The following is a 126,524-nucleotide window of genomic DNA, read 5'->3' as shown; positions in this document are numbered from 1 at the left end:
TGTTAAATTTATATTCATTATAACGTTATTATTAGACCTAAAATTTCATTTCTAAATATCACGTAAGTAATTTTAACAAAATAACTTTAACGTTGTTAACAATTAGACTTAAATTTTGAAATATGAAAAGTATGAGAACTAAATTCTAAATGTACAAAGAGTATAGAGATTTGAGCATGCTTAAAACTCATTTAATAAACCAAACTTTGGAGGCTAGTGTATTTTCTTTATCAAATCTAAAGAGATAAGTGAAAATTTTTCACACCTGTAAGTAGTTTTTTTAATAAAATCTCTAGAGAATACGAATAATTTTCCTTAGAAAAATGTAAAATAATAACAAAAATGATTAGATGTGGGAATAAATGTTTTAAAAATCAGATATGTAGTCGAACCGACTAGACTACCAAAACCTAATTTAATCATAGGTCTAATAATAATCAAATAAACAATTTAAAAGTTAAAAAATATTTCAAAAAATTCATAAACCGGTTTAATAGTCGGTTTTTTACCTACGTTTTCGAATATCTACCAGTTTTGAACGATTTGTTTAGAAACCAGCTCAACTTTTTTATTTGAAATGATATACTAACTAAAGTTTTATTCAACGGCTCCAACTGAGTAATTCAATTCCAACAACACTCACGACGTCACTTCAAACAGTAAAATATACGTAAGAGTTGTGTGAATTGTTTCATCCTACTTGTCATGTTTTCTTAACACATTCTATTCATGAATATAATTTTTTAACACATATACACTAAATACATTTTAGAAAATAAAAGAGTATATATTTGACGGATCCAGTTTTGATATCCCTACATGTAATAATAGTATTATAGTAATTACAAAAACGAATTATTAAAAATTTATTTATATTATTAATTCGATTTTTTTGAATTAATGTTATTTATAATGTAAAATTACTAAAACAACAAATATTATAGTGATGATATTTGTTGTTTTTTTATATATTTTATACAGAAAAATTAAAAAATATATAAAAAAATTTAAACACAAAACTTTATAATCTTTACAGTTTTAACTAAAATCACTTCGATTTTTATATAAAATTTCACTCATTACAGTTAGTGTATATCATTGTCAATTGTCATTATCTCTCCCTTTCAACTGAAGCCCACAGTTTGAAAGATGAACAAATAAATACACTCACTCGCAACAAAAGTCAACCAATAATCCAAATTGCATGTTTTATTTATGAAGGGCCAAACGTTTTCCCCGTTTCAGTAACGACATTCTTTCGAACTTTACTGACCTTTTCGGAGATATGATTACAATTTTAATTTTAAATATTTTAAGATTCAAATCTTCCCATTTAATTATTTATTTTAAACTCAAGTTAACTTATTTAGTTTACAGAAAGAAAATAGATTATTTGTACTGATTTTATATTGCATTAATTAAAAGTAAATTTTATTAAATTATCCTTAATTACAAATAAAAAGTAATTAAACTACGATAAAGGTTAACTATAAAGATAAAAGAAAAATTAAGACAACAGTATACGCAAATGCCATAGTTTTTCAACTAATAAATATTTAACAATGGAAAACATTAACTTAAAATAATAACTAATAAAGAAAGTAAGGCAACATCATCAACGGAATGTAAGGCAAATGTTAATTAAGGTTATCATTATCATACGAGATTAGGTTACGGTTTATATATTAAATATAGATAAATTCTAAATTTGCCTTGATTCTTTTTCTCAAAAACGTCCCATTTATGACATTTTTTATTATAAAGTTTGTCAAATTTGTCCTTAACAAACAATAAAAATGTTTTAATAACAAAATGTATTCTTTTCTAGAATAGAAGCCTACCTACTTAATGAAATTCTCAAACTTTAGTGTGCGTGTGTGTTTTGAGAAAAGGACTTATAAAATATTTTACGAGAAAAATATATTAATTTATTAATAAAATGAAACAAACATTGAACCATTATGCAGTAGAAAATTAAAAAAAAAAAAGTTTTATGAGGACAATTTAGTAAAGAAAGTACGTAATAGGGACGTATTTAGAATTTTCTGTTTGTTTGAAGTCTATAGACTCCGGAGAAAAATGACAAAATCTCAGTGGCACCTTGTGTTTGGAAAGGAATAGTATTTTCACTCCAATAACATAATTTGTAATCTATAATTTTTTTTTTTAGATGATGAGTGTAGAAACTGCTTTTTTAATATATTAAAAAATTAAATTATTATATTTTGTTTAAACAAGTTAAATTATAATTTTCATTCATGAAATCTATTGAATTTAATACTAAAATAAAATTATTTTGAAACTTTTAATTGATTCGCTTTTTTTTTCACAATAATATATTAAATAAAAGTAAAAATATTTTTTAAAAAATTAAAGGGTTTATATATTTAACATAGCCACTCTTTTAAATATTTTGATTATTTTAAAAACTTTATATTAATATTAAAATTGTATAGAATTTTGTTGTGTCAATAAAAATTAAGAGTGAAATATAAAAAAATATTTTAATACTAAAATATAAAAAATTATGCTTAAAATTCGTAAGATAGAGCATTATTTATTGATAATAGAATCATTTAAGGATTGTTTTAAGTGTATTAGTTATCTTATTGGTTTTGGTTTAAATTATGGTTTTTTTAAATAAGCAAATAATTACATTAGATTAATTTAAACTATAAATATTCTTATTTATGTTGAATTTTAAGAGATATACAAGTTTTTTAGGAATTTTCTCAAAGACTCAAATGTCTTTCTTCTTGTTAGAGGCCATTTTAACTAAAGAATCTGTATCTATATTTTCCTGATTTGAAATCTATCTTATCCTCCAATATTCAACCTGCTTTAATAGTTGAAGAATCCTCCTTACTAAAATTGAATTTGCACTTGCTGGCTGACTTTTCTTGAATGACTTTAACCACCTCTAAGTTATGAGTTTGTTAAGATCTCGCCTTTATAGGAGAACCAAACTATCTAAAATCCCCCACAACTCAACTCAAACATGAAACATACCCCTAATTAGTGATTATATCCAATGATCCATTCTCTATTATGTTTTCGCAACCCCCCCAACAAAAGCTATATTTGTATTTGGCCTAATGTCTTGTTAATCAATTAATTTCTTAATATGAGTTAAGCTATACTGCTTCACCCAACTAATTAAAGTTCTAATTATTTCAATAATATTTCAATAATTAAATTTCTATTTTTCTAAATTCGTTAAACAAGTAACCCAACAAACCATTGTTTTCCAAGCTCAAATTATGGTTTTCTCTTTAATCTCTCTTTGCCATCGTTTTTCAACCAATTTTGGTTTCTTGTTCGAAGTTTTTCAATTAACTGTTTTTGAAACGATTGTTTCTTTGAGTATTCATTGCTTTCTCCAGGAATTCAATATTCAATTATTGAACTTATTACCCCTTGCTTTTCATTTATTCATTATTTTTCGCTACAAACATTTAAAACGTGAACGTTAACTCATTTCTTGTCATTATGAATTTTCAAGCCTACACCTACAAAGCTAGGCAAGAAGCCACCGCCTGTTCTCACACATAGCGTCTCGGGTATTTAGAATGCTGTCGTGAAATAAAATCTTGACATGCACTGTAGAACTACAAGATATAATAATTAAATTATTAAAATATTACTCATATATAATATACGAGAAAGTGTAAAATTAAAATATTAATGAATCCCTCCCTTGGCTTTTTACATCAAATGTTTTGCACTTCAGAAAATTACTTATTGTTTGGCCCAAATTGAACAAATGTTAATTGTATATATCTATCTTTGATGTGACTTGTTAATTGAATCCAAATTCAATTAATAATTTTTCAAAGTAATTATTTAATTATAAGTGTATTTTATATTTTTAAAATTAATAAAAATTTGTCCATAATAAAATTTCAACAAAAGATACCATACGTATGAATTTTTATTTTTACCATTTATGTGGAATTTTAATAAATTTTTTATTACATAAATTTTTTATGTAAATCAAGTATAATTTTTCTTTCGATTATAATTGAAAATGAGGAATCCACCTATATTTAGCAATACAACCATTGATTTAATTTACTTAAAATTAATGTGCATTATATCTTTGTAAATATAAAATATTATTATTGAATTATTAAAAATACGAAAACATATAAAATAATTTGAGCGTTACAATGAGTTGAGTGGATCCTTATATGTACACGCACGTTTTCCTCATTTGCTTAGGCCCAATGAATGGGATGTGACGGCCAGAGATGCAAAATGACAAGAACGAAGGTTTGAGCATTGTAGTTGTTAGGTAAATGCAAAATTTTAAATTTTATTAAAAGGAAAAATACTAGAGAAATTGTCCTATGTTTTTAAAAATAAAATTTAACTCTAAATTTAATTAAAATAAAATGTAATTATGGTTCAAAAATAATGTTTGTTAGTCGAAATTGAATGGTGTTAAAACTACTTCCATAAATTTTTTTTGACATGATGACTTATTATATATTTTAATTGTATATAAAGAAGTCGTTTTAATGTTTCATTTCATCTTGCAATTCTTTTTTATTTTTAACTTTAATTTTGTGTTATTTGTCAATTTATCTAAAATGAATGAAAAATTAATATTTACAAACTAAGCTGACATAGAATAAAATATTTTGATTAATTATTTGAAAATAAAATATATGAATTTCTTAAAATTAAAATTTATAAAATATTTTAAAATTTTAATTTTTAAAAAAATCAATTGATTGCTTAAAATATTTTTCATAACTTAAAACTCAAAATACATTTAAAAAATAATTACACTTTATAATATTTAAGCTTAAAATATTTTTATTCCTAACAACTCAATCTTACTATAACCAGAAAAGCTCTATTGATGTTCTATAGACTATAATATGTCTTTTACCCTTTTTTTTTCATTTGTACAGTGCGTGCTATATTAATAACATATGAATGAACAGAATCACTTTATTTTTGTTCTTATCTAAAGAAAACCGGGTGGAGTACAGCATGTGAAATGTATGCAAATTGCAAAACCCAACAACATTGAGTGGGAGAATCAATAAAAAAAAAAAATTTATTCGTATGCAAGGGTGAGGTCAAAACGGCTAAATAAAATTTTTAATTTTTATAGTTTATATTTTATAATTTTAAAAGATTAAATCAAATTTTTATAATTGTAGAGGTCCGAAATGTAATTTTACTTTTACTAATTTAAAATTTTTAAAAATTCAAGTTTGTTTGGTTAATTTCTTCTATTAATCTTATATTATGCATAAAATTGTAAATTTAGTCAATATTCTCCAATTAGCTTATTTTTAGTCGCTATATTTTTCAAATTTCAAAAATCAAGTCCTAATACAAATAACAATCGTTAAATCTATTCACTGTTTTTAGTAATATGTAAAAATAGTAAGCTCACATGACATAATTTAATTTAATGAAATTTATAGCTACCATTTAGTTGGGACTGCGATTTTAATTCTAAAAGTACAGTGATTGGAAAAATGAACAAATTGAAGTACAGGATTAAATTTATAATTATCTCATAGTATAAGGACTAGTAACAAATTTAATGCATATTTTCTAGATTTTATATAAAAACATAAAAGACAAAAATATCATTAAAATAATATTTACCCTTTATAAAATTAAAATATTTTTAATTAACTTGAAATTGATTGAAGGTGACACAAACTATGTTAGAACTTTAAATATTAGCTCAAGACACATAAATAATTTGGAAGAGAGAGTAGAGTTTTGGTTTGGCACATAGATGATACATGTTTAGACTCTATTATCCCAATGAGACAAATCCTTAAGGGCTCCAGAGGGCTTTGGCTCCTTAATATTTTGGAAAATTTTGATTTCTCTCTTAAAGTTTTTTCTTTTGAAAATTTTAATTAGGCTCTAGTTTTTTTTTTAAATTCTCAACAATTCCACTAAATTTTAATTAGATCCCTATTTAAAAAAAATTGTTGAGTAATAGTTTTCTTGCTTCGTATAGAGAGGAACATTGGGGGTATTTATATACACTATTACTGGTACTATTACAACTTACAATATGACCCACTATTTTGTCTCGGCCTTGGGGCCTACGCCACTAACATTCCTTGACTCTGGTGTTAGCATTCCCTGCGTGCCCATAGCTTGCTGGACGTTTGTCTATGGAGCACGAGATTTTTTTTTTTTTATTCTGGGACTGGCATCCTCAGTGAGCTCCATACCTGTCTGTCATGAGTCTAGATGACTTGTCAAGCTCGCAAACACCCAGCAAGGTGTTCTCGCAGACTCTTCTTCGCGAGCTATCTCCACGAACTTACTTATTTTGAGTCAAGTCCATTCAGATCATGTGCCAGAGGTCTAAATCCTTTTAAGATATCTGAATTACCGGTTTTCGATATATAATACTTTCATTAAACTTTTAGAACTTTTATTAGATCTCCCTTGACTTAATCTCACGATCCGGTATTGATCTCTGACCCCTCACCAATATTGTATTGATAAAGACAATGATTAATTATAATTATGAAGTATACAAACAGTTAAACAATTGAGAGAATGAGTAGTAGATGAACAATGATCCCTAAGCCAGATGGTAGGTTTATTGTATGAGTAATGCGTGCCACTCATCTAAAAAAAAAGAAAAAGAAAAAGACTAAGACATTTTTTAACGATGATCTCATATTTAATGTGGCAGCTTCATATGATGTTGACACGTGGGATTCAATTAATCTTAAAAAAAAAAATTAAATGAGTAGCACATGTTACTTGCACAAAGAACCCAACACAAACAGAAAAAAAAAAAAACTTTAAATAATCTGAAACTCGATTTATTTTTTAAATAGTTATCTAATTTGATATGCCCTTGGAACAAGGTAAAAAGAACTAAAGAAGTGTGAGAAGATTAATATATATTAGGTTTAGTATAGGATAATTATCAAGGAAGGTAAAGAATTCGCAGGTGAAGTTTGAGTAGGCACAAATATCCAATTTATTTATTTATAGATTTTAAAACATATTTATGAAATTTTAAATTTTCATCACGTCTTTCATTATTTTATACTCTGTTTATCTATGAAAATGGTAAACTCTACAGATATAGTTAAAAAGATAAAATATGTCTTATTATATATATTTATATTAAAATTTTATTTGTTTTCAATGTCATTTTCTCAAACTTATTTTTAAACTCTAAAATATTTTGTATCAGTATGTGAATCTTTTAATGTATAATTATATTATATTTTTGTTAAAATTTGGTTTTAGCTTTTATTTAATCATTGAGTTGATAAGACTTTATTAGTATCGTTAAAAATGTGTTTGATGAGTTTTACAATTTGTTTTATTTTATTAATTTTAATACATTAATCATCGTAACTCAAATGAGTATAACGTAAATTTTAGAAGTTAAGATTTGTAAAATGGCAATTAAACTTAGATTGGATAGTGATAGATACAAAAGTAAGAGAGAAATGCAAAATTTGTGTTCCATAAGGCAGTGAAAGTTTTCATTGTATTGAAATATTTTAAGAATTTAATTTGTTAGATGTGTTTCATAACAACGTTAAATATTTATTTAATAAAAAAGACCAATGACAAAATATTGAATATAATAAATAGGTACATAACTATTTATGTAAAAGTATTAAATTATTTTTAAAAATAATTATATTAAAATGTATTATGAAATAAACTATTACGTTTTTAGAAAAATAAAATAATAATTTATTTCAAATATATGTTTAAAAAATAAAAAAGGAAATAAATATTTTTTTTCAAAAAGATTTACTATTATGGAACAATTTAATTCGCTTTTCTTAATTTTTTATTAATAAACTAAATAGTTTTAAAATAGTATTTTAATATTAAAACTCTTCATTTAATTTCTTAGTTTATCAAACTACTTGTAAACTCAAATATTTTAGATAGATTAATGTTATGCACGTTCACCATGTCACTAAGTGAGTAAAAAAATTTATTTAACTTTTTAACGAAAACTAATAATTTTGCTAAAGAAATTAAAAAAAAGTGAAAACGTACTCACATTATATATTGTATTTTTAAGGAATATTGTTGTATACTTTACAAAAAATTACTGAGACATATATTTTAATATGTAATAAAATAATAAAAATATTTTTTAAAAATACGCAGGAATGTCATGGTGTTCAAAACTATGGTTCCAGTCCGGACAACTTAATATTGCTATTTTTCTCCTTATTTATAAATTTTAAAGTTTTTTGTTTAACACAAAGGTCGACAATCAAAGGGCAGTCATGGAAAAATGGTAAGGTAGGCAATTGCAAGGAAACTCCGACCCAATTACCCTCTGGCTTAACCCTTCCACTAAAGTCTTTAAAGGCTTAACATTATTATAGTACTAGTACTAGTCTTTTTGTAATATTTATTTTTAACTTTTTTTTTTCTTAATGCAAAAAAAACGTGCTCTTGAATCAAAAAAACAAATAATGTTTTCTCATAATTCCAAGATAAAAGCAGGACTACTCATTGCCCATCAGATTCAAAGAAAGTGGTGAGTTTTGGAGAAGGCTGTTTGTCATACTCTTTCAGCTGAAAATCTCTTTTGAGTGGCTGGCAAAATGATTTTGATTATACCATGAAACTTGATCCTTGACAGTCGTTTTATTCAGCTTTTGTAAGAAACTTTGAGAGCTTCTCCGACAACAAGGAAAGGAAGCAGAAGAAGCAATGTCCAATCAGGCCAAAAATCCGGGAAGGCTCTCGGGAGAGCAAGTTTTGTCAATCTTCTCAGTCAGTTCTTGAAAGAAAAAAAGAAATCTTGGGGGTATCAGCGTTCGGTTGGCTTCAAAACCTGAATCTAAAGGTACCTTCTTTTACTTTCTTTCTAGGCTTCTGTTAGCTGTTGAAGAAAGGGAGCTTTCTTGTCTGGGTTGATTTCTATGAAGAAATTTTTGGGTTTTTGTTTTCTTCTCATGTGGATGCTTGGATATGGGAAGAAGGGTGTTTTATTATATTTCTTTGTTTGGTGATGTTGCAGGGATTGAAACATCTAGGCAACAAACAATGACGAAGAACTTTTTGCCCAACATGGATAATTCCTATGAGAGTTTAAAACCGAATCTCGGGGCATCTACATCGAAATCAAATGCGAAACGTTGTGGTTTTTTCCCAGAGATTAGGAGTTTTGGTGTCTCCAGTTCCAAGGAAGATACCAACAGGATGACAGATTTCAGGTGTGTGTTAGATATTTGGAATTTCAGATGCCCCTTGTTTGATCTTTTCAAGCATATTTTATTCGATCAATCGTTGCAAGTTTAATACCTTGCTGTTAAAAAATCGCTATAGGATTGACAGAAATGTGTTAAAAAAAGTCTATGGAACTAAGATATAGTGTTGTTTAATTCAGGAAACCAGCAAAAGTGGAACCAAAGAATTCCCAGATGACCATATTTTTTGGTAGTCAAGTGGCAGTATTTAATGACTTCCCAGCTGACAAGTTCAAGGAAATCATGGACTTATTAGCTAGCCATGGATGCTCAACCGCAAGCGGTGGTGTTGTTGATACTGTCATGGAAAAAGTTAAGTCTAAAATAGTCCAAATCGAGCCCAGCAATCATGAAATTCCAGACCTGAATGTTGCTACTGCGACTGGGAATAGTCCTCCTCCCCCTCATGATTCTTCCGTTGAGTGGCATCAATATGGCGGTTCAGGATCTTCAGGTAATTGAAAATGTGGCCTCGAATCAATTCCTGCAAGTTTCTATTGGAAAAACTTTACAAGTTTTTAACCATCAATGACCAATTCTGAGTTGTTTGCTTTACTTGCTTCTTTGCAGATCTTCGAATTGCAAGAAGAAATTCACTTCACAAGTTTTTCGAAAAGAGAAAAGAAAGGTAAGAAAATTTCTTCCACAACTCGAAAACTTTTGGATGTTGCTAAAGCTTCATAAAAACTGCTTAGTTCCCCCTGAGAATACAATAAGATCTAGTGCCTTAGATTGCAAACTATGATGAACCCTTGTTTTATTTTATTTTTTTACTTTTATCCATCAAACATTCAAACACCAGATATAGATAAAGGCGATCTGGTATTGTTATTTTAACTTGTTCTTGATTCGGGATAAATTGCATCACTAAACTGTCACCATTGGCTTCACATTCAGGGCAACAGCAAGAGCGCCATACCAAGTAAACAACGCAAGAGGATCGACTCCGCCACCTAAACCCAATGAAAACAAATCATCTCACGAGGAAGGTCAATCATCGAAAGAAGCCTTAAGAGATCTTGATCTCAAGTTATAGTAACATACATTTTTTCACTTCACTTAGGACCACCTTAGTGAATATAGGTTTAAGGTTCTTCTGTTTACAATCAGATTAATATCTGATTTCCTTTTTTGTTCGAGTTTCATCCACTGATAGCTAGAAGAAGGGAGAAAAAAAGAAAAGAAAAAAAAAACCACAAGAAACTGTTTTCTATCGTCTTCACGGTGGAACTTCGCCATTGTTTGGTTATTGTTGTTGGCAAGTAGGGAACCAGACAGAAAGCAGATAACAACTTCATTAAATGGTTTCAAGATTGATGAATCAGAAAAGAAAAGGTTCCAAGTATGTATTCAAGTTCTATCTCTAATAATGTTACTTGAATTTTCTATTTTTTCCGTACCTTAAATCCTACACAAATTCGAACATATACGAAAATATCTGCCAAAATATATAAAGAAATTTTGAGACATTTTACCCATTCCAGCAAAAGAATCTTTCTTCATAGAATAAATTTCTTTTAAAAAAGGAAAAAGAACGTGCTGAAATTTGACAGGCAACGGATACTTCAGCAGCAGAAAGTACGTGAAATACGCCATACCATTACCAGGAACTTTGAATAGAAAATAGCAAACAGTGATGGATTCAATTTCTTTATATGTATAATTTGATAACAACTTTAAGTTACCGTGATTGGTAGCTAAAGGCCATAGAAGATTATTTTGTTTGGATTTTGGACCTTCCGATAGCGGAAAACGCGTGGGCGATGGTGATAGGGACAATGTTCACGAAATGTGTTTTCTTTGATTCACACTGTACTTCTGGCTGCTTGCCTGTTTAGATGACAACCACTACTACATGTGAGAGATTCAAATTCAAAGCCCTAATCATTTACATACAAACTATCTCAACACACCACGATGCTTCCATGATAAATCGATAAGGGTAGGGAGAAAGACACTTAAAAAAAAAAAAATGAGAGTAAGGTAACAGAGAGATTCTTTGGGTTGTGCTTGAAAAATGATTGCACCAAATAATTACTTTACATCGATGTATATTATTTTTATTCAAATAATAATATTATGCCAACATTCTTAAAAAAATATCAACAATTTATTATAAATTTTAAAAAGCTGATATGATTCTCTAGCTTTATAAATAAAGAATCAAATTAAGTAACATTAAATACATTCGATAAATATATTTTAGGAACTTAAATTTAATTTTAATGTTGAATCAAACCATTACAAATGGTACACATGTGAAGTCATCAATTGACTATACCTACTATCAGCAATAAATAAATAACGAAAAAATTATGAAAATAATCAAATAATAAAAATATTTTAAAATAAATATTGATTTTTAAAATAATAACATAATATTTTTAAAAGAATAAAATTTAGAAGTTATAAAAAAAAATAGAAAAGGAAATATATAAGTTTTCAAAATTATATAATCTTTTACTAGCTTTTTTATTTTTTCTTTAATTCTCTAAAATTTTAGATAAAAGTTTTAATTTCTTTTCTTTATTTTTTGATATTTTAAGTATTTTTAAACTGTGTTGCAATAATAGATCTAAATGTGTGATAGAAAGTAAAATTGAGTACTAAATTGGGCCAAAAATAATTTAAGTATCAATTCGAACATTAAAACCAAATTCATATAATGAAAAGTATATCTACAAACAGGTTTGAAAACATATTTAAAAAATATTTATACTTAAATAATATTAAGATAGTTGCAATTTAACAAGCAAATATTTTTAAAATAGTAAAAAAATTAACAATAAAATAAGAGTTATACAATACTCAAATAATAACAATAAATAGTAGTAATATAATAGCAAAATGGCATCACAACAACTGTAAACAATAGCAAAACAACAACAAAAAAAAAAAATTTAGCCAGATTTGAGCCGAGCCGGGCTTGAGCAAAAAAATCTATTGAGGCTTGACTCATTTAGAAAAAGAACTTTTTTTTTTTTACTAAATTTATTTTTTGAGTTTATACTTTTGCCTAAACCTGATGACTTTTTGAACGAGTATTTGACCTTAAATAGGTGACCCAACCCATAACTGACTCAACCCATACTCAAATCTAGCTATAATAGTTTACGTTACTAAACAAAAACCTATAATTTCATAAGTATTGACAACTAAAAAAAAAAGACCGTTCTTAAGAAAAAAATTCAGTTTTTTAAAACTTACTGGAAACCTCTAAACCATATTAAATAGAACGTAGAGGTTTATATTATGAATTTTAGTTTCATTTCCAACAAACTAAAATCTCTAAAACAATTATAAACCATATAAATAAACTATCGTCATAATCCTAATTTATGATACGGCCAACCAATGCAGTGGAAATTTTAAATATGACTCAAAACCAATTTTATGATGAGACGCTATCAGTCGACTTGTAACGTGTGGCCTATTGGGCCGAAGCTAAGCCCTTATTGCCTACCTATTGGACATGGATTTTGTATTTTTCTTCGTACATAAAATAACCTGTCATAAATTAATGTGCACGTGTAACTTTACGATTTGTTTACAATAAACAATAAGAAGGTAAATTTCTAATTTTCCCACTCAATCATAATCCCGCTATAAATACTTTTCTCGGATCCACTCATTTTCTCTCTTTAGAGGCTTTTTTGTTTCTTCCTCTTTTATTTTTTTTTTCCTTTTCTCGAGGTCCCCTTACACTTCGAACCCTAGCAGAGGAGAAGAAGAGAATAAAAAGGGGTTATTTCCTCGCATACCAAACATACAGATTTGTTTTTCCTTGAAAATCGCCGAGGAAAAATGCAGCACCTGAGGCTGAAGCAACAGCAACAAGCCCTGATGCAACAAGCTCTCCTCCAACAACAGTCTCTCTATCACCCTGGCATCTTAGCTCCTCCACAGGTTTTTTACTATTTTTTTACCTCATCTCTTTGATTTTTCGTCAATTTCTCTTTTCATTAAGTATCTGCTAGTTTTTGATCCGGTTTTCAGGAATATCTGTTTTTCTTTTTTTCGAAATCGTGTTTGGATCTTCGGGTTCGTGTTTGGTTTCTTGTTTTTGAATTGGTGGAGATTGGGTTAGTTTTTATATTTAATGCTGTGATGTTTGACCTTTGAAAGCTAAGCTTTTACTATCAACTTTGCTTGAATTCGATGGACCTTGCTCCTATTTCGCGATTTGAATATGATTTTCAAAAACAAAAGTTATTTTCTTGATTTTTGGTGGGAGACGTTTCTGGATTTGGTTTCCAGAAATGAGAAAGCCTGTGACTTTAACATGCTTCTTGTATAGAGTGAAGCTCATTGTTTTTGGTTTGAATTTTGATAAAAGATTGTTTTGATTCTGAATATTTTACATTTTCGTTTGCTTGAAGTTCAAATGTTGTTATTTCTCTTATACGAAGTTTAATGGGAAAGCTACTAGGTTCTCTGTTGTGTTGTCTTTTTCATTTACTTGTGGTTCTCACTTCTTTGGTTTTATTTAGTTTACTGCTAATCTTAATCTTCATTTTGTTTTGCAAATGTTGAGAAATGATTTTGTTTGGATAATGTTTAGTTGCCATCTCTCTGGTACACATGCACAGTCAATTAGTCTTTTTGTCCATGTCATGTTTATATTTTTATATATCTTTATTCTAGTTTGTAAATATTATATAAAAAAAGGTGCAGTTTATCTGTCTCTTGTTTGAGTATTGGAGTTTAAGGCGTGATTCCTGCATTTTGTTCTGGCAATTTTTAGGTTTATAGTGCTGAAATATAACAGTATGAAGCTAATTTATAAAGTCTATGGTGCTTTCGATGTATTTGCATACTTTCTGAGTTACATGTCCAACAGTCCATTCTGTTTGAATCATGCAGAAAAATATAGATTTGTTTATCACTTTGGAGGAGGGAGTTCAAGGAACTTTGGACTGCATTACCCTTGAATTTGGTCTGATCTGCAGACTATTGTTCTGCTGAAGTATGTCTTATTTAGATGAGGCTGAAATATTTTTTTTCCAATCGGCACTGAAAAAATGAAGGGGGAAAATGTGATAATAGTAAAAGCAAGAAAGTCTGTTGTCTTTTCAAGTGGAAAGTGTTGTCAAAGTAGGAGAAGTGATGCTCACATTTGTGATGGTTGTAGTTAGCATCTTGTTTGTTCTTTTAGGTTGACTATTGGATTTCTTCAAAAACTCATCCTTTTTCCTGGATAAGGAGGCTTTAGAATTGAGTTGAGTGGGACCTGACTTTTTTGTACATCGTTTCTTCTTTTCCCCTCTTTTTTATTTTTCACTTTTCTATTCTGCAGATAGAGCCAATCCCAAGTGGAAATCTGCCTCCTGGTTTTGATCCAAGTACTTGCCGCAGTGTGTGAGTGTTTGCCTAGATTTTTTTTTTTTACTTCTTTTTCCCCTTTCTCCATTTTGTTTTGTTTGTATATTGTGAGTCGCTTCTTTCCCCTTCTTGCTTAAGCACCTATCCTAGTCACTTCTGTGCTTATAACCGCATGAATTAGAGACACTTTCCTTCATGAGTCTGCTGATTGGATACGTTGCTATGACCTTCCGTGCAAAATTCTAAGCTAATGGCTCTTTTAATTGATAGTTAAATGGTTTTTGGAATGTGATAGATGCTTGCATGTTCTTGCATCTTTTTAACAACTTAGAAAGTTACTTATATAGTTTTATTTGTCTCTTCTTTTTTCTGTTTTTTCTTTAACTTTTAGTTTTTTATTTTTGAGAAACTGCAGGTATGTGGGAAACATCCATTCACAAGTGACTGAACCACTACTCCAAGAGGTTTTTGCAAGTACTGGTCCTGTTGAAGGTTGCAAGCTTATCAGAAAGGAAAAGGTATTATTTTCAAGATTTTCCCTCTTCTTTTTTTCCCTTTATGTAGCTATGAGGGTGCACTAATTGTGCAATGGTTTTCTTGACTTTATCTCCCTTTTCCATTCACATACTGTTGTCAAATAATTGACAAATTTTCTTTCTCCTCCTACTGGAACAGTCATCATACGGATTCGTCCACTACTTTGATCGTCGATCAGCTGCTCTCGCTATATTGTCTCTAAATGGAAGGCATCTGTAAGCATTAACTTTTAATGTTTTCCTCTTTACTTTGTTTTGAGTCTGCTTTGACATCCTATCCTGTAATCTGCAGATTTGGACAGCCTATCAAGGTCAATTGGGCATATGCTAGTGGTCAGAGAGAGGATACATCAGGTTTTCACATTATCTTGTTTAGAAAATTTTGCTCAAGAATATTCACAATGCACTGAATTTTGATTTTCCTAATTATACTTTTTGGTACTATCAAAATTGGTGCAGGCCATTTTAACATTTTTGTTGGGGATCTCAGTCCTGAGGTTACTGATGCAATGCTGTATGCATGCTTTTCTGTCTATCACAGTTGTTCGTAAGTGTGTTTTTTTTCTTTTTGATCTTGATTTAAATAAACACATTGCCACGAATCTAACTTATTAAAAGTGAATGCCTAAGCTATAAGTATGGTCAAATTTATTAGTAAAACTTGATTAATGTTTTTGTGTTGCTTACAGTAGTGATATATTAGTGTTAGAATTAACAAATTTGATGTCTTAACTGATTCAGGGATGCGAGGGTTATGTGGGATCAGAAAACTGGGCGTTCAAGAGGATTTGGGTTTGTTTCATTCCGCAGTCAGCAGGTACTGTTCCTTGGTTAAGGTTCTGTTGTCCCTTTCTCTTTCGTTATAATATTGTTTTGTCTATTGTTATTGACCTTTTTTTCCCCTTTGTTCAGGATGCACAAAGCGCAATTAATGACTTAAGTGGTAAGATTTTTGCCTCATCAAATAAAGCCGTTAGCTTCAAAACTTTTATTTTATATCTTTTATGCCTTAGAGTGTTCTTAATATGTTGCTGAAGTTCTTGTGCAAAAAGTCTTCCCTTTTCTCTTCCCTCTTATTCTTTCATGAAATTTTTTTTCCTGTAAAATCTCTATGTAGAGTATTGATTCATTAGAATATTTTGGCGGAGTTGGAATAATTGTATTTAGTTCTACTTTTTAGACAAATGATCACTTGCATGGATTGCTGTTATTCAAATTGCAGTAAAAATTCAAATGTGCTTTTGATCTATTTTTCTAGGAAAGTGGCTTGGCAGTCGGCAGATCCGTTGTAACTGGGCAACAAAAGGTGCTGGTAGCAATGATGACAAGCAAAGCTCTGATGCAAAAAGTGTCGTTGAACTTACCAATGGTTCATCAGGTATGTTTGTTGTAGCAAGATTCTCTAAAAACATTCACATCAATAGCTACTTTGTTCAATAACTCAAATTATTAGTATTTTTGTTTTACCTTTTATGGATCTTCAAATTTGTGCCAAATGGGAAATAAACTTACATCTGTTACCTTGACATGCAGAGGATGGTAAAGAGACCACCAATAATGAGGCTCCCGAGAATAATCCTCAATATACTACTGTTTATGTGGGCAATCTTGCTCCAGAGGCAAGTAACTATATGCAACAGCTCTTCTAATTATTATTTTGCACATGGAAATTGGTGTCAAAATGGGTGTTACCAAGCATTATGTGAGCTTACTTTACATAGAACAAGTAAAATGGGCCTTTTTGACACTTTTAGGAAATCTCATTTTCTATACATGTAGAATACATAAATAAATTTCTACATGTCTTTTTGAAACTCAGCTAAATAAAAAGAATATTTGGTTTTTTACCTAACAATGCAAGCATCACAACCTATGACGGTATGATCTTGAAGTCTCTTTGATATATGGACCCCTAGAACCCCCATCTTGTAATGAAGTATATTGGAGAGTTGGACTTGTGCTCTGAGAATCATTCTTTAAATGAACATTTTAGGTTGTCCAATTAAACAATTGCTTTTTATTCCTGCAGGTCACCCAACTTGAACTCCACCGTCACTTCCATGCTCTTGGTGCTGGGGTGATTGAGGAGGTTCGGGTCCAGCGTGACAAAAGCTTTGGCTTTGTGAGATACAGTACTCATGCTGGGGCAGCTTTGGCTATTCAGATGGGGAACACTCAGTCATTTTTATGTGGCAAGCAAATTAAGGTTTGTTCTCTGTTTTTACTCAGAATTTGGATACTGTTTTGAGAAATGTACATATGTAACACTATGTATATTTGAAGTTTTTGGAGGATATTTTGGAAATTATGTGCATAATTTAGTATGTTCTTTAGCATTATTGACCTTTAAATCTCCTAAAATGAGTTGGATGACTGTTCTGGATGGTCGATGTTCTTTGGATACAATCTTGCTTGTCTATTACTTTCAAATATGAAAAAAAAAGGTAAGAAAAATCTTGTGCGTCTACGAATAGTTATTTTGGTGACTTCCACTTAAAATAAAAAACTTTGGTCCTGGGATACTGAGAAATTGACATGTTGAATTTGTTTCTTAAGTGCTCTTGGGGCAGCAAGCCTACACCACCGGGGACAAGTTCAAACCCACTTCCCCCACCTGCAGCTGCACCTTTACCGGGCCTTTCAGCGATTGACCTATTAGCTTATGAAAGGCAACTTGCCATGAGCAAAATGGGTGGCGTTCATGCTCTAATGCACCCTCAGGGACAGCATCCTCTGAAGCAAGCAGCAATGGGAGTGGGTGCTGCTGGAGCAAGCCAGGCTATATATGATGGTGGGTTCCAGAATGTTGCTGCTGCCCAGCAGCTATTGTACTATCAGTAATAAAGATAGAGTTTGTGTGATAATATCCTTATTTCCTGCATTTGCAGGTTTTATTTGAGTTCTTAAGCATAAGATTTAGGAGGCTTTTTTTTAGCAGTGAAGCTGCATCCTGCTTTTATCTATAGCATATGGTTGCCTATTGTATCCATCTTTACTTATGTTTTGAGATTTTATTGAGTTTTAAACACGGCTAGGAAAGCTTTTTAATGTATTCTCTCCTATATGTTTGATACGGTACGGACTGTTTCATTGGATATATATAAAGCATATTTATAGCTTTCTCTGGAATCTACTGCTACGTATTTAGTATTTCTTCTTTTCTCGACATATTGTTTGGAATTTAAACTTTTTCATCTTGGGCAATGTTAGGTGCTGAAGACTAAAGTTTTACGATGCGTTGTTTGAGTTTGTTTTAATTGTAGTTGTAAAAAGTTAGATTAATTATAATGCAAAATTTAATCAATACAGTACAGATTGATCGAAAAACCAGACACAAGTTGAACTAAAATCTCCAAGGAACAAGATAAAACTTGCGTAAGATATACACACGCAGTCAGGAGACTCATATGTCATCATTGCACTCGAACATTTCAGAGCTGATGGGGCACCAACGGGGCGGGGATTGACAAATTGACGGGCATTTTCTGTTGCATTAAGTAAAGGAAGCATTCCAGCTGTAATGCCCTATATGCATGATTTAATCAAATAATCATTAAAAAATTCAGAATCCGAGCAAACAGGGATGAAGATTGGAGGAAACAAAAAGGGGAAAGTGAAATGGGTATTCTCTTTGGAAGAAACATGAGTTACAATGCATTATCCAACAAAATCAATTTCAGTGTCTGAGAGACTGCACTTAGCAACTAACAACAGTAATGCTAAGATGGGAGAAAAGGGGATGTCAGCAAGCTGTCTATAGTCTCTATAATTATTTAGAAATACATTAAAAGGTGGTAGAACTGGTGGATTATGCAGCTTCATTAGTCTGTTTCCAACCTAGCAATATATTTGTCATAGAAAATCCCTGCTTTCTCAAGGTCTCCTAGCTCGGTGTAGCAGTCAGCAATTGCTCCATAAGCTTCTGTATTTCCAGAGTCTTCTCCTTCTCGATCAGATATTGCTAAAACCATTGAGTGGTATTTAATGGCTTCTTGATATTTGCCTTGCCTTTGCAACGAGGCACCTGAAATCAATCAAATTTAACTGTTAAAAGTTTCTGCTACCCTTCATGGAAAGGGATCCCAGCTATAAGAAAAGAAGTTTTTTGCATCACTCCCCAGAAAGAAACACATAAATTAATTAGCTGGTACAAGTTTTAAGGGCTTTACGATTCATCGCTTTATGCTTTAGCACTGCCACTTGGTACAAAAAAGTGACATGGGATTTCCATTGATACCAAATATAAGATTCATAATGAAGTCACTTCTCTGAGTAGATTGATGCACACAGATCCAAGGGAATTCCACAAGGTATCATAATCCTTATCTCTATTTAGCCACTTGGTTTGGCTCAAACCATAAGCATTTTACCATACTAAATTAGGAATAGAGACTAGACAGGCAAATAAATGGAGAAGATACAGACCTAAACCCCTGGCAGCCTTCTTCTCCTCGATAGGATCTTTTAGACTCGTAGCAAGCTCCAGTGCTGTCTTAAACTCCAGAAAAGCCTTTTCAAGTTCTTGATTTCTTAAAAAGTTCTTCCCGCTCTTCAGTCGAGAAATCAACTCTTCCTTTCTTGGGTCGACAATTACTTCCTTTTCTGATATTCTACCACCGATGGGAGCATAACTCAGGCTGGGAGCATATGACTCTATCTTAGCCTGCCTTCTTAGAGCAGCATTGATCTGGCGCAGCTGCTCATTCACTCGCTGCAGCTCCCCTTTCCTCTGCCGTGCAAGCAATCCTGAGGTGCAAAGTGGATGATCAAAAACAAAAAAAATCCAAGATAATGTAAAACAAGGCATTGAAAGTTCATTTTCATTAGTTATATAGACTGCTCAGAATAGATTCCTGTGTTTAAAAGCGGAAATTGTGTAGTTAGATGTTTCGGTCACATTTCAAATTGGTATTCCCAACTGAAAACAGCTATCTTATTTCTGGGCTTCTGCACGAGACAAGTTCTCTAACATTTTAAATCGGCCATTTAAAATCTCTTTGCAGGATATGTTGGGATCAATCCAGTTCTAGGTATTTTAGGATAACAATTTCTTCAAGCACATCAAATACAGTTTGAACAACGAAAAATATCAATAGCTGGCTGTATTTGAATTGCTGTACGTTCATTTGAAAAGCACACAAAGTAGCATGCCATTATGGACCAGAACCAAAGGTAAAAAGACACCTCCAACTGTGGCACCAATAAGGGCTACAAATAGCAGTAAAGGCATGTTGAAAAAGGAGTTATCAGCTTCACAAGTTTCTGCCAGGGCTTTCATTGGAGCAGTAATTATCAAAATGTTGGCGGCAAGAAATGCTGTCACCGGAACTCTTAACCAAAATCCTCCCTGTCCCAGCATCATCAACTTCAATCCATTAGAACAGTTGAGTGAAAAAGGAGAAAATCATGTTAATTTTCAACGAGTGATTTGATACACCATAAATGGCCAAAATACAAGTAGTTTAGACATAGGGATCTATCTTGAACTACAAATATTGAAATTTAAGCATTCTATAAATCTTATCATGTCCAAACAATATATATATTCACTAGCCTAAAGGTGATCGCGTAGCTTAGATTCTTAGAATCATATCAAATAAACTTAAAATAAGAAGCTAACTGCTTGGACTTTGCTAGAATCATATCAAATAACCAGGATCAGAAATAATAATAGCAAATAAAGCTGTCCAGAGGACTCACCATCATACCTCAAGTGCATTTAACTCATCATAATGTGATGAAATCCGCTCCAAGAGCCTCTTTCCCTCTGGCATTTGGCAGCATAGCAAGGACTGTTTACCCCTTTCTCGCAACAGATGATGAGTCTCAACTGCTCCATTAACATCTTCAAAGGGTTGTCCAAAGTTTCCTACTTTACATACAAAAGATGCTAAAAGATTATTATATAACCACAGTTCACTCCACCATTAACTCAATTCTATAAGTCATTTGAGTCATTGTTTGAAACTTCTCCATCCCTTATTTAATCATTCTTCAAATACCCATTTCAAAACCTCACATTTATATCCAGTTTTGCATCAAAATTCAGTTTTTTGGGGGGATAAATACATGAACGAAGAGCATATTGCTAAATGAAAAAGAAACCCAAAGCTTACATTAAAAAGCAAAGAAGAGTAAAACAAAAATGAGAAGATGAAGTGATTACTGACCAGGAAATTGGGTTCTGCCGAAGAGTGGAGATGGAAGGGAGCATGGGCGAGTGAGGAAGCAAGAGAAATGGATTATCTTTGCCATTGCTTTGGATAAAAGTTCGATTTTCCCCAAAGCGAAGTTTTTTATATGGTATGAGCAGCGGAGGACATATATGACCTTAGAATTTTATAAAAATAACACTCATGTCATTTATTATAATTCTGATTAATCAGCGGATAAATAAAATCTCCAATAATAAAACAGGAGCAAAACAGACCATTAAACCAAATTCCAATGTACTCAAATTTCGAGAAGCTCAAATCAGGTGGCGGCCCTGTAATATAATACCCTTTTTTATTGTTAGCTCCAAAACCTTGTTCCAACAAAAGCCTGGAATCACTCAATACCATATATGTTCTTCCCTTTTAGAAGCTTCTTGATGCTCACATTGAGTTTTCCGGGTACCAACTTTTAAGTTCTTGTTCTTACATCATACTATAACACAAGCCTCCTATATCTCGCCGCAATTTCAAGTGCAATTCTCTTCTTGAGTGCCTTCTATTATAACTGTATCGAATCAGATTTTGACTAACATCAAAGAACAAGAACTTGGTGACTTTTACTATATGGAACCGAGTAAAATAGCAAATATCAGTCTAGCATGGATATTGCAATCGCAGAGATGGTGCACAACATCTAAGATGCTTTTCAATGTCTTGTTTGCATGCTCTTTTATAGACAAGTGCAGTTTGATGTATAAGATGAGCAAAGGCAAGGCATAAATACATACATACATACATACCTGTGTTATTGATACATTTGACGTGGTCTGCAAAATCTGGTGGCATGTTTGTAAAGTATCAATTCCCTCAAGCTGATGGTCAATTGGTATAATGCAAATAGAGTATTACTAATTTAAGAAACCAAATTTAACAGTATAAGATGAAAATAGAGATGATATGAAATTTGAATTATCAATTACTTATTGCAAATATATTACTAATTTATTGTATACACATATCCACCAATTAATTTATGTTTAATTAAAATATATTAATATTTTAAATAAAATTTATAGATAATATGAATAAAATTTATTATTGTAATTATATTACTAATTTATTGCATATCCATGTGCGGGTTGATATTGAGTTTTAGACTTAATTAAGTTTTATTTTAAAATGTTTAAATTTGATTTTGAGAAAACAAAATTAATGAACCCCGTATGTTGGCTTTATAAGTAAGTTGTTCACTACTCCAAGTGTGGTCGAGTTTGAATTGTGCTAGTAGCACTTCCTCTTGTAATTATATATATATATATATAAAAACAAAGCAAAAACTAATAATATAATTACAATAAACAATGTATGTAATTTTATGGCAAATTAAATAATATGTTTTCATGAAATGGTAGAATTTGATAATAACTTAAATTATATGCATAAATTACGTTTGCAACATTAATTATTAATTTTAATTTATACAATTATGAAATATGAAAATTTTTATTATTGTAATTATATCAGTAATTTATTGCATACCGGCGCACGGGTTAATATTGAGTTATAGACTTAATTAATTTTTTATTTTAAAATGTTTAGGTTTGATATCAAGAAAACAGAAATTAATAATATATTTGCAATAAATAGTGTATGTAATTTTATGGTGAAATAAAAATATGTTTTCATTTTCAAAAAAAAAGTTTTCATGAAATTGTAGAATCTGATAACTTCTTAAATTATATATTTGCAACATTGATTATTAATTACTTCAATTATAATTTATACAATTATGAAGAATTAATTATTTTATCACAAATAATTTTTTCTAAACCCTAAAAATCTCACATTATTTTAAAATATAAATAAAGTGCCTAATTGAATTAACTTCCAATGTGTGATATAGTTTTAATTTTAAATTTTATGAAAAATTATTATAATTAAAAGTAATAAAAAGAAGTTTATTATGAAAAATATTACGAGAAAGATTAATTGAAAAAAGTCATATAAATTTGTAATATACATATAATAATTAAGTTATGCTTAAAATAAATTATCTAATATAATTTAAAAAGGCAAGGAATAGAATAGTAATTTACTTTAATGTGAAAATAAATGTTTAAAATGAGAAGTACTAAGTGTTAAAAAACTGTAATGTAAACAAATTTATTTAAAATTGCATGAGCATTGTTGCCAATATAAAAAGACGTGGTTCGAATGAGTTGAAGTAAAATTTCCTCTTACTTATATCAAAAGGGTAAAATGATCTATCATTAAAAAATGAATTCAAAGAAAGATGAAACAAGTTTTTAACTATTTAAAAAATTAGAATTTTATGATTAATTTTATATATTTTAATTAAAATTTTAAATTTTATGAAATCTTAGCACACGATATGTATGTAAAAATAATAAATTTAGAAGATAGATGCGTGTTTAAAAGAATAACATATAATAAATAATGAAATATATAGTTTAAAAATAATTAATCATAATAATATATGAAATATGTATAATGTTAAAATAAAAAATCAAATTAAAAGTAATATGATTTTATTCTAAATATATGATTTCCACATGTATATGTAATGAGACTAGACCTTTTATCTCGCAATCCATGCGGTCTTAGACGTCCATTCGCTTCAAATGTGCCTAAGTTAGCCTAGCTATTATAAAATGAGGATCCTCATAGAATTTTTCTAAGGCACTGAAATATAGAGAAAGCAAACTCTAATCGAGAAGTAACAAAGAATAGAAAAATCTCTATTTATAGTTGAACTCTCCAAAATCAATGGTATAAGATTGGAGTCTATTTACAATTAAAAAAATTAAACTCTACACAATTTTATTCTTTTAGAATTTATACTAAAATTTCTCTACGAATTTTATGAATTAAATCAATTTATGTAGGTCAAATGAGTCAATTTAATAAGTTGACCTTTATAAATTATTCTGTGCACAATAACCATAAATTTTGAGCTACGACATATGACGTATATGCGTAAGATAAAAGCTCTAGTATAAAAAATATGTAATTTATCGAAACTAAGATAGAAATAAAATTATCCACAAGTGATGGAAAGTAGTAGAATGAATTTCTTCTCCATCCATTTGAACTAAAATCAATATTATTGAAAAGGGTTGGGCTTGAGTATGAAAAATTCATGTAAAATCGGGTCGTTTGTTCGGGTATAAGTCAGAAGCGGACCAAGGTCTATCTCTTTGTCTTTCCCATAAAATCCAATTGCTCTTTTTAACACAGTTTCTAAGTTGGGATTCTCAGAAAGGATTCTGAGTTTCGAAACTGTTTGGTCGCATCAGGAGAACTTATTAACATTTGTTTCACTTTGGGTTTTTTCTTTCTTTCTTTTTCCCCCAAAAATTGTCTTCCTTTAAGTTCCTTGGTTTTTTTCTCATCCAAACACGTCCTTATAGTATTTCATTAACACCCATCAAGTTTTACTTTTTACGAATTTGTTAATATTTTTTTTTCTCGAATATTTACTGAAAAACGCAATCTGGGCTCCCAATTGTGTGAAGTCTCAATATTTTCCTAATTTTCTCTTGATCCAAACAAAAACCCTTTGAAGGTCAATTTTCTCATGGTTTAATTCTGATATAGTAGATAATAGTTTTTACATGGGTGTTTCGTTTAAGGTTTCAAAAACCGGTACTAGGTACAAGTCTAAGCCTTGTCTTCAATCGGAGGCTTCAGTTGATGTTGTCTCCGAGAATTCTAAAGAGAGCTCACGGCCTAGAAAGCTCCAGGTAATTTCTATATTTACCCATTGGCTCTTTACGTTGTTGATAGAAAAATAAACTATTGTTAAAAAGGAGAAATCTTGATGGAAGGATAATTCCGCGTCTGTTTCTTTGTTTCGCTGAACAGATCCTGCTGCTGCTACCACTTTCACTTTTTTAAAAAATACAATCATTATAATTGTACTTTTATTCTGTATAACTAGATTTTTACTTATTGGTTGGTGATCGAAGTAGAAGCTAGGGATATATTGAATTGCTGAAGTGTTTAATAAAATAGGTACTGTAGTTAAGGTTTGTATAGTTTTAATTTTTTTTTCTTAATTTTCTTAATAATTGGTATAAGCTCTGATTTTAGTATAATTTCTTAGTTTGATTCACATCCCACAATTAGAGGAGGAATAGAGAAAATAAATTAGTTTCTTTTCTTTTCTTTTTTGTGATATTGTCTGATTATATGGATTTTTTTGTGTTGATCTGTCTAGGGTGATGTTGAAGGCGTTGAGCGTGTTCCTGGGGTGTTTCAATCAATTAATTCTGATGAAACGGTTCGTGTTCCTGCAGGTTAGACTCAAAACCTCAAAAGTAGTTTGGGTTTTGTTTTCATTTTCTGCCCTCCAGATAGTTGATAATGTTTGAATTGTGCGTTGGTTTGTTTGTTCTTCCTTGTTTTTGCAGATCATGAGATTTCCTTCACCTTGAATCTTTACCCAGATGGCTATTCTATCGGAAAGCCCCAAGAGGTTCTATCTTTTGTTTGCTAAAATGACAGATTCTTTTGTTTCTACCTTGCAAGTCACTTTAAGTTAAAGCAATTGTTGAATTTTCAGGAGGCTTTGCATACCGTTCCAGATGCTCCAAAGCATCCATATGATAGGTCCTCTGAAACTCTCTTCTCAGTAAGTGTTTAATGGAATGTATATATTTTTCAGTTTTCAGTTTCTGTCTATTTGAAATTATCTTTCATCTTCATTGTTTTTCCTATGTTGTTGTAAGTTGGGGTCTTTTAATCAAATATGTTTGAGTCCACATCGGAGAAATCTTCAATTTACATGGTTTGATCAACAAAGGTCTTTGATGTGGTTGGCAAAGAAATTTGTCTTACCTTCATTGAGCCTTGGTGGGTGGGGTAGCATGATCTCCGTTTTCCATGTTATAGTTCATTCTTTGCATCAATTTTCTGTAAATGGTGGGTGACTAGTGGTTTGTCCTGTGACCATGTTCGTGTTTTAATGATCTGAGGAAGCATTGTTCAAAGATACCTGGCCATGGTTCTTTGTTGCCTGGCAACCTGACTTAACCCTCAGCTATTTTGCCTGGGATTCACTCATTCATAAGTATTCTTCAAAAGATAGGAGAAATTGACCTTCGAAAAATGTTAAGTTTGCTTGTTTCTTAATTTTGATATTTTGAAAAAAATTCTTCTTATCCACCAGAACAATATATTTTTAGGGGGAAAAAGGACTTTCATTGATGCAGAAACCATGGTCTTTTCGATTTTTTAAGCATGATGGAAATTTTGCTACATTTTAGCCATTTATTCATGTCTAGTCAATTATGATTTTGCTTTTTACTATTTACTTTTAATTTTTTTACCGATACCTAAGTTAAAAGGAAAAGACAAAAAGCAAGTAGTAAAAGTGACATCCAAATCGAATCTTTGTGATTTTGATTTGTTTGTTGGTTGAGTTAACCCACCCATCTCTCAGAACTTGGTTTGAGAAATGAAATCATTGGGGGTTTAGGAAGAATTTTGTCTTAATTTAATGGGGCTATTACTTGATATTTCCTTGAAACTGCACTGTTATTATTACTCCAATTTGCTTTTACCAAAATTTTTCCTCTAACCAGAAGCTCTACTTTCAAGTTCTCTCAATTGTTTCTGAATGTGCTTGTAGGCAATTGAATCTGGCCGATTGCCAGGAGATATTTTGGATGATATACCTTGCAAATATGTTGATGGAATGCTTGTATGTGAGGTGAGTTATAAATTTGTCGTACTTCATATTCTAGGCCATCCATTGAATCTGTGCCACTTCCTTCCAGTTACTACATATCTTAACACGTACAAAAGCAAGTCTCACTCACCTAAACTGCCGATAGTGCAGTCTGTGACAAAGATTGTTCTCACAAATTACTCACAAGATCACCATCTCTACTGTTTTTTTTTTCCCTTCTCTATCTAGTTTCCCACCTTTGTTAGTTTGTGCTCAATTAACTTTTGACTTGTTTGTTGGTGTACCTGAGAGAGAGCTTTGGGTGTATTGGTTTGTGCTTATTTAAATACTTGCCATCTGTAACTATTAGATCATAGATATTGGGAATTTAATGTAATCATATTTAAAATTTATGTTTTTTTTCTTTTTAAGGTGCGTGATTACCGGAAAGTTACACCTCAACAAGGACCTAACACCCCACCTATTGATGGATCCCCTATCATCAATAAAGTGTGCCTTAAGATGTCTTTGGAGAATGTAGTGAAGGATATTCCATTGAGCTCAGATAATTCATGGACATATGGTGATTTAATGGTACATACAGACAGCTTTCCCTTATTTCGAAGTTGGCTGCTTTACATGTTGCAAAGAATTTATGCATTTAATCCTTTTTGACTGCAGGAAGCGGAGTCTCGGATATTGAAAGCTTTGCAACCACAACTTTGTTTAGATCCTACCCCCAAACTGGACAGACTCTGTACTAACCCTGTTCCAACTAAGGTAATAAGTTCAGAAAGTAATGTGTATTTCTTCTACTTTGAGCATCCATTTGTGTCTTTCTTAACCATTACCGAATTGCAGCTTGACCTTGCTTCATGTAGTTTGCGGAGAAAGAGATTGAGGCAAACTCCAGAAGTTACAGTCACCTCTACTAGTAAGTTCAATGCCAAGAAGGTTGGCAGGTTGAGAGAGGCTGGAATTGTTTCAGGGAGTTTGATGCTACAACAGGAAAATCTGATTCCTCAAAATATTGGTTCAAGCAATATTTTGGCATTAAGGCCTAAAAGTTTTGTGCAAGATTCCTCTGTTTCTGCACTTCCCATGTCATCTCAGTCACCAAGGTATCCAATGGGGCTTATGAATTCTAGAAGCATGCAGGATCATGGATCTAGCTCTGTTGTCAGTGCATCAGCTGCCTCCCCTGTTGGGCAGGACATGCCAATGTCATATGCTGACAGCATAAACTCTGGTGCTTCTTTTCTTGGGAAGCGGGAGAATGCAGATGGTCCAATGTCACCCCTATCTGGCCTTAGTAAAAGAACTAGGCTTAATGCTGTTGGACCAGACGGGATTCCACAGCATCAAGTTGGGACACATATGGATGGCCTGCATGGACAGGATATGAGCTGGAAGAATATGTTACTTCCCCAGCAATCAATGGCTAGAGGAATTCAGTATGCAAATGCGGGCATGCAGAAGTATCCTCAGCAGGTTTTTGAAGGGGTTTTGAATCAGGAGGCTGGTGCAATGCCATTTGCTGCAGGACAGCAAGCATTGAGATACAGTGCCAAGGAAGAGCCATTTGATCCTACTGACAAGTTGGATGGCTCTGAGCTCAACCGGGAAGCTGATGCAAACCATTTGGACCCACAGCAGAGGCTTCAACCAAGATCATTCCATGGATTTGCAAGACCTGGTTTCTCTCAAACACCTTGGAACAATATTAATCAGCATGTTGAGAAAGATGCGAGAAAAGAAGAACAGTTCCAGAAAAGGAAATCAGTGCAAAGTCCACGTTTATCAGGTGGGGCTTTGCCTCAGTCTCCGTTATCAGCAAAATCTGGGGAATTTTTAGGTGGTCCTGTAGGACCTCACTTTGGACCTGTTGCGGCAACCACTTCCCTTGGAGCAACTGTAAAGGAGAAGGGAGCTGTTAACTCAGTACCTGCTGTTGGAGGTACCCCATCTCTGACTTCAAGTGCAAATGATTCTATGCAACGGCAGCACCAGGCTCAAGCTGTTGCTAAGCGAAGATCTAATTCCCTCCCTAAGACCCCTGCAATCAATACGGTTGGATCTCCTGCAAGTGTTAGCAATATTAGTGTTCCATTAAACGCAAGCAGTCCTTCTGTTGGAACCCCACCTTCGGCTGATCAATCAGTGCTTGAAAGGTTCTCAAAGATTGAAATTGTAACTATGAGGTATGATGCCAATGAATTATTTATCCATTGGAGTTTTTTGATTGATTTCTAGCCTTGGAAAAAGTAAGTTTGTGTTTCCATGCTGTATATAGTGTTAGCATCATCCTTTCAAACTTTACAGCAGGCTAGTGCTACCTCTTCTTTATATGAAACTTGCTCTACTTGCTTTTTTTAATTTGTCCTGCTGGACAGTGAATTCCATAACATGAAAGTAGGCACCTGCTTGGTTATGTTGTTCGTTGTTTTCAAGAACTAAAATTCATGTCTTGACATTTGCTGTTAAAAGTTGTATAGACGGCTTTATTCATGTTACGGTTCCAATTGCAGGTGTCAACTCAACAGAAAAAAGAACAAGGCTGATGAGTATCATGTCCGGAAACCCAGCACACATTCTCCTCAACTAGTATCAACCTTTCTAAGCAATTTTTCCAGTAACGAGGATTTCAAAGACGAGTCGAAGCCATTATCAAAATCACTTTTTGGTGGCAGTGTGAATACCTATAAGACAAGAATCTTGAATTTTGTGCAGGGTGAGCGTGTTGTTCAAGGTTTGTTTTCTTGCTAGTTGTCAGGTTCTGGTCCTTCAAAAATATTTACAGTTCATTTCCCTTGCTTTTAACTTTGCTCTGCTTTAACAGGGAATCTCGTTTCTCTAGTTCCTAGGGCAAGAACTAGAATGATTATGTCTGAGAAACCAACTGATGGGACCATAGCAATGTTTTATGGATACATAGATGATGGTGATATTCTTAGTGTAGAGGATCATATTCCTCATCTTCCTACGCTTCCCAATACTGTGAGTTTACTTGTTGCTGAAAGATGAATATGCCTTTTAGACAATTAAAAACTGTCTGGCCCTGGGTGGTAAAAGCAAATCTCTGCCAGTAATTTATTTGAGTTTTTTGCTAGTTTTTCCCTCTTTCTACACTCACCTCCTAAATTTTGATTGTGGTGCTTCTGGGTGCTTACTGGTGTCTTGAAAACATATTATCTTTGGTGCTCATTCAACTTATTGTTAGTTTTCATTTGCTCATCCTGGAGATTATCAGGGTCTAACCGTCAACAAATCTAACTTCACTTTCCTGTGAATTTAGATATTCCGCACCATGTTCTTTTTGACTCATGTTCCCTTTTGGAGCCTACGTTGTGTTCTGTTTAAACTCCGATGCGGATTTTAACTATGTTGAGAAGACAAGGACTGTCAGTTATGCCTTGTTTTCTATAGAATGTTTCTCTTAGGCTGGTATTTTAATATTAAGCTAAAGGGATAATCATAACAATACTATGAACATCTGCTACACTGCATTTTGAAGTTTGTACAATTAAACCTTTATATCTTCTACTTTTCTTATCCATGCAAGAGTGAGTTCATTGTTGTTCTGACATGTTCACCTCATTAAATCCTGTAACAGCACATGGCAGACTTGCTTGCAGCACAGTTCTGTTCACTGGTATGTTAGCTGAACAGTCTTTGATATTCAGGGTTTGAGATTTTTTAGGTTACAATTATGATTTTGCTTCCATTTTATTTGAACTTGTTCATGCAGATGGTGCGTGAAGGACATCACCTTGTGGAAGATGATGTTCAGGCAAAACCAACAGGTGTGCTTGCCTCGAGCAGTCAACCAAATTCTACTGTAACATTTCCCAACAATTCTGCATCCGATATGCAGCAGTATGCCGAAAATGTTGCAGGTCAGGCAGCCAATGAAGTGGCAAAGCAGAATAGCAGTAACAATATGTCTATAAATCCATCTTCGAGTGCTCTAGGAAACACAAGGATGTTACCTCCTGGAAACCCTCAGGCCTTACAGATGTCTCAAGGACTTCTGTCTGGGGCTTCAATGCCTGCAAGACCATCGCAACTAGATCCACAACCACCACAGCAACAGCCACAACAACCACAACAGCAGCAGCAAAGTCAACACTCCTTGCTTCAACAACAGCATCAGCAGTTCCAGAGATCACCAATAATGCTTGGATCAAATCCTCTCTCACACTTGAATGCCATTGGGCAGAATTCAAACATGCAGTTCAACAATCAAATGGTCAACAAATCTTCAGCTCTCCAACTTCAGATGATGCAACAGCAGCAGCAGCAGCGGCAATTGCAACAGCAGCAGCAGCAACCACAGCAGCAGCAGCAAATGCAGAGGAAAATGATGGGGATAAGTGCAGCTGTAGGTATGGGAAACATGGTCAGGCCTGGGAGCATAGGCAATGCCACTGGTATTGGAGGTGTGAGGGGAATGAGTGGAACAGGAATATCAGCTCCAATGACAGGTATTTCTGGCATGGGAAATGTGGGTCAAAATCCAATTAATCTTCAAGGTGCAAATATTACCAATGCGTTAACCCAGCAGTTTCGGTCTGGAGCACTATCGTCTCAAGCTGCTCTGATTTCAAAATTTAGGATGGGTCGAGGAAACATGTTAGGTGGTCCTCAATCAAGCATAGCTGGAATGTCCGGACCCAGACAGATGCATCCAGGTTCTGCTAGTCTTTCTATGCTGGGCCAAAATCTGAACCAGGGTAACATTAGTTCGATGCAAAGGAATCCTATGGGGTCCATGGGTCCTCCAAAAATGATGCCTGGGATGAACCACCTTTACATGAACCAGCAGCAACAGCAGCAGCAGCAGCAGCAGCAGCAGCAGTTGCAATTGCAGCAGCAGCAGCAACAACAGCAGCAGTTGCACTTGCAGCAGCAGCAGCAGCAGCAGCAACAACAACAGCAGCAGTTGCAGTTGCAGCAGCAGTTGCATCATCAGCAACAACAGCTGCAGCAGCAGCAGTTACAACAGCAGCAGCCACAGCAGCAGCAGCAGCAGCAAGAAACAACTTCACCACTACAGGCTGTCGTTTCACCTTCACAGGTAGGCTCACCATCACCCATTGGAATTTCACAATTGAACCAGCAACCTCAGCAACTGCAGGCCCAGCAACCTCAGCAACTGCAGGCCCAGCAACAGGCCAGCCCACAACAAATGAATCAAAGGACTCCCATGAGTCCCCAACTGAGCTCAGGTGCTATTCATGCACTAAATGCTTGTAACCCAGAGGGCTGTCCAGCTAGCCCCCAATTGAGCTCTCAGACCCTTGGCTCCGTCAGTAGCATCACAAATTCTCCTATGGAGCTAGGTGGGAATAAAAGCAACTCTGTTGGGAATACATAACATGTTCTCTGCACTATCATCTTATACTAACTCTAGAGCCCCTCTGCTTCAAGCTATCCCCAGTGGAAGAACCTGTAAAGCTAATTTTGCAGACAGTTCAGCATCAGTTGGTGAAAGCAGTTCGGTTAATTTTTGATAAGTTTGAAAGCCAATACTTGAGCTGCCATGGTGCCAATTCATTACCAAACGGTTTACAATGGTGTGCAGTTTCCCCATCTAAAATCCTAGAATTTCCAAGTTTTGGTATATGTATAACTAAGTTTGTACCACTAGAGTACTTGGCTTAGTTGTTGGTGTGTCTATTTTCTATATTAAGATGTGTTTGAAATTGAATCCCGTCTTCTCAAAAAAGTACATTTCACAGGTACAATAAATTGTAGACATTTCATTTATATTCCGACAGTGCTTAGAGTAGCGGTTTTCTCAATTCCTGAAGTAGAACCATTCCTTGGAACAGATGAATGGCAAGGAATCTTATTCAATTCTTTTTATGACAGATTAGCTTCTTGTTTTTTAACAAATCTACCATTAAGAGCATGAGTCACCTCCAAACCATGGTGAACTAATGTCTTGCATTGGTTCAGTATGGAAACGGAAACAATAGTATGCTAATGCCAGGTTTTTTAGCAAAGCCATGAGCTAACAAAGATGTTTCTAGCTTTAGAAGTACAAGCGCAGGTGATCTAACGCAAATGTTTTTATTCAGAATCTAGTTTCTGCTTCTAGTTTAAGAAAAATTCATGGTGACAATATGAAAGTTGCCATATCTAATGCTAAAAGCCTAAAAAAAGTTTCTGCTTCTTGCAAAACATTTGGATTTCACAGACTACTTGTCTTAAACTCTCGTCTACTTTTTTAGTACATTTTTTGCCCTCTCAACAGGGACAAAAATTTGCCATTAGAGGAGGATCGTGATGGATGGAGATGGAGATAGAATTGGATCATTACAAGATAAATTTCTTGGAGATATGCCAAGGTAATTTGGACAAATACATCAATATATATATTACATTTTAATCTAACTTTAGCCACCATTTTATCAATCAAACTATTTACTTCAAATTTCCAAGTATTTGTTTAAAATTATTTTATTTTAACCTATAATTTTTAAAAAAAAAATACTGAAATTGAATACTAACAATTTAATATTTCCACAACTTCATTCATAACTTTATAGAAAGCTTTTTTACCACCTTCTTTTTGAATACAAGGCTTACTTGCCCATATTGTACTAGTTTAAGTATTAGCCTTTTGTCATCAATCTGAATGTAAAAATTACTACTCATAATGACTAACTTCGCCTTGAATAAAAAGGCCACCCGCAACTGATGGGAGCTTAAGCATGTCATTGGAACACTGAAATACGCCATCAAGGTAAGAAAAATCTGGGTTTTCCATCTCAAATATAGGTAGTACAAACAGGTGGTGGCTCAGCACGTTAATTATCTAAAACCTTGGACAAAGTGAATAGGTTAATACCTTTAAAGTTCCCGATTTGGATGTTGTATTCTGGCTTTTACATATAGAAAGAATAGTTTTTGTTTTGAACATATGCTCCCTTTCACACAATTCCACATTGCAAATTTGTAATTGTACCTACGAGGCGAATTGTAAGATGAATAAAAACCGGAATGCACTCCAATATTTGGTCTTGGGTGTGGACAAGAGGCTACTCAGCAACAGAGAAACCCAAGAAATTCTGATGAGTTCTTAACACTATGGATCACAGTTGAATCACCATAACTTTGCTTTCACCCAGAAGAGGAGGAACACAACTCCCAACACAATGGCAACAGGAGCCCACTTTCGAATCAAAGCCTACAAGCAAAAGAAAACATATAACAAACTTTTGAATCAAGGTCTTGTTAAAGAGACCTTCATTTCAAAGCATCTTTTATCCGTGGTACTTGACTAAGGAAACTTCATTCAAACCACATTTAGGTGCTAAATCCATTCCCCATTATGATTCTTTTACGGGGTGGGAACATTCAAACATCACAACGGATCTTAGCAAAGAAATACTTGTGTGAAATCATTCCACACCGCAAACAAACTTTTTCCCCCCATTTATCCAAAGATACCACTTCAGCTCTGGGAGTCACATTGTGACACTGATAATAAATTGCCTATGTTCTAGCAAGAACAATAAGACTTTGCAGCAAACCTTAAAGTAACTTGAAAATGTTAAAGGCAAAAGCTAATGTCCTAACAGAAAAACAGAAAAACTAACCTGTCTATTTAAATCTCTTGCCTTGTCAGCATATATGCGAGATTCTGATGTCAAACGACTGGACATTTGGCTGACCTCTGTTATTCGCAAAAAAAGAAAGTGAAATTCACACTTAATTAGGCAAAAATACAATTAATCAGCCAGTGAAAAAGAAGAGGGAGACAGAATATAAACCATCAGGAAGAAGAAAAACGATTAGGTGACTTCAATTTTATGGCAAGAGTTACAAGTAAGCTAAGGTAGGTAAAAGATATAAACATAATTAACTTTTCCCTTGTACCATATGCCAATTGCTAGTAGAGAATAGAATACTAGAAGTCAAGTTCCTTAACATTAATGAGCATAATGTGAACTGATATACAAATCCAGAAATACCCAATGAGAAGCAAAGACCAGAAAAGCAAGCTTTACCATGATTAATTCAAATCAAAGATTTATGAATAGCTAAATCTGACCCGTGACAACCAAAGGAACAAATTACAAAACCAGCACATACACTGATACAAGAAACATTGAATGTAATTCTAAAAACAAATATATAAAATGCAAAGAACTAAAATCATCCAGTTTTTTTAGTCAATGCTCCAACATGTATTACTTCATTGAGGGTAATTTACAAATTTTAAAGCGGGGCAGGTAGAACCAGATATAGAAGCAACAGGCTGGTCTTGCCTACCAGGTTCACCCCCTTATAACCAGTAGATGCAGTACCAATGCATTAAAATACTAAAACACAGTTACCTAGCTCATGATTGTAAAATTCAGCATTCATCATGGTGCATCATTAATTCAAACACAACTCATAAGAGAGACTTAAGTAATTCTGAAAGGTAAAATGAATATCTTACGGTCCAGCTTTTCACCAACACCGAGAACTTCTTGTACATTGCGAGTCATTATTTGGTGAACTTCATAGAGTTCGTCATTCAACTTTGCAATATTCCGTTGAGTACGGGTGTCCTGGTACAACTTTTTTGTCTTCTGTATGAATGTGTCTTAAAGACAAAGAAACTATAATATCAAGCCTAGTAAGAGAAGCAGCACAAAACAAAGTAGAAGAAATACTAGTTGGATAAGAAGCAGAAAAGGCCAAAACATACAAAAAAGGAGCCTACCAAATTTTATAAAGGCGTAAGGCCTGGCAGCCGTTTCAATTTGAGCTCCATTAACACGCTCAAATTCATTCTTGAGGTCTTCCAGATATTGAAAGGCAAGTTTCTTAGGATAAGATCGGTCGCACATTGTCAAGTAACAAACACGTCCTTCAATGATATAGCTAAGAACTTATGTCAAAGGTAACAGTAACACTCAGACGCATTACAACCAAAAAAAGCACTGAGATTCATGCACAAATAAGTTTCATTATGGCCTTTAATGATATAGCTAAGAACTTATGTCAAAGGATACTGGAATACATATGGGCCGGTTTCAATAGACATCCTTGAAGCCTCATTATGGCCTTTGGAGAGGTTCTTAAATAAAGCCTTAACTTGCTGTTTGTACATTTCAGCATCTACCAGATCACGACCATCATCTAGTCCCTCCGCCAGAGGCAGACCATCAGTAACACGGGCAATCATTGTCATCTTTACCATCTTTACCCCCCTATTTCTCAGCTAAGACAAAGTCCCTTCAAACTAATATAGAAGCAAATTAACACCCTGATTAGACATTGAGAAGCAAAACTCAATCTAAGTCAGAACTAAAACCCAAATTACATAATATAATATTCCAATTTCTTTAAAAAAGTATATAGATGCCACAAATACCAATCGACTATATTTTGATAATATGGTTCTCAAATCTTAATGCTACAACTAGCCACCAAAATGATGACAACACAGCAATCTTCAGTCCAACAAATATCATTACAAACAATGAAAATTAACCAAACAAAAAACATTAACTTCTTGTAACACTTACTTCTATAATCCTAATATTCACTAAACTCTCATAATCGACCCAACGCAATATGAAGCCAATTTTTCTTTTCTAATCAAAAGGACATTAATGTGCCCAAAGACAACCCATCTAATCTATATCATCACGATCTAACAAACTAATATCATTTTTCCCGGGATTCCAAAAAAAAAAAAAATCCAGAAATATAGTAGATGAAAAAGAAAATTCTAATCCCCTCAAAATTTTCCACAGCATTGCTAAGAAAACGAACGGTTCCTTTCAAATAATTATAAGCATATTCAGGAATTGATGAACAAAAAGTAAGTGGCGTTAAACGAGTACCTGATTATAGAATATGGATCTTCGGATTTTCTCCTCGATTTCAACGATCTGAAGCACAGGAAACGGTCGATGGTCCGACACGACTTAAAGAGGCAAAAAATAAAAGGAGAGAGAAAGAGAGGTAAAAGTAAAAAAACAATAGGGGTTTTTTATTAGAAAAAGAAAATTAGTAGAAAAAATAGCTAAGCTTTTTTTCAGAGTTAATAGTATTAGATTTCTTTTTGTAAATTTAGATACTACATAATTGGATAATTAGTTTTTTTTGGTACATAATTTAAAGGATACGGAAACACCAACTCAATTCTAAACTCATCATTTGTTTCAACATTTGAAAACAAATTGCACTTAACCCATTTTCAATGGTTTGGATCAGAATTTTTAAATATTAAATAAAAAATAACATTCTTTTTTTGGGGGGCAGAATAAGATTCAATTCAGTTTAGATAATATTTAATATTTTATTGTGAATAAAAAACAATTTAAATCGATTTTTTATTTTTATTTTTTCTTTTCTCAGCCTTGAAATTGATGTCAGTTGCAGACTTCCAATATGATGAGGGCTCTAGTAAACATATACACTTTTTTTAGTCTTACGAGAATAGAATTTTTATGGCCTCATAATTTCTTATAAAATTCAACCTATGAATTGTATGGTATAGTTATTATGTAATCATATATTCTTTTATTCAAAGTTGCAACCATCAATTTTCGATTGCAAATAGTATTGTGACATCTACCCTAATAGTGAAATCCAAGATTGAAGTAGTTTTAAAACTTATAATTAATATTCACCCCTTATTGAACCTACAAAACACAAAGGATTAATTATTGAGCTCGTTCTAATAGATATATTTAGAAAAAAAAAAAAAAAAAACAAAAGGAAAGGTTTTGTTCGAATCCGAGCATATTTTCAGATTACGGCTTCATTTTACCAAGAAAAATAATAAGAGAAAAAGTGGTAATGTTTTACTCCGCATTGTCAATAACTCTTGATTAACAAAGTGATATACATCACAATTCACAAGGCAAGAGCAAAATAAAAAAAATAAAAAAGAAGGACAAAAAAGAATGCCTCTGGCTCCATTCTGGACTGGACTACCAAAATCACAATGATTTACTTTATGCCATAGGCGATACCAATATACAACATATATCTCAACACAACAATAGAAAACTTACTAGAATTATGAAGAAGGCCTCTATGCTTCACCGTGTCGCATCTGTATCTTTTACATTATATATAATATATATATATATATTCCTTTTTACCCTACTCTTTATGATGAGTCAACAATTATTGTCCTGGAGTTTCTTCAACATGGGATTTTTTATCTAGGCTTGTTGTCGCTACCCTTGCTTCGGAATGATGAGAGTGAAAAGAATGATCGCGGTGCTGCAAAATTGTTGCCGGTTTAGGTATACCATTTACAAATTCATATCATGGGTTCAGCATTATAAACAAATCAAAAGCGTCATCCATATATGCATAACAGATTCTCCAATATGTTATCAACATTCTATGAGAGGATGGTAATTGTTTGACATAAAGTAGATTCAAGAAAGAGAAATATCCTATTGACTAGATTGACATCAATAAGGAGTCACCTTTTATGGAGCTTCCTGACATATGATCTTCCCTTAATCTGAAGTTCGCAGGTGCTGCTGGAATAGAAGTACGTAAGGATTGAACTGCAAGGGACCATTAATATGATTCTACTTTATTGGTTTCATATATGCAACAAAGAAATGGGGAAATTGCAGCAGGGAGAAGGAACAAGCATAATCAGGTTATTCTCTACAAGTAGAAAGTCCAGAGCAATTGTGTCCAGCCCAATTTTGAAAAAGCATCACAAGCTAAAATCTTCCATAAAAGTAGGTGGTGTGGAGCAATTCATTTATTAGAATAATAATTATTGAGCCATGCATATGCAATCAATGGATTCGAAATAATTAACAGATAATCATGAATATACTATTAAGCAAGTAAGAACAAGGTGATTAAAGTATTAAGGAAAAATGGGAGTTACCCTGATCATTGAACAATTCACTTTCATTGTAGCCATCATCAGAAGGGTGGCCCTGCGGAAATCCCATTCTCGACTTCCTCAAGTCTTCGGATGAACGACTTGCAGGATCCCTGCCATCCTCAGTGTCATCATCTCCCTCAGAAGTTGTAGCAGATATCCAGTCCACCAAACTGTCTGTCCCACGGCTTTTTCGTCCAAATTTCAATAACCTTTTGATCCCTTTTGTCATATCCCTACGTGGCTGATTATGGGTTGCATTAGCAACAAGAAATGGTTTCTGAGCACTTCCCCATTTCTTTCTCATTCGAGCAGCATCCATCCCTGTTTGAGCAAGAGGGTGAGAATTCCAAGATGCAGGGCTCCCAACTGGGGAATCCATGGAGGCATCAATATCTGAAGTCTCCTGGGGATAAGAATATGTATTGTGCATGCGTGAATTCCAGGACACGGGACTTTCTCCTGGTGACTCCTGCAGGGATACTGCAGTATGGAATGTAGTGAGCATTGGAGCAGGCAGTTCGGCAACTGATGCAGGGTCAACCTGAGAAGGAGACCTCAAGGAATCACAAATCTCTGACCCCGAATTATCTAATTTATCTGATTCCTGGCTCAGTCTTGATCTTCCATTTTCCATGTCAGCAGAATCATCAACAGCCATAGTTTCAAGCTCGTCCTCTTCGTCTTCATTGGCCATATCCATAGAATCATCTGCTTCAAATTCTGGCTCATCGGATTCTTCGCCATTTGGAGTCGCAAATGTCTCTGATGCTTTGAACTTAGCAGTATTTACTCCAGCACCAGGACCAACACCATTACCTTTCCAGAGGAAAGGCTTTGCTTCCTCATTCTTCAGAGATTTGTCATTGAAGCTCTGGCCCATCTGCTCTTTATCAAATTTCAAAGGTGCCAAACCTATGTCATCAGAGTTCAAGGCTGGCACATCTGAAACATCTACAGGACCAGCGAAGCTTTTCCTATGGGACTGAGACCGTCGAGACTGTTCATCCTTGCCAAGAGCAATCTCTTCATTATTACTCTTGCTACGAGCATAGTTTCTCGCTTGGAAATGGCTCGTCACCTTGCCAGCTCCAGAAGAGGGCTTTGTATTTTCTTTTGTGAGATCAGAAAAGTTGGGAACTGACTGGGCAAGAGGATTTTCAGATTGTGCTCTTCGCCTTCCAGAACTGGGATTAGAAACTTTAGCTGCTGAGCGTGGAACTGTGACTGCTGTGGTGCGAGGAGTGGATAGAGAGGCATTTCTATTGGGCAAAAGCTTCTTAGTGTTGGAGCTCCTGGAAGAACCATCAAGTAAAGATGCCTCGTTATACGATCTATCCTGTCCATAGTACTCAGGAAGATCTTCATCCTCTTCGCTCTGGATTGAACTTATTGGATGCTGCCAAATGCATAACCTTATCAAAATTAGTAATAAATATTCAATCAGAAGTTTTTCAGATCCTCGAAACTTCAAAATGAAGGTCCAGTTCTACCAGTTATGAATTTTTAGCATTTATTTCCCAAAAACATTAACAGCAACAGGAAATACCTGCTCCCTCTGCAACCGTAAATTGAAAGACCTCCCTTTCTCTGCTTGTCGACGAGCACTAGATATAGAAGCCCGTCTATCAACAGCACCAGAAAACTTGGCCTTCATCTCAGTTCTACTTTGCTCAAGGATATCTTGCATAGCCTTCAATTTGGCTTCCTTCTCAGCCCTTTTTGAACTCCATTCTTCCCTCAGCTTTGCATCTCTCTTTTGCATGTACTTTTCGTAAAATTTTCCTCTAGAGTCACCTGAAAAGCTGATACTAGAGAAATCCTGCCTCAAACTATCAGCACAGTCCTGGTTATTGACCATCTTTGTAGGAGGAGTACAAAAGTTAGCAATATTACTCAAGCTCCCCACTGATTCAGATGTTGAGTTTTTGTCAGGCAACTGCAGAGGAGATACATCTACTGCCACAGGCTTGTTGTACTGTGAGCTTCCTTCCTGTTCAATCTGCTCATCAGCAGGCTTGCTTCTCCTTGCAGAACTTAATTGATCACCAGGAACCCGACGTTTGTGCTCTGCAAAAAGCTTTTCAAGTTCATTTGCCTTCATTTTTAACTCATCATTCAGCTCCTGGTTTCCCCTAGTCTGCCTTATCCTTGGAGTTTGATCTACTGAAGCCATTGGGGTAGTTAAACTCTCTTCATTCTCAAGAACCTTTTTACCAGGAACAGACTTGTTATTTGCATAAACAGAACCACCTTCTTCCCTCCTACCCTGTGACTTCTTGCTCTGTTCAGATCCTACTGCAACCTGTTTCTTAAACTTCATTTTAGGCACTCCAGAACCCTCGATTTTGCTTATTTGCCTCTCAGTTGATGCTATGTCTTTTGTTCCCACTTCCTCAACTTCCCCAGTAAAAGATCTCCACTGCAGCTGTGGCTGAGTAGTGTACTGATCACCTTCACTGCTTTTATACTGAGCCTCCTTTGTTTTTAATCCAATACCACCTTCAAACTGCGCCGATAATGTTCGGGAGTGACCTGGAGCCCTAAGGCGCACTTTTCTTACTGATTGTTCTTTGTTTTGAGCCTCTACTCTATTCTTTAATTCACCCTCAGGTGTAGCCTCCCCCACTTCATCTGCAAAAACTCCAACCTGTGACTGAGTGAGCTGGTTTTTAACACCCACAAACACAGCCTTATCAGGAAAAACTCGAGACTGCACCTCCAAACCTCTCCTCTCTCCTGTTAAGGAACCCTTAACCTTCTGTTGAGAAGCAACTTGATCATCCAGCTCGACCTGCTCAGACTTACTTGTAAAAGACTGATATTGGCCGTTCTGTGATCCCAGTTGATCCTTCTGATTTATCCACCCCTTCAACCCGACACCCTCTTCTTTCCCCAAAAGATTACCAACCTGCAAGTGCAGTTCTCCTGGATCTTTCAACCCAGAACCAGCTGCTTTATTAGGACCACTCGTGGATTCCACTTTACCTGAATTAACCTTGTCACTCAAACCCTTTTCATCTTTTTGTTCTGTATCATCTGATAAGCCTTGAAACACATTGTTTTTACCTTGAGACACTGAAGATGAGGAGGGTGTGCACAAAGGGCTATTATCTGGGTTACCATCCTTCTTCTCATTACCCAAGTCAATGCTCATGTCACTCACACCACTCCATCTTCTTAACACCGCCTTTTCAGCAACTGCAGGAGCAGCTGATACATCAGATGAAAGTCTTCTCAGTTCAACAGATTTGCCAACAGCAACGGGTTTGCCTCCAGAACTTGAGCTCTCCTTCTGTTTATTCTCGAAGAGATTGATTCTATCCTGTACACTAAGCCGCCTAGTCGGTTGACTGACTTGACTAGGTGATGACTCAGTCACCCCTTCCTCTTTCTTCTCTTCTTCCTTGTTTTCAGCGTGAGAACTTTGTTGTGAAGTACTTGAAGGGTTTGGTTGTTGAGATGTGGCTAGCTTTGATTGGTCTATATGGTGCTGGGTCTGCTTTGTGGTTGGTTGTAGTTGTTGTTCTTGGTGCATATTTTGGCAAGGTTTGTGGGGCCTACTATTAACATGGAACCCATTTTGGTCTTCATCGGGGTCATCGATTGACATGTCAGATCCCCACGAGGCTCGAACCACCTGATCATTAATACCTGATTGACATGGGCCAATCAGTTCTGGTCTTCTCTGGCATAATGATATGAATTTGGTACAAGCCTCACTGCACAAGTATTAAAAACTTTTACATGAGTAATTATTACCAACATTTTCTTACTATAATTTTCTTTTTCTAAAAAAAAAACCGACCATATCTCACTAATTTCTGATGCCCACTTTTGTGCTTAACAATAAGGACATAAGGCAAAATTACAAATCGTTAAGCAAAATATCAGGCAACTTGCGAAGATATCAAGGCAAGCATGGCCTGCCCTTGTTACCTGATGAGCTGCCCTCAGGCAAGCAAAATGGAAATTTTGATTTTTAGCCCCTTCATAATTTATAAAATTTTAAATTAATATATGGAAAAATTGCACTTTGGCACCCAAAAAATGATAAAAAATTGATTTAGTCCTTTAAAAATTATAAAGAAATAAACCATTAAAATGGTGAAATTGCATTTTTGCTATCATAAAAATATACAACTTAATTCTGCTCCCCTCCCCCGCCCCCAAAAAAAAAGGAAAAAGAAAAAAAAACAAAGGCTTTGCCACTGTTAATAACTTAGTCCTTTAACCTACTTGGGTTTTCACAAAATAATCCACTTTGCAAGGGAACCCAATGCTCCCAAACAAACCAAAGACAATCATCTTTAAATTAACCGCATGTTGAAGAACATGCTACTTAGATCAGTTAATGAAAATGAATAGAAAGAGAAAATAATAATACAGACGAGATATCATTTTAGGACATCAAATCAGCCCAAGGTTACCTTCAAAAAAGCACATGGTATGATCTCATTTTCAAAATAGCTTGGCAGTTAGATGATACTATTTCAGGCAACTAACGGAGATTATAACTTAAAAACAGCTAGACAAGTCTGACATGCAACAAAGCTAGACCCAGAACAAGGACAGTAAAACCATGCTACCATATCTTTTGATCTAGAAAATCCAAACATTTAAAAAAATAAAGAAACTACCATGGTTGTAACTAGATGCATGTAACAACTCAGATAGAGTGGTGAAATGGTTTAAGAGAAGGAAAATCTTGAATCAACATTTAATTCTGCATTGAACAGCTCATTTTCCCTCTTCAATACTCAAAGAGAAGGCTCATGCCTTGTGCAATTTCTATACTTCAATGGAAAATGTATGAACATCAGTAAAATCCTTTACACTATGTTTGGTAGGAACCAAAGAGGGGCAGAAGGAAATTTGTTTGATCTAATGGCTAGGATTGTCCACCTCCTTTCTTATATTTCAAGCAACTCAATACATAACACGGTTTTTTATCTACATTTCCTTCTTAATTACCACAATCCAGCAGATAAAACAAAGCTGGTAGAAAAATGGGAGCACACCAAAAGAAACATCGTCCCATTTCACATTGTCCTATCCACACCTTTAATATGCAGTATAAAATCACTGTAAAAGATGGCATTTACCATAAGAGATATACAGCTGGACAAAGACCAAATACCTCACTCTAACCAAGCCCCACTTACTATAATGCACCCTACCTAACATGAAAACTAGCAGACTTGAGAGGCAGAAAAAAAAAAAAAAAAGAGAGACTACAATATATCCTTGAAAAGTGTTTCTAGGTTCTTACTTCAAGCAATGAGCACCAAACCGATCTGCAAATTGTTGGAGTTCAGACACAGTGTCAGGGTTAAAACCAGCTGCAGATGAACGAGTGAAAGCTGTTGCCAAGTCCTGCTGTACTGCAATAAGACGCACATCAATAGCTCTTAAAAGCTCCTTCCTGTGTAAATTGGAAATACAAGCAGCAAATTAGAAAGCATAGGTGATGAAGCCAATGGAAGATCCAATAGCAATAATAACTGCTTTTGCATGATACGTTTTGGACACTCCGAGTAACTCCATTGCCACGAGTAACATGCAATGACCCAGGCAATATTAAATACTGTCCAATTTCTGCATAGCTAAATTAATCATTTCATCTATGTTGCTTTGACTCTTCATTTTTCTTGAAGAACCTTTGTCCGACACATGTCCAGATATAGGTATAGAGATATAACTCCAAGGACCCTCCAAACATGGAAAAACTTCCAAAAAAGTTGAGCACACTGATATTTAACACAGCTGCATCAGAACTGACACCCAAGTGCTACTAACATAGACCTAAATAGTTTCTATTCGCAATACAAGTTCTACTAAGAGACCTCCAAACTTCCTAATGCTAGGAAAGGAAGGCCACCCTTGCATAGCATGTCATCATGAATCAATTGAGAAGGACCCAACTGTGCATCCCTCCCATGCCTAAAGCATGGACAATGTGTAGCAGGTATAAAGTTTCAACAGAAATCAACTTAACAATGATGTACATGCAGCAGTATTTGATGTCACAATCATCCAAGAGTTTAAACAAATCACAATTTAGCCAAATAAATTATGCCATCACAGATCTGTAAAACCTAAAAAGAGAAACGGAGTTACTTTGTTGCATCAGCAGCTGCCATTGTTCCTGCATCATCTCCACCTATTACAAATTATCAAAACACTCCGTAAGTTTTAAACAATGACTTGAAACAGGGATACAATTACAAGCCCATCAAACAAGATCATAGACTTGAGATTTTACCTAACCACTAAAATTCATTAGTAAATATGACACAGATAAACATACTAAATATTATTATTTAGAAGTATAAAAACAGGAATTTTTCCCTATCCTCATTGTTAATGCATTCGGTGATATGCTACACTTTAAACTAGTTCAAGAAAAAAAAATTCCCTGATATCTACAAGCATCCAAGTAAGAAATACATTATCTTTTTCCTGATAAAAGCAATAACAACCAGCAAAATGTCAGCAAACACAAATGCTAAAACTAGTGATTGTCTAACATGATTCCACATGATTAAAGATATTCCATCACCTCCATCAAGGCTCATGATAAAATAAAAATATTGAAGTGAAATATTTGTGGAACTAAAGCTGCATTAGTAAAAAAAAAAAAAAAATTATAATAACAAGGGAGACACAAATACAAACAAACTTTAATCTACAATGAAAACCGGAACGAACAATGAAATCAACAAAAGAAAATCATTTAGGATGGGAGAAAATAAAAAATAAAACCCACCTAATGCGCCAGAAGGCTGATCTCCCACCCCCTGAAACATAAGAGTTACGGGATTCAGTATACTCTGAAGTAACATTGCACCAAATTAACAAAGCAAGCCTCCTATACATTATAGATAAAGCACATTAATACCTCTGAATATATTCTTCGAGCTGCTTCCAACTGAGACATCTCTGCATCCACTGTGTTCACCAATTCCAACACCTCTGGTGTACTAACAAATCGCACAAACCTGGAAATAGGTGCCAATCATATAAAAATTTGAAGGTAAAACTCCCCATATGAAATGACAAGAAATGCCACAGATGTTGAATATCTCTAACCTCTCAAGTGTTCCTTTTGTGAACCAAGTCTCGGCATTTTTACACTTTTCAACTTCAAGCTTAATTGATTGAAGTGACAGTGCAACCTGCTCTTCTGCCACCTTTAAATGAGTAACAAAAGGCTTTACTAATCCAGAAGCAAGCTTTTCCAAGTTCCCGTTGCTCGAAACAAACAATTCACATCTGACCATAGGAACACACAAAAAAAAAAAAAGAGTGCAATGGTTATAAATAGAAAGAAAATTAGGAACAATGTTGAATGTCATAGATTGATATCCTCACCTCGAACGTTTCGGTGACAATTGGAACACCGCATAATCAAGAAGCCTGTCGGGTTTCATCTTCACTCTATAATATTTACAAAATTTTCGAGCCAAAAACTTCACATGCGCAAATATACTTCTTAGGGAAACAAGTAGCCAATGTCTGCTGGCATAAATAGCAAATTTCAGAGGATAAGACCTTAAAGCTCAAACCAACAACGAAGATGCTAGAGTAAAACATATAAATGAATATAAAATCCTTGGATTTAGAATTTTAACTTATTACCCTATATGTGCAAATCAAACGATGAAATCAATACCTTAAAAATTCAAATTTCAAATGAAAACAACATTATAGAAACAACAAAGTTGGAGTAAAGATAATTAAAAATCCCAACAACTTTAAGGGAAAAACATCCCTACTAATTTTAGACCCAAAACTTACCAAAAATAAACCGTGGATCTCAATCTAATAACTCAGATGAAAACAGAAATGCACCTGGAAAAAATATACTCTTGGCACCAAAAGAAAAACCCATATACTCACAGATATAAATCATATACAACCCAGATCTGATTCCACCAAAAAGCTCCAACTTCAATTACTAAAATAAACTACAACATTTTCCACAGAAATCCAAGATAAAGAAATTCCAAATGCAAATTGCATGCTAAAAACAGGAACTCAAGAAAGAACTAAACTTCATTTGAAGTGAAAATAGGAGTGTTGGATCCATTGAGAATCAAAGAGTTACCTTATACAAGGGAACAAGAATAAATGGTGAGATCTTGGAGTAGGGAATCGGATCCTAGGAATCGACTCTCAAATGGGTACCTGCATTTGGTTTTTTTTTTTTTCTTTCTTTCTTTCTTTCTTCTTTTTGTAGTTTAAGTTCAAAGAAGTTGAAGAATTTAAGTCTAAAGGGTGTTTATTTTAGTTATTTTATTTATTTAAGTTTGAAGAAAACCCTAAGAAAGACAAAGATGGTTTTCGCTTTACTCATTTCTCAAATGGCAATCTTTTCTTTCTTTTTCTATGGTGGCCTTGCTTTCTCTCTCTACACTTCTCTCTCTGCCCCTAAAAAGATACAGTAGAGAGAGAAAGGATGAGAGAGAGTATGTTTTCTTTCGGACAAGTTTTTAACTTTTTAAGATTTTGAAACGGCAATGACTCTTTGCAACAAATGTCCCTCCATATTTACAAAAAAAGGGCTTCATTTTTGTCATTTTAAATTACGATATTCTCCCTTTAGTTTTTAGCGGCTTCATTATTTGAATTTTTTTGGTTTTGGATTAACGATATTTGAATGTTCTCTTTTCCAGATAATTAGATCTCATCTAAAATACAATCTTTTGAAATTTGAACCAACATAATCCATTTATCTATACGTTCAAGATTTTATATTAATTTATCTTTTTTTCAAATGAATAATTGAAGGGTAGAATCTTTTAGGACGAGGAATTTAAATTTTTAAGAGTTTTATTATCTTAGCATTTCTAATTATTTTGGTTGGATAATTTTCTTTAAGGCTATTGAATTTTTTTGTTTAAAATAATTATGAAAAATATGTATTAAACATAAATAATATGTAAAATATATATAAATCATAAAATAAAATTGATATTTGTGAAGTTTATTTATTTTAATTTTGTAGTGGGACTACATGCATTAAATAAATAATTGGAAAAGGAAAATTTAGTGGAAGGAAAAACTTATTGCCCAGTTGAAAAATATGCATTTTATTAAAAATATTTTTTTCAGGATTTGCAATTTTAGAATTGGTCCACCTCCCTTCCATATTTTATTGGGAACTTTTAGCTTTTACAAATGAGATTAGTAAAGTTACATGTACTGCTTAAGGTAAAAAATATTAATTAAAACTAATTAAAGTCACTAGTGTAAAGTTAATGCATCGAAAACCAATGATTATGGCGATATATTTTAAAATTATACATGAATTTTAATTTAATGTATAATTTAATATATGATTTTGATTTTTTTTGTAATTATATACTTAAAATTTTGTTTGTAATTCAAATAAATACATGAAATTTTGATTGTGGAGTCAATCATACACATTTAAAGAAATAATACATGAATCTCTTTTATGTTGGATAAATATAATTATACGTGTATGCAACCATGTTAAAAGTACATGAATATATATTTATGTATAATAATAATTTAAGAAAATAATTAGTATTTGGCATATTAATAGTGTATTTTTTATTTCACAAATAATATTAAAAATTTCATGTGTTTTCGTTTTAAAATATTTATTTTTAATAAATATGTTATTTTGAAATTCAACATATACCACGTAATAAGTTTAGAAAAAAAACAAAATTGTTATTATTTTATTTAAATGATAAGGGTTTTAAAATATAAGTTGAATTTTATATATTAAGAATTAGGTTACAATATACTATAAGCCCTACTTTATTTGTACATATAGAATTTAGTCCCTCCTTTTACTTAAATGAATTTATCATTCTATTTCTCGATTTAAAAGACAAATTTAATTATTAATACTATTAATTTTTTAAATTTAAATTTATTAAATTAATGAACCCTATGTGATGGCTTTGATGGTCAAAGGTGTTCACTGTTTTAGGCGTGACCTAGGCTTGAGTCGTGCTAGTCATGTTGGTTTTTTATGCTTTGATGTATTATTGTAATTCACCAAAAAATATTAAATTAGTAATTTTTTAATGCTAAAATTTAACTTAAATTTTAAAATCTAAAAATAAAAAATTTGCTCTAAATAAAAATATAAAATATAAAATTTAAGTTTATAAAAGATAGCATATTTTAGCCAAAATATTATCATTTGAAAATTTACACAAAATGCCTTCTCCAAGGTTATAAAAGGGATATAGTTGTCCAAAAACAAAAGGGGGAAGAGTAATTGATTGGATGGACCACTATTAGACGGAAGGGTATATGAGTCATTTGGAGCACAACTAAGCTGCAGTCAACTGTCCATAATTAAAATTGACGGAATGAGAGAAGGATGTTTAAGAGTAAAATCATTTAACGGTTCTTTTAAATAAAAATTAAAATTTTGAAAGTGAGACTGAAATGGAAATGACAAAAAACATGGGTGTATCGTGCAGTTCAAGCACTGACGCCCCCGTTTTTTTTTTTCTTCTTCTTCTTCTTTTAAAATTCTCCTCAAAATAAAATTTCCCTTTTTTATTTTCGTGAAATTATTATCCTCAATTGTTGATTTTGCTATGCTAAGATCCACCCAACCTTTGACAATTTCTCACCGCCCCTGCCCCTCCTTTCTTGTACACCAAATTCACTTCTTGACCAACTCCGCTGCTGAATAATTAATATTTAACGAAAATATTGAATTTAGTTTATTCATCACCGTAAATAAATAAATGTGTTAGGTCTGGCGATTAAACTTTTTATACTTTTTAAAATTTTATCATTTATTTAGAAATTTAATTTTAAATTTAATCAAAATCCAAAATAGGGGATCTGAAAGAAAAGGAATAATAATGGAATTAAATTAAATCCCAAACTCACATGATTTTCAATTTGTTTGTCACCACGGAGCATCACAAGGCCAATTTCTAACTTTGGTAGGACCATGAAATTTTTATTTATTCTCCGATAATGCACCCTTTAAAAAGAATGATATTTGTGGTCATCAATATTTATTTTATTTGAATAATTATATTTTATTAAAATAATAACTATAATTCAAAATTATTAATTATTTTTATTCTTATCTAAATTTATTTTGATAATTCAAATATTTTCATTAAAAAATCCTAAACATGATTAAAACCATTTTTTAATGTTTTGAAAAATAGATGTGTTGCTGTGCATAAATATTATCCCTTTTTCATTGTTTTCCAATTGTCAATAAATAGAAGGAATAAATGTTTTGTTTATAGAATTTTACATACAAAATATAAAGTTGCCTAGTATGTAAATAATTAAAATTTGATTTTTTTACAATGTTTAGATCTATTAATAATCTCTATTTAACCATTAAATGTGAAGATAAATGCGCTTAAATTAACATCTTCTTAATTCCTACCCTAACAACAATATCGATACAAACTAAATTGAGACTCAACCAGCATAATTAAAATTTGATATTTAGACATACCTAATGTGTTAAAATTTAATATTTAAAAAATAATTTTAGTATGATTTTATTTTTACTAATTTTTGTTCATTAAAAAGTTAATTTTTTAAGCGAATCGAGTCTTAACTCGATTGCTATCGACAGTGTCCTCAACGGAGGAAGACATGAGTTCGAGTGCACTAAAGCGTATTATCCTCATATTCATGGCTTGAGGAAGACGTAGATTTAAACATATCTATATTTAGAAGAAAATTTCTACAAATCTCATTGTAGATAGCAATAATTTTAATTTCCAGAGCCATGGCCAAGGAAAATTTATACTACTAAATCTTATGGTGGTATGGTACAAACAAAAACAATGATTTTAAGTTCAACCTACTAGCTTAATCTATTCTAGTTTTGTTGTTGACTGATGGCCAAGAAGTATCAAAATAATTGGTGTAACTGTGTTGCAAAACTTCATTTTTAATTACTGACTCTTTTCAGAATATGATACATGTCATTATTTGATGTGTTAATTAAGGAAATCAGTATCATCTCAATGAAATGTACCATTTTTTAATATTAGTATATATTGATATAACATGTTTCAATGTATTATTTCGAGTTCATTGATGTTTTATTTTTACAAATATATATTTATGATTTATTTTTTAATAAATTATATGTATGCAAATATATCTCAATTACATCAATATAGATATATTTATATGCAAATATAAGTTATAAATTTAAATTAGGTTATATAACTTAATTTAATAATTATATTTTAAGTTTAAATGTAAAATTAAATTTTTTAGAATAAAAAATATAAAAGTTAGGTTTAAAATATCAAAATTTTATACCAATTAATATGCATTGGTACTTGTCACTTTTGAAATGCACTAAAATATTGATTGAATCAGAATATAGATTACTTGATATCAGTTGAGGACCGATATATTATATACATATCGATACTGATTGTTAGTAGTTTACAAAGCCAATAATCTCACATTGCTAACAAACATATAGTTTAAAGATTTTAAATAAACAATTCTTTATAACTTGGTCAAATGAGTTGGATGTTTAGTCCACTAGATAAGAGTAGATTTGATCATAGATTGAGTTGGGTTAAGCTTATAATAAATTTTAGGCTTGTTTTCTAAGTCTGACTCAAAAAATGTCTAACCTGGCTTGATCATATTAAATTATATAAAAATTTAATATATCAATACACTAAAAACAGTAAAACAAATATTTCCCAATAAATGTAAAATCACAGTACTTAATAGCAAAATTAACAATAAAACAAAAGTTAAACAATATTCAAACAATAACAACAAAATAGTAGCAATATAATAATAAAATGATAGCAAAACAACGGAAAAAAAATTAGACTGTTCAGGCCGAGCCGCGCTAAAAAATTATTACTCGAGACCCAACCTGTTTAGAAAATGGGTCTTATTTATTGTCAAAACTCATTTTTTGGATTTATATTTTTGTCTAAACCTTTTCACTTTTCGAGCAAACATTTGAATTTGAATAGATGACGCAACCCATAATCAAGCCTAAATAAAAATTTACTCATTAGGCTTTATACAAAGAGCGATTACATTAAAAGATACAAAATAAAAAAGATAGTCTTAGATAAAGAAATTGTTTATATACCATATGATTGAAGTATGATAATTATTAGTTGATTTAGATTATTATTGACATCTCAACCATAAAATATCATAATTTTTTGGATATAGATTTAAGATTGAATTTTAAAGATTAAATCCAAAAAAGAAAATGTTATTAAAAAACAAGCAGGCCATTGGATAAGCAAAATGGAAGGTTGTGATTCACTAGAGAGTTCTCTTTATTCTACAATTGAAGGATTAATTTTTGAAGAGAGTAAAAATATACTCGCATCATATTTACTAAGGAATTACCTAAATTAGAACTTTTCAGTTAATTTTTTGAAAACTCGAAGCCGAATGAGTTGAGAGTGAACATCCCAAGCCACCTTATGCCAGTAAAGAGTAGGAAGGATGGATTGGTGAAGGTGAGGTGGGCATTGTCATCATCAATTAGATGGTAAAATGGGTAGGGGTCGACCTTCATTCAATAACTAAAAATCCATTTCTATTTTTAATATCCTCATACTCAGTTTTTTTTTATAATTTAATTGATTTAATTTTTGTGAAATGTGTGTATTAAGCGAGTATTGTCGTAACACTTCAAATAAACTTCAAGAAATTACTAGTTAAATATATGTACTTAAGAAATAATAATTTAGTAAAAATTAATGTAAATGTTGACTTTTATCATACTGAACTTATTAATTAAGTTGATTTACGATTAATCGAACATCAATTCAATTATAAAATTATTATAATATATTATATTTATCATCCACGCACATATAAAAAAAAAGTGAATATTTTTAAAAAAATGCCAAACGATTTAAAATTGTTTTATATATTTTCTTCTTCTTTCTCATTATATTCAACTAATAATATATATAAATACGAGTTTAGAAAAGAAATTATAAATATTTTTTATCATATTTCTATATAAGAATTTTAATTATATTAAAATATTTTGTTAAATAAAATTAGTTGAGAAGAATATTTATCATAAATACAAGAATTAGGATTCTTTTAAAAAAACTGTTTTAAAGAACTTTTATAATAATCATAAAATGTTAAAATTTATATTAAATTGATTTATGTTTGAAATATTATTATTTTCATTAATAAGTAAATTAAAAAAACTTATATTATTTTAAATTTAAATATCAAAATTTTTATTTATATAATATGTAATCTTATATTTCCTAGGAAAATTTTAGAAATACTGCAATCAAATATTTAATATTATATAAATACTTTAACAACTATTAAAATTTATTATATAAATTGAATTTTCAAAATAATTTATATATTTTAATTATGTTATTAGTTATTATTTTAAATAATAATAATATATTATATTATATAAAACAAAATTAATTTTTAATAAATTAAATATCTAACATGACTAATGCTGAGGTTACAGTTAGGACAAAAAACATTTCGACTATCAAGTCATTACATGGGTTCATTTTAATTATTAATTTGATATACATTGTAATATTAATTTTAAAATATAATTATAATTAGGATTGCATGACTTTTACATTCTTAAAAAATTGAAAGTCCATTTAGATTTAGATAATTGCTGATGCAATCGTAATTCTAATTAGGAGACAATGCAAGTAATAAAATTACATTATAATAAGAAAAAAACTGTTATCACCAAATTATAATATAAAGACTCCAATAACGAAGCAAATACCCAAAAAGAAAATTGAACATTATATCTAAATATTAGGGAAAAAGAAAAAAAGAAAAAGCCAAGATTGAATTATAAGCTATGGTTTCGCTTGAATTCAAGAATCTATATCTGCAAAGTTTGTAATTTCCTTTATATTTATGTGCATTTTGGTTCCATCACAAAGTTTCTTCTCTGCTCTTTCAAGCCCTGATAAATGGTAAGCTCTAATCTTTTTCAGCTTGCCTTGATTCACAGCTCTTTCATTCGCTGTAGCTTATATACACCCATAAACTTTGATGGGTTTTTTTATTATACATCTATTTGTACGATTATAGAAATGGTGTCGTTGAACTTTCTATTGTGGTTAAGATTTTATGGTTAAAAAGAAAAAGGGGGAAAAAGAAAGAAAATTCTGTAGCTGATAGGCACTTGACTGAAATGTTAAGCAAAAGCATATCGCATGATTGCTTGAAAGTTAGAAGCATATCATTTACTTGAAGTAACTATGATTTTTATTTGTCTTTCTCTCCGACAATTGATATCATTTAACTTAAGACTTTTGGGATTTTTTTTACTGTGACCTTTGCTTTTCTTTTGGTATCTGTTTAAAAACGTTTGTGCTTTGCCTGGAGATTTCAATACTGTCAACTTTGTTTTTATGTTGATTTAGTTGCCAGGAAATCTTGGGGTATATATATATATTTATATTTGAATTGGATTATCATAAGTGCAAAAGGAGTGTCAAAAGGTAAAGGGGGTAAAGAATCCCGGCTATCTACCATCTTTTCTTATTGTTTGGACCATTTATTTGACCATTTTATCATTGAAAAGTAGCATATTGTTATCATGGGATTAGATTTGTTCCCCTTTCTAAGGTATCATCTAATTTAATTAAGAATTGCAGAGTCAGATTCAATTAAGGAGACAATTTTCTTTTCTTTTTGTCATAAAAAACTTCATTGTTTATTCCTTAAACAGTTTGCCAAAGTTATAGTTAATAAAAGGCATCTCATGAATCAAAGAATTAGTGTTTCCACTTACTATAGAAAATAATAAAAAACTTAAAGTAGGTAAGGTTTCTTTTCATTCACTTCAACTATATCATCATGGTTTATATACAAGCAATAAATCTACCAATTATTCTCTTATAGCTTTGAACTACTCATGTTGACTCTCAGGTCTACTTCTCTTAAATCTTTTTTTGGTCTCCTCATATTTAGGCTTTTGTTTCTCAAAGGCATATGATTTTTAGTAAGAGGCCCAATTATTGAATCCGCTCTCTGTTTCAAAACCATACAAACTGTTTAGAGTAGATTCGTATCTAAATAGACCTTTGATTAGCCTCACAAAATGTTTTGGGACCTTAATTTGTGTACAGTGTCCCCTTTAGAAATTTATTTTTACAAATATATTCTCAAAGGTCAAAAGTGGACACCTTGTTATGACACTAGAGGTAAAGCTAATGCTGTATGTTTGGACTTTAGACATTTCTATTAATTATTGTATTAGAAACTTGGTGTAGAAGCTTTGTGGTCTGGAGTCCTTTTATATCTAGTCTTTGTAGGTTCATCCATATCTAGAATATCTAAAAGCCATTGATTTGGTATTTGATATCAATTTAAGAGTTGATATTGTTCCATTTGCCTTCCTGTCTCCAGAAAAGAAAAAGGTATCACTTTCTGATCTACTGGAGATAGATCATTGGTCCAAGAGTTGCCGGTTGAGTCTCATGTAGCTTTATTGTTTGATTACTATATGAAAGTCCACAAGCGTTAAGTTAACAAAGCCTGTATCCTTGTATTGTTCAATATCCATGAAGTCTATAAGATTAAATTTGCAAAGCTAATATATCTCTAATACTTTTTTTTCTATCAATCAAATAATTATGTAGGATTATCTGCAAAATTTTATTCAATTTTTGACCCTGATTTCAGCATTATGTAACTCTTATTTCTTTAAGTTTCTCCATGTGATTGGGTGAGTAACCACTCTTGCTTTGCAAAATAGAGGCACAAAAAAAAAAAAAAAAACAAACTGTTGAAATTTGGTTCTCTGTTATTTATGCTCTTTTGTAAGATCGGTTGGCATGTCTTGAATGGATGAAATTACTAGTTTGAAGTTAAAATTTATGCTTAACAAGAAATGATCTTCACATAAATGCTGATATCTTAGGAAGTATGTCTTCTTTCCATTCATATGCCATTGCAGTTGTTTCACCTGTAATCCCATAGCTGCATCTTGAGTGGCTGATACTTTGTCTCCTTAAGATGCTTTCCACTTACACCTTGTAGCCTATATTTTTGGAGTTGAGTTAGCCCATTCTCCAAGATTTGCAAGGATATCATTTTGGGATCCATATGGATTTGGCTCTAGATCTACTTTTGTGGATAAGTGAATTCCTTGCTGTAGGAATATATAGCATGGCAAAAGAAAGAAGTTTCTTGTTTATACCGATAATTTATTGAAGTCATTTAGTGTAATTCCTTGAATCTTGGGGGAAAAACTGCTTGGGGCTTTACGTTTATGTGTTGGACAAATAAAAAGGAAAAGCAAATTGTGATAAATTTGAGATGTATCTACCACTGGTGATTCTCTCACTCTCAAAAACTACCACCTTGAATGGTGTGAACAGCATGTGGGGAGACCTGCATGTACGGTATTTAGGGGGATATGGTCCAAGGATTGGCTGCATCAACCCGACTAGAGGGACTGAGAAATTAATAGAGTACAAAACTTATCTTCAAGCTTTACCTTGTTTTGCTAGTTTCGAGGGCAATTGTGGAGTCACTGAATGAAGTCCTCGGTTTCTTTTGGAGGTGCTGATACACAACGAGGCAGAGATGACTAAGTGACAAATGGAATATGGTGACAACATATGACTTCTAGAGATTTCTCATTGTGTATCTGGTCAGAAATGTGTAGTTGGTAGCACATGGGCTGTTACCTAATACGGGTTTACCATCCTTCAGGATGGAAGAATGAAAATACTGGACTCTACTACAATGATTTATAGAGAACTGGACCCAGTTCTTGCATTTATTATTTGTGCCAAATGTTTTTGAACGTGCTATTCTTTTGTGAAAACTCTGGCATCAATAGACTATGGTTGGCAAGATATGTAATAAGATTATATCTAATTTGTTATTGCTATTTAAGTGTTCATTGAGATGCATTTCATTTGATTTCTTTGATGTTGCTCTACCACTAGAAAAACAAGTCATATATACAATATGATTTCTGGATTGCATTGGTTGGATATGTTAGCTTCAGCGAATATTGTTGTGGATTCGTGATTACCTTAAGAATGCCATGTGCAACAGCAAAAGATGGTGACTGCATAATGGAGTTGTTTTTCTGCAGTTCAAGAAAACACCTTATGATCAAATGAAGCAGTCTTGGCATTATTCCTGGGACAGTTAGAAGCAAGGTACATTTCTTCTTAGTCATCAGCTCACAAACAGAGAAACTTCACCGAGCTTTGGGTAAATGGTTTTTTGGAGAACTAATTCATGAACTTCTTTTGCATGATCAGCTCATCTTCATCTCTTCCAAAAACCAAGCATATATGTATGACCAGGATCCTTGAATGATATTTCTGTTGGTTTTTGGCACATCAGGAAGGAGACTACCCCCCAGTACCTGGCTTCTGCCTAGCACAACATTGACAGTTACCAAGGTTTGTCCCAAAATTCTTTCTGTTCTGAATTGTCTAAACATCATGAACTAATCGACCATTCCGCACTGATTGCAGATGACTAAATAAGCATACAGCAGCAAAGGAAAAATTTACGATCAACAAGCAGTGAACGAGAGGATTGCTCCAAAATCCACTCAGATGCAACCAAAAGATTCAGTGGTAGCAGTAAGTTTGATGAAAACTAAGAGTTGGGATCTGCTGTAACTTTGGGTATGAAGTTGATCCTTTCAACTGGTTCACACCACATGAAATGTATCCATTAACAGATTTGATCTGACAATATCTAACAACATTCACAGTGAAATTTAACAGAGATTTCTTTGGATACAAGCAGCTGAGCATCTTCTCACAATCTTAACATTCCTTCAAGTTAAAACTGTAATAAATAAAAGTACAATAATGAAACTGTTGGCCAGAAAAAAAAAAAAAAGAGTACAACAGATAAAGCATGAAAATACACTCAAGAACTACCAGTTCAAATACAACAAATCCAGGGCATTTGCCCCAAGAAGACACATTAAATCTAAAACCTAATCCAATTACAAACCTACAGAATTTTAGTTACTATTACCACTAATGTTATTGTTGTCGTTATTATTGTTGCTATTATTAATTTTAGTGTGGTGATTACTAGAATTCCCAATTCCACCACTTCTTCTACCATGCTTCAACTGTGAAATCTCCAGCTGTGTCTTCATGAAAAACTGCATCCTCTGCAATTCCAGCTCCTTTGCAAGCTTCATTCTCTGCTTCTCCATTTCCACCACCTGCTGCAGCTTCGCAGTCTCCGCCTGCTCATAAGCTTCCCCAAATCTCAATATCGCCTGAGTCAAATCTCTAACCGAATTCCCCCATTTCCTTCCTTTCCCTCCTGAACTCACAACCTTATCAACCACCCTCCTTGCCCTCTTCCCCGTCGTAGGTGGCGGTAGACTATCCATTGAATCCGCTTCCTCCTCCTCAGAGTCCGTATCCATCGGAGCCCGTTTCCTAATTTGCATCTTATTCTGATCCTTTAATGCAACCATCCTGGGTTGCTTTTGTTGTTGTTGCTGCCTTTCGTGAAGCTGGGAAACTCGAAGCGGGTTCAAGCTGGACCGGATCCCAACAGGAATCCCCATAGGTACTTTAGACAACAACCCAGTGCTTCCACCACTGCCACCATCCGCGGCCGTCGCAACATTAACAGCAGTCTTCGCCGTGGGACCAATAAGTTGATCCAACTTCTCGAAAAATACCCACTTACTCGGCCCACCTCCAGCTGCAATCTTAGCTTTCTCTAACTTATACTTCTTCTTAACAGTGTCGATCCGGTTCTTGCACTGAATATCCGTTTTCGGGGTCTTCCTATAGTCCTCTCTGCTACTCACAATATCCGCCACTTCTTTCCAGTGCTTTTGCTTTAAGTTCCCACGGCTCAGCTCCAAATACCTCTCTCCCCACGCGTCGATCAAAACCCCTGTCGCGTCTTCGCTCCAGCAGTCTTCTCTCCCGCCTCCACCGCCGCTGTTCTTGGTCTGTTGCGGCGGCGGAAGCGCCAGTACGATCGTCTTCTCATGTAACTGCGGCTCTTCCGGAGGTGGGGGTTCAGAAGGAGGCGCGGCGGCTACCGTTACCGTTATTCGACCGTTTGATGAAGGTGATAGGGAGGACGGAGATGGAGATCCGGCAGCAGCATTCGAGGGCTGGGACTGGATCTCTTCGTCTTCCTCCATAGAGATCCACGAAATATGGTAATTTGGGAGAGTGGAAAACAAGATTAGGGTTTCAACGATAGAAAGTCAGGGATTTTGGTATTTGGATTATTCTTGGGTTTCGGTTCTTTCATCATCTTTCTTTTTTAATCGGTTGACGAGAGGGAATGATGGCGTCGGTGAAGGTGGTATAGGAGAGGGGACACGTGGAGAAGGGAGGCTGAGGTGGGGGGATGTGATTGGGGAATTGTGGGAATCCCGTCACCGGCGTTTAAGAGTTGCCGGCTTGGGTAGTTGCATCGTCCTGTTTTTAACTGATTAGAAATGTAGAAATAGGGAGTTGAGGAAAAACGCCATCGTTTTCTTTTGAATAATGGACTTTGTACATTTGCCCTTTTCGGTTGCTGCACCTAAGTAAATGACCCTTTTGTACCTAAATTACTTGGTCAACTAAGCTCTCACGTTTAATATTGAAAATACTAGTGCTCAGGTTTTTTCATAAATGGATTGGTTTGTATGAAAAAATATTATTTTGAGATTGCAAGTATCAAGCTTTTTTCTTTTGTAAATTAAAAATTAATAAATTTTTATTTGAATGCACATTTAAGTGAATGGTTTACCAAAAATAGAATTTTGTAGTTGAGGGAGGGGTACTTTAGTCATGGGATAGAAAGTATAGAAACTTCTGATGAGTTAAGAGGAAATGGGTGCACGTTTTGGGAATTCATGGTGGAATCCGTGAAGAGCCGCTAACGTAGCGTTTAAATGTCCACGTGGAAAAGAATAAATGGAGTGTGAGGACGTTGTGGGTAACGTTAACCAGTGTGCCAGCTACGTTAAAAAGAGATGATGCTGACGTGGGAAGAGAGCGTCAGCAATTGAGTTGAGTATCCGCCGTGACGTTCTCTTGCCGGTTATCACATTGACTTGGTTGGAAAAAAATAAAATCTTAGGATGGAATTTATAGGTAGATTAAATTTGTTTTTTTGATATAAAAGTGAGGCATATATTCTAAACAAAAATTATATAGATTTACTTATATTTTTAAACAAGACATTTCAAATATTTTCCATGTTTTTACTGATGTTATGCATTTTAGTGTGTTTCATTTATGCACTACTATCAACAAATATATAAAACATGGTACATATACAATTTTATCAATGCTAGCCCCAAACTCCCAACTTTTTTACTGCAAATTTCTGTTCATTAATTTAGAATTTTAAATAATCTAAACATTCAACTTTTGTTAAATTAGATCAAATTTCAAGAATATGGATTCAATTCTTTTTAAATTTTAAAACTTAGGTTTTACTTTCTAGAGTGAAAAGAAATTTTGAATGGAAAAATAAGATGGATAAAAAATATAACTTTTTCCTTTGGTAAAAAAATGAATAAATGAAAATAAAACTAATTTTCTTTCCTCCATTACTTGGTAGAATTGAAAAGTGAAAGAAAAACAAAATAATAATAATAATTGCAAAATGTATAATTTGAATTAAGATACACTTCTCTTACTTTTTTTCTCCTTTTATCTTTTCAATTTAGAATGATTAATTTTTATGCATTAAGATGGAAAAATAAATGATCATCTCCCATATTTTTTTTACTCTCACTTTTCTTCGTTACCAAAACTTTGAAAATTCATTTTTTATCCATTTTTCTACTTTCTCTTCTCATCCCTCTACTTTTCAACCAACCAAGCATTAGAAGTCGTAAAATGATTAATATATTCTTAAATCTAATCAGTGGTTGACTTGGTCAAGCCATCGATTTGCTGTTCCGATCAAAAGAAAATTAAAAATCTCGATTCAACTGATTTTTTAGCCAGTTCAATTGATTTTTTAGCCGGTTCAATATGTTCATACCAATTCTTAATCTAATTAGTAGTCACTCTCTCACCGGTCCCCCGACCAGTTCCTGATCCAATCGGTTAAAAAAAATTGATCGGATAAAAAAGCATTAAAAATTAAAGTGAAAATACAGTAGAAACTAAAACATTGAATTAAAATGAAAATGCTCTTAAAGTTGAGCCACCAAGGGATAATTTACCCTAAATTAATATAAATAATTAAATAGAAATAAATGTAGGAGGGAGACAACCTACCTAAAACCGTATAAAACAAAAGAGAGAAGTTACAAAGTCAAAGAGTAAAACAAAGAAACAAACCCCACATTTAGATTTTGGATAATTAGATTGATCTCAAAGGCATGGATAGTGGGAGAGAGGAACTGTGGCAGTGACTTCCTTCAGGAAATTAGAATAAAAGTGGAAGAAGAGAGAAAAATATTGATAATCGTATATATATTTTTATAGCTGCAAATTACCGAGTTCCATTACATGAGGATATATATACAGAGACTGATATTTACAAATTAAAAGCTAAGACAAAGATAAACACAAAACCATATGCACATGAAAAAGAAAAGAAATATGTACAAAAGAGGTTCCTACGTCCGTCGTTCCCCTCTCTCGGAAACTCCATGAAATTGCAGTGATAGTTTTTTTCTCCATCGTTTTAACGATTCTTCATTCGAATCATCCAGTCCTTTTATTCTTGTTAATTACCAACTTAATTATTACCGATACACATATGATACGCATATATAGATGCATAAGATATATATATATATATATATGATATGATATGATGAAACTTTAACCGAAGCTTGATAATATGTACAAAAAGTTTCTTTCATATATCGATTCTTCAAAAACGGAAGTCGCCAAATTTCCTCTCTCAACGATCCAAAGCACTCATCACAATCCTGCAAACATCACCACCAATTTACCAAAGATAATTTGGTTAAACAGTTACAAACAAATTTTATTTTTGCAATTTCATAAGTAGTAAAAAAAGAGAGAGGGAGAACCAATCGTAAACAGTCGGACTTCTAGGTTCTTCCGATTGAAGTGCTTCAGCCGGCGATTTCCTTCTCGTGAATCTCCTAAAATCCCCAGTCGGTGTCCCCGCTGCAAATTAAATTAACACATTTTTATTTTTTATTTTTCCAAGATCTGCCTATTTTAACTCATTTGTTCCTATATACAGAGAGAGATCCAGCAAGGAAAGTAGAGATGGACTTACGTGACAAAGGTGTCCCAGGATTGCTAGACCCAGAAGGAGAACACGGAGCTGAACCCGGGTCCATAGATAGGTTTTTCAAACCAGAGTTACTCTTAAGAATCGTAATGCTCCTAGTTATCATAACCTGACTAGTATCAGCGGTAGCAGGCGATGATGATGCGGCTGAAAATGAACCATACTTTCGTAGTTTTCCGAGGCCGGTTTCTGGCATAGGCCCGGCAAGCGTTTCGTCCCAAAGTTTGTCTAGAAAACCCATGATCTATGTGATTGACAAACTGTTCTTCTCTATAAACGTAACACCCGTTAAAAAGCCGTTTAACAAACAAAACAAATGATTATCCGTGTATATATATATATATATATATCAATGGTCTTTTGCTATATATATTTGTTTTTGTGATCCGGCGGAGAAACGACTGTTACTAAGAGAAGGGAAGGAAACGGAAAAAGGGAAAGATTTGGCGAGGTTGTGGGGATATTATTGTTGAAAGAGTTTTTTTGTCTCTATTTCTCGGGGATCTAACTGCTGGATTAGGGTCTTTATACAGACCAGATCAAGGTTAAGAGGGAGCAAAAATTTTGGAAGATAAGGTGTTGAAGCTTTTGTTGGCTACTTTTGGGGTGCATGGCTCCGGCTAATATGGCTTCATTTCGAGCCACCCAAACATTGGTTAAAATTGAAGTCTAAAACTAAACTTGTTTGGTCTTTAATTATAATTTAGTGATCAAGTCTAAGTATACTAATTTTATATTTTTTGGAAAATGGTTAAATGTTAATTTAGTTAATAATTTAACTAAATTTTTGATAAATTTTAATAATATTAATAAAAATTAAAGCATTGAATCTTGAACGTATAAATTGAAGTTTTATTACTTGTAAATATTGTGTGGATTCTCTTCTAAATCATTTTAAGTTTAAGTTTCATAATGTGTCGAATTAGTCTATATGTACTTTAATTTTTAATCAGTTGTATTTTATATTGAGTTGATTTTAGTTCTAATTAATTAAACATTTATTATATATGTAAACTTTTTAAAATCCAGTTTTGAATTATATAACAAATTTGTATTATACTAATACTAGCAAATAGTTAACAAGAGATTAAGGGTCTGATGGGCTATTAATTAGTTTATTAATGATAGATGACTTACATTTGGGTATTACGTTGCAATTTCATTAGCACTAATTTTCTTATACATTCGTTACCACTATTCTAAATGGCAAGCTTAATTTGATTCTCATGAAAACCATAGCTTAATTATCATAGCGTAGATTAGTGACACTTGAGTGATTATTTTTGTCGATAATAAAGAGACATATTAAAATAGTTCTGTACATTTAATTAAAGCTACATTAGCTTGTTTAACTCGACCCCAATTATTGTTTCACAAAACTTGAGACTCTAATAAATATATTATGTATTAAAAGAAGGAAAAATTAGCAGAAAATGCCAATTATTTGAATGATGTTTGAGCACGAAATAAAATGAAGGAAATTATGTTAATTAAAAATAATAAGCCGAGAACCCCGAACCCAGATTAATAGGAGCCAAGCACTAGCTAAGAAAAGGTCTTGTGGGTAGGAGGGAACATGTGGCTCCCACTTTTGTTGCTCTAAGCTTTACACGTCAATTAGATAAGCTTGAAGATCCCACCACACTCCATGCTGTTGAGTTAAGTTTAGAGAAGTAAACCACACTCATAACAATAATAATCAATTTAATTCTCAATATTTATTTATTTTTTACTTCTATCCCTTTTTTTCTTTTTTTTTTTGATAAAAGTCTGGTCTGCGTATTTTATTCAGTAAAAAAGAAGTGAAAGACAAAAAGCAAAAAAACAGGAAAAAACCACCCTACAAAGAAAAAAGCCCAAAAAAGAGCCCAGAACAAAAAAACCTAAGCCCAACCCTACGCAACCATAAAGCTGAAAAAAAGAGAGGAGGAAACCCTAAAAACCCTAAGACACATATAGCCAAAGAAACAGAGTACCAATCATTCTCCTGCTCTTTCTTTCATTTCCATCCCAAGAAAAAACCATGCCCTTCTTCTTCCTCCATTAAATGTCACTTGTCTTTTTCTATATTCCTGGCTATCAGCTACATTTGATCTCTCTGATTCTTCTTCTGCTTCTCTTTCTTTTTGCTTTTTTTTTTATTGGCTCTTTGGCATTACGAAAAGTCACATTCCGTTCTAGGTAAGCCTTCGTATTACCAAAGTAAAAATACCCATAAGCATCGTTCGCTCGTTGACATGGCTACCTTGTACATTTGTTTATGACGTTTGGTTGTTGAATCTGATATGGGATTTCTATAGTTTGGAGGAAGGGGCTGAAAAGAAGAGAAAGAGAAGGGAATATGTTAACGTGCATAGCTTGTTCAAAGCATTTACATAATAACAATGGATCTATAGGGCGCCATCAGGATGAAGATACTTTGGAAACTCCTAGGGCTAGGCAAAGCATCAAGGCCCTCACTTCTCAGGCATTGTGATTACTTGCTATATGTATATAAACATGTAGAGATTTGCACATCCTCTTCTATTCGTTTTCTAAGAAAATGCGGGAAAAACTGAGTCGCAATATTTGAAGTCATGCTCTGAATCCTTTGGCTTTGAGGGGTTCAAGTTTCTTTTTATTTTCTGATGGAAAAATAAGATGGGAATTATTTTTTTCAGCTGCGTCGCTTTCCATTTTCTTAGGAAATAAACATTGTAGCCCAGAATCCGCCATGTTCTTAAATATTTTTCCAATTTGTTTTCGAAACCCTGAATTTGTTCTTTGATTCGGTCTTCCAGGCCCATTTATATTAAACGGACTTTGTTTCAAAAAAAAAAAAACACTAAATTATGATGGCCATGTAAAAATATTGTCCCATCATTTTCTAGTTTTCTTATCAAATTTGGGAAATCCTAAAGTTGAATAATCAACCATTCAAATATATGTTTATATAGAATAACCAGTTTGTGTACACATCAGTTTTTGTTTAAAATGATTAATGAATTTCCAAATAAATAATTAATGAATTGAAAATGTTAAATTTATTTAAAATAATTTATATTAATTTTAAAAATATTTAATATTACAATAATAAAAAATTCTTCATGACTTGAATATTAATAAAACAATATAATAGATATTACTTATTTATTTAAAAGTATAAATATAACATGCATTATTTAAATAAATTTAAAATGAGTAAATATAATCTTTCATAAGACAACGATGTTGGTTATAAAATTCTATTATGTTCACATGTGATCATAACCTACATTTGTTTTTGTATAGCTTTTTTTCTAAAAGAAAGCTATATTTTAGAAAAAATAATTACTTAATTATATATTACTATTGGGAATAAAAATGTAAATGTGTTGGTATGGACAGATAAATTCAAATTTTAAAACTTCTTTTCCTACCAAATATAAATAAAAATATTAAGTTATTATAAATAAAATAACAATATTAAATAAAAATCTGATTTATAACGTACAGTAATGAATTTTAAGACCTTTAAATTAAATTAAGACGCTAATTAACATTAAAGTGAGGAAAGAAAGTTGTTAGTATGTAAATTAACATTAAAAACGAATTGTTAATGTTTGAAATTATTAATAAAAAACATATGGTAATTTGAATTTTAATAAATAAAACTTTTGTTAATGTGACAAAGTGGATTAAATTGAAATTTATTAAAACTTTCTCATAAAAACGTTATAAATAAATTTTTTTAAAACCAATTAAAATTATTATTAAATATTTATTTTATTATAAAATTAAGCCTATCGGCTTCGGTATAGTTATACTTTTGTTTGTTTTTTTAATCTTTTCAATTTTTAATGAATATACTTTTTTCTTTTAAATATAAATATATGAATATTATAATTAAATAAATAGCAATTAGGGTTGGATAGGGGCTCAATTGGGAAAACCTAATAACAAGCTCGGTCAGTCCAATAAATCATGGGAGTTGTTAGCCCATTGATTTTGGGTTATTTTGTTTTCAAGTAATCCCTGTGCCCATTAGGCTCCAATTTTCTCCTTCACTCAGTGGGTTTTCAACAATTTCACCTTATGATCCAATCAACACTATAAAAGACAGCTGTTTTATATATATATATATATATATATATATATAATCAAAAATTCTTCATCTGTTTTATGGTTTGAATATAATTTTATTTAGATCAGAGTAGTATTAAAATAAATTTTTTTAATAATGTTGATTTTAAAATTCAAATTTAATTCAAATGCTTGAAAAAGAAGTCCACTTCTATTTTTCCAACCACTTATTAATTAAAAGGAAATAATTTTAAAATAGGATAAAATTGTATATATACAATTCAATGGAAATGGTCCAAAATCATAATTCAAACTCTATGTAAGTCATGTATTGAGGAAAGAAAACAAAATTGTAATTAGAGATTTGAAATATTTTATTTGGAGAACTTGTGAAGACCAAATCACATCCTTCGGGGGGGGGGGAATGAATCTTGGATGCTTTCTATGGAAATTATTAGCCTAATTTTGTAACAATCATGAAACTTAGTTTTTAAAGCACTCAACTTGTTAGCCTTAAAAAATGCTTAAACATCATGTGCTCCACAACTTGCACTTTTATATATCTCAACTAATCCACAACTTGAACAATTTGCCATATTTTTACAGCTAGTTCCTTCCATAACTTTAGTTCTTTGCCCTCTCCAAACAAATAAATAAGAATGTATATTTACATATATTAGGGGTCTATTTACGTCAATGTAAATCGCATTAATATTACATTATTTTTAAATCATTAAATTAAATTAAATTAATGATTAAGATTAAATCATAATTTATCTTTCTAATTTAATAAAACATTTCTTAACATGATTACGATGTCTAAATATACATGTATATATAATATTTTCATTAATAATAAAACATTTATTAAGTGCTTATTTCGAATTAAAATGTCTCAACCATTATTAAATATTAGAATATTATGTTAAGATTGGATTGAGACCAAAAGCATTTCTTTTTTCTTTTTTTTTTTAATAAACAGAAATAGGGATAAAGCAAGAAAACCATGCAAGTTGCCAAGTTGTATCTGGAAAGTAGACCCTTGGGGAAGGAACTAAACTTTTCTAGCAGCTTGCAAAGTTGGTTTCTACGTTGGGCCCATGATTTTTTTTTTTTTTTTTTTACCTTTATAAAATTAATTAGTTTTCACCCTATCATAATCATCTTTTAGATATTATATCATGTAATATTTCACAGGGTAAAAATTAATTTGAACTTGCAAATAATCAAATGAACATGCCATATCGAATTATGGACGATCCAAAACCTGACTGCTTCACCTGACAACAAAGAGCACACGGAAAAGATTTTGTTGGCTGACCATTCCAGAAGAGGCTGCAATAACAGCCTGTTTCCAGTTTAGTTGCTCGGTGTTTCCAGTTCCCCCCAACTACCTCTAAAATGAAATAATTTAGTGGAATCAGAGCAGCCATCAAATTAATACACCAAAGATCTCTGGGAATTTATGACTATCATTGATGGACGATCTTATTGGCCCCGCGAAATAGAGCCCATTGATTAGCAATACAGGGTGGTCCTAAACATGGTAAAATAAACCTACAAATCAAAATTCATCGACATGGTAAATTGAAGCTAGATTGGTAATCCAGTGAAGAACAATGGTAAAATTCGTGTAGTTCCCCTCATTACAGCCGAACTAATCTTCTTGCCGTGATTTCGGCTTTTGTTGCAGGTGAGGATCGATGTCACTGTCGACCAAGACGACCAACATGCTACCCACTGCCGCTGCTCCGTCTTGGGCACAGGATGTTAATACGGTTAAGTTTGGCCAAAATAATATAAGGTTGAAACTGAATGATTAATCAATGACTGAGCTGGTGTGTTATCATGAAGCAGAAATGCCGTGATAGTTGGAAGAATCATCATGGCCTGAGGAAAACTTTTGCTTCTGCCCATTTCTCCGTCTACTACCGCCGGCTCCTCCGATTGTTCCTCCTCTGGTTCTTTTCCGTTGCCTGATGTCTTCCTTGTGTTCCATCTGTCTTCAAACCATCATTCGAAAACAACAGCTTTCATATGTATCATGAATCAGACGCATAAAATTATATATATATTTTAAAAAAGATGCACAAGTCAATTAGATTCGAGTCTTAGAGAATCCAACATACCCCCAGAAAGATATGATTAAGTCGTGTATCGATGTTTTCCGGCATAGTCTCCCCTGAACTCATTTCGGAGGAACTCCGGTTGTTGGAGCCCGAACTGTCACCGTACGACGCAAACGAAGATGAAGCAGAGCAAGATGTTGGTGACTGACCACTACAATCTAATGAATCAATGTCAGCCTGGAACATTTTTTCAAACAATTCCTGTAATTCCTCAAAGCTTTCTTCTCCGTTTTCCTATACATTCAGATTTACCGAAATAGGTAAAAAAAAATAGTTTTGACAGTTGAAAAACAAAAAAAGTAAATAAAACAGTGCGAGTTTACATAAAAAGGGCAAAAGAGCAGCAAATGGGCTATTTGCAATCAATAATGTCTACTAAAACAGAAGCAATGGCAATGCCATTAATAAACCCGTAAAGATCAAAACAATGAAAGAAACTTACACTGGACATCATGGCAGTCATTTCGTTCAAAAAGTCTCCCATGCCCTGAAAAATTAAACCATTCCGTTAACCCTAAATCTACTTGAATTAAAATATAAATAAAATATAAAAAGGAGTTTTGAGAAGAGGTACATTTTCGTCGTCATCACTGTCATAAACTCCTACATCGTACAGGAACCTTTTGTTTGCGTCAGACAGAACTGTTTAAAAAGTCAAAGTGAAAACACAACAATGCAATAATTACTCCCACTTAAAACAGAAAAAACAAATCTCAACTTGCGTGACTAAAAAAAGCAAATTGCAAATGAATAGTGGTAAAATAGTAAATTACCAGAATAGGCTTGTTGAATGGCCTGGAATTTCTTCTTGGCTTGTTCCACAAACTTGGAATTTGCCGAGGCAGAGCAACGATCAGGGTGCCATCTCTGTCCCCAACAAACAACAACCAAGATTCAAACCCTTTTATTTTTTTATTTTTTTGCTTTTACCGTAAAAACTTTCATGACAATCATATAATTTTGAAGGCTTCGTTATCTTTTAATGTCACGATAAAACCCAGAATTTAATGGGATCGGTTTACAAACATTGGGTATATAATTTCATAGCCAAAACAAGAGCTTGTTTTAACTGAATTCAACGCATGTTCTTCATAGTGCATGAATAAACACCACAAAATAAACAAAATTAAATGGGGCTAAAATCTAACCAGGGCAAGTTTCTTATAAGCAGTCCTGAGCTCTGTTTGAGTGCATTCCTTATTCAACCCCAAAACAGCATAGAAATCATTGTTTTTCTCTTCTCCATTTGCCATTCTTAAAAAATCAAACCAGACCAAAAAACTCGAAACAAAAGTCCTTTTGTCTCGTCGACAAATTATAGTAATAAACAACACAACTTAAAACGGGAAAAGAAAGCACTAAACCAAGCCAAACCCACCTAAACAAGACTAGAATTTAGAAACATGAGTTGGGAGTTAGGACACTGTCTTTGTGGAATCCTTAGCATGTACTTCCGCGAAGAGGAAAGAAAAACAGAGAAATGAAATGAAACGAAAGGAGGGTAAGAGAATGTCTCTGCAGACAAGACTCTCCAGAAAGCGGTCGTTTATATAAGTTTTTATGTTGTGCATTTATATACGCGTCGTTATTTTACAAATTAACGTTAGGTTTATTGGTTTCAACGTTTGAAGTAGTGTGGGGGGTTATAGATAAGATGAGGTAGATGGGACGGTGGGGATTGATCCAAAAGGCTGAGATATTTTGCCTATTTGTGTATCCACTACTTTGCTTACCGTGACAACATTTGGTTAGCCTTGCTTTTCTTATATAACTTTTAGAATTTAAAAACTAGATTGAGTGAATCAATTTTCATGATATTTGAAAGTTGGAGGGGCCCATCAATGGAGGTAAGATGGTGGGCTTGATCAAGTTTTGTCCAAACCCCAATGGCAAGTGGCTTAATTTCTTTTACAACTTGATGGAAATAAGTGGCTTAACCTCATCCTTATTTACGAAAAAACCACCGTCAAGTTTTGCCAAAATCCAATGCTTCAAATTTTAGATTCCAGTTGAATTACTACTTTAAAAAACATGTCATTATGATCATCTTCGAATTATGGGCATCATTATTCAGGTATTACCATGTACATCTAGATTATGTTGAGGGAGAAAATAATGAATCACATTGTCTTACCAAAATATAAAATTTCTCCTAAAGTACAAGATCATAAAAACATACCATTCCTAAATGCAAGTACCTTGATTAATCCCCAAATGTAATGAGGCATGGGGATTATTTAGAGCAGTCTATACAAACAAAGAAAGTTGTCGGTCTGAGAGGCAGCAATGTCTCGAAACTACTGTGGTCCAAACTCCTAAACAAGAATTTTGTTAGGAATGGCCACGTGAATTTTGTTTGGAATCTGCCCCCAAATCACGTGCCTTTTTCCTTCTCTAACATTGTAGAACCAACCAACATCACCACTTCTTCTTTATTATATTCATTTGTTATCTCCATCTCTAGCAATTTGCATTTCAAAACAATGGGGGAGTAAAAAAGAGAATTAAAAACAAAGATTACGGTTCCATCCCTTGGAGTACCTCAACAGATCATTGAGTTAAAAATATATTTAATGAATTTAATATTCCAATCTCAATGGTGTAATGTTTTTAATAAAATATAGTCGGTGAAGGTACCTTGCATCTTAGTTTAATCATCAAATCATATTCAAATGATAAAGGTGCATGAACTCCAATTATTTATTTTATGTATCATTTTCTACCATGCAGATTTCATTGATTTAATTGAAGATATATAATAGCAGTCGGCATTTGCAGGGAGATAATAAAACGTTATGGAGAGAGATTCGAGCTTGCATTTTGCATGTGCATGTGCTACTACTGCTATATTTGGAAGATATTTTTCCACGTCATTCCCATTCCCATTATTTTCCAATCATATATTCTAAAATGCACATAATATATTTAGACCCTTAAATGTGTCTGTTGGCATCAAATGTCGAATAAAATCGAAGATTTTAAATAACAAATGTTTTTTTTTTTTTTTAATATAGCGTGATATTGAAAGTGGGTTCCTTTCCTCAATAATTTTAAATAACTAAAATCACTTTATTTACTGATTCACTAAAAGTTCGTATTACTGTCACTTACATCCACTTTCATGGCCAAACAGATAACCATATCAGTTAATTGGATCAATGAGATCGAAAATTGGTTAACTCCAATCAACGCAAAACTTATCAGTAACTTGATCAACAAGATATGGTTACTTAAAACTTACTCTTACCCACTACACATAAACGACCTAAATTTCCATGTCTTTAAGAAAATCGGTTAGCGTGGATTCTTTTTTAGTGTCTACAGGGTGGGCCGGAAATTTTGAAGTGTTGGTTTCAGATTTCAATCCATCATTGGCAGTAAAACCAGAGATAAAACTAATGGAAAAAGAAAGAAGAATAAATTACAGTCATCGGGAAGCATAAACCTTTTTCATTTTTCTAACGTGAATTGTGAAAACAACCTGTTATGATGAGGAAATCTAAGTAAGGCCCGGATTTTGTCCAAGGTAAAGCAGAATCGTTCATTGTGTACGGAGGGCTTTAATCCAATCAATTTCCAATTTGAAATCACCAGGCCCAGAATTAGCACCAGGGACGCCACCATCTGCATTAATTGATAGAGACATCCCCAGTATACGAGATGGATTCATCTCCAATTTTGCTTCTATCACATTTCCTCTCCATGTTGGCAAGTAGTGATCCAGGGGTATCTGCAAGTGCAACGTAATACAAATCATGCACCAAAATCAGTTTCGGGTATATATCCGATAAGGATGTGCTCAATTTCTAGTGTCATATAGTTGACGAATCATACCCTCATACCCCACGTCTAGATATGTGTTAGCCACTAGAGTTGAACACCTCCACAAAATAATAAGATTTCACAAGGGACGCGAGCAAACAAATTGAAACCATATAGAAGCCTAAAACATGACATTTACACTCTTTCATATCGCAAGTGGATTTCGAGATGCTGAGAGTTGAGAGGCATAACAGAATGTAAACAGTTGTTTGTTTGATATGTGAAATGTGAACCCTTTTCAGGTAGAATGTAACAATAAATAACAAGTAAATATGTGTCATGATTTCAGTTCCTTTTATAGCCATTTATCTAACAGCATTCTACTTATTTTCTGTATGACCACTATAAACATAAATCCCATGTTCAATGGTCCAGTTATATTTTGAAATACATCCCATGAGCAGAAACCAGTAACGTCAATTGCCAAGAATACGAGAGTTTTACCTTTGCAATGTACCAGTTGTCTTTGGGAACAAAAACAAAAGATTGCCATGAATTATCTTCCATCTGTCCAGGTGAATTCACCCAATTTTCTGTATAAATCTGTATATAAGTTTATAAGATTCAATAGAATACTTTCGTTATATATAATTCAAACAAGTCAAAACAGATAGAAACAACATAAGTAGAAGCCTTAGATATCTGTTTACAACTTTAGTTCAATATAAGTGGAACTCACTGTAGATATATAACATCTCCCATCTCCTTTAATCCTTAATGCAATTGTATCATATGCTTCCAAATCAATGAAGCCATCAAACTGCATATATACGAATGAAAGAAAAAATGTCACTAAAAAGAAAACAGATATTGCAAAAGAAGAAATTTAATTTACGGTGCCACTACAATGAGTGAAAATATTCTGTTCTATTTATGAAGATGCAATAGAAGGTAAATTTCTACATTGGAACTCTTCAAAAGAAACCCAAAGTTTGAATGATATTGACTCACTTAAAACAAAGTAGAACTAAAACCTTGCACATGCTATAGAAATTGACAGATATTTAACTCCATGAAGTGACTAAAGAAAGGGAAAACATAGCCTAAGTTCAGAAAATAACATCCTAAACACTAAGCTCATGAAGGGGTTTGCTAGTATTAATGTTTTTATGTGACTTATCACAAATGTTGGAGCAGCCTCAAGAAAATAGAAAACAAAGGATTCAAGAAAGAAATAATTAATAGGAAAATAAATGCATGATTGGCTCGATACATATTAAGAGCAAGTTTAACAAAACAAGCAGAATACGCCTCATCAAGTGATAGGCTTGATCCATATTGCTGCAGAGACTAATATCACTTCAAAAGGTATACTTGAAAGAGCAAGTTTGAAAACAAGCTTTTATACAACATTCATAAAGCTAAACAGTCTTTCGAGATTCATCCATAATTCCATATAATATCAGTCACAAAAGGAACATCCACCTATCTAGTATCTACAGTCTGCACTAAGGACTTGATGATGGCAAGAAAAATTGACACCATCCAAAATTGATGCCACAAAAATAACTAAACCATTACGATCCGGAAACTCCAGAAATTACTTCAGATAATTTATAGCATGTAAAAAAGCTGGAATTCTTGTTCACCTTCTTAGACCGCATTCCACAGAAGCCGCTCCTAGTTATGTTCCATTTTGTACCTTCAGTTACATCCCGGGAAAGATTCCCAGAGAAAACTCCTAACAATAAATGTTATCCGTAATCAGATAAATAGTAAGCAATTAAAAGAAAAAGAAAAACATGAAGCAGTCAATGGTAAGAAGTGTCTCAATATAATGGATGCCAAATTAAATTATTTGAACAAAATCATCTAAACAGAGCCTTTTCAATGAACCCTAATTGACTCACACACACATATATAGTAAACAAAAAAAAATTAACATTAAAACTATTTTGACTATTACCACTTGATTTATTAGCATCGTCTTTGATCTCCAATGAAGCCGACGACAACCCTGGAAAGTAATTATTAGGAAAATATTACAAAAAATTCATTTAAAAAAAGAACATGATAAGAAAAAGAATTTTGAAGAGCGTTTTAAGAGTTACCTCCAAATTCAGCATCAGAATAAAGATGCCATTTTTTGAGCTCCTCTTTTGAACTGAAATTGAATATGTATTTTTCAGCGGGAGGGATCCAATCATCAACATTCCATGTCAGAGCTTCATTTTGTTTAAAAAAAAAAAACATAATTTGAAATCAATTAGCAAGGGAAACAAAAAAAAGGGAAGGGGTCGAACTATTTTTTATTTAAGAAATGAAAAATAAACAGATTGATGAAATTAATAATCGAAAGTTCTTTTTTTACCTTTCTTGGTTGCATTCAGGGAAGCTTGCCATATCCCGCGAAACCTTGACATTTCTTCCTAAATTCTCAAACAAATTTCAAAATTTAAAGAATCCAAACAAAAAAGTAGTGAAAATTCTATAATGATTTGGATTGAAGTAAGCCAAATCGAAATAGCTAAATATGCTTCAGTAGCGGCGTCTGTCACTGTTCATCGTCACAGTTGTTAACAAATAAATCAGAGACATCTTTTACTTTCCATTTACTCCAATTTCCCCCCACTATTTGGGCCGATTAGTTTGAAGAAACGGGCTTTCATTTTGGGTTTACGCTCACGCTTCTACACTTTAATAGGCCTCAGGGGGAATTCAATGTTTTTTTTGTTCCTTTTTTTAACATAGAGAAAATCTTTAAGAAAATAAGTCATTATTTATCATAAAAATAAAAATTATTAATCTTTTGGGCTTAATAATTTTTATAAACAAATAAGTTTTAAAAGCTTATCTTACTAAGTCACCAAGGATGATAAACATTTACTTACAAACATTATCGATAAAAAGATAATTATGTGGATTAAGTTATTCGATGCAAGTAATAAAATATTTGTGTTGATATTGAATTATTTGGTAATAAATAATAAGATGCATTATAGTGTTAAGAGAAGAAGAGGTGTATACATGTAAAGTATTATCAAAAATAATTAAACATAATGATAAAATACATTATATCCTTAATACAAAAACATAAATTTAAATCTTAAAAATAATTTTATTAATAAAATAATTAGAAACTCTCAATAGTTATGGAGATATTGCCGGTTACTCTTGGGAATTGAACAATGAGCAAACATGTACACCTTTTGGTCAAACTAATCTCCATTTTTTCAACCTATCAAGTTGTACTTTGGTTCTGCCAAAAAAGTTAAGGCATCTTTTAACCTTTTGGTTCAAAGTTGAGGCTTCTTTTCGGAATTTAGCTACACGTAAACTAAAATCTAGTTCTATAAATACAATAAAAAATACACGATATATTTAATAAATATAAAATCATAATAAGCATTTATATAAAAATATATAATAAACATGATATGATACATATACTTTTCAATATTAAAATAATTTATTTAACTAATTGATGTAACAGATATGAAAACAAAGTTCTAAAAAAAAAGATAAAATTATACATTTTGACATTTGATAAATTATGCTACATAAAAAAACTGATATCTAAATGAACTTGATAATATATATTTTTGATGATATTGAAAATTAAGTGAAGCAACTGGGGGAGATTTTCTTTTTGACCAAAATCACATCATGAATCTGCCTAATATTGGTACAATTCATGAGAGTGCAACAATCCATCCTGTTGAGAATTAAATATATATATAAAAGGATATCATGGCTGACTATTTTACCTAGGAAGAGGCAAAAAATCAAAATTAAACTTTGCGGCAATAGTGGGTTAAGGATGAGTTGGGTGTAGGCAGGGCGGGGCAGCCCATGGTAAAGCGCACACTGATCTGTAACATGGCCGGTGCTCCCTCGATATGGCTAGCTTTTGTGGAGCTTTGAGAGTAGAGACAAAGAAAGGAGCATGAATGATTTGACCGTACTCGAGATAAATGCGACGTCCAAATGCTGCCATGAATTGACTCTGACATCAGTATCAGTATTTTAACAACTGGTTTCTGCAGCCATGATTTGGACCTGCAATCTTATGTCTTTAGTACCAAGTGGATTAACTCACTCACTCGACCTTTGTTTTGTTGAAATGGAATAAAATAAAAATAGAAAAAAAAAATTCATATCGTGTTATTTAGCTGATTAAATACAATAAATATGTTATAATATTATATTATTTGGTTGGGTGAAATAATATTATACAATAGATATAAAATAACAATATTTTATTTATATTATTTTAATATATTTTAATTTTTAAAAGCATTACATTTATTAATAAAATAAACTTATAATTTATTATTTATACATTTTACTTAATAGTATTCAACAGTTATATAAATAGTTGTGTTCGATTTATTAAACATATATTTAATGTAGTGATATTTTTTCTTTATTTTAATCATTTTTAACGTTCTTTTCTCTCTAATTACCCCCACGCCCCAAGTTCTCTTCATCTCTCTTTATTAAAAACATGAACCTTTCAAGAGAGAAAACATGAACACTCATAAGAAAGTTCATCCTTTCCAGAATCCGACAGTCCTCCTCCATAACAGCTGCCGCCTGCCACCGTCCACCGATGTCTTTGTTTATAAGAAAAATCCTTTGGAGAACCATCTTAATCCCTTCTCTCTGTTTCTCTAATTAATTTTCTCTGAATCAGCCCATGTAATCGTAGATCTACACTTTAAATTAGTAAAAAATAATTTAGGAATCCTTTTTGTCATCGTTTTTCTTTGAGCTGGGTTGGAGATGTGTTTCTCTCTCCATTCTTCTCTTCTCCCTTCATAAATTTTAAGGTCAAAAAACCCATGCAAGTCTCTTAAACCAAAGCACAAGGGATTTTCTCTCTCCTCCGTTCTTTTTTTGGCAAAACGTTTTTAGTTTTTCAAGCTTATATGGGTTTTGTGTTATTTTCTGTAGGTTTGGTAATGTCATATGTGATCTTTTTGGTTTTTGGGGAAAAAAATATTTGAGGAATAAGACCGGAGTTTCCCACTCGGTCGAATGGCCATTCCATGAACCAAACTACAGTTTCAGTGTCGCACGCCGAATTAGCCTGTAATGGAATGGCTATTACAGCCAACCAAATATAAAGGAATTGGTCTGAAACAATGAGATCATGCAAGTTGCTGTTGCAATCATTTACTACCTTAATTTTTAGTGTTGATGAAATTATATGCCACAATATATTAATATTAGTGAGTTTTTTTATCGAGTATTTGATTCTTTTAAAATTGATATATGTGTTGAATTATACATAAATTAAAAGACAAATTTCTACAAAATATAACATATTGCCGAGTGTTGTGTGGTTTAGATTTAAAGTAAACTAACATATGGATCCGACTCTATATTTTGTCTTTTCCTTTAGTTGATAAGATTGAGGCTATTAAGACTTTGATAACATATGCCACGAGTTTTGCTCTCTCAAGACTAGAGAAACTTCCATCTTTTAGTCTGCATATCATATCAGATCTCTTGAGCTTCTACCATGGAAGAATATCTTGGAATTTCTATTTTAATAAAAATAATGTAGATTTACTTGTTCATAGTTTCTTCCTATAATCTATGTTTTTTAGATATGAACTATGAAGGTATAGATATGAAATAGATTGATGTTTTTTAGATATTTACAGTAAGATTGGTTGGACACCGAGAAGGATAAAGAAAAGGGGTGGGAGATTTCTCTTCATTTACGTTTTCCTCTCAGTTCATTTTGTTTAGCTAATTACTTTAGAGTTAAAATTGGTTTTATTAGTTGAATTGTTATCAATATTATTATTAGTGCACTGAAATTTAATTTTCTTATTTTAAAATTGACAAAAAATTATAAATAATTTTAAATATTGTGTTAAAAAAATTCATTCTTATGTTAGTGGCTTGGATTTAAGTTAAATTAGCTGTATTGGTTGTTCGATATTTACCTTATTATTATAATTTTAAAAAAAAAGATAAATTTATATCATATAATCCTCTAAAACGTTGTCAACTTCCGAGGACAGGTTACCCCACAAAATTTTCAATTTGCAGGGAAAACATTATGCCAACCAACCGAATTGTTGTCTTATAGTGTAATAAAGGTGAATTAACGTGAATTATACCAACATTGACTTGCTGCTTACAACTTTAAACATTATACTTTACCTCAAAAATACAGATCGGAAAATAAGGAAATTAACTTAGTAAAGAAAAATAAGTATTCCATCTGCTCCATGTTCCCACTAAGCTTGATATATAGAGAGTAAAACTGTAAAACCAGACTTTCACTGCAGATTCCTAGCTGCTACTGCATATCCGCCAACAATACCAAGTAAATAAAGAAGCTAGCCATTACAGAGCTGCCTGTTAATGTTGACATATACATATATATCCTTAAAGATTCCGTCTTGTGAGCAAATCTTGAAGGAGATCTGGTTTTATGGGGGGCCAAATAAAAAACTGAAGTACATCATACATGGGCAGGACTTTCCTCACCATCGACATCTATCAAGGCTATACCATGTTCTTCACTCTCTGCTTTGCATTGACTCAACTTGATTTTAATTAGGACAGTTGTGGAGAAAACGACTGTAGAGGAGTCTTTTAAAGCTATCCTAGCATCATGCTAACGTGAGCTTGATCGATGCCAACGCCACTTGCTGATTTTTTTTTTTCCCTTTTTGTACATTCAATCCTTTTCACTACAATTGGACTATTAATAGAAAATTAGGGCCATAACCAAAACTAACTTTTGCAATAGTTATTTATTTAGGGTTCCATGAGATGGACAAAAAAAAAACAAAGATATTATAGAAGAAAAGCCAAATTTCCATTTCTCAACCATTTTGGTTGTAATTATATGACAGTAACACTTCATGTCAAGAAATATAAAAGCTAAAAAAAAAGGAAAACAGTGTTCCCAGTGGAGCTCTTGATGAACAACACATCTCGAAGTAATAATATCATCTTCTCGAAAGAACACACAAAAACTAAATCAACTGCCTAATGTACTGAATTTTTTTTTATAATTTTTTTTCTTCTCCTTTCGATGCCTCAATATATATCAATATAGATTTATGTTTTACAACTTTTGACAGAGCTTTAAAGCTGTTGTTTTTTGTTTTTGTTAGCAAGTGTAGAACTCAACCAGCTCTTCCATGGACCCCAATTGAGCCCCATCGTTCTCAAGCATCCAAAGCAAGTGTTCAAACAAAACAACCTCACAAGAAACCACAACTTCATGGCCACCACCATCATTATCATCATCATCATAATGATAGTGATCGTGATCATCATCACCATCATCATCCATACCACCAGAGGATCGATCAATCAGTTCCTGGAACAACGGGTGGCACATGATTTCGGAACCTACCAGGTACCTCCGCCGCGACTTGCCGACGTAAACTGCATGAAGTCCCTTTGGAACCGACTTCCCTTCGGGTTCTGTTGCAGCCGCTATGGCACTGCTGCTACGGGTCAGCTTCGTTAAAGACGGCCACCTCTTTATTGCAGACTTGAGCTTCGTTAGCTTCCCAAATTTCGCCATTGCTAGCTATACCTGCAGTATCTTTTGCTAAATGATTTAACTTGCCTAGTTTTGGAATGTAAAAGAGAGACTACTAAAGCAAAAAAAAAAAAAAAAGGGTGTTGGTTTTGGGGGTTGGAATTTGCAGAGAAGTAGGGATGAAGGATGGTATATAAAAGAAGGAAGGGGGACCCTGGGCAGACCCGACAAAGACCGAGACATGTAAGAAAAACATTGCAATTAGCAAATACGTGCTTGGCCCACTGTTTGATATTACATTATACCAGCTAAGAATGAGATATTGGGTGCAAAATCCAGTTGCCCCTTTTTGGCATTTGGTGTGGCCAATCTTTTCTTTTATTAACCTTTGATATGTAAAATAATACAAATATATCCTAAATATAATAAATAGCAATATATAATGGGATTAGAGATGAGATAATAAGAGTTTTTTAATTAATTAGTGGTTAAAGATTTCATTCTCGCTTTGAGTATAAAACAATTTTAATGCACTTACATAATTAAAAGAATAGCAAAATAAATAGCATATGAATATATTTTATTTGTACATGAGAATTAAATACGATTAAGATAAGAAAATAATTCATCAAAATAATGAATATTTAAATTTATTATTTATACTGTATTATAATAAATAAATAAAAAGAAGACTTAACACAGATTATAGAAATGGGTATTAGCTTAAATCTTACTACTACTACTACTTGTATGGTGGAATCATATAAAGGATCTACTTGATGAAGAAGACTCTCAAAATTCACATGATATATAATGATGTAACATTATTACCAAACAAACTTGTACGTAAATGGAGTAGAGGTGATAATAAAATTGGGAGGGGGAATAATGGAAGATAGAATCATAGTAGGGCAATGGTGGTTTCTTTGTTCTATCATTAATTACAAAACAATCTGTTGGTTGGTAAGCGGTCAGCACTTAATTCCCATATTTTCAAAAACCTTTCATGTATTTTCAAATATATCCAAAAATAAACATTTAAAAATAACGTGTGTGTATACATGGTCAAAATTCAGCAACAACTAGAGGCAGTGGCATCATCTGTCTGGGGGTCTGTTTTCAGGCGTTTGTATTTGGTAAGTAGCTTAATGCAAGTTTTTGATGAATGAATGGAGCCCTCAGACAGCATCAAATCACAATGTCCGAATACCAGCTGCCAGCCTCTTCTTCATTATCACTTCACCACGAAACCAACCCCAACCAATTATTCAAGTCTTATCAGAATCAATTTGTGATTACAGCATTAGTTTTAGTGAACAAAAACAAATGTGAAAGTAAATTATAATTTCACTTCTGTTTCTTTAATAAATTTCATATTAGTATTTATAATTAAAAGGAAAAATGCAGTAAATTGAGAGTCATACAAAAAAATCTTAATTAGTCCGACATATAACTTAGCGGTCCCCCCGATTGTCGGAGAATAGTGGTCCAGTCCAGTAATATAATTTCTAAAAAGATTACTGCGGTACCTTGCCTGCCTATATTATATAGGCCATAGGGTAGGGTTTAGCATGGCACGTATTTGGGGTTGGAAATCTCTATCAAGATTCAGCATTTGGATCCATCCATCCATCATGTGCTTTTTTCAACAAATATATTTGAAGATCATATCACTGATTTACGTCATGTGCACTTTTGCTAATCATTCTTACCTTACTTTTTTTTAATCATTCAAGCCGAAAACGAATATATTCTCGGTTAAAAACCTTCCCAGGGGGAATTCACAAAATCAAATCAAAGAAAGAAGAATAAGAACCTAATTATTTATTCATTAATATATTAACTTTTTCCTCCTCACCTGTAAATTTCAATAAGGACCAAGGTTTTCATTTTTTGCAGAGAGGACTAAAGGTTTTGTTACTTTCCGGATTTGGGCTTATTTTTCTGGGCCCGAATCTTGGATTAAATAAAAGAGAAGCCCAAATAAGGAAGTGGATCAACCCATTCACCCAAAAGAATACATTAATCAAATACAAAATGATATGCAGGTAACGTGGCAGCGTCAGAGCATCACGTCACAGTCGTCAAGGGAGTCCGGGGGTTCCACAAATATCACACAACAAAGGACGCGTGTAAGCACGAGAAGATTCCAAAATAGTTGAGATTTGTCCAGATTTTTCTTCTACTTCTTCTATATACTCGGTTCCCTCACCGCTTTTTCTCACTAGTCAAGCAGAAAATTTATCCTTTGGAAGCTGTTTCGTCTTTCTCGTCCCAAGATCCCTGCATTTTTCTCTTCTCTTCTTGTCTCCAGCATCGATTTGAAAAATGAGCGCCGTGGCCGATACACTTACCCATTGGATTAATTTCCCAGAAAACATCGAGAAATTAATGTTCCCTTCACGGACTCACGAAAGCCGCGATAACGAGAACAAGGGATTCAGTAGCATACCGGCCGACATTTTGGACACTCCCAAGGAGTTCATTTTCTACTTAGATGTTCCAGGCTTGTCCAAGTCGGATATCCAGGTAATACAAACGAAACAAACAAAAACAGCCATCCCGGGACTGTTTTGATGTTGGGTCTATCATGTTTTTTGTTTTTGCTGACGTTGATTTTTGGGTTTGTGAATTTCAGGTTACTGTTGAAGATGAGAATACATTGGTGATAAAAAGCGGTGGGAAGAGGAAACGAGAGGAGTTTGAAGAGGAAGGGTGTAAATATATAAGACTGGAGAGGAAGGCACCCCAGAAGCTGATGAGGAAGTTCCGGTTGCCGGAGAACGCCAATGTGGCAGCCATTACGGCTAAATGTGAAAATGGGGTTTTGACTGTGGTTGTCGAGAAGCTTCCCCCGCCACCAAAGCCTAAAACTGTTGAAGTTGCGATTGCTTAAAAGGATCTAGTTGTTTGGGGGGGGGGATAGAAAGGTTAAATTATAGAGGGCTTTCAAGTTTCTCACCTTTGGGAACTGGAGAATCAAACAATGGTTGATGTATTTAGGTGTGGTTCATCAGCATGTATTTTTATTTGCAGTGTAATTTGATTGGGTGGATTTGCTCCTCCTCAGTCTACAGTCTTTCCTTCTAATTTTGCAATTCCCGTGGTTTGTCTGGCACTAAAGGGTTGCTATTAGAAAGGCGAAATTGAAGAGAACATTACATATATATATTTAATATATTGGACTTTATTCATCCAAAATTTAGTTTAAACTTGATGGTGCGGATTGAGGGCAATTGACTCGATGAAATCAACGTGTTCAGTTACAGCTAAAGTGCAGTGGACTTACGAAGAAAAACATATCTTTAATAATATTTTGTTGGGTAAATTATTTAAATGGTTATTTTCGTTTCTTTGTTGGGTAAATTATTTAAATGGTTATTTTCGTTTCTTTTAATTATTTATGCTTAAAATATTATATTTTAATTATTTATGTTATTATATTGTAATATTTAATTATTGAATGTTAATGAACGTTAACGGTGTAAAAAATAATTTAATATGGTATATTAAATTATTATTTTAAATAAAAATTTTAAGTTAAACTATGTAATTAGTTTTTATATTTTTTCATAAAGAAGGAAAAAAATAGAGGAAAAATATAAGAGAATGGAAATTAAAAAAAATTTAAGAGCATAAAAGAAAACAATTTGTTTAAAATGAAAAATTATAAGCACTAATTATATGATTTAACTTAAAATTTTTGTCTGAAACGATAACTTAATGTGTTACATCAACTTCTCATTATATCATTAATTTCATTAATAGTTTATTGATTAAAATCTTATAATATAATAACGTAAATGATTAAAACGTAATAATAGTTTATCTTTCTGTGTTTCCACAATCCACATCCGACTCTGAAAAAACTGCGGGTTGCCACTGATGACAACTAATGGCGGAGAGGACGGTGCTGAAATTTGCACTGTAAACTAGTACCTTGGCCATCCATCAACAAAAATTTTCAATGTGCTGTCCTCTGATCGTTAATAGTAGCTTACATTTTTTAGTATATTTTGGCATTGGTTGTTAAGCAAGGCCTGGGCCGTCTTCTCCACTGGTTAGGATACTCAGCTGCGCGGTACATGTGATCGTAAAAGATAAAATTGTCGTTATGATTTGGATGTTTTGTACTTTCACATCGTCATACTTTTGATATCGTATGTTCCATGCTGAGGATCGGGTTCCATATATTCAAGTCATATAAAATTTGCGAGTGTTCTACTACATAAACGGAAAGAAGTTACTTCCTTAATTTTAAAAATGTCTAAGAAATAGGAAAAATCCTATAGTTGATGAGCCAAATGTAGCAACAAGGCAACCTCTGGCTGCTGCAAGATCCTTGAGAGTCTGAAATCCACATAATGCGGATAAATTTTGAATACAGAGGTGGTATTTCCAGAAGAAAAATAGTTTAACTATAAGGTATTACAAGCATGCAAATAATGTCAAAAAGGTTGAGAAGGAATTATCCATTTAACAAAATATTTGAAATATTTACAAGGCCGACACCTGTGGTGTTTCACATGTACAATCTTTTGCAGATTGAGTTGGTCAGAGATCCAAAATAAATCGTTGCTATGTACCAATTTCGCTTCCTACAAAAGCTATCCCTTCCCTGTTCAATTGTAATCCGTAGCCGAAACTTTTTTCCTCAGCAGATGCCATTACTCTATTTTCTTCCCCAGTTCAACCGTACTTTTTTCCTCAGCAGAAACCACAACCCTTCTCCTTGGTTCAATCTCATCACATTTGTTTTATTTATTTTTATTTAGAAATGAACACACATCCTTCGGATGGGTTCGATTTGGTTGTTGAAACAATATTTAATCATGGAACTACTTTTGAAATAAACTTTGAAGGAATAAGCATATCTCCATGAGTTACCCAATTCACAAAACTCTCAGAAAATTCATCCAGAATACCGCCACAAGTGAGTTCAGAAGCAGTTCTGTCCCCTCCCTAAACAAATAAAGAAGTAGGGTTGCTAACCATGGTATAGGAACTATGAAATAGATTTAGAGCAACCTAGAAGACTATTAATAAACACAAGTATTAGCAATGCTAACCCTAGTGCACATAAAAAATTTCTTTTTGGATGTAGACAATTGTATCATGTTTGTATATTTTGTCGCATCATCATCATAATCATTGTATTTTTGTAATCGTTATTATATAGACTTGGAGGAATTCATAAAGTCATGTTTTGCTTAGCGTATTAGTTAAAAGGATGACGGGACTCTCTCAGACATTATTGCACCTGTGCAGCTATTCAGTTAATCTCAGTCGTGATTGTTAATCAACTAGAAAACAACAATACTGACCTTGATGCTTGAACCGGACTCACTTGGAGATGTAGTCATATCAATTTTTAGTTCAGCGCCAATATTTTCTGAGGATAGGCCTGTTGTAGATCTGAGAGCAACGATACAAGAATCATTTATGAGATTTCAGCAGTCAAATGCAAGAATACTAAGAAAAGTTGTCCTGACAGCAAGTATAGAGTGATATAAAATCCCAGCAAACAAAGCAGTGGTCATCTTTCACAACAAACATTAGCTTACTGGCAACTTTACAACATTTCCAACTTCAGTTCCATTTTTTACCATTCCTAACTTTGTGTCTAATTTCATTATATTTTAAGTCCAGACCAATTCTCCTACCTATAAAAATTTTCATATTTCACAAGTAAAATTCCATCTCAGGTTGAAATTAATAAAACGGTTATTAATTTTTTGTCTTTATTCAAGTTCAAACACTCCCAAGTCCTATTCTACAAATATAGAAGTATAAGCACATACAAGAAAGTTAATAAGAAAGTGATCACCCCTGACAATGACAAAACCTAATGATAGTTTCCAATATAATTTCCCACCCTGTACCAAATAACAAACTGAAACTAAGTAGTTGATGGCTTTGTTCAAATTAATAGTGTGAAAACTAGCTGAAAGTAGAGAGAAGAAAACATAATTTGATTGGTCGGCATTGTTGATTTCAGAGAGAAAATATCTGGAAAGCTTTCAGCATTTTGAAAGTAATCTAACTGGAGTTGACTTTAACTTACCTGTCAAATATATCATCATCACATGAATTTCCTGATGACGAAGGCCAGTCCAGATCAAAATTGGTGCAATTACATTCATCACCAATTTCATCATAACAAATACCATCACTTTCAAGAAATTGGTCCTCCATATCTCCGAAAAGCTGCCTGCAAGACATTCTTGGAGTAAACCAAGTAAACCAGCCAAAATTTAGTCAAAGGAGCAAGATGAAGTCTCTGAATCAGTTTAAGTTATTTTAAAGATGGATTGTCATGATAGTTCTTAGGCATTAAAAGATGCAACCTAGATGCAAACTTCTTTTTAACCTCTACAAGGACTATAATCACAATAGAAATTTCAAGATAATAAATCTGGAACAAGAAAAAGAGGTTTGCACCTGGAATAAGAAATTTCAGACGTTGGGATCTCTGGAGTGGACTCAGAAAGACCATTAAAAGTTCCTCTGTTTTCACACAAAGGCTGACGGTGTCCAATATTTGAAGGAGCCAAGGGTGAGTCCATGTCACAGACAATGTTGCCATCAGACAGTGATCTTTTAAAAGATGGCCTACAGATATATTTGAAAGTGATCTTATTAGCTGCTTTTGCATTAAAGGTCTGGTTTACTATACTGAAAGGGGACCTCCAAACAGCAAGTCAAAAATATATTTCATTCATCTATAACAAACATATGAAAGAATATTGATGTTACTAAACAAAAGCACTATCCACTTTCTACTAGTAAAAAAAGGGCAGTTTTCAAAACATAAAAGCTATTAGATTTACAAACACAGCATTGTACATTTAACATCAACATATTGCTAAACCTCAGCATATTAGTTAAAAGACTCTTTAGAACTGGAAATTTGGTATAACAGGGATTTGCGATTCAGATTAGATTTACTAGCACAACATTGTACATAAAAACATTAAAATATTGCTAAACATCTGCATATTATATCTAGCACTAGAATTATGTGGCATCATATAGTCTAAACACAACTTTGGAACCGGAAATTTGGTATAACAGTATTTGGAATTCAGAGATTAAATTTACAATCACGACATTCTACATCAAAACATTAAAGTATCGAGAAACATTTGCATTATATGTGAACTAAAATTCTTTGGCATATTAAAATATTGCTAAACATCTGCATATTATATCTAGCACTAGAATTATGTGGCATCATATAGTCTAAACACAACTTTGGAACCGGAAATTTGGTATAACAGTATTTGGAATTCAGAGATTAAATTTACAATCGCGACATTCTACATCAAAACATTAAAGTATCGAGAAACATTTGCATTATATGTGAACTAAAATTCTTTGGCAGCATAGAGTAAACAAAATCCTTGGATCTCGAAAATTGGTATAACAGATATTTGCAGTTCAGAAACTTGATATACCTAGCATTCTCATTATAACGATTAGGACCATTCCTTCCTATTGAATAGTGTTGGTCTGAATCCAACTCCCAGAGTGCTGGTTTACCCTGTTGCGGCTGAAAGTGACCCAAGAACCTGTATAGAGTAATGCCAAAATTCTAGTAGCATTATCTACCACTATCCTCTAGCAGTATGAGTGTGTGGTAGCATGGGATTGTGCACTAGGGGAACTCCCCACCGTGCAGGACAATCTATGCTACAGAACACACCCTAAGTACCATTTGTCAAGTACCGAAATATGAAAAATGAGATTTGCATTTATCTTACAAATTAATTGCACTTTGCTTCTCTGCATCCATGTATGCATTGCTATAGTAGCGTTGCAAAGTTCTGAAGAACTCTTGCGACTGAGTTGCTGCTTTCCATTGGCCTCTCCTCTGGCAAAATATCTGTTAAACATAACAAATGCAGAATAAGAAAATGTACACAGGGCCTAATACCTAAAGGTTTCAGTTAAAACACTCGGAAGCCGGAGTAGTAAGCTTTATCGTATGACACTGGACCAGCCATTCCATAATCTTAACAAGTTCTGATGTCTGCACTGCCATCTTAAAACCCTAAAAGTTAATGTGATAACCAAGGGCGGAACAGTTATTCAATATGAAAATTATAGTGTTTTTATCATCATTAATTTATCTGGGATGATTACAAAAGCTCCTCAGATCTGTAAGAAATACCTTGTTGTGTGCCGCAGAACCACCATATTGTAAAGCAAGTGTGTCACCCATTGCTTCATAAACACCCATTAAATCCTCAGCCAAAGGACTGTTTTGATCAATAGTTTGGGATTCTGTGAAGCCCATAGCATGGAGCTGGTGTCCAAGAGCCACCAATCCATAGGCATATTGAGCAACATTAGTCCGATCAAGACAGTCAATGCAATTGGTTCTGAGTACTCCGGTTTGAAACATGGGAGGTTTCACATTCTCACTAATGCTCTCATTATCATTAGCAACATCTGTTTCCCACTTCTCAAAATCATCACTTTTTTCCGAAGGAATTTTGGCAGGGCACTCATCACTTTTCCTGAGAAATTGCGTAAGTAGTATAACATAAATGATGTTATAACATAAGTAGTATCACTTTTCTTGAAAATTAGCATAAGTAGTATAACAAAGAAGGAGGGTATGGACAACACTGTTGATTACACATGCATAAATGATGTCGTCTGGCATAATTACAGGAGATAATTAATGACAGAAAGGGCAGACCAAACAGACATTGTTCAATCAAAGTAGAAGCAAAAGAACAGGAACCTCAGAGGCTTATATTTGCACAATATAGTTGACTAGCAAGGAAAAGAGAAGACAACTAAAACATCATGAAAATATGAGCAAATCATTTAATGGAACTTACACTAAGCAAGATAAAGTCAATAACCCATCTTGTCTACGATTTGATGTTACTTGACAGTAAAATATGCCCGTTAAGTTTAATGCATAATCAGCCACTCTGCCTAAAAGTGTCAACACATTTGTAGCTCTGTAGAAAATGATCAACATTTATTAAGTGAACAGTCCTTGATAACAATAGTAAGAAAGAATTTTGCATATTCAAGTGGTGCATGGGGGATCGAAGTACTTTCTGGAGTGTCTGTTCAAGTCCCAGTGAAGGAACCTCAGACGGTTCTCTTTGGATAAGCTTTTATTGATAAATCTGATGGCATTTGCAAACTCTGCACGAAGAATAGATTCACGAGGCTTCTTCTCACACCTCTGTTAATCATCAGAGTAGAAAGCATAATGGATTAGGAAATCATTGCTGATAGGGGAATCATTGCTGATGGAGAAATGATCAGTACAAAGTCTACCTTTATCAAATTCAAGATGATTATTGGATTTCCGTATCTCCTAACAAGATCTTCGAAATGTAGTCTCGTGGCCTCATAATTTGGATCTTTCTTTGATACTGGAAGCAAAAGGCGAGATTAGCAAACAGTAGTAACGAAGTAGAACTGCATAACTATTGCTCTCAGTGTTTTTATGTAACAAGAGAGAACCCATACATATAATGTCCGGTTTCAAATTCAAGCGTGACGTTTCCTGAGACCAGAAAAGTGGAATAGAGCCTCTATTCTGAACAACAGAACTTATTTGTGTAGGGCACCCTTCATGAACATCTTCAAACACAATTTGTTCTGTCTCAACATCATTTGCCACTCTACCTTTCTCATTAACTCCACGTTTCAAGTATCTATGCAATAGAAGAGACGTAAGCAACAAAAATAAAATAAACACACACAAACAACAAAGCGAAATCACAAAGACAATGGAAAATAGCTCAAAGTAAATTTTCCTAATGAACTGTAGGCCACATGAAATGGTTAAGGGCAGTTCCAACTAATCTAGCATGCATTTCAATAAGTAGCTTGTAGAGCATCTAACCTTGTCCCAGCATAATGTCGAGAACGTCTTGAAATGAGAGTTAAACAAAAATCCCTGCCAGAGACAGAAAGTTTGACCTGGACATCAAAGTTGGAAACAACGAACATTAGATCAAAACTTTACCATGCACCAAATGGAAACAACAACTTCTAGCTAACTTGGATGGGCAAAATTTTGAGACAGAATCTAGTTCATCTTTAGTTACTACTTTTTAAGGTACCTAATGCTATAAGAGAAAACCTGCTAAATGGTCAATGATGCTCCTCAAGAATATTGACAAAGGAACTCCATTCAATAAAAGAAGACCAACGAAATTGTAAATATGATGATTAGTCCAATAATATGGATTAAATTTTAAAAAAAAGAAGAAGAAAGCATTAGTCAATGCAAGACAACAAATAACATTCAACAGCTACTCCATAACCAGAAACAATTCTGCATCGCTGAAAATGGTAATAAAGTTCAGGGTTACCTAGATTTCTCTAAAGCAACATCTTTTAAGCAAAAACCAGACATAGAAACTGAAAGAAACTAATATAATTATCTGAAGTTAACAATCTTCCGGCAAATATTACTTCCATTATCACTTATCACAAAAATAAATGAATAGGAAGACGCCTCAAGTGTATCATACCTGCTTGAAAAAGCCATATACCAAAGCAACAGTCCATAAAGTATTCTTGAGAGTATTGCGAATCCCTCGAGTTAAGAACTCATTCCAGACAAACATTGTTTCATAGGGTACTTCTCCTGTCTCATTCCTACATAAATTCCTTTGAAGACTATGCATGACATTGTATGTGTAGCTGAAAAAGAAGTCCTTTGTGAGATCCACTGTCGAGAGAAGCTTCTTGTATCTGCATCAACAATGAAAAAAGATAAAAACGAAAGAAATGGCAAGTCAAGTCAACACATTTATTATTTGAACCAAAGAGGAACACGGAGAAATGAGAATAACTGCTTAAACATAAAAGTTAACCAGGAAATAAAAGCGAGAGATAGCAATTTTCCCCCAGTAACCCTGATGATACCTTGTCTTACTCAACATGTTATACTAACATTACACTGCAATGAAGTTGGCCCCTGTACATATGCAGGACATGAAATTGCAAAAGCCTCTATAAAACGATATTAACTAAAGATGATGCAACATCAAATCGGTGAAAGCTGACTTAACTGTTTTAACATAAAATAGAAAACAGAAGAAATACAAAATGGAAGATAATTTAACCAGAAAAGTGCTTTAATTGCATACGGCCACATCAATGATATAACATTAAGGATGAATCGACAAAAATGGTACAGAGATTACATCCACACCACGGAACTCTTCTACTTCTAAAACAGAACTCCAGAACTCAAAATTGTCCCAGAAAACTTGATTAAATGAAAAAAAGAAAAATAACCACAACATAACACAAATCCATCTAGATACAAATGGAAAATGAATAATTCCAATGAAAATCTCAGGTCTCCTTCTAAGTACCAATGACATATTACATTTACTTGAAGAATTGACAAAAGACCTTTTTTCATTCTTAGAATAAGCCATATTTGACTGATTAGGAGATTTTGAAATCGGAATCATCTCGCTCTTGGAAATGGCATAGACAGTATGGCCACAAATTGCACCAATCTTCATTCTTTTTGTGATCAGCATCATGGAATAAGATCCCAAGAATTTTATAAAGCCTGAATTAAAAGGGGGAAGCTCATGAGCTTATACTGAAATGACAAAGAGTGAGGAGGACAACCTGACAGGTACTACCTACCAACAATTCCATAACAAGCTGTAACAAATTTAAGTCCGCCTGAGGACCTGTTTCCTTCATGTATCCTTCTTAACAGATCAAAGCATTCAATTTCCGAGTATGCTGTAGAATCTTCAATAACAGTTAGTTCTGACGGGTCCAACCGATCAATCTTTAGTACCCTCCAAAGAGTTCTATTCTTGTCTCTTCCAATCATATAGAAGTTCTGTTGCACAGAAGGAATATATGAATTTTGAATCAATATTTTGGAATGGAGATGGCAATCACATAATTATCAGCTCAAAGAAGTTTTAGGTGCAAAAGGAAAAGGCAGCTGTACCATTCCTATCAGCATCATAGCAAAAAAAAAAAAAAAAAGAGAGAGGAGAAAATGACAAGCTATCTGATAATATAGAACTTGCTCAGAGCATAGGGACTTGTAAGATATCATACAAGATGGGTGTTTGTGTATATCTAAAGCACAATAACAATCACTGGCCATAATCTCAGGTGTAAAGAATCGACTTTATGAGATTAAGAAAAACAGTCTAACCTTTAATATGACATGATTGCAATTTAAAGAGAATTGGAAACGAGAGGAAATACAACAATCATAAGCCTATTTGTTACAAGAAGAATTCATGTTTTTAACTCGAATTTCAGAATGTTAAAAAATTTTGAGTACTGGATATGGAAAGAACACCGAATGCAAATTAAGCCAAACCGTTGCTGGTAACAAGCACAAGCTTTGACAACAGAGCTTAAACTGTTTAATTAAAACTGGTATTGCGAATTAAAACCAGTTCTATACGCTTTGAAAAGACAATTTCTCAGTCAACCACAAAAAAAAAATTACGTCAGAAAGAACTATTCGGCGATTGTTTCTTATGCAAAACATGTATAAATCAATCTAGTAAATATTTCAAATTTGAATCAATAAAAAATCAAATCGTTCCAAAAAAGAAAAGAAAAAACAGACAAATCACAGACCAGCTTTCTAAGCTAAAGCTAAAAAATCATCATATATGCTAGAAATTTCCAAAATAATAATAATTTGGTTAAAAATCGCAACAAGAAACAAAAACAACCAAAAAGATCGAGAAGAAATTTATCGGACTCATCATTAATCAACTTCAATGATCAAAATTCAAAACTAACAAGTCAAAAAATCCTTAAACCAACAGCGGCATACACAAGCAAAGGAGTACATGTATGTATATAGGATGAGAGATGAAATGTACCGAGCGAGTCTCGTAGAGCCTGAATTTCTGCAAATAACAATGACTGGAGTCGGGTCCAGCATCACTGCCACTCTCGCCTGCCATCAGCTTTTCGGATCCTCAGTTCCCCGAGCCTCAGAGCTCGGGTTCACTCAAACCACAGATCAAAGATAACTCGCGAAAAACAAAGATAAGCAAATAAAAAAAATAACAACCTCTCTCACTTCACAAACTTGAATCCATATACAAGCACTACATATATAAGATAAAAACGCGAAATTTTTGAAAAAAAAAAAGGAAACGGAAAAAACGCGTCACAATTCGATGATTCAAAATGGAAACCACAAGCTGACCAAAAAAAATAGGCAAGAAAAAAAGGAAAAAAAAAACTAAATTAAATGAATTGCATAAACGTTATGGTTTGTCGAAAAGAGGAAGAGAGAGATCGAGAAGGCAGAGCTATTAGAGACTTGGAACAACCACAAAAACTAACCCAAAAAAATAGTAATAATATATATATACGAATGAAACAATAATTATTTTTATTTTGCAGAAAAAATAAAAATTGAGAGATATCGATTTTTTAAATTTTAATAAAATAAAATAAAAATCGATATTATGGATAGTAATAACGAGAAAATATAGGAGGTCGTCAACTGTAACTTCCGTTTCTATGCTGTTTCCCCCCTTTGATTTTTAACAATCATTGGTTTGAGTTTGACGAGTTATGACTCGCTTGAATCGGTCGAGGCTCTAGGAGGGAGGGATCTAGTGTATGCCTCCACTTCTGATTACCATATCACTTAATTAAGATCCTGATTTCATTTGAATAAAAGATTTTGCAAGTGAAATTATAATACTGTCACGTGTCATTTAATTATGTTAAACAAAATAATATTTAAGAATAACATCATAATTATGTATAAAATAATTAAATTCAATAATACTGGATGACCGTTTGATAAATATCCATTGCCACCATAGTACGTGATTATAGAAGGGAGTTCCGTAATCAAAAAAAATTTGTTTGGAATCCAATAAATCAATCCCGAAGGGTTTTTTTAAATTTATTATCGCCATTTTTAACGGTCTAGATAAGGCAGGAACATTTTAATTTAAAGCGCCATCCAATATGGTAATATACTCTAGAATTACCACGTGAACTTGTCGTTTATGCATTTGTTGGTTTATTGACTCGGTTTGGATCTATCTTTTTTTATTATTCATAAAATCATTTTCCACATTTTCTTGTTCCAATTGGGATCTTCATCTTCCTCGTTATATATTTGTAAATTTTATTCCTTTTTCACGGTTGGAGATTACTTAATCTCAGTAGTTACCATCGAATTTAAAATTAATGTAACTAAAGATTTAATCTAAGTTTTTATCCCGTATTTCAGTTGACGTTGAAAGGAAAATATTATAATCATTTTTATCTCAATTATTTTGAAAAAAAACTTGCGATTGTATCTAATATTTGAATTTTTTTAATTAATTACTTTTAATTTAAAATTTATATTTAATTATGTACATTAATGAGATCTCCACGCCGGAATTTCTTATACTTATCCAAATTTTGGTTTCTGTATTTTTATGCTTTTGTCACCACAATTTACTTGTCTTATTTTAGTAAGAAACCTTGGCACATGCCATACACTTGATATTCGTGAAATTTTATGCCCAATTTGTTGCGTAGTCATCCATTCTTAAAATGAAATTTAATACCATATCTGCTAGGATAAAAAAGTAGAAAATATTTTTCCTTATTTGTAATTATTTGAAAGAAGTAAAATACAAGGATTGGTATCTAATTAATTTAGATATTATCTTTGATTATTTAATAGTGGTATTAATTTTTATCTTTCCTTATTTTTAATTAAAGAATAAAAATCGCATGTCATAGTTAAGGTATTTTATGTCGAGTTTAGAATTCAATGTGTTTTATCTCTATGCTCGGTATTGGTTAATATCACATTTCACCTCTTTAAATAATATTCAAAACTCTTTAAACTCTTGATTATTCAATATTTTTTATATCTAATTAAATATTATTTTGATTGACACAATGTATATTCTTTATAAGATTTAATATTAAAAATATAATAAAAATGATGGTTTATAAAATATACAATAATTTATTTGAGTGATGTAAATAGCAAACGATTAAAAGAATAAACAAATTATTTTATATATAAGTAGAGTTTCAAATTTCAAAGGCTAAAAGATAATATAAAACTTGTTGAAAATGGGACTTCCAATATTTCGAAATAATATACATTATGACAGTATGAAGAGAGAATATTCTAAAATCGATTCAAAAGATTTGTTTTTTTTAATAATTTAAGAGAGAATTAAGCTAAATTAATGGGCATATTTTATGCTGATCATCGATTAAGAAATCAATTAGCAATTCATCAAAATAATTAGTACTATTCAAATGCCACGTTAATGAAGGCTTTCATTTACTGTCCTTATATCCTTGTGAAGGACACTTGGAACCACAGTTTATTAACCATATATATAATGTAAAAGTGAGTGCCATGGTGTCACCAATATATAACTCTTCATATATTTTTATGTTATCCTATCACAATCATATTTAAACTTATTTATATGAATTTTAATGAAATAATAATTCCAATCATATAGATTTTAAGTATTTATATACTCGTACTCATAGTTTTGGGTTTCAGATTATAATTATGTTCATAAAATTGAGGTGTTGAGAATTTTAAAATCTTAAATTTAAATTCATTAGGTGTAAATTTGTGGTTTTCCTAATATTATACTAAACTATCTTGCAATTTTTATATATGGGTGTATTTTAACTGAAATTTTTATTTTATTTTTGTTTGAAGAAAATATAATTGAGTTAAAGTGGTGGTACAAACTACAAAATGGTAACTATTAATTACGGTAAAAACTTTTAAAATAAAAGTCAAAATAATTTTTGTTATCATATCAAAATAAATAATTCTAAGCCTTAAATTTTATTTTGAACTTATCTCATGAAAATAAAAACAACAACATTCAAATTTTCTCTTTCTATCCTTTCTTCCTATAATTAAAGTTTTAGGGTGAAAAATCAAATAACTTTTACTTTTATATTTTATCATCGTGCATTTTTCTGTTGCTTTTATATTTTTATAAAGAAAATTGGTTCTTTTCACCGTGCATTTCACTGCTATTTTTATATTTTGTTATTGAGGTTTTTTTTTGTTATATTTCAAAATACTTTTTTATAATTTAGTAGTTATTCAATTATGAAAATACTTCAATTAAACTAATACAATTAACAACAAATATGGGCCGATAGGAGAATCTTTGGCAGATTATTATTTTTATGTATCTCCCATCATTTTTAACTAAAACTATTTTAAGTTATAAGTCTTGATGTAAAACATAAAAAAGATGATCTATCGATAACTTAGAACATAATGAATCCAAAATTTATTATAATTATTTCCTTTCAATTATTTTATATTCTCATTTAATAGTGTCTTTTTATTCCAATTTTCAGAGAGAGAAAAAATCCAAATTTTGCTGCAGGTGATTCTAGCTTCATTGGCACGAGGAGGTTGAGATTATGGAAAGTATATGGTTTAATTTTTTGTCGATTTGACCCACACATTTTATAAGTAACAACATTAAGACTTTATTGCACGATAAAAAGAAAAAAAAGAAAGAAAGGAAAGATCGGATTGTTTTTATTTTCATTAGATAAATTAAATATAAAGTTTAAAGCTTAGAATTATTTAATTTGATCTAATGAATATAATTATTTTGATTTTTATAATTTTTATTTTAAAATTTCTCACAGTCATATGGTTAAAGCAAATGCAAGGCATGTCGTTAGGGGCATAATGCTGAGCATGTATGATGTATCTGTGAATGAGGTTTAGGTATGGGTAGCTTAACCTAGCAGGTAACTTTTGTGTATCTTTTTATAATGATTATGTGATCTAATAATAATTTAAAGTGGGTTGCCTCTAGCGACTCATGTTCAGAATTCGACGCAATGAGTTAAGAGACTTGTTTGTTTGTTTTATATAATCATTAGAATATAAAATAAATAAAATAAAATAATCCATTAATGTAAATAAAGCATAACGTGTAAAGTTTTAAGTTTTTAAGTATAACTCTATATAAATCTATGAGTTTTTCTTTAAATCTATTTTAATTATAATTAATTAAATCTATTTTAATTATAATTAATTCAATTTAATTAATTATTGGATCAATTATTCAACTTAAATAATGATTGGTTTTAATTAAAATTGTTCGTAATTTAAAAAAAACACTTCATTAATATTTTTGTGTCTTGGCCTCATTCAAAACTTTTTTTTTTATTTTTATTTTTAGTTCACAATTCACATATAAGCAGGTCTAGTTTATTGTGTTGAATAATTTTATTTTAAGTAATTAAAATTTTATGAAATGAAACGAATCATAAAGTTGAGTATTAAAAATTATGGGTTACAAACTGTTCTCATAGGTATGGAAGTTTGACTATATCGGCATATTAACTCAATTTAATCGACCTTTCATTCCATTGGTGGTCCTCGAGGTCCCATTTTTTTTTTTTTTCTTTTAAATTCTCAGTGGAGACATGAGTGATCAGTCTCCATGGTTCCCAACACCATGGCTTTGGTATGGCAGAAACAATTAGTTAGACCTTACAATGTGTATCCATATAATTAAATGGTAGTTACATATGAGTTACGGGTTCAGGTGGGATTCGACAAGAAACCGGCCATTGATATACGAGATTATTGATGAGGTAGCACGAAATAAGATTACTTAAAGTATCTATTTATTTTAACAATTTTAAAATTTTATTAATAATTAGATAAGAAAACCTAAGCAACAACGTGGCCAAATTTATAAATTAAAATATACATCAATCCCATATAAAATAGACAGCATTAATTGTTATATAATAAATTTTAATATTACTGTCACATATTTCACATAAAAGATGATGTAAATATATATAATTTAAGAAATAAAGAAGATTTAACCGTCATATTTACAGTTTTGCAGTGAGTTCCCACTGACGTTCTAACCGAAGTGCTACACTTTTCGCATATGAATAGGGACTATGTAATGTTTTTCAATCCACTTTACTATTTGAAGTTTGTTTTCTATATTAATCTTGAAATTAGTAATTTTTACTTTAATATTTAAATTTGAATTTTATTAAAATATAATGATACAATATTTAAAAGGGTTATAAAATAGAAAAAAAAGTACAATAACGTGGCACAATAATTACAATAATCCTCTCAGTTACTCTAAATTTAGTATAAGTTCATGATCCCAAATTTGATGTAAATTTTGGTTATTTAAAAAGTTATAATAAAATGTATATTCAAATAAAAGCAAAATTTAAATGATCTAAAAATTCAAGTTTGATAATTTATAAAAAGAAAAGTTTTGAAAATAAAATAAAATGATTAATCTAGTCAAGTAATAACAAGAGCCCAGCTAATCTTCAATCCCTGTCTATTGAACGCAATCGGAAAACCTTGTATTGACAAAAGGAAATAACTATGAAAGCGCAGATTCAATGTCATAATAAAACCGTATGGACGGAGAACGAGCCAATGTAAACAATACGAAAAATAGGTAAAACCGGTGTTTGAAAATCCATATCACACTAAAAAAGTTACATTTAATGACTAACGGAGGCGAACTATATTCAAATAGGACAAAATTTAAATATATAAAAAAAATTACAAACCAAGACGTGTTTTTCAAAATAAATTAATAATCAACAGGGAAATCATCAATAACGAAAACATTATTTTAACTTAGAATTGAAATGTGCAAAGACGCAAACATCTACTTACCAATCGAAAACCAATCAGAGGAGGACAAACTTTATTTTCGCCCTTTTTTCTTTTTCCTTGTTAAAGTTGTTCTTTATCTTTAATTAATTAATTAATGTTGATCACGAAAACTAAGATAGAAATTAAAAAAAAAAACAAAAGAAAGAGGAAAAGTTGACTGCAAAATGAAATAGACAGAGGAAGGCGATGTATGGGAACCCCAGGGATGACGATCGTACGATGTAGATAGATGACCATTTCAACGTGGCAAGGATCTCTGGCTTAGAAGAAAGAGATCAGACAAGACAACTGGCGCAATAACCCTCGCAAAACGTGGACGTTTCATCATCCTTATCAGGCACGTGAAATTTGCAGGGTTTACGATACTAGCTCCCGTTCCTATTTGTTTTCTGGACCCCACTTGTCGCCACGTGTCGGGCATATGGACTTAAGGAGTCGAATGGAAGACTCAAACAGGTGGACTCGGCGATAGCACGTGCTTTGCACGATTTGAGGATTTGAGGTTAGTTTGACAATATTTTTAAAAATATTTTTAAAAAGTGTTGTGAAAAATATTTTTAAAAATATTAGTTTAAAATTTAAGTATTTAATATTGTATTTTTGAGAAATAAAATTTCTATTTTAGATATATTATTATTAAATAACAAATATACATTTAAATATTATTTAAATTAATTAATATTATCATATTTTAGTAATAATATAAAAAATTATTATAGTTTCTTGTTAATATTTTAATATATAAAATATAAATTTTAAATTTTTTAAGCAATAAATATTAATTATTTATAAAATTTAATTAGAATATATAAATTATATTTTAAATATTTAAATATAACTATTAAATATTTTTAATTAGCATTTTAAAAATATTTTTATTTTTAATTAATGATTTTAACACATTTGTAATTAAATACCAAGAAAAGAGAGAGGAAGTACTATGTTATTGGAGTGAAAAAGTAATTAAGCACTAAAATTACTTTGGGGAGAGGAAAAGTAAAAAATTTTAGCTTCTCTTTTTTAGAAGTGTTTTTTAAAAGCACTTTTGAAAATCTTAAAATTTCAAAGAAAAAGAAATTTTATTCTCGCAGCTTTTTCTTCTAGGAGTACTTTTGGAGCCAGAAGTGTTTTTGAAAAGTAATGTAGAACTGACCCTTGATCGGGCTGCACTCGCAAGTGTTTGGGTTCCATTATTGATTTAGTTTTAGGTAAATTATCCTAACGTACTAAATTATTAATATATATTTTTATTGATGTATTCGGTATATTATATAGCAACAACTTTAATAACTCAAAGATTTAAATTAAAATTTAAAATAATTTAGTGATTATTTTATAATATTTTAAAATTAAGTGATCAAAATATAAATTTACTAATAATTTAATAATATCAAGTATAATTTACCTTTAATTTTAAAAATTTGGATTTTAACTTTTATATATATATATATATATATGATGTTATTCGATATTTGTATAAACTGAATTAGGTTAAAATATATTTTTTATAAAAACCAGGATTAATTATTTTATGATATTTTTAAGTAACTAAAATAAATATTATTTTAGCCCTTAAAAATAATAATATTTTCTACGGAAATAGATTTGGATCCTCAAGAGTATATTCATCATACATCTTATAAGAAATCTGAGAAATTCTTTTTGGATTAAATTGAATGAATCTTTTTGAAGGATTTGTCTAACTGAATGTGAATAAGTGATACCAAACATTATAAGTAAATAATATCGTGAGAATATTTTGGTATTTTGAATTTTTATGTAACATTTAAAAAATAACTGAGCTATGCCAAATTAAGGCATAGTTATTTGTAAAAAAGTCATGGACATTTACTATTTGGGTGTTAGACTTGTCCTAATATAATATTGAGTTGTCTATATCGCTCAAGTCAAAAGAAAAGCAGGCTTCTTTTCCTTTTTTTTCTTTTTAATAGGGAAAAGTTGACATGTTCTTCACATTTGATTCACTTTTTCTTATATTTTATTTTTGTAAAACAGAAACAAAGCAATAATAGACTTAATAGTATGATTTCGATACACGAATGATACAACAAAAATGACTTTTTTTAAGTAGCAGTGGACACGAGACAAATTGACTTTTTCAAATGTTATCAAATAGTTTTTATCATAATGTTTGGACTTTGCCTTGCTTTTATATTCGAATGTCGCGCTATTCCAATTGGTTATGATTAGAACTGTTCACGGTAGGATTTTGCCAACTAAAAAAATTAGAATTTTTTTTAGATTTTGGATTTGATTTGGTTTGAAAATTGGGTTTAAAAAGTTATTAAAATTGGTTTGATCTATCCGTATTAAAAATTTTATATTATTTTATATAAAATTAAAATTAACAAAATATAATATATTAAATATACTAAAAATATTAAAATTAATGTTTTCAACAAATAGAAAAAATAAAATTTTATACTTAAATAACACTAAAATAGCTACAGTTTAATAAGTAAATACTTTTAAAATAGTAACAAAATTAATAAAATAAGAGTTATATAATATCTAAATAATGAGAACGAAATAATATCAATATAATAGCAAAATAATAGTTAAACATTGAAAAACAATGGCAATACAATAAAAAACAGCAACATTTTTTTTTTTGCAAATTAGAGTCAGGTTGGGCCGAGCTAGGCCTAGAAAAAAAAGGTTACTTGAGGCTTTTTAAATGGGTTTTATTTTTTATTTAAACTTATTTCTTGGGCTTATATTTTAATTCAAATCCTCCTATTTTTTAGACAAGCCTTCAAATCAAGTCAATTGGCTCAACCTAAAATCAGGTCTAGTTATGATAATTTAAATTCGTCATTTGGAGGTTTAAATATTTAGGACTTCACTTTGCTATAAGGTTATAAATAATTTAATCTATCTGTATATCATTTAAAAGTGAGTGAAAAAAATAATTATATGTGACTTAATTAATTTCGTTAATGCATGATACGAGTCAAATTACAATTTGTTGAATTTTAATGTCATTTTTACTATTATTTGAGGTAAACTACATCAATATTGGTCACTAAATTACAGGTAAGTTTCTATTTTTGTCACTTGACTAAAAAAAGTTATAATTTGGACACTAAACTATTAAAAAGTTTTCATTTATGTTACTGGATTATTAAAATCGGTGCTATATGGCTTTCTTAGTTTACACTACCTGCACTAGTTGAAAGTTATTAAAACTTTGGACGTTTCGAATTTACAAACCAAAATTCAAACAATTTTTTCTCTAATCTCCAGCACTAACTGTCAGATCAAATTGGATCTAAAGTATATTTTTCTACTTGTCGATGGATATTAATCCACTTCACTGATCGTCGAAACGTCTCTTAGAGCTTGCTGACAAAACTTTTATTTAAAAAAAGACTTAATAGTCGAGTGATTTGAATAAAAACTTTTAAATATTCTAGTGATTAAATTGTAACTTTATTTTAATTAAGTGACCAAAACAAAAATTTACTCATAATTTATTGTCTAATAGTATAAATTACCCTTATTATTTCTTCACCCTCTTCACCCTCCTCTTCAAAAAGAAATTAAAAAACTTATAACGTGCAAAAATGTTTTAGCTATTTCAAAAGATATATTTAAAAGTATCCAAAATTCCAAAAGAATGGAATATTAGGGAAAGAGGAAGAATGATTGGAAATGCAGAAAACCTAAAAAGTAGGTAAATTGTCACACAAAACTTTCAAAATTCAATGATTCTAATCTCTTGTTTATTTATGGTGTTGGGGTAACTTTATAAATACATATTATTGTAGAATATATTCTGATGTTGTGTTGTAAGACTCTACAAATAAAGCCCATATTCCCATTCCAGCAATTTGTGGCAAAAGCTTTGCCACTTCATTTCCCTCTCCACGTCTTATCTTGTAATTTATTTACATAAATAGTCTTTCACGTTGAAAAATATGGCACCCCCTCTTCCATTAATCACCCCCACTAATCATTGCCATGCTATCCAATCATTACCATCAACTTTTGTCCTTATTCCCATCTTTAATTTCTCATTCATACCCATAAATTAATTAAAACGTATCCAATTTCTCTTGTTAATATCATATACTAATATTTTGAATATAACATATAAACTTTATTTGTTTTATATAAATATTTTAAAATATATTTTCTACATATTTTTTTTACGGACAAAAAAATCGACAAACTAATAACAAGATTATTTGTTTTAAAGTTAATTGGTTCACACGCCATTGTACATTATCTCTTGTTGTTATTGTTGTTTTCACTCTCCCACTTTCACGGTTCATTAGTTCATACACATTAGGTTATTTCATAAAAAAAAAAATTGTAAAAGGAACATTTAAATGAATAATAATTATTACAAATGAAAAAAAATTGTAGAAGGATATAATTTATTTTTATAAAATGGTTTTAAATATATATTCTGTGAAGTAGTTAACTTTTAAAGAAATTGTATAACAAATAAAAAGGCACAAATATCGTTGATTTAGTCTTAACTCGATTGACATGGACATTATTGTCAATACAAGAGGGTGTGGTTTTGAGTACATTGAGGCGCATCATTCTCCTATTTATGGGTTGGGAATGAGTTATTAGTAATTCTAGGCATTGTATAAAAAAAGTAAACATGATCAAAACTTATAACTAAATCTAATATAATATAATAGATATTTTATTTGTTTAATCAATGAACTCTTCAATGATCTCAATATTTGAATCTGGAATTTAATTAATTAACATAACTATTTTTTATTGAATAGAATAATTTGAATCCTTAAAATTTACGAAGAATTATCATATTTTTCTTCTTGACTTATTTTTAAAAAAAAAGAAAGAAAGAAAAGAAACGGAAAACACAATACTTTGGGCAAAAATAAAAGTAGGATTGTGAAATGATTAAATATAATAGAGATATAGAACTAATGAAAACTGATTGATTAATTGATTTTATCTAACTCAACAATAACGTCTAAGTACACCAGACATCATATCATTCTTACATTTGATTCATAGTACTATAATATATACTTACATATATTAAACCCTTCTCTGCCTGGCCTACTTTAGTTGCCCAATTGTTTTTATGTAAATATTAGGGTTTAGTAAGTTTCATTATTATTTTCCCTTTTACGACAACCGCTATAACCCTGTTGTTGATTGCTAAAAATTAAGAAGAAAATGAGTCCAAAATCATACGTTATTTATAAGGTCAAGGTGTAGAAAGATTTTAGCTATGATTTGAGAAATTTAAAATTATTTTTCGTGACTCTCTTTTAAATTTATTCTAATTAATTTTTAGTAATTCAAACGAAACTAATGTAAAACTTAAAAAAAAAAAAAAAAAAAACCCAACCTAAATTGCTCACACGCACGTATGGAAAGTACTAGTTTTGGCGAGTAGTGTAGACTGTAGTGTATGCCCTTTAAAATGGAGGGTATTGTTCAATTATAAGAACATATGGGCTTTAAAGCTGGTTGGGCTCATTCAAGTTTGGGCTTGGACACTTACTAAAAATTATCAAGATGTTACACAAGTAAACAAAAACTCGAGGAAATAGAGACACTAAAAACTTCCATCATAAATATGGTTATTTATTTATTTATTTATTTACAAATACAAGGTTATTCCTTGCAAATACATAATCATACCATACATGCATACACTGAGTTTAAAGGAACTATTCAAATAAAGATTTATTATTTACTTTTTTTTTTTTTTTAAAAGTTTAAATTTGGGTGACCGATTATTAGAGTTGTTATCGTAAATATGTTAATCCTATAAATTTTTTGTTTGTATATTTTTAAAATTAAGCATCGGAGTATATTATAAAGATGGATCCAACCAAGGAATTTTACTATCCCACGACATATTTCTGTTGTTGCAGATCCCTCACGCAAATTTCGCCCGACAAGTTGTTGAATCCATTCAGCATTATCCTCAAAGGCCATCAACACAATGACAGGCAAATAGGCAATGGTGAGCTGTGGGGGCATCAATATGCTTTTAGTCTTTAGCCCTCCCAATAACGACGGCACGCACACTTGCTTTTCTTTTCTTTTTTTGAAATTATTGTCGTGTTTTCCACTAGAAGGATTCACACGTCAACGTGTATATATCTAAATTTGTGAAAGGGAGAAATATGCGAGGGTTGTCAATCAGGCGGAGGTGGTGGTCACCATAGTTGCCGTTTGCTCGCTTTTTCCCAAGCAAATATATCAATAATGCAAGTCACTGTCATCCCCAAGTACCCTTCACCATCGTCGCAATAATTCCATACGTCCAACATCACATTAGCGGACCCTTTGCTGAAAACTCGACTTCAATGGCATGCATGCACCGGGTCCTTAGCTCATCATTATTTTTTTTTGCGTCGAAGACGTTGCGTTGAAGATCACTAACCACCCAGAAATCAGCCCTTTTTGAATTTTGACTCGGAAGTCGGAACTCCCATTCTGAAGAGCAGTGATTGTTTCTTTCCAAATGTACAAGAGAAAGGTCTCTGTGCTCTGCTGTGGCTAGTAGTAGTAGCCCTAGACTGCTAATTATCACGTGCGCCTAAAAGCTTCAGTGAGAAAGATATTTAAGTTGTAAAGACAAAGCAAAACATAAGCAGTTGAAACCAAATAAACAAAGGAACAAAACAGTTTCGATGTAATGTACCTTCTTGGGATCACCGAAAATTGTCCTTCGTTTTTTACACACACGCTGTCTCTCATCAGTTCCCTCGAACAAAGATGAAACCTTCTTTAACTAAAGCTGCCAGCTTTGTCTCCCAGCTCCTTCTTCATTTTATTACTTTTTCCTCTTTTTTCACCTCTGAAAATACCAATATCAAAAGTAAACTCCTATTCACGGATCTTAGCATTGTGCAAAGATTAAAATATTGAAAATTTTCATGTCACATAATTATGTCTTTAGAAAAATTACTTGTTAGAAATTTGTTTAACAATTCGATTAGTGAAATATTAATATTCGTTGATTACGTATCATGATTGTGAAATACGTTGAGTAGAAGTGTGGGGTATATACACGTGGCGAGTAATGAGTGGTGATGGTGGTGGAGGGGTCACAGTCACACGTGTGCATGCAGACGACAGGTTCTGGACATGTTACCCACCACTTCACGTGCGCCTAAAAGCTTCCCTTTTCTTCTTCCTCCTCTTCTTCAATTTTCACACACAGTCGCACACTTGTAAACAGTGGCATTTGCCAATTTACTTTAGTGGCATGCATTGACATTGCATGCTTTGGTTGGTGCCAGTGCATGTGTTGGACCCACTTTTATTCTTCTATCTTTTCTTTTCTGTTATTACTTTTATTTTTAATTCTATGTTTGAAAATAAGAATGAAAATAAGAATACCATAAAAAAAAACAAACAAACAAAATGGAACAGTGCAAGAGAAAAAAATCAAAGCCATTTTTTAACAAATTGCAAATCAAATGAATACCTAATAATTTATTTAATATTAAGATTTAGGGTTTGCGCATTGTATAGTCATTCATCAAATAATGATACCTTTATATTTTAGATATTCCATTATTAGGACATTAACTTCAAAGTTGATGCATAAGATAATATATTTTTAATTATTACTTATATTGATTAATATATCTAGCAAATCGTATTTTATGATTAATTTGATTCTACGTATAATATCCCCTCATCACGAGTGTTATTTGAAGAGGTAAATAGTTGGGCATGAAATTTACTCCATTCCCTTAAGCAGGGATCGAACCCTCAACCGCATTGTTAAAGAATGAGAGAACAACCACCACATTATATCTTATGATTAATTTAATTTCAATCGAACTGTACACATATCTAACCGATAACAATTCGAAGATAACCCCTAATAAAAAATGAACTGTGGGGAAAGAATTTTTTTCACCTTTTCGTGTACTACTCTGATGTAATAATATGTTATTCAATAAAAAGGAGGAGTAATAAAAAGAAGTTATGAATTTGTAGCTATGCTGCTCATAAGATGACGTGTAGCCTTAAAAGAATTGAAGTAAAAGCTTTCTAATTAAATATGCAAAGTGGTACATTCAAATTCTCTAGTTTAAAAAGATGTATAATACCTACAACAATTAATGTAAAAAAAAAAAAAAACTACTGTACTTTACGTCTTTACCCTGTTAATTAGACTTTTAAAACTTTTTAAGGACAATGTTAAAAGTTATGTCCTAAACGTGTCTATAAGTTAAATTCTATTAACATATCTAATCATTGGTTTGCCAATAAAACAAAACAAAACAAAAGAATACTTTCTCAAATCTTGATTCTTAAAAGAAAGCCTCTTTCACGACCATTTTCACCACAAAAACAAAAACAAAATTATGAGTAATTAGTACCAATAATACTTGTATTGCTCATGTTAAAAATTTTCAGAAATCATTATAATATATATGTAAAGACTCAATTTTGAGACAAGTTCTTGCACCTTCAAAAGGTGAATTGACACAATGTAACAAAATTGACAAAACTTTCAAAGCTTTTTGGCAATTATTTCTACAGTTGCCAAATAATTGAGAAGAGTGAGGAAGATTATTATTTATACCTAACCACACAAATATAACAAAGTTTGAGGCTCGAAGTCCACTCATGTATGTTCTTGGAGACAAATGGTTTGATCTCTACAACTCAGTGACTACATTTTATTGACCTGGAATGCATCCTTTTGCATGGACAGATTATAAAGATTGTCGAGCCAAAATGAAAGGCATTTGTGGTGAGGTGAGCTCACCCCCTAATCCCTGACTGGTCACGTCTGATCTGTGCTATATATGCCCCTTAATTAATCTGGTTGGGCGTTTTGCCTTGGTTTAATCAGATAAGGTTTGCACGGTTGTTAAGTGACATATACATTTATATATCGTCAAGAGCTTGTCTAGATGCGCACTATGCTGATGACACTTACCATTCCATTTATTTATTAATAGTTGATGTCCCTTCATTGTCCTGGGAACTTAAATGGGGTCCTTAGTAATAAATAATCATGGATCTGTCGATTTCCATTTTTCATATATATAAAATAGATTAAATTATGTTATACCTTTAAAAGCGGACTAAAGACTAAATTGAGTAAAGCTCGGATTTTAAATATTAAAATTTGAGCTCAAATCTTATTTAAACAAAAAAATAATTAAATTTTTGTACAAACTCAATTTTTAATTTAATATTTTTCTTCAAAACTTTCGAGCATACCTTCGACATTAGACCACTAATTTAAACTATTTGAATAAGTCTAATTCGAATGGATAGCTCTATTTTGTAAACTCTTAGCAACTAGGAATCTTTTAGGGGATAAACATCTTATGATTGAAACTTGAAAGTTAGGTTTAATCGAAACCATTCAGTCAATATTTTCAAAATTTACACGATCGACATATCGTTTTTATTCTAAAACTGATTGCATCAATTCTATCTTCTATGCTTACTTAAGCATTGTTCTGTTTCAAGGCTTCCAAATACATAAATGATAAAATTGATGGAACTATTCGGAGTTTGAAAATAATAATAATAATAATAATAATTATGTGCACGTCATATAGATTTCAATTATAAACACATTTGTATATAAATATAAATTTTAAAATTATTTTAATTTTAATATCTCTAAAAAAATACTTAATTTAATATTTTTTATTTTTAATATGATTATAAATTTAAAAATAAATTAAAATAATAAAATTTATATACACCGATAAAAGTGTGATATTAACGGAGAATAAGTAAAATTTTATGCATATGTCACACGGCTCAATATGTACACCACAATTGTGTATTGGTGCTCATGAGTCATGACCCATGTTCCTCCAATGTAATAGAACATTGATATTGGCTTAAAAATCCGAATGTTAGTTTACTATTTTATAAGAAATTCATTTTCAAATAAGAAATATTTCGAGTACAATAAAGAAGATAATGCGGATGGAAAAATAATGGTAGCCGTCAAGTCAGAAAATCTCATGATTAGACACCAGCCGCATGAAAAGAAATATTCCCAAATCCAAATCCATATATTTATATTTTATGTATTTGTTTTATAACTTTTACGTATCCCTATACTATTATTTCAAACTTTTTGCTGCATTTGTTTGAGTTTCAATCAGATTTTAATTCAATTGTAAATCAAAATTAATTTATGAGTATTTGATATTTATATTTTTATTAATAATTTTAAAAATATATATTAATATTTGACTTATACTTTTTTCGTGATAAATTATTTATCATTTTAGAAAGTAACTGACAAAAAATGTATTCAACATCCTGATACCAAAAAAAAAAAAAAAAAGAGGAAGTCACTAACAGTAAAAAAATTCACCCTATTTGTTGATGTAACCTCTTAATTTGATGAAACGACTTGAAAGGGGAGTAAACAGCTTCTGACTAATAGAGGTAAAACTTTTTTTTACTGTTTTAGATTCCTTTGGTTAATTCGTTACAACCATTTAATGGATGGTTTTTATTAATACAAACAGATAAATATAGACCTTTGAAAATATATATATCTAAATGGAAAAGACCAAAACTGCTAAGTTTTAGCTAGCTTTTATTTTATGCTAAATGATACTACGTTGGAGATATGAAATTGGAACTTCCTTGTTATAAAAAAAAGGAATGCATCACATGTGCACGATAGAATTAGGAAAAGTTAAGAGATGGAAGAATAAATAGATATGGTTTGAATAAGGAGTGGAGAAATAGTGGGGATTTTACATATAAAATATAAATAAAACTTTGAACTGAAGCCAACAAATTTTGACATCTAAGCCAAGGGATCAAAGATTAGATCCATTTTGTCCACTGCTTTTGAGACCATGCATGGAATGCATGTATATCTACCCCTCCCTACACCAAAAACCATATATGCTAAAATGCCATTAAAGTCTAATCGCCTCTTTCTTTATCGCTATTTATCATATTTACAAGATTGAATCAGGAATAAGCAAAAATAGATGGTATGGTTGGAGAGTAGTGTCAATTTGAAGCAATGAAAAAAAAAGGACCCACAAATTTGACAGCAAAAAAGGGGAAAAAAAAAGCTTTATTTGGATGATGATAGTGTAGAAAATCTGCCTTTTACTTTTCACCTCTCTCTCTTTTACTTGTCATTGTGTCGCGTGTGAAGCACCGATTTTTAGATTCTTCAATCACTTTTTATTTAATTTTCTTTGTTTTTAGACAATGATCATCATTGGTTCATGTTCAAATCATTTAACCATAGATCAAAAATTTGAACCTAAAAGACAAATTAATATTATTTCTTTTTTATGTAAACCCCCCAAACAGTTGAACTGGTTAATTAGTGCTAATCATACTATTACACAATCAAACCATTAGCAATGGCTCGATTAGTATCCAGATGGGTTGTTTCGTACACAGGCAGTTCTTCTCGATACCTTTCGATTCCAATTGCTGACAGATTATTTAATTCAAAGAGATCGGAGCTTGCATAGCTAGCGGTGTCGTCGTCTTCGTCGTCGCTTGACGCTGCATTCACAGTGCACATATCTCTCATATCGTACTCTTCCTTCTTCTTATGGTAGCTCTTTAAGAGATCCTTTGCAGCTTCCACTACTCGACGGTTTTCTTCCATGATGCGGAACTCCAGCTCTTTGCTTGTTGGTCTTGATCTTATGGACGTTGGAATTGGACGATCGTTTTCTTGGCGGATGGTCTCATCGTCGAGAATAACATTAACCGGACAAAACCTGACAGACCTTTTCGTACCGTTCCCTCTTGAAGATGGAGTCTTGTTGCTCAAACATGACCTTGAAAACGATGAAGCCGATGAACATGTCGTTGGTGTTGCCTGGTCGGACTTTGACTTGGTTCCCTCGTACCTAGACGCTGGAATCTTTGTCTTCTTTGTATGGCCTGCGGTGAAAAGAGAGTTCAGGAAGCTTGCAAGCCGACCCCCAGGAGATATCGGCTGCTTAACCTTTTTGAGGTCACTGTAAATCTTCAACGCCTTGGATTTTGTTCTCACGAAGCCACCTTCATGCTTTGGCTTTTGTTGTTTAGCACCATGGAAACCGTCTTCGACTTCGGGCGGCGGAGCTGAGACGGTTGTCCGAATAGGTTTAGGCCTATGAGTGGTGTAACGGCTTGATGATGAAGACGACGACCTTGATTTTGCACCGTAAAAGGAATCCGACTCCGAGGATGAGAACCCACCACTAGAATCAGAAGAGGTGGAGCTGGAGTTCAACAGCATGGGATCAAAGTCGTTTCGAGAGTTTCTTTGAGAACCCGCCATGGGATTTCGCCTATTAAAGACAACCTTATCATCAACGGCCTTCTTCTCCATCCATTTCTCGATCATGCAGGCACGTTGAAGGCTCGCCATTTCTTCTTCCTTGGACGAACGGTTACTGCTGTGCTTCTTTGCCATGGTAGCCTCTTTGCAGAAAATCAGCTTTTCCTCTCCTTTACTGCCGCCTGGTTCATCAATCGAACGGTAGATAGAATCAAGGAGAGTGGAAGAGAAAGATGGGTTTTCTCTCCGGGTTCGGTTCCGATAATCTTCTGGGAATTTAACGCACATATCCATATGGCTTTATAGAGTGAAAAACTTAATAAAATAAAGGAAAAAAGAAAAGAAAAGAAAAGAAAAGAGGGAAGAAACAAGAGAATCGATCAGTGGGATATGAATGATATTGTCTGCTTCAAAGGTTGTCAAAAGCTGGATACAAAGTGAAAGAGAAAGAGAGTATTAATGGCAACAACGTCCATGATTAATCATGTGAAAGAAACAAGGAGAAGACATTTTGAAGACAAAGACTGGCTCTCGCTATCTCCCTTTCTCTTCTTTTTTTGGCTCAAAGCAGACATTTTCATTGATGGGTTGTTGATGGCTGCCACTGTGAGACAGAGTAAAGAGAGAGTAATGAAAGCCAAAAGCCACGCCTCAAGTGAACAGAGTAACAGAGAGGATGATTTGAGAGAGAGAGAGAGAGAGAGAGAGAGAGAAGAGAATTTACAAGTATTTATAAACCCCTTACACACACTCTCTCTTGGGCAAGTGGGTCCTACTTGTAACCAATGCCTGCCAGGATGGAATGATGATGTGGCAATATTAATTACCCTCACCTTATTTGTTTAAAATACTTTGCAAAAACTTGTCCATCTGTGTAGAAAATCAGCAATATGATTATACATGCAGTTAATATGATGAACAGTAATTAATGAACATCAAAGCACAATTAATTAGTTTATTATACCATAATTTACAAACATGGTCACTGTTTTAATGACCCTTAAGCAGTGAACATGCATTACAATTATGGGGTTTCACAATCATAATAGACAAAAACACACAGTCCATTCATATAAAACACTGTTTTGTTTTGTTTTGTTTTTTCTTTTCTGTTTTTAGTAATTTTTTTTATCTTAAATTTATAAAATCGTCACCATTTGTCCTATACTTTGTGGGCACTCTTGGCCCTCTTTATGCATAAATTTCCTGCCATGATATATTCCCAACACATGCCCCAACCATTTAACCAATTCCTATTACATGGTAGAAATGCTTTTCAATTATTGCTCTTTCAAACCATAATTTCCTGCTACACTTACTCCCAATTATTGCCTCTCAAATTAACCCATAATTTTATGGTATTAAATAAAATTTCACAACATCCATTATAATCTCTTTAAACGTACTTGATGCATGTATTATCTTATTCATTTTGATGCAGATATGCATCAATATTATATGTATGTACGTATGCGTGCATGTATGTGATATAGATATGCAAACAGATTTATGGCTAAATAATATCTCATAATTGATGGGAAATATACCTTATCGCACCATCTGTTGGGATGATTCATGCACAAGATTTGTTTTTTCGGACTGCCCATCCCGAAATAATGTAACAGCATATCCCATAATCAGATATGGGAAATTTGGCATATAGTTAGCAATGCAAATGACAGAAGGCATTTTTGTTAGATGTCTTGGAACAAATTCTGTTAGAAAAAGAAAATTAATGATGAAGATAATATGGTTTTTGGTGATCAAAATCAATAAATTAAATTAAGAGAGGAGCATGTTGGGTGTGGGGATGATGCTTATTTGTACAATGATTACACTCGTGGCTCCTAACCTTTATGAAAAGCCTAGGATGCCAAGCTTAAACATGGTGCAAAGCTAATGTGAATCGATGAAGAATTTTCATATCTTTTTATCAATCTAACATTATTTTAACACCTTCAATTCATTATTTTATTTTAAAATCACGATTTTTTGTTTTAATATAAAAATTTGTGACTAGTGAAATCTAAAAACGATGATAAAAGAAAGTGAATAGCGTCTAATGATAAAATATTTATATTGAAATAAAATTTTATTAATTCACATTAAATATTAAGTTTGATCCTTAAAAAATAAGGGAAGGTAAGATTAAATTATATAATTAAAAAAAAAAGGTAAAGGTTCCAAAGAAAGCAAACGTGCGTGAGCATATATAGCTTCTCATGATCGCTTTTTTCCCTTTGTGTGGATCTTCCCTTCAAACTCACGAAATTTCATCTTCATTATTATAATATTGGATCGCATCTATGCAGTCATCATAGTTTTCCATCCATTAATTGGGTAGGTAAGACTTATGCATTTGTTAACCACAAATCTTGTAGTTTACCATTACTTAAAACAAAACATCAACTAGAGATCCTGTACCTTTGGCTTAGCCCTCAACTACTTCCATTGGGGAGGATGCATGTAAATCCCTATATCATACATGGGATTCATCCTTCCATTTCAAATTTTGAGATTTTCAAACTAAATCCCTAAACTTTAATCGCTTAATATGGTGACAATTATCCTATGAAAAAACTTAATAATTTTTTTTTTTTTGCCTTTGCCACAAAGTAATATTGGATTGATATATGCAGTGACATAGGGTTATATGACGCAATCAATAATAATGCTCTCTTTTATATGTTACTAAGTAACGAATTAAAGAGTTATAATGACACTTTATATGGGATAAGAGAAGGGACAAACTAGCTTCTTAGAGGTACTAGGGTTTTGTGCAAATAGGGAAAAAAAAAAAAAGTGGTGGAGAGATTCCTTAGAGATGAAGAGGGATGTGATGATTTTATTTGAGACATATGATTAGAATTTAGAAACCAGAGATTCGATTTAGATCAATGAATACCAGTGTTTTTGGGGACCCCCCAAACTTCAGCTCTATTTTCATTTCACATATATTGCCTAGAATTGAAAAAGTGTTTTTTTTTTTTTTTTAAAATTTTCCCACTACCATCATCCCACCAAAGAATTCAACTACATTTATATACATATTCCCCGGTGGATGTTGACTCCAACCTCCACTTTCTTCTTCGATTTGACATATCGACGCGTAATATTTTTTGATATGAAAGACATTAGTGAAGAATTTATCAAGTTGATTAATATAATTAATCACGCATAAGAGTTGATATTTTGTCAATATATAATACAAATTTCAACATTTACAAATAGATTTTTTTTTGAAAAAAAACAATAATTCAACGCAAAGTTCATAGTTTATATGGCCATTGGAAGAGATTCAAATCATGAAATTTGCAGGTTTTAATTTCCAAAAAAAAAGTTCTAAATGCATATGTACAAGTAGCTATGATAGGGATATTCGTAGAAATAGGATCAACTATATGATGATGAATAATTAGACGACTTGTAGTAAAATAGTCGTAATGCAAATTAAATTCACAAAACTCATCACTAGATTTTGACCAAAACTATATTGGTGCATGGCCATACGTGTATTGTGTGTGCCTAATATTTATATTCATCTTACTAATTTTTGGGATTTTTTTTTAGAAGAAAAAAAAGAGGCTAATATGATGAATATTGAGTAAACTACAATCAACTTAGTTCACCTGAGATCAATTTTCATTTACTATTTACACTCATTAAACCTAATTAACTTTGCAGATTATTTCAAACTTAATAATTTTAATTATTATAAAGTTGCACGTAATCATATTCATCCCATGTTACTCCCAAATTGATTTCTGATCGAGGGAAAATAAACAGAAGAATTAAAACTCCTTTATATCAATTAAACTAACACGTGAGACTAAAAATTAGCATGTCAACCAGAATTTTGACAATTATTTAGCTTTGATGAATATAAACTGGCTCATAAGTAACATGCTAACACTAATTGTTGCTATAACTGATAGTACAAAGGTTTAGGGTTATAGACTGTTTAAATCAATCATGATGAATAGTGGGATAGGGGGTTTGCAAATATCAGGAATCATTCCATTGACAATAATAATAAATAACAAATCTTCAAATTTTGGGTGCACTAACTCTTTGAAAAATTTTTGTAAACCCAAAAACGGTATTTAAGTTTTGCTTAAATGTTTATTTTGGTACATGAGTTTTTTTTTTATTTTGTCAAATATTTAGTTTACTTACTATATTATTGTACTTTAATATTTTGTTTTAATTAAGTACATATGTTTTTCTTATCAAAACAGGTGTGTCAAACATTCCATGACCTGCATAAGACTATTTGATTTAGAAGTACCAAATTAAATATTAAAATTAAACTCACATAATAAATTTAGAAAAAAAAAACTTAGAAATAAAGTCTAGTATGTTAACCCTAAAGATAATTTATCAATGAGCTGGTTCAACACTGAGTCTGAACGTGTTTCAATTAGTAGAAAAGCAAGACCTTACATGTTTTAGGTGATGTCATGAATGCAGGTGTAATTGAATTAAAGGAAGCATGGAATTATATCTCAAAACAAAATGGAAAGATGATAAGCTAGCCAAGATAAGAATCTGAATCCACATGAAAGGAAAAAAAGAGAAACATTGGTAGCAGATAAAGCGTAAAGGAAAGATTATTCCTCCAGGAGAAAAAAGAAGAAAGTAAAAAAAGAGAAGTGGGGTTGAGCCCTTGGTTTCGTGCTTGGTCTTTAAATGGCTGAACAAAACAATGTAAGGCCAACAAACCATCCCAAGCCGATGGAAATTTATGGCAAAGGAAAAGAAAGGAAAAGCATCACAACATAGAAAGTGAAGATGTGTTGAAGATCCCGAGGAACAATGCCCCAGTCCCTGCTTTCCCCTCTGTTTTTTTAACATCAAAAGAAAATCATCAAAGATCATCTGATGCAATGCTAGCTTTTCAAAAATAACAATGGGCACATGCGTGGATCCACCGCTGCCTGGTACGGTAATCAATTATGAACATCAATGAGTGAAAGCTTTGGTGAGTGTGAGCACAGTGGGTGATAAGTTCCTAGTGCTGGTTTGCTTTGTTTAGTCAGCCAAGCTCCCCATACAAATCCCAATAATCTAAACCAAACAATTTTAGCAGCTAGACTTGTAAAATCCAATCAAAAGCTTCAAAAGCCAAAGATACTGATTAAACAATATACACGGCTAATATATCCATTCTATCGCATAATCCAATTTAAGATGAGTTGGACGGCATAGAAGGCTTAATTCAAAATATTAAAAAAATATAGTTGACTAAATGGGAGGAAATTAAACACTACATAAGCATTGCATTAAAAAGATTGCGGGTTATTTCACAAAGTAAACTTTAAACTTTCTATAGCTAGACAGCATTCAGAAGTTTGTAGTCCAGTTAAAATGAGCCAATTGAGGGTGTTGGTAAGCACCTAGTTGAGCCCCTGGACCAACTTTAGCCCCCCATTGCAGGGCCTAGATGATGTGGGTTTGTCATTGCAGCAGGCTGTGGAGCACTATGGCACAAGCCTTAGAATTGCATTTAAGAAGATTGTGAGGCAGCAGCATTAACGGAAGTATGGGCAGTGTGAGATGGCATATAACCATGAGGTGTTCGTAGCATATTGTAGTATGGAGCAGATTGCAAGCCTGGTAGCTTCCTCCGGTTCTGAATCCAGAGATTAGATGTATCAGCCTGTCAAATGACAATGAAACTAGCAAACAGACTATGACTGACAATCAAACTCCACAATTAAACACTAGCAGAACATTTAATCAAACAACAAAGCACATCAGAATCACAGACACTCACGGTGTGTGAGACAATTGAAGAATCACCACATAATTGGCAATGATGAATTTCACTCCAAAGGGCTCAATTTGGATTACAAATAAAAGTCAATGCTAAAAGAGATTAGATGTCAACAACATCTATTTACCTGTTGGTTTTGAACATAGATATTGTCATCTTTATATTCGATCCGAGATGAATCTTCAAGACCTGTTGTATTTCCAACTACATCAAGAGCATTGATTGGAACCATCCATTAAGTAGCAGAAAAAAAGGTTAAAAGCGCCTCGTAATAGTCATTGATTAGCTGAAGGCTTCATATAGAAGTAGATGAGTACCAATGCAATCAAATAACTTTTTCCATATGTGAGGGGGAAAAAAAGAGCTAAATGAGTAGTTTTCTATAAAAAAAGACTACCATACGGTGGCACAAAATGATCAATTTCTCTAGCATCAATACTGCATTACCGGGCAGAGCATTTTTAGTAGAGCCTCCACTTCAAGAACCACGTTGAGGATATCATGAATAATCCCTTGACCATCATTCTTAGAAAGCTTTGTTGGATCCATGGAACCTAGGCACCCAATGTTCAATCATAATGGATACAGCATTATCTCAAGCACAATGGATTATTTTCAGTTTATTAATATGATTTTTTTTTTGCCCATATGGTGCGTGTGTCATAGTCTAATTATTTTTAAAAGTTTTATCGAGTTGATCTCACCCATTAGTCGATCCTCTAACTTAGGCTTAATTTAACGTTGCTTCTCACAAGTGCTTTTGGGCCAAAAAAACATTTTTGAGCAAATTTTAAAATTTCTTCTGTTTTTGGCAAAAAATGTGTTTTTGTAAAATATTTTTTGTCCCAAAAGCATTTTTAAATAGTTTAAAAGTATTTTATTTAACAATGATTTTATTTCGAAAGTATTTTTTATCCCAAAAATGTTTCTTAAAACCAATACTAAATTGATACTTAGTTGTAAAGCTATCAAAACCCCCTTATTTTTACGAAGTAATAAATAATAATGTAGCCCAAAACCTATTATTTTTACAAAACGATCAATCTTGATGGCAATTTTTTTTTAGATGTACAATCTATAAAAATACTTGCATATGGTAAGATTAAAACCAAAACCATTGTAATCTTTAATATTTCTACCATTTCAATCAAAATTATATTTAATTGTTATATCAATTTATTTTTAACTTTGATGCTTGAGTATTTAGTTATATATATATATATATACACACTAAACAACGTTTCTTTGTAAAAAATGAAAAATAAGTTTTTATTGGCATAGTGAAAATCAAGGGCAGAGCCAAGAGATTGGTAGGCCCGGCCGCCTCTCTTAAAATAAAAAATTTCACCTTTAGTTCATTTATAATTTTAAATTTTTAATTTAGTATATAGTAAAATTACACTTTAACCTCTTAAAAATGAGAAATAATTAATTTAATCTTTTAAAATTATAAAATATATACTATTAAAATAATAAAATTTTAATTTTGTTATCGTAAAATAATACAATTTAATTCTAGCCTCTTTCTAACTGTGCCTCTAGTGAAGATACTGTAACACAATTTTATATTTAGAAGATAATTAAGCGGAGGTTTATTTGCAATATAAATCTTTTGGTGGTTTTTATTTCTTGTAAAGTTTTCCACATTTTGGACATACTAGTATACATTCTTTCATTTTATAGTTATTTTTAATTCATAAATAGTTATATGAATTTATTTACATTTTCCCAATGTATTTTCAATTAATTAGGAAAAAATTGTTTTACTTTTTATTTCATCTGTTGGTTTATAAAATTTCACTTTTATGAAATTAATATAAACATTATAGTATCCTTAATTAACTAATTTAAAATTTTATTATTATATTTAAATACTTAACAAACAAGTAATAAAACTTATATTTTATAAATTTAACTAAATATTAAAATTTTAACTAATACATATTAAAAACTGTTTTTTAGATATCACATGTAATTTTTTTTGAAAGTGGTACGAATAAATACATATCCAAGTAATTACAAGTATTAAATTATTATAGCACGAACGAATTGTTCGAGTAATCACAAAGTAGAATAAAACTATTATAACAAAAAATAGGCTAAGAACTACTACAATCTAGACTAAAGTACACCAATTGAACTAACTAGACTAAAACTCATACATGACAATCACATATGATTAGACCTGATCATGGGTCGGGCCACATACCCAAACTAGAAGATTCGCTCGAAAAGTGATATGATTTGGATAAAAATATAGGCCTAAAAAATGGCCTTAGACAAAAAATAAAGTCTGTTTTCTAAACGGGCCATCAATCGGATAAGATTTTTTTTGGAATGGGCCAAACCTAAATTTGCTTAATTTTTTTCCATGCTGTTGTTTTATTGTTATTTTGCTATTATATTGTTACTATTTTATTGTTATTGTTTGAATATTGTATAACTATTATTTAATTGTTAATTTTGTTACTATTTTAAAGACATTTGCTTGCTAAGTTGCAATTATATGTTATTTAAGTATAAACACTTTTTAATGCATTTTCAATTTGTTGGGAAACATTTATTTTAATGTTTTTAGTGTATTTGATGTATAATATTTTTTTAAATTTCTTTTATATAAAAAATTTAATATAGGCGAGCCGAGTTGGGCTTGAGTTTAGCATTTTTATTTAGGTTAGATTTGAACAAAATTGTAAACATATTTTTGAGCTGAATCTAAAAAATTAGGATAAATTTTAGCAATGACCCGACCTAATCCATAATGAGGTCTACATATGATGAAACTAAAACTTGTATATATAATTGTACATGATGGGTCACGAACCTAAAGCCTTCGTCTTTACCAACTATATTTTCTAATTTTAAAATTTAAATAAATTAATTGGTACAAGTAAATTAAATTAAAATTTAAGTAATACATATTAGTGTCAGAGATGTCGGAAAGTGCATTTCCGAAACCCCGTTCTTGTAAATCAGACTCTTAAATATTTATTAAAAATATTTACGAAGCTAGTTGTGTAGTTAATTAGGTTCCGGTTAAGTGAATTTACTTGAATTAAAAGTAATTATATATAAGGACTAAATCACGTATAGGTGAAAATTGAATTATAGATTAAAAATAATTAAAAGGACTAAAGAAGCAATTATATCTTATTCCATTAAGTGCACGACATTAGTGAATTATTTATATAATTTATGTGTAAATTTATTTTATATATTATAATAGTGAGAAAACTTAATAAGTAAGTAAATGTATATATATTATATAATAATTAATTAATGTAAAATAAAACAAATAAAAAGAAGAAGATAAAGCCATATAAATTAGAAAGAAAAGAAAAAAGAAAGAAGAAAAGAAGGAGACGCACGACATTAGGGCTCCAAATTGTTCAAATTTAATTGCTAACGTTGTACTGGAATCTTCGACTAAAAATGAGAAGGATAAAATTGACGTCGAATAGCTCAAAATTCATGATTAGATATTTTATTTTTTATCGTCGATTCAATATCCAACAACGAACTTGAACTCAAATGTGGTGATATTTATTTTTTGTGTCGGCATGTACCTAGACTAGGATGTCTAAATAATAATTATTTTGTGGATGGATTGTAAATGAGGTTATAAATGTAATGTTGGTTTGGTATACACATATAAACATGTGTTTGAAGCCATATTATGGCATGGTAAATTGAACCAAATCTAGATATGTGTATGTGAATTTAAGTTAATGTCTTAGGCAGATTTGAGTTAGGTCAAATTGATGAATTTTGACATGTTTATAATTTTAATTTAGTTCATATTTTGATGATATAAATGTGGTACCAATGATGGTACATTGGTCAGGCACTTTGGATGATTGTTTTGGAATGTTTTGAATATGTTTGATTGTGTTTTGAACATGTTAAACGATTAGTTTTTGAAATATTTGAAATATATGTTTAGATTATAATTACTCTGTAATGCTCCGAAACTCTATTCTAGCGACAGATATGGGTTAGGGGTGTTACAAGTGTCAAGGCTACTTTAGCAATATTGTTAAGGCTTAAATAAAGGTAAACTATCAAGTTGATCACTCAAATTTTTGAGCACTTTCATTTTGACCATCCAAATTAAAAAAACTTCCAATTTGATCATGGTTGTTACAATAATTTATCATCTTTTCACCCATTTGTTTTTCACTAACAGAGATTGATGTGGCCTGATATATAATGTCCACATAATTGCTCCTAGCTGGCTAGTAGTTTCCATGTAATAATGTAAAATTTTTAAATCCATTCCCCCTACTCGGTTTCAAATTCGATTGACTACTCCACCCATCCATTGCTATCAAATGATTGTTACAAATAAACCCTAAACACTAATAGACCGATCAACAACAACAATACTATCGAACTAACTTTTAAACCCCCCATTTGATTACCCTAAAATCATTTTTCAATTCAAACCTTAAGTGGTGGTTTGGTTTTTAGGTTTTTTTTTACCTTAAATTTACCTTTTTTTTATTAAAAATTCAAATGCCTCGTTTTATTTGGTTTTGGGTTAAAAATCCCAAGATGTCATTTTATTTTTAATCTCAATCATTTTTTTATCGTGTCAATCGATTACTTATGTGAAATAAAATGAATAAAAAAATACATAATGTCACATCAAATTTCGTTATTAAGAAAATGAATAGGTTATCGAAATGATAAATTATTGTAACAATAGTGATAAATTAAAAAAACATATTTAGGTGACCAAAATAAAATATCCAACAAGTCCACTAACCTAGATAGTTTTTCCTTTTAAATAATAATAAAATTTAGAGAAAAAAAAGTCATGGATTTACATTAGTGGATTTTTTTTTCATGTGTTGTATTTTAAAAATATGTATTTCCCTAAAAAGAAAGGCTTTGAAGCCCACAATATGTTGTGCTGTGGATCATAGGCCCATCAAGCACTCCATATCAAAGGGGAAAAGAACTGCAAAATGCGAATTGAGATAGGTTCTCTTGGGTGAAAAGTAGAGCTCTGCCTGAACTAGGACCAAATAAATAAATCATCTCTTTTAATTTGTGAAACCCCAAAGCATCCAATCAAATATTGGAAAAAAAAGAAGAAAAAAAAAATCTATTTGAGGATATATCTAATATCTAATCTAAGCAGAGTGATGAGTGCCTAATTTTCAAGTAATAAATACACTAAGAAGAATAGTAGCAGAGAAAGGAAAAAAGAATAAGAAAATATGAGAGGGGAATAATCTTTTCTCTATAGAATTTTGGTGCTTGCCATTGTCAACTTAATTTAGCACAAACTTCAGTGAGCAACCAACCTTGGAAAAGCCTTCTGATTAATCTCTCTCATATTCTCTATTTCTATTTTTCTTCCCTTTTCTCAGGTTATGTTCTTAGCGTCTTCATTCCTTGAATACTGGGCAGGTATCAGAGTTGGTACATACATGTAGTAGGCTTTGTGATAACTTGTGTCTCAGGCACACATAATTTGTCTAAATACCAATGGTAAAAAAAAAGGAGATAAACTTGAAAATGCACTACCTAATTGCTTTTGCTATGTCTCACAAGTATTGTTCTTGTATCCTGGCTCGGTTTTCTTCCCACCACATCCTCGCATGCATTTCTCCGAACTTTTCTCGGCTGCATCATACATGCAAAGGAAGAAAAATGGTTGTTATTGTTCCGAGATGATGCTTGAATTAACATTAATGGAGTTGTTAGCTAGCTTTATGTCCAAGACAGATGAAAAACAAACTGCATACCTGAAGCGGACACGTCTAAGCTCCCGAGTACCACCTGGAAGTGCTCTAATAGTGATGTAAACCCCTGGTTCATCCTGTTCAACCCATTCGGTTTCCATGTCACTGGCATTACTGATGGAGAGCTCTCCAGACTGATCTGCCTCTCGTGATGAACTAGTTCTAACAGAACCATCTATCGATGACGTCTCAGTCTTGGCTCCATAAATGCTGGAGAGTTTTGGTGTTGAAACAAGAGCAGCTGAGTCGTAGCATTGATGGGATTGCATTGGGTGGTGATCCAGGGAGTCTGATGACGAATAGCCCATTCCTGTTGGCCGGATAAAGTTATGAGGGCGTTCTTTGTTCAGGGGTGGAGTCACAGGACTGTCCTTTGCAGATTCAGTTATTGATCCCTGAAAGGGAGAGACAAACACTAATTTTTAAAAACTAAAATACTTACGGACCTGTCATTTTACAAAATGTGAGATGCTGGCAAAAGTCCTCCTTTTAAAGGAGTAAACCCCAAAGTGGGCTTTATAGCATAAAAGAACAATATTGATTGAAACCCTGAAAATATTACCTATAGTCAACTGAAAAATAAAAACCAAGGCAAAAAGGTGACTAATTACATCGTTTTGGACGTTGGGTAAGTAAATACAGCTAATTAGATTTCTTAATTTCGAGCTAATAGTGCAAGTATCCAATAAATCATCCAGAATCATGGTTACAGAGTTTTATAAATCACTTAAAAGTCAACAGAATGAAGCTGAACCCTTGACTAAACAAGAACTAAGATTTAACCAAGAACAACTAAAAAGTTAAAAGGACATGCTATAGAAACTTACTTTATCTTCAGAGCCAGGGGGAGTTGGAAGTGGAACCGCTTGACGATTAAAGCGTTGTACATTGTATAATTCCATGACCTTGTCATAGTTCTCTGCCCACCACCTCTGAGCTTGCCATTTATTAAACATCTCACGACTGATATTTAACAAGAAACGAAAAAGGAGATGAGCAGTCCAAGCAAAGAACAATAAACTACAGAAAGGAATTGGTTACTTAACAAAGTTACAAAAACCAAGTGCTTTGATATTTAAACTTGAACCCATTGAAGACATAGTTGTTTATTCAACAGAACTAGAGAAGCCTAGGGCCACATGATTACTCTTGAACCGGTTAATAAGATAATTAAGAACATCGGTTGCCATTCAAAATGCCATGAAGAAAAAGAAGGTGATTGACGAGCAAAGCCATAGATATTTAACTTCCCAACTGACAATATTAAACCTAAAATGCTCTTTGTGCTATATAGTCTAAAGATGGTCTCTATACAATAATTTATCATAAGTATATATCCCATCAATTTATCGATCTAATCAGCACATAAAAGGTGGGTCTACATCACAATCGAAGAGACATTACTTCAATCCTTGAGGGTTACACTAGATTCACCTACACTGAACAGTCTACATCACATGCGAAGAGACATTTATTTACTCCTTTAGGGTTACACTACAGTGAACAGTCTACAGAAAGATCACATAGAACTTGGCCTTAAGTGTCACCTCAACGTCAAATTAACTTAGGCACATAGCACGATTAAGGCCAACTGCCCAAGGAGTACGAGTCACATACTGATCGACTGCTTTAACCATACAGCTCAGCTTGAGCTTATTTTGGTAGGAACAATGGACTGATTGCCCATGCTATTTCCATAATTCGCCAGAAATGCAAAGAAAGCTATAATGCCAACTTGCAATGTGGGTCTAATCCATAAAGAGAGACCCATATATGGGGCCGCTTCAATGATGCTATATAGATTTTCGCTCATGAAACCTCACATGAAAATTTAGTGTGATAATCACACATAAAATGACAAAGGATAATGTCAAAAGGTCCCAGCTCCAATTACCACCACCACCACCACCACCATACTAACCACATGCAATGACAATCCAACAAATTGAAACCTTCAATACCAAAACCAATAGCCAAGAATGAATCCAAACTACAAGGGGACAACTCCAAAACGAAACGAGAACAACACTTCAAAACCTGATATTTGGTATACAAAGAAAAGTTCAAACCACAGAGGACAATGTAATTATGGCCTCTATTTCAATACCAAGAATAAAAATCAGGTGATCATATTCAAACAAATGAGAACCTTCACTATCATGTATACCAAAAACATAAATAAAATACCTGAATCGAATCCGTTTCAGATCATTCCCTCCTTCAGGCAATGAGACAAAAGTGATTAAGACACCAGGCTCCACTTGTGCAACCCATTCCTTAGGCTCATCTTCCTCCATAAACAGTGCCGATCCTGTACGGCCACTAACGGAAACCGGGGTACCTGCACCACTGGAAAGTCCTTTTAGTCTTGATTCCTTCTCTTTGCCCCAACTTCCGGGGGTCGAATTCGAGCTTCCTCTTCTACGGTAAGGGCAATGGAAGCGTGCTGAGTCGGAGGCAGCATCGGAGTCTGCATAGTTCTTACGGTCATGGTTTGATGAACCTGAACAAGGCTTACAGCTTTTATAAGCTCCTGATGCTTTCAATGCAATGTCCTTGATCTGGAAATTATATGAAAAGAAAAGTTAGCTGTTGCTTAAAGCCTTGCTCTATTGGGAAAAAAGAAGGAAAAAAGAACAAACTAGAAAACAGAACAAACTCAGGGTTTCGAAAACAAACTGATAAATATTTAAGAACATGGCGGATTCCGGGCTACTATGTTTGTTTCCTAAGAAAATGGAAAGCAACGCAGCAGAAAAAAACAATTCCCAGCTTATTTTTCCATCAGAAAAAATAAAGAAACTTGAACCCCTCAAAGCCATAGGATTCAAAGCATGACTTCAAATATTGCCACTCGTGTTTTCCCGCATTTTCTTAGAAAACGAATATAAGAGGATGTGCAAATTTCTACATGTTTATAAACATATAGCAAGTAATCACAATACCTGAGAAGTGAGGGCCTTGATGGTTTGCCTAGTCCTAGGAGTTTCCAAAGTATCTTCATCCTGATGGCGCCCTATAGATCCATTGTTATTGTGCAACTGCTTTGAACAAGCTATGCACGTTAACATATTCCCTTCTCTTTCTCTTCTTTTAAACCCCTTCCCCCAAACTATAGAAATCCCAGATCAGATTCAACAACAACCAAACTTCATAAACAAATGTACAAGGTAGCCATGTCAACGAGCGAACGATGCTTATGGGTATTTTACTTTGGTAATACCAAGGCTTACTTGGAACGGAATGTGACTTTTCGTAATGCCAAAGAGCCAAAAAGAAAAGCAAAAAGAAAGAGAAGAAGAAGAAGAATCAGAGAGATCCAATGTAGCTGATAGCCAGGAATATAGAAAAAGAAAAACAAGTGACCGTTAATGGAGGAGGAAGAAGGGCATGGTTTTCCTTGGGATGGAAATGAAAGAAAGAGCAAAAGAATGAGAGGTACTCTGTTTCTTTGGCTATATGCCTCTGCTCTGTGTCTTAAAAGAAAATATCAAAGAGAAACAAATAATTTGTGTGTCTGCCTTTGGGATTCTTTAGTTTTCCTCTCTCTTTTCCTCTCACTGTACTGCCACTGGATCTTTTCTGAAGATGGCTTCAGATTTGGCCTAATACGGCAAAGCTGTAACCAAATAATATTTGTAGCTCTCTAGTACCTCTAACTTTCGTACTCAATTTTCTTTTTCGTTTTAGCATGTACTGAATTTATTTATAATCAATGCCCAAGGGTTTATTAATTATTGTTAGCATCTAAATTTATATAATAAAAAAAAAAAAGAAATAAATAGGCCAAACGTTTTTATTGGATTCTCCTTAATAAGTAGCATCTAAATCCACAAAAATTAAGCCTGAATAACGTCAAATATTTAAAATTCTAATTTATTAAAATCATCCACGGTACTGTTCACCTGTCAATATTTAATACTTGTGGATCTCGTATCCCAAAAAATAATAATGTTTATATTCAAATAATAAATAAAGAATATAAAAAGACCAACAATTACTCTACTAGTGAAAACCGATTAAAGTTAAAAATGCATGGAAACAGGGGAAGAGCGTTAGCTTAGGCAAGGCGGAGGGGAGGCGGTCGTAGGGTCGTAGCCATGGATTTGTCTTTACGCGGGAGTGGCGCCTCTCTATGAACCGAACAGATAGCTATATCATACCAGATTCCAACAAGTCGCTGCCGAGATTGGGGTTTTAAAAATAAAGAAAGAAAAAAAGCAAAAGGTGAAAAAACTAAAAAGAAAGCCCACCCACCCGCCAGTATTACTGCCTGCAGTTGCAGGTGGGACTAAGGACAGGGTGTCGGGGATAACCCCCCCAAAAAAAAATAATAAATGTCTATCATTTTGGTTTTGCCCTGCATGAATTACTGAGCATGTGTGAGTTTTTGTGTCAATTTTGTGTGCATGTGTGCGTTAACTTTTATTCATTCTTTTTGAGAAAACTAAAAAAGCCTCTAAAGCTCCTTCTTACGCCCTGACATCTG

General features: G+C 32.3%; 15 protein-coding genes, 2 long non-coding RNA genes and 1 pseudogene across 37 annotated transcripts in view; 6 read left to right on the top strand and 12 right to left on the bottom strand.

Moving 5' to 3' along the window:
• Positions 1–7,415: 7,415 nt before the first annotated feature.
• LOC108452987 (protein TIFY 11B-like) lies at positions 7,416–11,141 on the top strand (annotated as a pseudogene).
• Positions 11,142–12,832: 1,691 nt separating this feature from the next.
• Positions 12,833–18,229, top strand: LOC108452985 (oligouridylate-binding protein 1B-like). Of its 2 annotated transcripts, XM_017750834.2 has the most exons (13): positions 12,839–13,148; positions 14,539–14,600; positions 14,980–15,082; positions 15,240–15,316; positions 15,393–15,454; positions 15,560–15,647; positions 15,842–15,917; positions 16,013–16,043; positions 16,359–16,478; positions 16,634–16,719; positions 17,130–17,306; positions 17,657–17,891; positions 17,989–18,229. In XM_017750834.2, exons 1-13 carry the CDS (start codon positions 13,047–13,049, stop codon positions 17,997–17,999), a joined length of 1,230 nt encoding a protein of 409 aa, XP_017606323.1. In that variant the 5' UTR covers positions 12,839–13,046; the 3' UTR covers positions 18,000–18,229. The 2 variants fall into 2 exon arrangements, with proteins under 2 accessions (XP_017606321.1, XP_017606323.1); XM_017750832.2 differs by having other exon boundaries at positions 12,833–13,148; positions 17,657–18,229.
• Positions 18,230–18,725: 496 nt separating this feature from the next.
• LOC108452986 (protein FLUORESCENT IN BLUE LIGHT, chloroplastic-like) lies at positions 18,726–21,433 on the bottom strand. Of its 5 annotated transcripts, none has more exons than XM_053029078.1 (5): positions 21,271–21,433; positions 20,809–20,972; positions 20,285–20,465; positions 19,526–19,846; positions 18,726–19,124 (listed from the first exon to the last, which is right to left on the bottom strand). In XM_053029078.1, exons 1-5 carry the CDS (start codon positions 21,353–21,355, stop codon positions 18,922–18,924), a joined length of 954 nt encoding a protein of 317 aa, XP_052885038.1. In that variant the 5' UTR covers positions 21,356–21,433; the 3' UTR covers positions 18,726–18,921. The 5 variants fall into 5 exon arrangements, with proteins under 5 accessions (XP_052885038.1, XP_052885039.1, XP_017606324.1 ...); XM_053029079.1 differs by having other exon boundaries at positions 20,809–20,969; positions 21,271–21,431; XM_017750835.2 differs by having other exon boundaries at positions 20,285–20,447; positions 21,271–21,428.
• A 2,823-nt stretch (positions 21,434–24,256) lies between these two features.
• On the top strand, positions 24,257–32,845 carry LOC108453075 (protein PHYTOCHROME-DEPENDENT LATE-FLOWERING). Of its 2 annotated transcripts, none has more exons than XM_053027745.1 (12): positions 24,257–25,019; positions 25,496–25,574; positions 25,689–25,753; positions 25,841–25,909; positions 26,909–26,989; positions 27,380–27,541; positions 27,629–27,727; positions 27,809–29,148; positions 29,476–29,678; positions 29,787–29,944; positions 30,561–30,599; positions 30,696–32,845. In XM_053027745.1, exons 1-12 carry the CDS (start codon positions 24,891–24,893, stop codon positions 32,322–32,324), a joined length of 4,053 nt encoding a protein of 1,350 aa, XP_052883705.1. In that variant the 5' UTR covers positions 24,257–24,890; the 3' UTR covers positions 32,325–32,845. The 2 variants fall into 2 exon arrangements, with proteins under 2 accessions (XP_052883705.1, XP_052883704.1); XM_053027744.1 differs by having other exon boundaries at positions 29,476–29,696.
• A 781-nt stretch (positions 32,846–33,626) lies between these two features.
• LOC108450281 (25.3 kDa vesicle transport protein) lies at positions 33,627–37,145 on the bottom strand. 2 transcript variants are annotated; one of them, XM_017747833.2, is made up of 6 exons: positions 36,799–37,145; positions 35,962–36,191; positions 35,670–35,830; positions 35,403–35,549; positions 34,555–34,631; positions 33,627–34,142 (listed from the first exon to the last, which is right to left on the bottom strand). In XM_017747833.2, the coding sequence occupies exons 2-6, from the start codon at positions 36,147–36,149 to the stop codon at positions 34,059–34,061; spliced, it is 657 nt and encodes a 218-aa protein (XP_017603322.1). In that variant the 5' UTR covers positions 36,150–36,191; positions 36,799–37,145; the 3' UTR covers positions 33,627–34,058. The 2 variants fall into 2 exon arrangements, with proteins under 2 accessions (XP_017603322.1, XP_017603323.1); XM_017747834.2 differs by having other exon boundaries at positions 35,962–36,215; positions 36,799–37,139.
• Positions 37,146–37,762: 617 nt separating this feature from the next.
• Positions 37,763–47,371, bottom strand: LOC108453057 (uncharacterized). Of its 8 annotated transcripts, none has more exons than XM_017750949.2 (11): positions 46,933–47,371; positions 46,197–46,343; positions 45,915–46,097; positions 45,724–45,823; positions 45,592–45,622; positions 44,943–44,985; positions 44,095–44,247; positions 40,372–42,544; positions 38,826–40,221; positions 38,404–38,487; positions 37,763–38,191 (listed from the first exon to the last, which is right to left on the bottom strand). In XM_017750949.2, the coding sequence occupies exons 2-11, from the start codon at positions 46,253–46,255 to the stop codon at positions 38,127–38,129; spliced, it is 4,287 nt and encodes a 1,428-aa protein (XP_017606438.1). In that variant the 5' UTR covers positions 46,256–46,343; positions 46,933–47,371; the 3' UTR covers positions 37,763–38,126. The 8 variants fall into 8 exon arrangements, with proteins under 8 accessions (XP_017606438.1, XP_052884783.1, XP_052884784.1 ...); XM_053028823.1 differs by having other exon boundaries at positions 38,404–38,460; XM_053028824.1 differs by having other exon boundaries at positions 38,404–38,457.
• A 6,180-nt stretch (positions 47,372–53,551) lies between these two features.
• LOC128293049 (uncharacterized) lies at positions 53,552–56,721 on the top strand. The gene is made up of 2 exons (XR_008283075.1): positions 53,552–53,788; positions 56,336–56,721. It is a non-coding gene; the product is annotated as an uncharacterized LOC128293049 (long non-coding RNA).
• An 862-nt stretch (positions 56,722–57,583) lies between these two features.
• Positions 57,584–59,535, bottom strand: LOC108453349 (trihelix transcription factor ASIL2). Its single transcript, XM_017751401.2, has one exon. The coding sequence runs from the start codon at positions 58,981–58,983 to the stop codon at positions 57,826–57,828; it is 1,158 nt and encodes a 385-aa protein (XP_017606890.1). The 5' UTR covers positions 58,984–59,535; the 3' UTR covers positions 57,584–57,825.
• Positions 59,536–61,250: 1,715 nt separating this feature from the next.
• LOC108452313 (dormancy-associated protein homolog 4) lies at positions 61,251–62,638 on the bottom strand. 2 transcript variants are annotated; one of them, XM_017750088.2, is made up of 3 exons: positions 62,052–62,638; positions 61,856–61,936; positions 61,251–61,731 (listed from the first exon to the last, which is right to left on the bottom strand). In XM_017750088.2, exons 1-3 carry the CDS (start codon positions 62,305–62,307, stop codon positions 61,724–61,726), a joined length of 345 nt encoding a protein of 114 aa, XP_017605577.1. In that variant the 5' UTR covers positions 62,308–62,638; the 3' UTR covers positions 61,251–61,723. The 2 variants fall into 2 exon arrangements, with proteins under 2 accessions (XP_017605577.1, XP_017605576.1); XM_017750087.2 differs by having other exon boundaries at positions 61,837–61,936; positions 62,052–62,630.
• A 1,225-nt stretch (positions 62,639–63,863) lies between these two features.
• LOC128293233 (uncharacterized) lies at positions 63,864–64,814 on the top strand. Its single transcript, XR_008283364.1, has 2 exons — positions 63,864–64,247; positions 64,367–64,814. It is a non-coding gene; the product is annotated as an uncharacterized LOC128293233 (long non-coding RNA).
• A 2,747-nt stretch (positions 64,815–67,561) lies between these two features.
• LOC108451878 (uncharacterized) lies at positions 67,562–69,816 on the bottom strand. 3 transcript variants are annotated; one of them, XM_053027699.1, is made up of 6 exons: positions 69,385–69,816; positions 69,010–69,103; positions 68,811–68,878; positions 68,679–68,723; positions 68,237–68,470; positions 67,562–68,137 (listed from the first exon to the last, which is right to left on the bottom strand). In XM_053027699.1, exons 1-6 carry the CDS (start codon positions 69,487–69,489, stop codon positions 68,036–68,038), a joined length of 648 nt encoding a protein of 215 aa, XP_052883659.1. In that variant the 5' UTR covers positions 69,490–69,816; the 3' UTR covers positions 67,562–68,035. The 3 variants fall into 3 exon arrangements, with proteins under 3 accessions (XP_052883659.1, XP_017605066.1, XP_017605065.1); XM_017749577.2 differs by having other exon boundaries at positions 67,562–68,110; positions 69,385–69,811; XM_017749576.2 differs by having other exon boundaries at positions 67,562–68,106; positions 69,385–69,806.
• Positions 69,817–71,284: 1,468 nt separating this feature from the next.
• LOC108450738 (probable complex I intermediate-associated protein 30) lies at positions 71,285–74,622 on the bottom strand. Of its 2 annotated transcripts, none has more exons than XM_017748490.2 (7): positions 74,370–74,622; positions 74,110–74,223; positions 73,965–74,015; positions 73,648–73,739; positions 72,738–72,818; positions 72,503–72,601; positions 71,285–71,966 (listed from the first exon to the last, which is right to left on the bottom strand). In XM_017748490.2, the coding sequence occupies exons 1-7, from the start codon at positions 74,419–74,421 to the stop codon at positions 71,778–71,780; spliced, it is 678 nt and encodes a 225-aa protein (XP_017603979.1). In that variant the 5' UTR covers positions 74,422–74,622; the 3' UTR covers positions 71,285–71,777. The 2 variants fall into 2 exon arrangements, 1 of the variants encoding a protein (XP_017603979.1); XR_008283181.1 differs by having other exon boundaries at positions 71,832–71,966; positions 72,503–72,591; positions 74,370–74,621.
• A 4,198-nt stretch (positions 74,623–78,820) lies between these two features.
• LOC108452169 (auxin-responsive protein SAUR78-like) lies at positions 78,821–79,711 on the bottom strand. Its single transcript, XM_017749930.2, has one exon. It carries the CDS (start codon positions 79,560–79,562, stop codon positions 79,140–79,142), a length of 423 nt encoding a protein of 140 aa, XP_017605419.1. The 5' UTR covers positions 79,563–79,711; the 3' UTR covers positions 78,821–79,139.
• A 1,980-nt stretch (positions 79,712–81,691) lies between these two features.
• On the top strand, positions 81,692–82,721 carry LOC108451902 (17.4 kDa class III heat shock protein). The gene is made up of 2 exons (XM_017749608.2): positions 81,692–82,049; positions 82,159–82,721. Exons 1-2 carry the CDS (start codon positions 81,849–81,851, stop codon positions 82,414–82,416), a joined length of 459 nt encoding a protein of 152 aa, XP_017605097.1. The 5' UTR covers positions 81,692–81,848; the 3' UTR covers positions 82,417–82,721.
• Positions 82,722–83,739: 1,018 nt separating this feature from the next.
• LOC108453464 (phosphoinositide phosphatase SAC2-like) lies at positions 83,740–93,146 on the bottom strand. 3 transcript variants are annotated; one of them, XM_017751577.2, is made up of 16 exons: positions 92,393–93,060; positions 91,173–91,377; positions 90,927–91,092; positions 90,035–90,257; positions 89,401–89,477; positions 89,022–89,209; positions 88,827–88,924; positions 88,598–88,731; positions 88,373–88,498; positions 87,694–88,042; positions 87,284–87,405; positions 86,978–87,091; positions 85,962–86,132; positions 85,585–85,743; positions 84,845–84,935; positions 83,740–84,482 (listed from the first exon to the last, which is right to left on the bottom strand). In XM_017751577.2, the coding sequence occupies exons 1-16, from the start codon at positions 92,474–92,476 to the stop codon at positions 84,351–84,353; spliced, it is 2,439 nt and encodes an 812-aa protein (XP_017607066.1). In that variant the 5' UTR covers positions 92,477–93,060; the 3' UTR covers positions 83,740–84,350. The 3 variants fall into 3 exon arrangements, with proteins under 3 accessions (XP_017607066.1, XP_017607067.1, XP_052883885.1); XM_017751578.2 differs by having other exon boundaries at positions 85,585–85,731; XM_053027925.1 differs by lacking the exons at positions 90,927–91,092; positions 91,173–91,377 and having other exon boundaries at positions 92,393–93,146.
• Positions 93,147–109,479: 16,333 nt separating this feature from the next.
• Positions 109,480–111,229, bottom strand: LOC108450321 (protein BIG GRAIN 1-like A). Its single transcript, XM_017747884.2, has one exon. It carries the CDS (start codon positions 110,798–110,800, stop codon positions 109,568–109,570), a length of 1,233 nt encoding a protein of 410 aa, XP_017603373.1. The 5' UTR covers positions 110,801–111,229; the 3' UTR covers positions 109,480–109,567.
• Positions 111,230–115,701: 4,472 nt separating this feature from the next.
• Positions 115,702–116,933, bottom strand: LOC128292580 (uncharacterized). The gene is made up of 3 exons (XM_053027430.1): positions 116,730–116,933; positions 116,410–116,486; positions 115,702–116,138 (listed from the first exon to the last, which is right to left on the bottom strand). Exons 1-3 carry the CDS (start codon positions 116,829–116,831, stop codon positions 115,964–115,966), a joined length of 354 nt encoding a protein of 117 aa, XP_052883390.1. The 5' UTR covers positions 116,832–116,933; the 3' UTR covers positions 115,702–115,963.
• A 4,380-nt stretch (positions 116,934–121,313) lies between these two features.
• Positions 121,314–126,524, bottom strand: part of LOC108450257 (protein Brevis radix-like 2) — a 5,245-nt gene continuing 34 nt past the window's right edge. The window contains exons 1-5 of the mRNA XM_017747799.2: positions 124,981–126,524; positions 124,223–124,596; positions 122,863–122,998; positions 122,039–122,430; positions 121,314–121,916 (exon numbers count right to left, since the gene is read on the bottom strand). The exon at positions 124,981–126,524 is cut by the window's right edge and continues 34 nt beyond it. Of these exons, the coding sequence (XP_017603288.1) occupies positions 121,838–121,916; positions 122,039–122,430; positions 122,863–122,998; positions 124,223–124,596; positions 124,981–125,106 (1,107 nt within the window). The 5' untranslated portion in view covers positions 125,107–126,524 and the 3' untranslated portion in view covers positions 121,314–121,837. The remainder of the gene's footprint in view (positions 121,917–122,038; positions 122,431–122,862; positions 122,999–124,222; positions 124,597–124,980) is intronic.

This window comes from Gossypium arboreum, chromosome 5 (assembly GCF_025698485.1).
Source record: "Gossypium arboreum isolate Shixiya-1 chromosome 5, ASM2569848v2, whole genome shotgun sequence".
NCBI lineage: Eukaryota > Viridiplantae > Streptophyta > Magnoliopsida > Malvales > Malvaceae > Gossypium > Gossypium arboreum.
Note: the sequence above shows the minus strand (reverse complement) of the source record. Positions and strands in the feature narration are given on the sequence as shown.

What these genes read in the sequence shown, in the direction of transcription:
- LOC108452986 (XM_053029078.1), bottom strand. Translation starts at nt 21,355, where the DNA reads ATGGCAAAGATAATCCATTTCTCTTGCTTCCTCACTCGCCCATGCTCC. An exon ending in ATGAGTTAAATGCACTTGAG is followed by an intron (nt 20,466 to 20,808) that starts GTATGATGGTGA and finishes AATGGATTGAAG; the next exon opens with TTGATGATGCTGGGACAGGG. An exon ending in GAAGGCTGCCAGGGGTTTAG is followed by an intron (nt 19,125 to 19,525) that starts GTCTGTATCTTC and finishes GATTGATTTCAG; the next exon opens with GTGCCTCGTTGCAAAGGCAA.
- LOC108450281 (XM_017747833.2), bottom strand. Translation starts at nt 36,149, where the DNA reads ATGGTAAAGATGACAATGATTGCCCGTGTTACTGATGGTCTGCCTCTG. An exon ending in ACCGGCCCATATGTATTCCA is followed by an intron (nt 35,831 to 35,961) that starts GTATCCTTTGAC and finishes ATAAGTTCTTAG; the next exon opens with CTATATCATTGAAGGACGTG. An exon ending in CAAGAGATTTAAATAGACAG is followed by an intron (nt 34,143 to 34,554) that starts GTTAGTTTTTCT and finishes TTTTGCTTGTAG; the next exon opens with GCTTTGATTCGAAAGTGGGC.
- LOC108453349 (XM_017751401.2), bottom strand. Translation starts at nt 58,983, where the DNA reads ATGGAGGAAGACGAAGAGATCCAGTCCCAGCCCTCGAATGCTGCTGCC.
- LOC108450321 (XM_017747884.2), bottom strand. Translation starts at nt 110,800, where the DNA reads ATGGATATGTGCGTTAAATTCCCAGAAGATTATCGGAACCGAACCCGG.
- LOC108452313 (XM_017750087.2), bottom strand. Translation starts at nt 62,307, where the DNA reads ATGGGTTTTCTAGACAAACTTTGGGACGAAACGCTTGCCGGGCCTATG. An exon ending in TCCTGGGACACCTTTGTCAC is followed by an intron (nt 61,937 to 62,051) that starts GTAAGTCCATCT and finishes TTTAATTTGCAG; the next exon opens with CGGGGACACCGACTGGGGAT. An exon ending in AGTCCGACTGTTTACGATTG is followed by an intron (nt 61,732 to 61,836) that starts GTTCTCCCTCTC and finishes TGATGTTTGCAG; the next exon opens with GATTGTGATGAGTGCTTTGG.
- LOC108451902 (XM_017749608.2), top strand. Translation starts at nt 81,849, where the DNA reads ATGAGCGCCGTGGCCGATACACTTACCCATTGGATTAATTTCCCAGAA. An exon ending in TGTCCAAGTCGGATATCCAG is followed by an intron (nt 82,050 to 82,158) that starts GTAATACAAACG and finishes TGTGAATTTCAG; the next exon opens with GTTACTGTTGAAGATGAGAA.
- LOC108451878 (XM_017749576.2), bottom strand. Translation starts at nt 69,489, where the DNA reads ATGGCAAATGGAGAAGAGAAAAACAATGATTTCTATGCTGTTTTGGGG. An exon ending in CTTATAAGAAACTTGCCCTG is followed by an intron (nt 69,104 to 69,384) that starts GTTAGATTTTAG and finishes TGTTGGGGACAG; the next exon opens with AGATGGCACCCTGATCGTTG. An exon ending in TTAATCATATCTTTCTGGGG is followed by an intron (nt 68,107 to 68,236) that starts GTATGTTGGATT and finishes GTTTGAAGACAG; the next exon opens with ATGGAACACAAGGAAGACAT.
- LOC128292580 (XM_053027430.1), bottom strand. Translation starts at nt 116,831, where the DNA reads ATGGATCCAACAAAGCTTTCTAAGAATGATGGTCAAGGGATTATTCAT. An exon ending in TACTAAAAATGCTCTGCCCG is followed by an intron (nt 116,487 to 116,729) that starts GTAATGCAGTAT and finishes CTCTTGATGTAG; the next exon opens with TTGGAAATACAACAGGTCTT. An exon ending in TCTATGTTCAAAACCAACAG is followed by an intron (nt 116,139 to 116,409) that starts GTAAATAGATGT and finishes CTCTGGATTCAG; the next exon opens with AACCGGAGGAAGCTACCAGG.
- LOC108452985 (XM_017750832.2), top strand. Translation starts at nt 13,047, where the DNA reads ATGCAGCACCTGAGGCTGAAGCAACAGCAACAAGCCCTGATGCAACAA. An exon ending in CCAAGTACTTGCCGCAGTGT is followed by an intron (nt 14,601 to 14,979) that starts GTGAGTGTTTGC and finishes GAGAAACTGCAG; the next exon opens with GTATGTGGGAAACATCCATT. An exon ending in TCAGAGAGAGGATACATCAG is followed by an intron (nt 15,455 to 15,559) that starts GTTTTCACATTA and finishes AAATTGGTGCAG; the next exon opens with GCCATTTTAACATTTTTGTT.
- LOC108453057 (XM_017750949.2), bottom strand. Translation starts at nt 46,255, where the DNA reads ATGAAACCCGACAGGCTTCTTGATTATGCGGTGTTCCAATTGTCACCG. An exon ending in GCAGCTGCTGATGCAACAAA is followed by an intron (nt 44,248 to 44,942) that starts GTAACTCCGTTT and finishes CAATTTACACAG; the next exon opens with GAAGGAGCTTTTAAGAGCTA. An exon ending in TGAATTGTTCAATGATCAGG is followed by an intron (nt 38,488 to 38,825) that starts GTAACTCCCATT and finishes GGTCCCTTGCAG; the next exon opens with TTCAATCCTTACGTACTTCT.
- LOC108450738 (XM_017748490.2), bottom strand. Translation starts at nt 74,421, where the DNA reads ATGTCAAGGTTTCGCGGGATATGGCAAGCTTCCCTGAATGCAACCAAG. An exon ending in CGATGCTAATAAATCAAGTG is followed by an intron (nt 73,740 to 73,964) that starts GTAATAGTCAAA and finishes ATTTATTGTTAG; the next exon opens with GAGTTTTCTCTGGGAATCTT. An exon ending in ACAACTGGTACATTGCAAAG is followed by an intron (nt 71,967 to 72,502) that starts GTAAAACTCTCG and finishes TTGCACTTGCAG; the next exon opens with ATACCCCTGGATCACTACTT.
- LOC108452169 (XM_017749930.2), bottom strand. Translation starts at nt 79,562, where the DNA reads ATGGCGAAATTTGGGAAGCTAACGAAGCTCAAGTCTGCAATAAAGAGG.
- LOC108453075 (XM_053027744.1), top strand. Translation starts at nt 24,891, where the DNA reads ATGGGTGTTTCGTTTAAGGTTTCAAAAACCGGTACTAGGTACAAGTCT. An exon ending in ATTGAAATTGTAACTATGAG is followed by an intron (nt 29,149 to 29,475) that starts GTATGATGCCAA and finishes TTCCAATTGCAG; the next exon opens with GTGTCAACTCAACAGAAAAA. An exon ending in TTCCTACGCTTCCCAATACT is followed by an intron (nt 29,945 to 30,560) that starts GTGAGTTTACTT and finishes ATCCTGTAACAG; the next exon opens with CACATGGCAGACTTGCTTGC.
- LOC108453464 (XM_017751577.2), bottom strand. Translation starts at nt 92,476, where the DNA reads ATGGCAGGCGAGAGTGGCAGTGATGCTGGACCCGACTCCAGTCATTGT. An exon ending in TATATGGCTTTTTCAAGCAG is followed by an intron (nt 89,478 to 90,034) that starts GTATGATACACT and finishes TTTGATGTCCAG; the next exon opens with GTCAAACTTTCTGTCTCTGG. An exon ending in TTTGAAACCGGACATTATAT is followed by an intron (nt 88,925 to 89,021) that starts GTATGGGTTCTC and finishes TTTTGCTTCCAG; the next exon opens with TATCAAAGAAAGATCCAAAT.